Source organism: Marmota flaviventris, chromosome 4 (assembly GCF_047511675.1).
Source record: "Marmota flaviventris isolate mMarFla1 chromosome 4, mMarFla1.hap1, whole genome shotgun sequence".
Classification (NCBI taxonomy): Eukaryota; Metazoa; Chordata; class Mammalia; order Rodentia; family Sciuridae; genus Marmota; species Marmota flaviventris.
Window position 1 is genome coordinate 7,847,454 of NC_092501.1, and position 142,847 is coordinate 7,990,300.

At 49.6% G+C, this 142,847-nt stretch overlaps 1 protein-coding gene across 1 annotated transcript; it reads left to right on the top strand.

Moving 5' to 3' along the window:
* Positions 1 to 21,173: 21,173 nt before the first annotated feature.
* On the top strand, positions 21,174 to 116,566 carry Cpxm2 (carboxypeptidase X, M14 family member 2). Its single transcript, XM_027930286.2, has 14 exons — positions 21,174 to 21,486; positions 31,226 to 31,324; positions 43,180 to 43,289; positions 58,781 to 58,920; positions 83,397 to 83,481; positions 84,341 to 84,491; positions 90,339 to 90,427; positions 96,584 to 96,707; positions 98,346 to 98,542; positions 99,493 to 99,672; positions 105,338 to 105,635; positions 108,921 to 109,060; positions 110,879 to 110,978; positions 116,301 to 116,566. The coding sequence occupies exons 1-14, from the start codon at positions 21,174 to 21,176 to the stop codon at positions 116,564 to 116,566; spliced, it is 2,292 nt and encodes a 763-aa protein (XP_027786087.1).
* Positions 116,567 to 142,847: the final 26,281 nt, after the last annotated feature.

Below are 142,847 nucleotides of genomic sequence, written 5' to 3' on the forward strand. Positions count from 1 at the left end.
GTTCTGAGCTGGAGTGATCCAAGGCCCCTGCCTCGGAGGAGCTCCTGAGATGGAGATCAGGTGCTCGTGGAGAGCTGTGGCATCAGCAGACTCAGGAGAGAGCCCTTGGCAGGGTCTGGAAGGGCGGCCAACTCAGTGGGCAGGAGTGCCAGGGGGCCTCTAGAGCCGGGTGGAGTCAGCCTGCCGCTCCTCTTTGGTGTGTCTGAATGAGGGTAAAGGGACCAGGACTTTGAACTTGATGGCTCTGGCTTCTCAACAGAGGCCCAGAGCAATCCACCGCCTTATCTCGTGAGTAGCTCATCGGTGCAGAGTGGCTTCTCTACCCTGCGACTCCCAGCCCCTGCTCCATAGCTCCCACTTCTAATCATACAAATAAAGACGTCTCACCCCAACCTTCTGGATACAATTCAAGTTTGACAGTGGCCAACAGAGCACACTCAGAGCTGGAATGACAGATAGCTGAGCTGTCTCCCTGCCTGTAGTTTGTTTTCCTACAAAAGCAAAAAAGCAGTTTTGAACTCCAACCCCAATAAGAGAACAAGTCTTGCACCCTGTGCCCTGGGGCCCACCAGTTTCCAGGGCTGATGGCTGGTCTCCCGGAGGCCACCGAAAAGGCTCTGGTGGAGGTGCTAGGTGTCAGTTCCAAGAGCAGAGAATTGTTCAAGGCCATCAGGGGCTTGGCTGGAGGCCCCCAAGAGTGTTGGTTGGGTCCCCAGGGCTGGGGGTGCAGGCTGACTTCCCGAGTGACTTGGTTGGGGAACTGGAAGGTCCCTAGGAAACTTTCTGAATCCCCCATTATCTTCTCTGATTCCTTCCGAGTAATACTTGTAAATGTCACTATGGACAGATCCTAGGGATACAATGTGGGTAAATCAGACACAATTCTTTCTCCCGGGAGCTACAGTTGAAGTTACACAAGGTAACAGACTAATGAAAAAACTTACCAGTTGGTCAAGTGCTGGGAACAGCCAGAGCTGAGATGGAGACAATAGGAGGCTTCTTTTGTATGGAGAAGTGGGAGGAGGTGGCAGGGCCAGACAAAGAGCAGGCAGCCCAGGGGGGCAAAGGCTCCAGGCAGGAAAGCATCTCCTTCTGGAGAAACCAAAAGAAGCTGGTGGGGGAGGAGTGGGAAGGGAACCAGAGTTGCTGTTGTGTTGGAGTAGACAGGACAGGGACAGTTTCAACCCAAAGCCCAGAGACAGGAGTTCTGCATGGCACCCTGTGAGGGCAAGCACTGGAAGGGTGGAAGCAGGGCTGCGGTGGATTCGTTGTTTGAACTGGTCCCCTGGATGCTGCATCGAGAACAACCATCTGTGAGCAAGAGTGGAAGTGGGACTAGTTTGCAGGCTGCTGAGCAAGTCAGACTGGAGACCGTGGTGACCTGAAGGATCAGGTGATTTCAGAGAGTCAGAGAGGGAAACAGAGTCACTGTCCATCTTGGAGGTTGGGGTGACCAGACAGGCAGATGGGTGCTGTGCGGAGGGTAGAGGCAGAAGTTAAGGCTGAGCCCCAGGTCTCTGGCATAAGTAACTGAGGGTAGGATGATGTCATCGACTGAAAGGAGGGAAACACATGTTGGGGAGAAAATCCGGAGTTTGCTTTTGGATTTAAGTTTGGGACACAGATGTGATTATCTGAGGGCAGGTGTCAGGAAGCTTTGGGTAGACAGACTGGGAGCTCAGGGAGATGTTGGGGCCCGAGGGTGACATGGGGACCATCTGCATGAATGCTATTTAAGGCCTAGGAATGGAGGGTGTCCCCTGGAGAGGGAGTGGAAAGCTAGAAAAGGGACCAAGAACAAGCACTAACCAGCATGTGCTTCCAGAGGCTCAGCAAGGCAGGGAGGCGGGGAGCCTGTCAGGCCAGGCGGGAAAGGCAGAGTGGCCTTCTGGGCCCAAGATGGGAGCGTTGGAGGGAGGAAGCCCTGGTCAAGTGCCTAACACTGCAGAGAGATTGACCAAGTGGACAGTTACGTCATCCTCACAGAGTCCACAGATGACCTTGGTAAAAGGTGTTTTGACCTTCAATTGGTCCAACTTATTTTTTCTGCCCCTCAATCCCAGGGGAGTCTAGAGCCCCTTGCAACTTGCCACACTCCACAAGCAGACACGACTGCAGGCCCCTGGGGGTCCACTCCAGCCAGTACTATTGGCCTGATGGAAGCCATGGCATGGTATCACGGACTGATGGCAGCTTCCAGCTTCCAGGGCACAGGAGGTGGGGGACCTTCTGCACTGGACCAAAGCTTGGAAGGATGCCCACGGCATTGGGTTAAACGGTCCATCCCAGCACCTTCCAGAGCTTTATCTCTGCAGACCTGGAGCTGCTGGTCACCATGGAAACAGAAGCCTTTGTTCACCACTTCCTCTCCGGTTTTTCTCAACCCTCCTCCTCCTCCCCCTTTTCTTTCTTTCCTGTCCTCACACCCACTCGCTCTCTTCCCGCTACAGTTTTCCTTCTATTTTTACTCCTCACTTTCCATCTCACTTGTCCTGATTTCCTTATCCATTAAAAAAAAAAATTCTGTTATGTAGTTTCGTTAGTCCCCTTTAATTCCCTTTGAGGAAATAAGGTATCGCGCGCATACGTATATTCACTTACATGTACACACACCACCTACACACACAAACACATTTATAATCCCAGAGCTCTTTCCACGCCAACGCTACTCAAACAATTATTAGGGAAAGAAATAAGGAGTGAGGGAAAATGTCTCCCAGCCCGCCATTCGCCACATGCTACTTGCAGTTTAAGGATTTTCCCCATTTATCCTGCAACTCTGCATTTAGATAAGATGCACAACTTAAAACAGCCTGGGTTGCTCCTCTCCTAATAGGCATAGCTGTCAGTCATGTTCAGCTAAAAATACCCACAGTGCATCTTTTATTTTATGTGTACACACAACCAATCCAGAATCTTCCAGGAACACGTCTGCCAAACGCTATAGTCATGAATCAAATTAAGGCAGAGAGCCCAAGAGCCCACAGAAGTCAGAGAATCCAGATTTGAACTCTTCATCTCTTCGGAGTTGGGCCCTGGGATCTGGGCGCACCTCTCCTGCACTCTTCTAGCAGGTTGGCACTTCCGGTCCTGGCTGTGAACTCCCAGGTGGTACTACTGGTTTAGTCAGAGTCCTGGGTGAGGCCACGGTAGAGATGAGTTGACAGTTCCTACCTGACACTGTGCAGCCTGTTGGCAAAGAGTGAATGTCTGATATGAGAGAGAAAAAGAGGAACCATAGATGGTTGCCTGGAATGAGAATGTTTAAAAAAAATAAATAGTTCATGGGAATCAAAATGGCAGAGAGACTGACAGCGAGGGCTCAGAAGCCCTCCACTGGATGGAGTGGACGGGGTGTGTGTGTTCGGGTTCGCGTTCCTGTTCCTGGTGGTTCATCTAAACTGGTGAACGTGGGTGAGACCCTGAGAAGGTGTCACAGACAATAACAAGTGCTCACCCCCAGCTCATAGTGGCCACCAGCCCCTCTTTTGCCCCTGGGACAACATCTTGGTAGGACCAGTCTACAGACGGAGGCCTGGGCTTGGAGCAGAGCTGAGAGTCAAGCTTCTGCCTTCGAGGGTCCCGGGAGAGAAATGTAGGTGCAGGGAACCTCGTCTTCCTCCACCTTGCCGTGTGGGGGAGCCCTGCTCTGCAGGCTTGCCGGTGCAGGTAGAGCTGTTGCTCACTGTGGCACCTGTCATTGGAGGTGCCCTGTGTATGCCATGACTTTTCAGTGTCACATGAGGCCTGGTGTGACCTGGAGCTGCCTCCTGGTGTCTCTTCAGGCTCATCTCCTTCCTCCTGTCCATTGCCAGCTTGCGGAACCATCTGAAGTTTCTAAGACTTGAGGCTTCTCTCAGCCCTGGATTCTTGGCAGAACTCTTCTTGTCCGTGGCCTCTTTGCAGAACTGGTACTCAGCCTCAGCCTCAACTCTGTCATTGTTCCCTCTGACAAATGTTATTGATGTCCCAAGACTGGTACAGAAGCCCACCTGGTGTCCTCATGTCACACTTCATTGTGGCTGCCTGCTGACTTGTCCCCTGCACCATGAGCTCTTGAGGGCTGGAGTCCCTAGCACCTAGCACAGTGCATGGGATATATAGGTGCTTAATAAATGCTTGCTGAACAAGTCAGTGAATGAAGAAGTCAGTATAATGGATGTAAGGCAGGAAACACAGGTCTGTCTGTTGTGGGCTGATTTGTGTCCCTCAAAAAAGATATGTTGAAGTTGTAACCCCTGGTGCCTGTGAATGAAATCTTATTTGAAATCAGACATAATGGGGCTGGGGATGTGGCTCAAGCGGTAGCGCGCTCGCCTGGCATGCGTGCAGCCCAGGGTTCGATCCTCTGCACCACATACAAAGATGTTTGTCTGCCGATAACTAAAAAATAAAATTAAAAAATCTCTCTCTCTCTCTCTCTCTCTCTCTTAAAAAAAAAAAAGAAATCAGACATAATGACTTTGTAGACTTAATAAAGTTAAGATGAAGTCACTGGTGACTGCTGTCCTTATTAGAAGAGGGAAGTTGGACATAGACACAGACACAGAGGAGACCACCATGTGGAAAAACCAATGACCCGAAGGAGCACTATGTAGAGATGAGACAGAATGGAAAGATGTGGCTTAAGTCAAGGGACACTGGGGCTGCTAGGCGAGGACCTTTGGAGGGAGTGTGGCCCTGTTGACACCTGAATTTCAGATTTATGACCTCTGGACCTGCGAGAGAGTAAACCTGTGCTGCTTCAAGCTTCCACCTTTGTAGTGCTACAGCCACCCTGGGAAATGGGTGCAAAGACAACAAGACAGAGCTGGGCGTGGTGGGGTGAGAAACTGTACCGTGTCCTCTGTCTGTTCCAGTCTAGCTCACTGTCACTAATGTCTAGAAACTGAAGTGTCTGAGGTAAACTGGTGTTGGCATCTGTGGGTGCTACTGGGAGGTCTGCTGAGGACTAGCTGGTGAGAGGTGACGAAAACGGGGGTCCAGTGAGATGGGGTAGGGAGGTCTCCACCACCTGAAGTCAGGCGCGGAGGCCAGAGCCAGTGATGCACCCCAGCATCTGTGAGTGTGTGATGTGAGCTTTGGTCAATGCGGATGGGACCTGATGGGCTCTGCAGGGTAGATGTCAGGCCTTGGTCATTCATTTGAAGAAGAATCCTGCATCTAAAGTCACGGGGACACAGAACCCGTCCGCAGCCCTCAGGAGAAGGATTAAAAGAGCCTTGGTCCAACGCTGGCACGCAGGTAAGGTCCCTGTCTGCACCATGAGCCAACCAAGGGCTGCGTAGGGAGCAGAGGCAGTGTGCGGGTTGGCCTCCAGCGTGGGGCTGGGTCAGTGGGGACGTGGTGTAGGTGCCCACGGCCGGTTCTGTCTGCGGCGGTGGCCTGTAGTGGACGGAAGCTCTGCCCTTAACCTGCACTGGTTGTGTGGGCTCTGGAGCTGCCTGGCTGCCCCCACAGATGCAGGCAGGTCACCCTAACAGGTGACCCTAACAGGCTGGAGATGTGGGGGCTGGGGACACCCTGCTGGGAGGCACCTTTGTTTCTCAAGCATCAGACGCAGGCTCAGGTTTTGGTATGAGATTGTCCTTGGGTACCTCCCCAAACCTTCCAGGTCATCCTAGTGAGGGACCATGACTTCCTGGGGGAAGCCCTGGATCATCCCTGTGTGGTCTCTGATTTCAAAACCACAGCAGGAGAGAGAAGTGCGGTGGCAGCTCTTCCCTCACGCCTGCCTTCTCGGGATTATTTTATGCAGCCAGAATGACTTGTTGAAAGACGTCCCTTGGGGGTTTTTTATTGGCTTTCCATTTGAGTCATACTTTAGACATTGAAGGCTGACTGTCAACCTCCGCTTTTGGGGATTTGTTAACAAAGATTTACTACCGAACAACAGAAAGAAGTATCTGGAGGCTTTGAATGGCCCAGCAATTAAACATGTCGGAGAGCAGTCTGGACAAAGGCTTTAGAAGAAACTCAGGGCAGAGGAAAGGTGGCAAGAAGCTGGTCTCAGGCCTCCATTTGGCATCGTAGCCCTGCAGAACATGAATCACAGAGCTCTTGCCTTTCCTGGACATAGCACCACTTAATTTCTTTACTCAACACATATTTGGTACTTGAGCAAAGTTTGTTATTAAAAAAAAAAAAAAAAAAAGCAGGGAAGCCCAGGGTAGTGTGTGGTGTGAACTTACAGAAATAGAATCCAGGAGGTGAGAGGCCCTGGCCAGGGCGAATCCTACCTGCAGCCTAGGACAGAGACAGGCAGCAGGAAGGTGTGGGCCCCAAAGGCTCCCTGGAAGCCTTTCCTGGACTGGGAACCTCAGGGCAGAGGGAAGCGAGGGTCCCTTATGTGACATATGCAATGCTGAGACCTATTCTTGTATTGTCTCCCATGGGGACCCTGGTGCCTGAGCTGGATGGCAGGATGTGCCTCAGCCCTGCAGAAAGCTTGAAACCACAGCTTCAAAAGGACAGACTTGCCTCTTAAAAGGGAGAGGCGATACTTTGGGTAGTAAGAAAATGTTCAGTTAAACTCAATGATACACTTCCTGGCTTTTTTAGTTTACTATTTTAATTTTTTTTTTTTTAGGGTATCATTTACCTATAGTGACATTTACGTGCAGTGAAATGGATGGGCAGCGCACAGAGGGCTGAGTTTTCATCAACATGAAATCCACACCAGCCACGATGTGCGACTCCGTTGCTGCACAACCTCTCCAGCGTTCTTTCCCAGTTAGTGACCTCTGGCTATTTCCACTCTAGATCAACTCGGCACACATAGACAGATTCTGTCCATATCCAGCTGTTCTGGAAGATTCTGCTCAGTGGTCTGGGCCTGGAGCAGCTGCTCCTGGTGCCCCCAGCAGGCAGATCCAGGTGGATCTCACTTGCTTGTCTGTCTCCCTGCTCAGCTGCACGTGGTCCCCACAGCAGGACCCCAGGCCTGCCCAGGTGTTTGCTGAATAAGTGACCAGTGAAAAAATCAGCAGGTGACCTGGCTCAGCTGCAAACAGGATGGTTTCTGCATTTGGGTGGAGCTCGTCAATAGTGCTGCTCCAGCTGAGATCTCGAACCCCTCTCATTCCTAGTTTTTCTCCAACACAGGGGCCCTACTCCAGCCCCCACCCATGTTTCCTCCTCCCTCCTCCACTTACAGCCTCCCCAGCAAATCCTGGGACTCTATCCTACTAGCTGGCTGAAAGCCACCCCTCCTTTCCTTCTCCATGGTCCCTGTGCCCACCCCAAGCCACCACCATCCCTCCCATGGATGGCCCGCGCAGACAGGTCTACTCGCACCCTCAATTTCCTCTCGAATCCCAGACACTCTGCTCCTCCCTGCCTCTTCCCAGCCTCTTGTTTCTTCTCTTCCTTTTTTCTTCCTCTCTTTCCCCCCTCCTTCCCTTCTTCTGGTCCCTCTTCTACTCTTCTTTTGCTCTCCAGTATTTATCAAAAGCAGCTTGTTTCGTTGATGTCTTAGCTTATTTATTAAGCACCAGCCTCCCCCACACTGGGATGTGAGCTCTGTGAGGCCAGAGACCACGGCATGAGGCCTCCTGTCCATCAGCGTGGTCCCTGGCAGGGTCCAGTGCCTCTCTTGGACCAAGCAGGTGCTCACTATTTGACGCTGCACATAGGAACCTGGGGGAGGGTATCTGTGACTCTCTGATGGAAACAGTGGAAGAAACATTTTAAAATAATTGTTCAGTGATGTCAGTGCTCACAGAGAGCCAGCCCCTGGGCAGGCCTGGGAGCCTGGCTGTGGGATGAAGCTACAGCCTCCAGGCAGACAGGCCTGCAAATGAGGATCACCTTCCCAGGAGGTCAAGGCTACAGGGGAGGGCTGGGGCAGAGAGGGGTGAGGGGAGAGGCCACCTGGTCCTGGGAGAATACGGGGTAGGAGGACTCTGCCTCATCAGGTGATCCCAAGAGGGACAGCGTGGGCCTTGGGGTGGGTGACTCCATCTCCCTCCCCTCATGAGTGATGAAGCATACTGTGAGGGCGATGCTGCTTGCTCTCACTGTGGTCAGCCCCAAGTAAATGCATTTTCATGATAACATCTTACAAAGCACAAAAGTTGGAGAAAAAACGGACAATCTGACTTGAATAATGGTCTCTCTTCCAATTACTGAAAGCTGTGTGGTTTGAAAAGAAAAGAGTTTTCCATTAGGAGGTCTTTAAAAATAGCCATTGTGATTAGAAGCACCGTCTCCATTTCAGCATGAGTGTTAATTACCTTTGCAAATCACTCTGGCCACAGAAGCAGGTGTCCCCACCTGGGCAGCAGCCTCTGGCAAACATTCCAGGCTGAAGGGAGCCCTTCTGGAGTCGGATTACCTAGAAAATACACTCAAACACCTTGCCCAGGTTCCTACAGGTGCCTCTCAGCATGAACCTGCAGGGCAGAAACTCATGAATCCCAGCGATGACTCCAGACGGTCACAGGCATTTCCCCTGGAGAACGAGAGCTGGCCCTTGCCAGGGAGGCAGCCTCATGGGAGGCAGCAGGGTGTCCTCCCTGTACCATCCTGGGCTGCTTTTCCTGCTTCTTGGTCTCAGTGGTTTGGGACCCTGCTTCTCATCTAGAAAATTCATGAGAGTGGCTTGACTCCTGACCATGGGAGATGCTTCCTGCATAGACTCTTTATCTTTGGAAGCCTCCCTGCATCCCTTTGGAGCCAGGGTATTCAGGTATCAGGGTATTCAGGGTGCATGGGGCAAGATGTGGTACTTATTCATGGTCCCTTTGTTGGTTCTGTGTCCCACAGTGGGGGATGTGCACTTTGAGGTTTATGATGTGGTGCAGCTTCTGGATTGAGTTTAAGCTTTGCTCTGTCGTGTCCAGGAGCTCAGAAGGAGCTGCTGGGGCTGACACCACATGTGGCTGGGGTGTTTGGGATGTGCTTTGGCAGACCATCAAGATCCCATAGCTGTCTGAAGGAAGAAAGGCTCCCCACCCGCTGCATGGGAAGTGCCTGGGTGGATGGGCAGGGGCATGGCTAACTTTACTTAGCACCAGCCCTGACATAGGTGCAGCGTTTCCAGTTGGGGGAGCCGAGCAGGCATGAGGGTCCCATTTTACACACCAGGAGATTGAGGCTCCATATACTTAGATCAGCACGTGGTCTGCTGGTGTTGGCTGAGGAGGATTTCTGGAATGAAATGTGCCAGGTTGGGAGTCAGGAAGGAGAGATGGGGGAGAAGTTGTCAGGGGTTGGCTGGAGTTGGTGAGGCCTCTGCTGGCAGTGGGATGTTGGGGAGCAAGGGTGTGGGGAGCCATGAGGTGATGTGACCTCACTCCACTGGACATGGCTGGTGAGTGACAAGTGGAGAGAGAGCAGGAAGGCAGGCCCGGCCAGTGCAACTCAACAGAGACTCGGGGACAGAGCATGAACACCATCCTCAAGGTGGCAGGGAGGCCCTGAAGAGGGAGTCTCCAGATAGAATTTTCTGGAAAGGGCTCCCCGAGGAAATGCACTTTAAATTGAGACCTGAAATATGAAAATCATCTTATTTATGTAACTAATAACTGGAGAGGTTGTTTTGTTTGCAAAAGAAAGCAGTGTTTACTGATGTTAATGATTATGCTGTTCTCATTTTGCTTCCTAAGCTCATCTACTGTTTTGTCCAAAGCTGATTCACTGAGGTGGGGTTTCGATCATGCTGAGACCTTGCAAGGACGGATAGGAGAGGTGATATCCTCAGAGCCTCCCCAGTAAATCCCGACTTCTGTCACACAATAGCTGTGCCTGGCAGCTAGCTTAATTTGGCTCTCTTGACTGTTCAAAAAATTAATTGGTTTGGCACCAGCTTTTGCTTCTTGGAGAATGAGACCTAAAGTTTCAAGTGGCTGTGCCACCTGAGGACACTGCACACTATGAAGTCCTCAGGGCTCCCCACTGTGGGACAAGGAAGGGCCACAGCCCAGTCTCACGGGAATAGCAGGATCTGTCCCAGCCCCAGAGCAGACTCCACTGATGCCAAGAGGGACCTGAGGCTGGGTGGGGAGAGCAGGGCAGCAGGGCAGGTGGCCTTGGTCCCTGCTGAGATAAAGGCTGGGGAGGAGGCACTCAGAGGGAGTGCAGTCCAGGCAGTCCTGGAAAGTCAACTTCTATGTGAACTTTTATAGAGCACCCACTGCATGCCAAACCCTGGGGGGGGGGGGTCCCTTGGCAGGATGCAGAGGAGAATCCGATTTTGGATCTCACTCTCAAAATCGTTTCCCCAGACATTCAACCATACTTACTGAGCACCTTCTGTATGCGGTAGAGATGCCTGCTCCCTTGGGTGCAGCCATCCATTAGCAGGAACCACTTCAGTGTCCTCTGCCTTCACATGAGGTCCATGCACAGGGAGGGAGCTGGGGAGCCCAGGCTCAGAGAGACAGGAGCTTGCCCACTGCCGGGACCGGCAGCGCTCCACGTGAGAGCAGGAGTCCACTGAGAGAGGAGGGTCCCAGAACACTCCAGGTAGTGACAGGCAGAGAATGTAAGGGCATGGTGCAGAGGGTGTCTTCCTCAGGAGGCAGTGACAGCTTGTACCTCACCTGAAGGGACAAACAGTAATGACAGCAGGGGTAAACAGCAGCTGCAAACCCTTGCTGAGTGCTCACCAGGCTCTGTGGGCCAAATGCACCCTTGTTGGAATCCTCACCCCCAGGCCAATGGTGTCAGGAAGTGGGGCCTTTGAGGGATGATTAGATCAAGAGGAAGGCACCCTTGTGAGTGGGATTCATATCTTTATGAACAGGTGGAGGAAGCTCTTTTGCCTTTTGCACCACATGAGCATACAATGAGAAAGCACCATCTATGAAATGGGCCCTCACCACACGCTGAATCTGCTGGTGCCTCGATCATGGACTTCCTGGCCCCCAGAACTGTAAGAATTAAACTGCGGCTGTTTATAAGCCATAGAATCTATGGTATTTTGTTTGGTGGAACAAACAGAATAAGACACTGTATGGCAAGATTTATGCTACCTGTTATGCACATTATCTCATTAAAATCTCACCATCATTCTCTATGAGGTTGTCATGGGGTCATGTCACCTGGCAGTCATACCTGCTCCAGGTTGTGCAGCTGGTAGGGTGGAGTCAGGATGGGAGGCCTCGTGCCCACACTGGTCTGATGGCCTGTCACCTGCCTGTACATGTCCTCAAACAGGCCACTGCTGGTTCAGATACCTCCATGCAGAATTTGTTTCTTTATTAAAATATAACATTTGAACACTCCATATTTAACACTCTCCACTCACCCTTGTGATGGAACACGGAAACAATAAGGACAAAAATGCTTTCTATCTTATCCACTGGAGTTTGAAAAGCTTAGTGTTATGGCTTAGGTATGAGGTGTCCCCCAAAGCTCACATGGAAATCAGGAATGTTCAGAGGTGACATGATTAGATTATGAGTTGTGACCTAATCAGTGGATTGATCCATTTGCTGGATTAATAAATCTGGATGGATTTCTGGGTGGTAGCCACAGTCAGGTGGGGCAGGGCTGGAGAAGCAGGTCCCTAGGGGAGAACCATGGGGGTTACGTCTAGGACCTGGTTCCACAGGCACTCTCTCTCTCTGCTTCCTGTCTGCCATGAAATGAGAAAGCTTCCTCTGCAAAACTCCACCACGAGGTCCTGCCTCACCGCAGGCCCGGAGTGATGCAGTCTGCTACCAGAGATTGGTCCCCAAATAGTTTTCCTCCTCTTAGCTGTTCTGGTCAGGTGTTTTGGTCACAGCAATGAAAAGCTGACAAACACACTTAGATTTGAAAAAGTCGTAAGAATCTTACTCAGACTGTGGCAAAGGTTGCCAGTGTAAGTTGCATACCCAGAGCATCAGGTCTTGGACTTGGAACATTAATCTTCTTAGAAATAGAAATGGAGTCTTAGTGACAGAGTTTATCAACCCATGTGACAACTTACCTTCATTTGCATCTGGAGGGATTAATGAGCTTGGGTGGAAGGAAAACAAGCTCCCACCTTTGATGCCTGGTTCCCTCAAAGCAGGCTAGAGCTCAGCAAGTGATTTACAACATGGGGGTAAGTCCTCGGTGAAATCCAGGTTCAAAGAAATGATGCTAAGACTTTTAAAAAAATGTTTTTCCTGACTGTGCCCCTGAGGATAGAAGTAATTGGATGTAATGAACTATTGTGTCTCTCCTTTTGGTAATAGTAGCTCTGCTATTGGGAAATCTATTTTTCTTACTGAATGGGGCATTTATGTAACATAGTCCTTGGATGGTAGGAGGTCATTTTACACCTGCTTCTAATCCATGCATTTGCTTGCTTATCTGTCATGTATCTCATTCCCTTGAGGCCATCAGAAAGTGTGGAAGAATAAAAGGTTAATCCACTTTCCCCAATAATTAATTTGGGCTGACTCTGGAAGATACTGCCATAAAAATGATTGGCTTATTCAATTCAGTGGAAAAGAAAAAAAAAAAACAGTTATGTTGATTGACCTAAGTTTTATGCTATGGAATGGCAATATGTAGAAATTATTTAGTGATGTGTGTCCTGAGTTAATGTAATATTCAAATAAATCCCTATCGGCACAAACATTTAATGGAAAAAATTCTTCTCAGGTATATTTTTTCATTTTCATTGAGCTCATGATCTCTGACATTTTCTTTTATTCAAGGATAGTCATTTTTTTTGGGGGGAGGGGCGGGTACAGGGATTGAACTCAACCACTGAGCCACATCCCCAGTCCTATTTTGTACTTTATTTAGAGACAGGGTCTCACTGAGTTGCTTAGCACCTTGACATCGCTGAGGCTGGCTTTGACCTTGCAATCTTCCTGCCTCAGCCTCCAGAGCAGCTGGGATTTCAGGCATGTGCCACCACACCCAGCAAGGACAGGGGGACACATTTTTGCAGTCCCCCTGCAGATACTGTGGAAGTTCATGTCCCTTATATAAAGGGGTATAGTATTTGCATAGGACTCATGCACAACCTCTTGAATACTAGGTTATTTATACCTAATACATCATAAATGCTTTGCAAACAGTTGTGACACCATATCGTTTAGAGAATGTTGAAAACAAAAAGTATGTACATGTTCAATATAGATGCAATTATTTTTTTCCAAATATTTTTTGACCTGAGGTTGGTTGAATCTGTGGATGTGGAGCCTGCAGATGCAGAAGGGCTGTGATCAGCATTCAGTGGTGACAAATGTGAATGTTGGGATTCATCAAGGGATACACATCTGCTTTCCAGATGGGACACTTTTTTTTTTTTTTAGTTGTAGATGGACACAATACCTTTACTTTATTTATTTATTTTTATATGGTGCTGAGGATTGAACCCAGTGCCTCATATGTGTGAGGCAAGTGCTCCACCACTGAGCCACAGCCCAGCCCTGGATGGGACACTCTTGCAGCCTCACCAGCAGTGCTCCTCCTGTCCCACACCATCACCAACACTTGATGCCAACCAGTTTGTGATGCTTGCCCAGCTGGTAGCTGTCAGATGACACTTCTTCATTCAAATATGCCTTTCTCTGGCTCCTAATCACTTTGAGTGTCTCATTTTCAGGGATCAAACTTTTCAGTTTTCTCTTCTGCCTGTTCATTGCCTTTGCCCATTTTTCTACTGGGACTCCTCTTTCTCTACCTTATGGATCACGGATATTCACTTTTTATAGAGATTTTATTTAAGAAGTTCGTCTCCATCTGTAGGATGCAAAAATATTTTCCTTTTTATCTTATGTTTCCCCTTTTCATGTTTAATTCTTTAGACCACCTGGAGTCCACCTTTCTGTGTGGTGTGAGGTAAGGATCCAGTTTCACTTCTCTCTCTGTGGAGTTGGGTTTCTCCTGGCCACAGAGTAAAGAATCACCTTGACCCGTAATGTTCTCATATAATGAATGTATTATCCCCAAATACGACACAGAAGTCGGCACGTAGTTCTCTCTTTGCATACATTAGACCGTGGCCTATTTTTGAGCAAAAACCTTCCTTTCCCTTCTCCCCCTCACTCCCTCTCCCCCTCTTTCTTTCTCCTTCTTTATATTTTTGAATATGGCTTTGTGATGTGTCTTAACATCTAGGTGGGTAAATCAACACTATTTCAGCTGTTTGAGAACATTTTCTTACCTTTTGCATTTTAGAGTAAATTTATTGAGTTCCTTAAAAAACTGGAATTTAAATTACATGTACTTTATTTATTCTTATGGTTAATTTATTCACAGATCAATTTGTTGGGGAGGAACTGAATCTTTATCATGCCAAGTTGTCCTCCATGAGAGCAAGGGTATCTTGCTTTTTGTTCAATACATTTTCTATGACTTTGACCAAAGTTTCAAAATTGCCTTGTTATAGGACTCTTGCTTTCTTCTGTATTCTTGGCTAGTAAATTCCAAAGTAATTCATAGGTTAGCTGATATTATAAATGATTCTATGTTGTATTACATTTTATGGTTGGTTATTACTGGTATAGAGAAATGGAATTGATTTTTTAATGTTTATATTTGATCGAACAATCTTGTAAAACTAAGTCTTATTTTGTCTGATATTTCTATTGGTTTTTCCTGATTGTTTAACCTGTAAAATAAATATATTTTTATTTTCTTCTGAAATTTACATTTTTTTGTATCTTTTTCTTTCCCTATGAGCTTTGGCCATAATGTCCAGGACCAGGAAATGATATCCCAGCCTTAAATCAGGTCTTCCAGAGAGTTTATCTAAACTTGTTCAACTAATTATTATGTTTGCTATAAATTTTTATTTTATAACCTTATCAAGAGTTCCCTTTCATTTATAGTTTGCTAAAAGTTTCTTTCCAAAAGAGATGTTGGAGTTTATGAAATGCTTTCTTTTGATCTATTGATGTGATGAATTACATGGATGTTTTATGGTTGAACCATCCTTGTATTCCCAAAATGAAGCCTATTTGATTATATCTTATTTTTTAAAAATTTAGTTGTTAGTTAGTATTTGACTTAGACATTTTTTGCATATATGTGTAAAACAAAATAAATCTATTTGATTATTTTTGACATTTTCATTCTCTGGTTTTAGTATTAAGGTCACATTAGCCTAATAAAATGATAAGATAAAAGGTTTCACTCTTCCAATTTTTGGGGAAAACCCCATACAACTTCTATAAGATGGGAATTTATCTTTTTTTTTTTGAATTTATCTTTTTTAAGCTTGGCAAATACAACTGGAAAACTACTTAGAACTTTTTTTTTCCCAGAGTTGACTGACTCCTATTTCAATTCCTTTAATATTATTCTGTTTGGGTTCTCTCTTCTCATGTCAAACCTAACAATTTTTTTTCTGTGAATTTATTAGACTTTCAAATTTGTTAGGTTCACAGTGCTTTGAATCTTTTTAGTTTCCCTCTGTCTGGCTCAGTGGGTGGTTGGTGAGGGAGAGAACAGAGAGGCCCCACTGCAGAGTCTCCACTGGGACCCCCGCTGGGGTTTCGTTGACCATGGACTATAGGCCTGGCTGTTCACTGCCAGTCCTAGGCCTCTCCAGATGGGTAGACCTGTGGCACTCACTGATGCTGTTCAGAGTGCTGACCCTGGCACAGGGGATAGAGAGTAATGTGCTTGAACTTCAGGCCTCCTGACCTTTTCTTCTGGTTCTGGGCTGGAACATAGTTGTTCCCTGCATGTGGAGGTGATGGTCTGGAGAGAGGGTGGCATCTTCCTAAGGCTTGTGTCTTGGCTTCTCTCCTGGAGTCTTCATGAAAATGGAGACTCCAAAAGGATTATTGCTTCTTTTCTCTTGGGTTTTGTGCATTCAGTGACAACAGGAACAGCTCTATAATTTTTAACTTGGAGAGACTTAGACCTTAAGCAATCTTGTTGGAAGGAGGAGCTAGAGATATGCCAGGGTCTAAAGCCACCCCGACTGGTGACCACTATGGAGGGCTCATGCTCCACCTGCACTCAGCTGCTCTGCCTGAATGCATCTTGGGCCATATGTGGGCAGGCACTCCCTTGGCCTGAGGCTGCAGCATACATGGTGGAACAGAGGTTCTGGACCCAAACAGTTGGAGGTTCATTCAACTCTGTGACTTGTTATTTAGGTGTCCTTCAACAAGTGACTTAATTATTCTAGTTTCTTCAGCTGCAAGACAGAGGAGACTTATTTCTCCTCTCTTAGTGCTTTGGGAGGAGTATATCAATCAGCAGAGACCAGCAGGAAAGAGTGGCACACACAGATGACTAAGCTCAGAGGTGTGGGCAGGGATGAGGGGACACGTGAGGGATACTGAGGTACCAGAACCTAGTTGCTGCAGGCTCAGGCCTGCAGGAAGTCATTACCACCCACAGGCTTCCAAAACTGGGGCTGAGAAAGAGGACTCCAGGGTAGTGAATAAATGCAGCCACCAGCAGGTCCCCAGGGGCAGGGATGGGAAAGGGTTGGGGTCAAGGGGAGGAAATACTCAAACCTCCTCCCCTTCCTCTCATCTTCCTACCTCCTGCTGGCACCTCCCATTGGCCAATGCCAATCAGAAACCAGAGGACCCTGGCCCTCAGTCCTCAAGGGGGTGCCTCCAGTATACAGGAGGGCAAGAGGGTTGGAGACCCAGGGGTGCACTCAGAAAAGCCAACACAGAGGTGAAGCATCATTGCTGCTGTAAATAATCCTGCACACAGTAGGCAAACAAGAAATTCTGGATTTCCTAGGATGCTCAGTTGAGCATCTCCCCACATGTCTGTTGGGGTGGTTTCTTAACAACTTTCCTAACAGTGTCTTCTTGTTTACAAATGGACTAGCTCATGCCCAAGCAAGTCTCCCCAGAGGTCAAAGTGAAAATGAAATCACAGAGTAGAGGCAATGGCGAGGAGAGGAGCTGAGGTACAAGTGGGACCCATGAACTAAGAATAAGGCTTGTCAAAAGATGCCAACTCCACAGGGCACGGGAGTAAGAACAAACACACCGAAGATTAAATATGAAATGGGTAATTATGTAGTAATGAGATTGAGGATATTACAAAGGACGCTGCCATTTAAATCACCACATCTCAACATAGTAATGAACGGGAAAACCCTCCAGCTTCATAATTATAATCATAGTTGCCATAACAACTTGATATCTCTCCCTAAGCATCCATCTCCAGACCGTATTTTTAGAAATGGCTGTGCCTGAGTATGTATTTTTCTTTATATAGAAGCTAATTTTTCAAATTACTGATCTTTCAAAAAATTCCATTTTTGTTCTCTCTCTGAAAGTGTAAAGCTTCAGGGATAATTAGGGAAATGAGCAGGTGCAAAAGTCCGTTATGAAAAATGCTAAGAAAGTATTGATGTCTTGGCAATATTTGTTTCAACAGAATGTTCCTTGGACCTGCACAGGCTCTTGTTCCTTGTCAAGCAGCTTAACATAAATCTCCTCTGTGGGGCTCATAAATATTTGAACAATTATTAGCTGTGTAAGGTGTTTGAGGATTATTTGACAAGCACAGATTTATGTTGTATAACAGAAACTGGCTTAACAGCATCCTGAGTCTGAGGGATGAATGAGCAGACAAACATTGGCTTATCATGCTTAACAGAAATGCATTAATGGATTCTCAAGGGAAGCAGACAATGGCTTGCCTTTAATGAACACTGTTTTGGGAACTCAGAAACCGGGGATCTGAGCTGCCATTTAGGTTTCCTTCAGCCCAGCTGCTGCTCCCAGTGGGAGTGTCTGGTTTTATAGCATGACTGTCGTCCAGAATCCTCGGCATTAGCTCACTTATGCTTTCAAGAGATGCTCACAGCCCTTTGGGTAGGGTCCAAGACTGAAGTTAAACAGACACATTGTTAGGTTGGGAACACAAAGGTCAAAAAAAAAGCAACCCTCTTTGACGCCATGGAAGATCTTAGCCAACATGCAACAAGGAGTCACTGAGGATTTTCTTTCTTGAACTCTGTTGGTTTCTTGGAGGATATAAAATTAGTAGGTTATAGTAATCACTAGTTTAAAAGAGTTTACAGATGCTGTGCAGGAAGCCATAAAGAGTAGGCATTACTGTTGTTGCCCACTGAAAGGAGAGAGACCGAGAGAGATTAGACCTGCGTGGGCTCTTCAGTAGGGGGTGATGTTGTACATGGAGAGTAGCTGGGAACCTTGAGCACAGGGTAAATGGCAAGTCAGAGTAGCAAGAGCAGGGACACCCCGTGAGCAGTATTCCAATATTCTGGCTTGGGCCTCTGTGTTCTGAACGTTGAACTAAAAGAGTGGTAGTGGGAACAGGAGAGGAGGTGAGTTGAAGAATAAGTTGAATAAGAGGCCCTGGGACTTTTGATGGGTCAGCTATAGCAGAGGCTAAAGGATAGATGGGACACAAAGGTGACCTAGGAAGGCTTCACTGGGGATGCAGAAGAATTCAGTGCCCTTCCTGGGCAGCCACGCAGAAGATGGGAGGCAAAAAGAGGCTTGGAGACCAGGAGAATGAGCTCAGCTTTGCCACCCTCTCTTCCTTCACTTGTGAACTCTGACTGTTCCCACCAATCTCCAGGCATGCAGCCCCAGAGAGAGGCAGACAAAGGGCGCTCCAGGAACTGCCATGGACTGCAGTCCCCAGAGAGTTGGCATGCTGCAATCAATTCCCATTCTGTTTGTTCTGCTTGCTTTAATTATGTGTCTCTCCAGGGAAAACAAACAAGCACACACAGCCAGAGGGGGACTGTTTCCTGATTCCGGGGATGTGCCGAGAATCACACTTGGGGACATTCTCTGGATGCTTCCCAGACACTACAGTACAGGTTTGTGTTCTATTATTTACCTTAGAAGTGTCAGGAAAGAAGCACAATGTTTTAGGAACTCATGGATTGGGGCTGCCAAGATTTACTCAGCCTGATGCTGAACTACCAACGAAGCCGAGTTCCCTCCTGACCTTGGCTTCCTGGGGTGGGTCTGGGCCCTCAGCCTCCTCTGTAAAATGCAACTCTGTGGGTTAGCTGAGGTGTTTTATAGAGGTGGGAGTGCCTGAGCCCACCCGTAGGAGGTCCTTAGGTCTGGGTGGGCCTGGCATCTGTCTGCATGCTTAGGGAGCCCTAGGGCTCTGATGAGGTGGTTCAGGGCACACATTTGGCCTGGGCAATCTCTGCAGCTCCTCTGGCGGGGGCTACCAGGCTAGCTGGGACCTCCAGGTGTGTGGCTCATTGCGGAGCCTCTTTCTTTTTTTGCCACTGAAGCCCCATGCTGACCTGTCCCATTGTCTGGGGTAGTTGGCTTCAGATAAAACAGATCCTGTGAGTGAGCTCTGGGGACACATCATGGAGGAGCCGGTGGGATCCAGCCCATCCCAGACTGCTTGGAACATCAGGGGAGGGAGGGAGTCTCTTCCCCTTTCCCTCTGGAAATCTCTGCTGGTTGTATTCCAGAATGTCCCGGGGGTTTGACAGTCAGGTCCAAGAATCCTGGTGCTTCCCAGTAGGCACTGTCTCACCTGCAGCCCTCCTTCTCACCTGGCCATTCTGCTTTGGACTTGACCTAGAAACCCAGAAAACTGCCCCAAAGAATGGCCTGGCTGGGTGGCTTAGGTGCGCAATGAGGGAGAATGAGGTGGTAAGAGGGGCCTGGGCAGAGAATGGCAACTCTCCTGGCTCAAGCTCTGCCCACTGTGGGGCTCAGAAATGGGACTCCCCACGCTCCCAGGGGAAGATGGAGGCCTTGCACTGGTATCCAGATTCAACTCCATGGTATCTGGAATCACATCCCAAGCCAAATGGAACTGGGAAGGTGAGAGCCCAACCCATGGCTAGAGAGTCCTTTGTCCCTATGTCAGCCATCAAAGATGGCTGTACTTGAATCCCTAGAACCTGTGACTAAATTACAGAATGGACGTTGCAGACAGATTAAGGTCAGCACCTGGAGAGAGGGTGGAGGTCCTGGATTACTTGTGGGCCCCTCTCATTCATAAGCCATTTAAAGTGAAGAATTTCTCTCACTGCAAGGAGGAAAGATGTGGCAAAAGTGGAAGATTTGAAGCTGTGCGGTGGATTTGATGTGCCAGTACTGGCTCTGAGACTCAGGCTCATGTGCAGGGATAAGACAGGCCTCCAGCCCCTGTGGAAAGCCCTGGAAGGGATACAGTCAACAACAGTGAAGTCTGGCTTCCATAGGCAGAAAGCAAACAGGACCCCCGTCCAACAACTGCCAGAACTGACCAGCTTCAGCTTTCCTGAGTGGGCTCAGAGGCAGAGTCTCCTCCAGGGCTGGCAGGGGACTCCATCCTTGCCCACACCTGGACTTTAAACGGAGACACCCGAGTCAGGCTGCTGACCTGCAGAGTTTCCAGGTAATAAGCAGGTGTTGCTTTAAGTCACAGAGTTTGTTGGGATTTTTTGAGGTAGGAAAAGAAATGCAGAGCTGTTCCTGGTTCCCCAAACACCCCGAGTCTGGAGAGTATAAGTGAGAGGATGGTGGGGTCCCTCCCTACATAAGAAAAACCTGCACACAGTGGTCTAAGGTGGGAGGCACTTTCGGGAAAGGAGGCAGAGCAGGGGACTCTGGGCAGACCTGCTCTCAGGACTATCAAATGTCCCCTCTTGAACTCTGGGATGGTGGTCCTTGGGGTGACTTCATTCTTTCTCCAACGAATCACACACAGTGTCCTCCAGGGTCAGTAGGCCCTGCCCAGAGGGAGGTTTATCGAAGGCCCCAGGGACCTCCGGAATTCCTCATTCACTGCTCCTGAGCCAGCAGGTCTGGCGCATGGGGCGGGCCGGGCGGAGCAGGAGGGCAGAAGCGCAGGCCTTGGGCTCTATCTGCCTTTGCACCACTGGCCAGTCTGGTCTCCGCTAGGGGCACGTTTCTCCACCTGTAAAAGGAAGGAATATGAGAGATGCCTGGAAGTTTCTTCTAGCGGGGAACTCCGGACTCCAGGGGAAAGGGGCGCCCAGCGGGGCAGCACGCTGGCCAGCATGATGGAAGAGAAAGGTCGGGCACAGCTCGAGGCTGGCAGGACTCCAACACCTGCGGACTCGGCGGGGCTGAGGGACGGCGGACCCGGGGCCGGAGGGAGGCGGGACGAGCCCCTGCGCCCGCCCCGCGCCGGCCCGGCCCAGCCCCGCCCGGGAGGGCCGGTCACACCCGCCAGGCCGCCGACTCCCGCGCCCCGCGCCCGCTGCAGTGCCTGCGCCCCTGCCCCGCGCCTCGTCTGCCCGCGGCCCGCCGGCTCCGGTGGCCGGGACCCTGGCCAGGGCGCGAGGAGGAACGGGCATGGCCGGCCCGGGGGCCGCCTCGCCCGCGCTGGTCCTGGCGCTCCTGGCCGTGGCCACGGCTGGGGTCGGAGCCCAGCGCGCGACCGTCGAGGACCCCGACTATTACGTGCAGGAACTTTGGAGCCGGGAGCCCCACGACCAGCGCCCGGAGCCCGAGCTGGAGCCCTTTTCGCCGCTGCTGCCCGAGGGGCCCGGGGAGGAGGAGCGGGAGCCGCGCCCGCCCCAACCCAGGCCGCCCACCAGGGCCACCAAGCCCAAGAAAGCGCCCAAAAGGGAAAAGTTATACGCAGAGTCGCCTCCGCCTCCACCAGGTAACTTTTTGCAGGGGCTGGCTGGGGGGCGGGGGGGGGGGGTGCTGCCCGTACATCGCTGGCCTCCAGGGGACACTGGCTTCCAGCCAACCTCCTGTGGTGCCCACGCCTCCCTGGGGACTTCATCTGCCTCCTTGGTGCTCTGCGCTCCCCACATTGAGCTGCAAGGATCACTCCCGCTCAGTCTCTTCAGGTGGGACCAGAGCACGGACATTGGGAAGCTGCCGGGGGAGCCAGGACCCTTTTGCCCCCAAGCTTGACATTCCTGTGGGCAGAGGATCTTTCTGCTGGGCACTTCCTCCTGCTCTGCCTTCTTCCTCAGTCTTCACACGCAGCGTTTTCTTGAGAGTGAATTTCCTTTCTGGCCATGTGAATGACTGGCCTGTTTTGGCAGGTGGCCCTCTGTGGAAAGTTCTGCCAGAGTGCCTTTACCCAGCCTGTGTCACTCTCAGTCCCTCCCTCCTCTTGTCAGTGGGTCCCTTGAATCCTCCACCCAGTGGGGGCAAGATGGCCCATACAGCCCCAGCTGGGGACCCTGTGCGGCTCAGGACCCAGTGCCCCAGGTGTACCATAGTGGGGAGGCCAGGCTGCCTGAGTCCTGGAAAGCTCTGCTGGGGCTGGCAGCCTGGAGTGGGCTGTTTCCATCTGACCCTCACACCCTTCTCCAATCCCTCCTGTCTCTGCCAGCCCTGTCTTGGGAATGACTTCCGCTTGGTTCACTGCACTAACCTTGTGAGGTGGAACTCTCTCTCAGTTGTCCCTTCCAGTGGTCCTTGCTCATCGTGCATGCCGCAGGCTTTGTGTTTCAGCAATGGGGAATGAGCAAGGGCCATTCCACCAGGGCTCTGGCCAGATTCTCCAACCCTGCAGGAGCCTTTCTTGAAGCACAGGGACGCCGTCACAGAGCCCAGGCGTAGAAGATGACACCTTTGTTTGGCTAAACTGCTCCTGAAAGTCACCAGTGAGGGTAGCAGGGAAGTGGTGGTTGGGACACTCTTGAGAAGGTGTCCCTACCTGAGCATCCTCTTTACACATACATGAGGCCCTGCCGTGTTTCACAGGTGGCTCTATGAGTTGTGTGACTTTGAACTGAACCATCCAGATTTCCCACTATTTCCAGTGGGAAAGTTGTGGGAATTAAGATGTGTAAAAGCCCCAGTGGCTGCTCATGGGAGTGGACAGAGAGGCTCCCACTTGTAGGATGCTGACCGTGACTGGTCTTTATGTGCACCAGACTCATATGTTCTTTCTGTGGCTCTGGAGGGTGGATGTCCTTGCTGAATTACTGACGAGGAACTGGCAGCACTAACAGTTGAAGTAACTTGCTCAGTGTCACTTGCTGACATGGGAGATTTGAAAGTCCTTCTCCTGTGCTCTTTGGTTTAATGGTTGGAGTCAAATTTGCATGGATTGTTGTTGTTGTTTTATCTGCTATGTGCTTAGCATGGCTAGCTGCTGGTAGTCCCTGGGGTGGTGGTAGGGAAAGGTGGCTGAAGCTTCAGACTGCTTACCAGCCAGGTCTTGGGCTCACCAAATTGGGGGTCTGGGGCTCCTGGCTCTGCTTCTGGAGCCTTAACTTCTTCACCTGCAGATAGGAAGACTAGTAGAACCTGCTGCTGCCTCTGACTCTGTCCATTGCTGCAAAAGCCTTTTGACTGTAGCTTCCAGTGCACCTGCACCTCACAGGTGTTCTCACTCTCCTGGGAGCCCTTCTTTCATCCCTAAGAACCTGTTCAGCACAAGGTGCTGGGGAGACCCTTGGGATAGAAAGTGTAAGACAACCTGTCCCCTACCCTCATGGACCTCATGGAAACTGGGGGACTTGGAGAAAACAGTCAGAGGTAGAAGTATGAGAGTATGGGGTATAAAATAAATAAATAAGGGAGCTTGGGCAATGCTGATGTTTAGGGCCTGCCTAGTGAGCCAATTTGTTTTGGGGGGACTCTTATTAGTGACTAGCCATCATTCCTGAGACAGCTGTCTCCACTAAAGAAAATAGCTCAGAAAGTCACAACCTGCCCTCAGCAGTGTCTGTGGACTCAGATATGGGGATGTGGCTCTCCTTTGTCCTTTGAGCACAGATAGCACTTGTTGGTGTTGGAATGGGGTCTCTGAAGGAGAAATCAAGGTGCACCCTAATCTGCAAGAAGGATGTCATTTGCTTTTGGAAAGTCGTCTTGCAGATAGAGATTGATTGTGGGGCAAGAAGCTGTTTATTCCTATTGAATAGCCAGCCCTGGCTCCTGCAGGAAATGCGCCTTTAGCATCCACCCAGACGGGGTCCCCCAAACCCAAAACAGGTCCTGGAGAATTCCAGACTATCTTAGGAAGCTGGCCTGCTGGGGAGCTGCTTCCAAGCTTTCTGCTATTTCCATTGAATTGTGTGAGGCTTTCTAGAGCTCCTCTCCACGAGGGTCATCCGTGGGTTGGGACTCTTATCTCACATTTTTATTTTGTGGCTGGTTTTATTACTATTTTTTTAAAATTTGGTTTTAAATTTTGGTGTTCACTCAGTAGATCTGGACCTCAAGTAGTGGGAGAGACAGGTTTAAGAGTGATCTAGATGAAGGGGGTCAGTTTTGTGCAGTTAAACTGTGCTAGGAAACAATGGTTTCCCACTTGGAGTGGGGCCTTGACCTGAACACTGCTCACGATGCCATAGGAGTGTGCATCTCTTCAGTGGCTGCTGAAGCAGCCTGTAAGCAGGGTGTCATATTATCTTGGAAAGGTTCTTATGGAGGAGGGAACACAGGGCCCCAGCCTACAGGCTGAATCTCTGCACTGGGTGGATGTTGCACACTGGGTACCAAATACGGGCTGGGCGCTAAGGTGGCACCGTGGAAACTTCCACACCACGAAATGGTTCATATGCAAAACTATTAAAAAGGTGTAAAATTACCTTTAGGCTATGTGTACAAGGAATATAAACATTAATGAATATTGTGTTCAGATTTGATTCTCATCTCCACAATATCTCATCAGGTATATGCAAATATTCTAAAATTCCAGAAATTCCAAAGCTTGAAACCCTTCTGGTCCCAGGCATTTTGGATAATACTGCGTCTTCCACGAGGAGAACCCTGATATACAGAGTGGGATGAAATCTTTGAAAACATTTATTTAAGTTTTTAGTTTAAAATAATTACAGACTAACAGGAAATTGAAAAAATAGCACAGTGAGGTCCCACCATCCCACTCCGCAGTTTCCTCCAGGGATAAACCTTAGCTAACTGTAGCGTAGGGTTTCTCAGCAGTGGCAACCATGACATCTTGGACCAACTGTGTGCAGGTCCAAGGAGGTTTGTGCCTGGCGTGTTGGAGGATGTTGGCAGCATCCCTGGCATCGACCCACTGAGTGTCAGTAGCACCCTCCCCCAGTTGTCATTGTCACAGCCGTAGATGTCTTTAGACATTGCCAAACATCCCCAGGAGGTTGAGAGACACTGCTGTATACAGCATGGAAACTAGGAAAATGACATTTGAAAACAATGTTAACCAGATTACAACGTCACGTTCCACTAGTTTTTACTGTGCTTGTGTGTACATGTCCCCTTGAGGATATGGAATCCTTTTTTTTTTTCTTTCTTAGTTTGTGGTGGACTTAGGTGTCATGCAATTTCTGAAGTCCTCCTTTGCGAACCTCAGCTCATTCCTGAACATTACAACTTGGAGGAGCCTAAATGGTCATTGGGAAAGACTTCCTGTCTGGGCAGGACTGAGGGGGGGATGCACAGTCCCTGGTCACAACCTGCCACAGATGGGCTCTCACCATCTGGAGGCTGCTGGTTCACTGGATGAATGTACTGGTTGCTAGAATGTTCTTCCTCACCCAGGCTTGACAACCTGCTTCCCTCTAGTTCTATTTATTCAGCTGCTTCGAGTTAAACTCCATGGTTTCCAGGTTCCTGAAGCTGGAATGCTTTGGGGCTCAGGGAGGGAGCCCCAGGACCCTGGTCTGCATGGTCCGTGCCTCCATGGTGGGCACACCAGTGGATTTGAGGTATGCTTCCTTTGCATGACATCTCCAAATTGATGACTTTGGTCAGTGGCCTTATTCTTTTTAGAGAATAAGATGGCACAGAGTAATAAACCATAGTTACATAACTCACCCCCTCCACTTAACTGTTAGAAACAAAATAATAAACAAGACTCAGAAAAAGTGATTGGAAGATTTTTTTTTTCTCCCTCCAGGGCACCTTGGCTTAGAAGTAGGCTCAGACATGTAGCATTACAGGTGGGTTCCTGCGTATCCCTTTGTTTGCGGTTTCTTCAGGCAGCAGTGAGGCCACTGTCGTCCTGAGCCCGTGGAATTTGCAGAGTGGGCAGTGAGCCATGTTTGCTCATATGTCTGTGCCCAGAATCATCCAGTCTGCATTTTGTACTGTGTTGTGTCTCAATTGCGGGGGAAGTAGCCAGAGCTGTTATCTGAGCGTGTGTGATTGTCAACAAAGGCCTTTCTGTTGTGTGCGCTGCCACCGGTTGGTGGACAGGGTGCTTCACTTCTCAGCTTTGCTACATCTCTCTCCCAGCATCGGGCAGTGTGGCCTTTGGATGGAAGTGTCTTCTCTTGGGAAAGCTGGAGTGTGAGGATTAGGAGAATGTGTTTATAAATATTTCAGTATCACCATGATGGTACTATAGCACCCAAACAACCAACAAGTAAACCTCCAGGCTCACTCTGGGTTTAATCATAAGTGTGTTTTGTCCAGGTCAACTTCCTACAAAACTCCAAGGGAAAGGACATGTTTTTATTTTTTTAAAATCAGCTTTCTAAGAGACCACCGCCCTTTCCAAAATGCTTTCCAAAGTCAACTTAGCATTGGCACATTCTCTCCTGCCTGTGCCCATGGTTCCAGAAATAAGGGCTTAGGCTTGGATCATAGAGGGTGGGGGACCCTTCGCCAGCTGGCCGGGCTGACGAGATGAGCTGGGGTTAGAGGAACTGGCTGTATCAATAACTAAGAAAACGGCGAAGAAACCACGCACGCAGCACACAAACATGAGTTTCTAAGATCGAGGGAGGGACTGCTCTCCGACCCCAAGGGTCAGCTCCACACTGAGCAGCGCTGGAAAGAGAGTGTGCACCCGGATTCTTTTTATTTTATTTGGGGGAAACACACAAGGGAGTTTGATGGAATGTTCTTTACCAAATAAGGCAGGGAGTAGGGTTTCAAAGGTGGAGTCTTGCTTTGCGATGTCTTGTGGTCAGCAGATTGATTGACATCTTGGCAAGTCACACCCATCTCAGGTGCTGTGTGGGATCACAGGCAGAGTGAGAGGAAAGGAGCACTTGTGTGGCACAGCCCAATCAGCATGCAATGCCAGACCAGTCCCCTCGTATGCACAAATGCACAGAGCTCTCACACACAGCCTGTGGATGGCTCATGCAGGGCATGCTGTGGCTCATGCTTCCCTGTGTGCTTCAAGGTCCATGGCTGTCAGGTTTCATGGTGGTTGGTGCCTTCACTGCTGGGATGCAGGAAGCCTGGCCTTGGAGCCTGGATTGAGATGGAGCATCATCTGGATGTCCCCTGGGGGCTGGGGACCCTGAGCACCCCGCTTGGCATTGTCAGCAATGAAGGTTCAGCCCCCTGTGGCCCACTCAGGTCTCTGCCACTATGGCTGTGGCTCTGTGATCATGGTTTCTTTGGCTGGCTCTGGGAAAGGACTGGTGTCCCCACCTGGCTAGCAGCCAACTGACTATGCATTGGGCATCATGGGATGGTTGGCACAGCAGAGAACACCTTTAAATTTTAATTTGAACCTCTGATGTTGCATGTTTATTTGGAATACCTGGTCCATGTGAGGCGTGTGGGGTGATCCCAGGATCCACATAGCTGGCATTAGCGTCTGGCTCTGCCACTTACAGGGGCTTGTGACATTTCCAAACCTTGATTCCTCACTGTGGAGGCAATAATACCCTCACACTTCTGGAGGATCTGTGACGTTGGATGGTCTGTGTCCAGTGTGCTCAGTGGAAGGCAGCTCAGAGGCACCTCTCCCCTGTTCCTCAAGTCCTTGCCAGGTTGTGCCCCAGGGGTCCTGCCAGCCACACCCCTGAGTTGTTGGTATTGTCCTTTCACTGTGCTGCCTAAAATCACCTCTCAGACACAGTCCTGCTCTCCAGACCTTCCTGTCCCCAGCTCTGTTCAGGTGGAACCCAAACTGAAACAGGCAGGTACTGCACAGTGCCTACCTGTGCCCACCCGTGCCCTCCTGCACCTACCTGCTGCTGGTACCACTGTGCCTCCTTAAATCAAAAATAAGGAACTCCGTCTGGTTATGGGTCAGGGAGGGACTGCTGACTGCATAGAGGATGGGAGTGGTGGCCACAAAGGCCCTGTGGCCCCAGCTGACCCCACTGTCCCTCATGCCTTGGTCTGGTGGAGACAGTCTCCTGCATGACAGGCTGGACCCTAGGGGCAGGAGCCAACCAACCTGGTTCTCAGGGAAGACACAGCAGACGAGAGGAGGGGGAGGGGCTCTTTGGTTGCCTGATTGCCTGGGTTTGGTCTGGTCCTGATAAAACATACTTGGGAAGTTTCACTGTTGCCTCCATGTCCCCAGTGTCCCCTCCCCGCCAGACCACAGAGGTCACCAGTGACTGGAAGGGAACACATCCTTCAGCCACTGAGCTGCCTCTCAGGATTCATGCGATCCTCTGGGGATCCTTGTTTCCTCTGGGAGCTGCCCGTCCTCAGAAAGGAATGGGCCAAGGCTGTTCCCTCTGCATCCCGCCCCTTCCTGCTCACAGCCACGTGGAGCAGGAATATCTAGCCACTGTCCTTGAGGCTGTGTGTGTGCACCTGCCAAGTCCCCCTGGCCCTGGCTAAGGGACCCCCGATGACTGTCTGCCTGAGGCCTCGAGGCTGCATTTCTGGGGTGCTCCCGAGGACCCACTTGGTAGGGTTTTTCTCCTCAAGGGGGTTCATTCCTTGAGGAGAAGCAGGCAGGGACCTCAGAGCCCTGGGCCAGGTCCCTCCTCCAGAGGGAACGCAGAGCCCTCTGGGGCTGGAATTTCCTGGGGAATGGCAAAGCTGCAGAAAGCCAAGGGTTTTCGGTGCCTGGGGGTTGCTACTGTAAGCTCCTTGTGCAGAGAGGGGAATGGTTTTCTATTAAGCAGATGAAGTATATTTGTCACTGTAGACCAGAATAGAACATGTGGCCCTCACTGGCACTTCAGTTTGATACTTTTAAGGAATTCTGTGTTGTCACGCGGCCCAGATGGAGATGCTGATTTGATTCTGGCTCCTCTCTGAAGTCTCTTCCCCCACCCCCCACTTTCTTCTTTCATCTGTATAGACCGTATGTTGCCCTTCTTCTTCCAGAGAGGAGGGGACTGTGGAAGGGAGCCTGCAAGCCAGCTGGGAAGGGCTCAGGTTTGGAGTCAATCTCCTGCTCCGTCACCTCCCGCTCCGTCAGTGACCTTGTGCAGACCTCTTCCTCCTGCTGAGCCTCGGTGTCCCCATCTGTAAAATGCTCTTCTTAATAAGCTTTCTGCCCCCTGGGAGACTTTGCCAAGGTGGAGGGCTGGAGTCACTGCAGGAATGCCTGGTGGACTGTGAATCGTGCCACACGTGTTCGCTGTTAGCAACTGGAGCAGTGCTCTGTGACGTGTGGGGCTCAGGGAAGACGCTGGACACGAAAAGATAGAAGCCTTCTTTTGTTCGGGGGTGACCACGGGTCACACACATGGCTTCGTTTCCTCCCTGGAGCTTTCTCTGTGGTGGCACTGTGTCTTCTGCTGAAGAGGGAGCCCAGATGAGTAAGGCAGGTCCCTGGCCATGCAGGGCACAGGGGGTGGGGCACCACACTGGACCAGGCTCTCAGGATGGTGCCCCTGACCACTGTGGTCTCTGCCCAGAGAAGGTGGCTGGGCCCTCCCGACTGTGATCTCAGTACTATTTGCCACTACCACTGGGCACCCTGTTCCCACATGTTGGTCACATCTTGTGAACCTTTATTTTTTGGTAGAACCCCTTATCTCCCTCCCACACCAGGCTCAGTGTCACCAACAGTTGTGCTACAATCTTCCTGAATAACTAAGGTCTTTTGGGCACACTGCTTGTCAGGCTCTTTTGGAAGTGGCCATCTTGTCTGTGGTGGACACTGGCCATGACATTCCCACCCACAGAATCAGGACCGCTGCAATGGTGACACTGAGCAGGTATTGATGTGACCAGGTCTCTGAGTCGGTCCTCTTCCAGCCATTATGAAGTGTCAGTTTTCTGGCTTCTAGACTCTAAAGGGGACACCCAGTTTTGTAACTTTGTTTCAACTTACATGAGAAATGAAAGCTATTCCCAGAGGGCATCACCCAACAATACAACAAAAGAGGATTTCCCTGGGTTGGGCCCAATGTTCCTTGCCATTTCTTGAAGAACTAGGGTTTTCTTGGGAAGCAGGTGACTAGTAATCTGAAATAGCTTCATTAATTGGTACAAGTCACGAGCTGTTTTTGACATTTTAGCTTGCAGTTTAAAGTCTCTTTGATTTAGAGACTCTTATTCTTCGAGTGTCTCTCCTCGTGGATCTGCCCTCCTTTGGCTTTTGTCCTTTTGGCCACCCAGTCATTCATCCAGCCTGTTATGCACAGTCTCTGGCAGTAGACAGTGAGCAGAGCCAGGAGCAGCCCCTGCCTTCTGAGTAGACACGTCATGGAGCCACTGTAATGACGCACACAGGACAGGTGTGTGGAGCTGTGAGGAGGCTACTGGAGCCCCCTGTCATTTTCCCCAAACTATTCCCTAGGCTCTGGGGCCTGGGCCTTGGTTGCTCACAGCTCCTCTCTTCCTGGAGAAATCCTGGTGGAGGCTGCATCTCCCACTTCCCAGATGTCAGTCTGCAGTCAGAGGCAGCCCCTCGTCTCAGATGGGGACAACTGTGTGTGCGGCTTCTGCTCCAGAGCTCCTGGGTGACTAGCCAAGCCAGTCTCAGGCTGAGGAGACCACAGCCTTGCTTGGCCACTTGCCTGGCCTCCCCCTGCTTCTCTCCTTACCTCTCTTCCTTGGTTCCTTACATGCACCCAAACTCCTACATCAGACTCTGCCTGGAAGCAACTGGACCCTCACTGGAGGCTATCAGAGCCATCAGTGGAGGGTTGGATTTAGGTGGAGAGGTCAGGAAAACCAGCTTAAGGAGGCAAGGCCATGCTGAGACTTGCAGGGGGGCAGGAGCGAGCTAGTTCAGGAGTGAGGGAAAGGGCACTCGGGGAGGCTGAGCAGCACATGCCAGTTCTGGGGGGAGGAGGCATGAGCTGAAGGGTGCCGGGGGCTGTCAGTGGAGCACAGCGCCAGGAGAAGCAGGAGTGCAGCTGGCGGCCTTCTTGGGCCACGGCGGGGTGGCTTTCCAGTAGATGGGCAGCATCATTACCTGCAGGCTCCCAAGCCAGGGCCTTGGGGAGATTTAGGTGGGGACAGCCCCCTCTGGGGGAAATGCTGGATTCAGAACTCCAGGGTTTCACTTCCAGCTCCAGCAGCTGTGTGTGGCACGGCCGGGCCTCAGGGGGGGCAAGAGCCTTCTGCAGTCTCATAATCATGACAATGTGCAGGAGCGTAGCTTTCACCAGGTGTGCGTTTAACACGCTGTCATTACCTACAAGATGCCCCAGAGTCCAAGGCACTGTCTCTAGGGACAGGGACACAGAGCTGGAGATGGCTGACGTGCAGGAGAGGACAGTGAGCTCTGACACCCCAGGTGGCTCTGACATGTGGAAGTAAAGGAATCTTTCTCTTTTTAGGGAAAAATAGCAACAGAAAAGGCAGAAGAAGCAAGAGTCTGGACAAGACTGCCAGTGACGACCACAGTGTCCCCGCGCCAGGAGAAGTTGTCAGAGAAAGTAAGTGAGTCTCTTGGAGAGCCCCTCCCCGTCGGTGAGCTGGGCAGGGTAGGCACAGGCCCCTGCTGCTGCAGCCTGAGCATGAGGAGCCACCGAGGTGGTGAAGACACTCATGTCCCAGCTCCCAGCCTGATTTTCGGATCGGTTCATGCAGGTCATTTCTGACTCTCCTGGGGCCCTTGGTGCTCTCCCGCCTCTTCCCCCTCCCCAAGACATCACTTCCTTTCTTGTGGGACCTCTTAGCTGCCCACAGCCCTGAATGTGCACTTCTTACCTCCCAACCTGACCCAGGGGCCTTTGGAATCAGAGATCAAGGCTTTTATTTTGACAGTCTGCGGGCTGGCCTGGCGTCTTGCACTATGTGAACACATCAGTCCTGTAACTACTTAGCTCAGGACGTTCCAAGGAGTTAGTTTGAGACTCATGGCCAAGCTCTGATCCACTAGCTGAGTGTTTACTATTATTAACTATCCCATTACTATTATTGCCTCTTTGTTGTTTTGAACTATCATATCCAATATCGCCTTTCTGCTGATACTAGCAATAGCTGCGTTTGTTAAATACTTAAGTAAATTGCCAGGTACTTGGCCTAGTATTTGACGTCTCCCAGTGCACCCTGAGCATTGAGGGTGTTATTATCATTGTTGTTATCCATATTTTGCAAATGAGGAAAGCAACACTGTGTTATGCTGTTTACAGTTGACAAAACAGATTTGAACCCGAAGTTCTCTGACGCTACACGTTTGCTTAGCAGTACTGCTGCTTAAAATAAGCAGAACATCTCACACAGACAGGACTCATCTTCAGCTGCCATGTGAACCCATAAACTGTGTCACACAGTGAGCTGTCACGGAGGGAATTCATATTCCCCCAGGTACAATGTGGGATTTGGCACTGTGTTTCTAAGAACCCACCAGCAAAGAAATCACGGGTAGGACGAACATTCTAAAGTAAAACCAGAAGTCAATAATAAATGGACCCCTGCCCACTGAGAGGACTAGCTGTCAGAAGGCTGTGTTGAGGACCCAGTGTGGCGTGGGGGCTGTGTGTGTTTCTGGGTTTCTCCCAGAGTCTGAACTAACTGGGTGGTGATGGCCTCAGCCTGAGTGAGCCTGGGGTGCTGACTTTCTGTCCTTCCATCCAAACAGGTTGGTAAAATGCTTGCTCACAAACGCTGCAGGGCTGAGGTGGCTTTGAGCTCGGCCTTAGTAGTGCCCTGGTTCTGGCCACTGTTAAGAGCTGGGTCAGGTTGTTCTTCACTACCTTGTTTATTCTAATGCTTTCACATATATCTATTGCAGATGTTTAGTAGTTTCAGCAGAGGGATTGGTTTGAACGCTGTTAGTTCTTCATGCTGAGAATTGAAGTTATTAAAATTTGGGGAGACATTTTGAGAAAGATTTTTGAAGGCCCATTTTTCTCCTTCTCTTTTCTTACTGATGTCTGAAGTTGCCTCCTTTTCTGACACCCCCACTCCTGCCCCTGGATCATTAGGGGTTATTTTCCTGACCTGGCCTCATGGTTTTATTAGGATAGGATCACTCACTTCAAAGGCGGCCACCGTGGCTCTGATTTTAGTCTGAAAATTCTTCTTTAAAAAATATAAGATTGAGGAGAGCCTGGGAGGGGACGAGCAGCTGGGATGTCCCTGATGTGCAGCTGTGGAAGAGAGCTGGGTGACGATGCTCTGGGGAGTGTGTGTGGGGTGGCATAGCAGTTAGCGACAGGCCTGGAGTCAGGCAGCTGCACCCGTGGGGTGGTGCTGAGCACGACAGGGTCTCAGGTGCACAGCTGGGCATTCTCAGGACAGCGTCAACCTCCTCTCTGAATCTCCTCAGGCCACTCTGGGGGTGTCTTGATAGAGATGTGGCAGAAGGCTGGGGGAGTGCAGATGTTCACTACATCAAGTTCAAGATGGTGGACAGTACAGATGGCCACTACATCAAGTTCAGGGTGATGGACAGTGCAGATGGCCAGTATATCAAGTTCAAGGTGGTGGGCAGTGCAGGCGTCCATGATGTCATGTCCAAGGCAGTTTCCAGTGCAGATCTTAACCACATCGAGTTGTGTGGTGGATGGCATTGAAGGCTTGTCTCAGTTGTGGAAGTCACCTTGGTGAGCTCTAGTGTTGTGGGAGAGAACAGGAATCTGGCTGTCGCTATAACTAAGGAGCAGCTGTTGTGTCAGGGCCCCACCTGCATTCTAGATGTTGTTCTGTAATGATGTACAGGGTTGGTTACCTTACTGGTCTACTTCATCTCTCTATATCCACACTCTTTGCCATGTAATTTTTCAGTTCCCTTCTTAACAGATGAAAGCCCCTTGACTTTGGGCTGGTCCATGGGCTTGTTTAGGCCAATAGAATGAGGAGAAGGGACCGTGTGCCAGTGCTGAGCTGAGACTTCAGAGGTGTTGCTGGTTGCCAAATATACACATATGTCACTGGTCCAAGGAGGCAGAGCAGGGAGTGGAACAGATGTGGACCCTGTCTGTAGATTACAGCCATTGCACTGAGCCCAGCTGATCAACAAGACACTTGAGAAAGAAATGCTTGTTGTGTGCCATTAAGAATTTTTAATAGTTTGTTACACAGCAATAGCTGACTAGTACAACAGAGATAAAGAATATCCTTGATTGTTTAGTGTTCCACCAATTGAATATTCCATCATTTAATCATCTAATGATGGACATTTATGTTGTTTCCAATCTTTTGCTACTATAAACAGTGTTGTAGTGAAATTACCATATGCCATGCCATTTACCATGTATAGCTTGCAAAATGATTTCCTACTTGGCAATGGCTGGACCCATTTCTGGCCTCTGCTTTCCTTTTTCCAGCCAGATGGAAGGGTGTTTCTCACAGATGTCCTGTGGTTTAAGCCTCTGCTTGTACATCCTTTCTCTAGGGACTTGGACCAGTGGCTGAGCAGGTGGTTGAGAGGACAGCTTTTGGGATCGGGTTCTATGCTTCTTGGCTGTGAGACTCTGGATAAGTTATTAACTTTGCTCTGGCTCAGTTTCTGCCTCTGTAAAGTGGAGATAATATCTTCTTTAGTGGCATCCTGTGAAGATTATACGGTGTCTGCCGAGTGTAGCACATGTAGGACACACTAAGATCTTAGCAAAGTTTGCTGATTTTGATTGCTATCTTGGGATTTTTTTTTGTATTCCTTGGAAGAGAGTTCAGGAAAGTTTTATAAAATATCAAATTGTAAATATGTTATTGGTTAAGAGGCAAAATTGAGGACATTACGTAAGAACTTATATAACCACCTAAAATGTAACCCTTAAAAATATAAAATTCATTCTTATGGGTCATGCAAAATCTGCTGGTGGTAGACCCTATCTGGCTCTCCCGAGGATGTGGTTTGTAGCCCTGCCTCAGAATGAGTGTTTGGCAAGTGCTGCCTCCAGAGAACCTCCCTGGCACATCTCTCTTTCACACTCCTGTGCCTTTTTCTCATTGTCTCATAGTGATTCCTATGTGTGGCTCTTTGATTCTGAGAGAGTATGAATGCTCAAGTGTAGGGCTCCTACAGACCTGTCATGGGGTGCACTCACTATTGGTAGTAGCACTTGGAAAGAATGGCACACCTATTTATTGGGCACATGCAGTGTGCCAGAACTAACACTTCAGTGTTCAGGACAAAGACTTGGGTGTTTGTTCCAGACAGGGGTACAGGAGACAGAATCCATGTCTTGGTAGCACACATGGGTGGCACGAGAAGACTTTGTTCTCTAGGGAGTCTATGTGTTTCAAAGTGGGTTTTGGGGAGGTGATTAAGTCATGAAGGGCAAGTCCTCATGAGTGGGATTAGTGCCTCTATAAAAGAGATTCCCCCAAAGCACCCTAGCTCCTTCCACCAGTGTGGATGCAGGGAGAAAATGGCTGGTGCATGTCAATCAGAAAACAGGCCTTTCCTGGACACTGTATCTGCTGGTGGCTTGATCTTGAACTTTTCAGCCTCCATAACTGTGGGAAGCAAACTTCTGTTGCTTATAAGCCACATAATCTGTGGTATGCAGGTAGAGCAATGTGAGTGGAACAAGAGAGTGCTCCAACAGGAAGATGATACTCTACAGTGCTGCCTCTGTCTGTTGGATATCAAGTGGTCACTTACATATGAGTGATTTCAGGCTCATTACTCCACTTATCACTACTTCATTTTTCTACCCATGCATGAAACACTCCAATCTCTACATTACTCTGACTTTCTAACAGATCTTTATATCTGGTAGTTTTTCTCCTCCTCCCTCCTCCTCCTCCTCCTCCTCCTCCTCTTCTTCTTCTCCCCTCTCTTCCTTCTTTTAGTTATTCTTGACCCACTGTGTGCACATGTATGTAGAACCACACAAGCATACATTTATGTCATCTAGTCAAATCCTACAAAAACTCTTGAAATTTTGGTTAAATTTTCATTAATTTTACAAATCAATTTGGAGAGAATAAACATATTTATAACATTGAATCTTCTAATCCATGAACATGGTATATCTCCTCAGTTGTTATATCTTCTTTCCTATTGCTCATAATTTTTTTTCTATAGATCATGTGCATTTTTAATAGATTTATCCCTAGATACTTGCTATTTTGTGATGCTTTTAATTTTAACTTTCCAACTTTTTATTGCTAGGATACAGACATATAGTTGATTTTTGTATGTTGATTTTATATCCAGCAACCTTACTAAACTGTTATTCTTTATAAAAATACATTATTTTGGATTTGGGTGCAAAATTATAAGATGAACTAAATAATGACAATTTTGGTTTTTCTTTCCATTCCTTGAATCTTTTATTTATTTTTCTTTGCTGTATTGGTCAAGATCCCACTTCAGAAAGAATAGCTTTTTCCTTTTGGATTTAATTTCTACCTTTAAATATTTAGTTTTCTTCACATGTGTCCTTATTTTAAATATTTAAAAACCTATAATATCTTTTAATTTTTTAACTTTATCATATCTTTTTTTTTTTTGGTTGATGTTGTTAAGTAAAGGCCGAGTCTCTTGGGCTATAGTTAAGAGGAGTAATTTCTGGGAAAAGTATTTTCCAGCTATTACATGAAACCATTTTCAAAGCTGCATTATTTCTCTGCGTCCTTTGGATGATGTACCCTTTTCATCTTCTCTTGAGACATTTTTATTCCCCACGACTGCGCATTGGTGTTTGTTCTTTACTCATCTTTGACTGCGTCAAGATACACTCTGATTTCCTCCACTGGGGGGCAGTCTAAGGCTTTTCTCAGAGGTACAGATGTTGCCCAGGTCGTCCCCCCACCCAGTCCCAGGACAGCACTGACCCTGGTTTCTGGCAGCCTTTTATCTTTCCGCTGGTTTTCTTCTGAGAGGCCAAGTTGGTTTCCCACTGTGAGCCCTTAAACACCGTGATCCCGATAGGACACTGGGAAGATCTGTAATCACCTGTGTTTTTGTGACAATGTTCTTCTTGTCTCCTCTTGTGGGCACTGCCTTCCCCCTACTTTCTGTCCAGCTGTTTTCTGAGAATTTCTGATATGGATATTTCTACAAAGTTCCTTGGGTGGAGAGGTAAGCTCCTGGCCATTCCAGAAAGCCACATGTGGGCTTTTATAGACAGCGTCTAATTTTCTAGTTGCTGCAGACCCTGGATTTGCTGGAGGCACTCATAGCAAGAGAGGGATGAAAGGTTTTTTGCCCCTCCTTGGGAAGCCCTATTTTCCCCTAACCGTCTCCATCTGACTCACACGTGGTGACTGTTAGTCCACATCTGGCGTTAGGTTGAAGCCCTGTCGGGAGACTTTCCTATTTTATTTCTCCATGTGTTTTGGGGCAAGTCTGGGGGAGGTTGCAAAATTTTAAATGAGAATTCCCCAAAGTCTGTGAACAACCAGTGGTTTTATGAGATATGTTAAATAATCTTGAACATAGTGTAAGAGAGTTTTTCCTTTTAAATCCTCTTTTAAAAATGCAACTTTTTGTCCCCCTGAAATAATTACAGAACCACGGGAAGTTGCAAAAAGATTTTGGGGAGAAGAATCGCATACAGCCTTTACTCTCCCCCTTTAGCGCTGACATTTTGCACAATTGTGGTACAATAACAGAATTGAGAAATTGGCATTGGTACAAGCTGCGAAGCGTGATCTGACTTCATCAGCTGTGCGTGTGCCGGTGTGCCTGAGTGCAGTCCTGTGCAGGTTCCTGGAAAGACCACTGTCCCACCAAAGCACCCTTGTGCTCCTGCTTGGTAGCCGCATGTCCCCCACCTTGTTCCTAACTCCTGCAACCACTTATCTGTTTTCTTCTCTATAATTTTTTTTGTTCTTAGACAATAAGATATATGGTAACTTTTGAAATAGCCTTTTTTTTTATATTCAACATAATTCTCTTTTATGCCTTCTGAATTGGAAAAACGGGTTTGGTCTGTAATCAGTATGATGTTGTAGTTAGGAAAAGCTGAGGCCTTTTTAAAATTTGTTGAAGTGTAACATGTATACAGAAGATTATAGAAATCATATGGAATCGTCATAGAAATGAATTGTCCTAGACTCCACTTGCACATTGTGTGAATGAGCCATTAAACTATGGCTTAGAAGGAGGAGGAACCAGCAATACCTCTGGAGTCTCCCGCTGCCCCAGCTTGGCACTGCCCAGCTTCTCCTCAGAGATCCCCACCATTAGAGATGACCCCCCCTGGGTGAACTTGGCGGTGTTCATCATATACTCTTGAACCAGACTTCTTTTGCTCAGCTTTGTGTTTTGGAGATTCGCCCTATTGTGGTGCATTGATTCACAGTATTCTCTTGCAAGACTGAGCTTGTCATTCATTTTCATATTGATAGACATTGGGGTTGTTTTCAGTGTCGGGCTATTACACATGGTGCAGTTAGGGTCATTCTTGTGCCAGCCTTCAGGTGCATGTGTGAATGCATTTATGTTGGGTATTTCCTCCAGTGGAATTGCTGGGTCCTAGGGTGTGAGTATTTACCTTTAGTTAGTATTGCTAGAGATTTTTTCTGATTGATTAGACCAGTTAATACTCCTACCAGCAGTGAATGAGAGTCCAGTTGCTTCTTTTCTTTGGAGGCCCACATTTGGTATTATCAGTTTTTAAGATTTTATTTGTACTGGGAGCTGTGTACTGGGAGCTGTGTACTGCTATGCCACATTGGTCTTAAATGGCATTTTCTTGCCATCAGGCTGACTTCTTTTGTGACTACTCATCCAGGTCTTTTGCTCATTTACTCATTTATAGGAGGGTTTTCTGTTTATTTGCTTTCCCTAAAAAAAAGCTGCAGATATGAGTTCCTTGTTGGATATGTGCTTTGCAAGTATCTTCTCCCACTCCTCGGCTTACCTTTTCACTCTAGCAATGGCGTCTTTTAAATAAAAGATGTTCTTAAATTTAAAATGTGAATTTTAAATTTAAAAAAATCATTAATGTTTTATGATTAGTGCTTTTTTCTTTATTTAAGTATTTCTTGCCTCCCCCAAGATCTTGAGGACTTTTCCTAAGTCACCTTCTAGTGATAAAATTTCCTTTTACATTCCTGTGTTTCCATTAACATTAAAACAAAGACCAGCTCAGAGATTTCCCAACACCCTGAGAGGCCTGTGCCCTGTCTGACAGTCAGGAGCCACTCAAACACCATCCCACGCACCAGGAAGCTGCCTCCGTGCGCCTCATTCATCAAAGGGAATGTCAAGTTCAGAAAGGGGAAGGAAGGCATTCCATAAATCACAGCTATTCCACTTATAGGTAACAATGGAAGCAAAAAGTTCAGGAGGGCTGGGAATTATAACTAGGAGCCTGTCCCTTGCCCCTAGAAATTCCCTGCTCCATTTCCAGCAGGCAGCCACTGCAGGCTGCAAGGACCGGGACCCTGAGCTCCCCTCTGCCAATTTGGTGACAATTGTCCCAGCTCCAGTGCCCTTTTCCTGGTGTGACCCAACAACAACCAAGCAATTAGCATTTGTAGTATAGTTTGGAGTTTTCAAGTCAAACAGGGGGCATAAGGCTATATGAGATCCGTGTTGCACTTGATTTTCAGGTTCTAACTCAGACACTTAGTAGCTGCTAAGCTCAGCTTAGTCTCCCTGAGTTTCCGTTTGTTCCTGAGGGGAATGGAATGATGTGCCCATGTCTTATGGTCATTATGAAGATTTATTCTTATGAATTAGGGAAGAAACTTCCAGAGGGCCTGGAGGTTGTTTGCACATTACTCTAATGGCCTCCAAATCACTACCCATTTAGCTATTTCTTATGACTCGACCTTCATATAACAGCTTTCCCTCCAACCTGTCTCCACCCTAGCAGAGTTGGGATATTGGGAGTGGAGTGTTGGGACTGGTGCCCCCGATTCCGGACTCACATGCCATGTTCTGACTGTGCCCTGTAGCTTATGGGTCACAAAGACCTCCTTGGTATTAAAGATGATGCACACACCCAGTTGGCTCAAGTGCTGATGTACACATGGGGTGATTTAGGTGGTAGTAGGGACCACTGCCAAGTGTCTGCAGTGCAGAGGATGCTAGCAGGGGACAGACCTAATGAAGCATGGGGTGGACAAGGTGGGGTGAGGCAGGGCCTCACCCTACTCAACAGAGGTGTTGGGAGAGAGCCCCACTTGCTTTAAGAGAAACTATGTTCATCCTTGATGACTGTCACTCTCTTTTCTCCAAATTGTGACACATCTCAGATCTTAAATAATATATTCCTGAAATGTTTGTTCACACCTTTCTGCTCACCCACATGCTTCTCAGGATTAGAGCCTTTTTCTTCCTAGAAGCAATGGAAACGTGATTTGATGGTAAAAGACATGACTGCTTGTTTTTCTAGATGGTGGGGGAGCTTGCCTGAGGAAGTGGGTGGCACTGCTGGCCCAAATCCTCTGGAGAGCCGGTCCTGGTGCCAGGGAAGGGGCTCTCCCTCAGCCTGGCTGGGAGCTTAGCAGAATACTGACGAGGGCTGAATTGCTGTGAATGAGACTCCCATTTATTTCAAGCATTCTTTAAGCCTAATAATTCTCTCATGGCTTGACATAATAATAGAAATATGTTATAGTTCATCCAAGATTTGTCTTTTACTTTCTGCTTATAGATGTTTAAATTGCCTTGAAACCCCCTTTTTCCTTCTTCATTCTGCTTGATCATTAATGCACCTGTCTTCCTTAGCTTTGTGTCCTGAAGGTTGAAGGAAAGGCCACCTTGTTGAAAGGCAGTGTTGTGATTGGCAGGTCCTTGGCCAAGGACAGATGTTTCTTTGAGAATTTAAACTAAAGGAATCCTTAAGTTCTTGTTCCAAATCTGTGTTGTGTTTGGAGTCCTTGGCTGGCAGGGTCCTCACTTCTTGCTGTCCCCAGGGTTTATCTGCCTGTCTCTGGCACGTTATCCCAGCACACTATCTCAGAAAGGTCTATGCTTATGATGGGAGGGTCATTTTCTGAGTGCTCCTATGTCTAAAATGCCCTTAATTGTCTTGATTGTGGACTGGTAGTTGGTTGGTAATGGAGCCCAGATTCCAGTTCATTTGTTCTCAAGCCTTCGATGCAGGAACTGCAGTGAGGAGTCTTGTTAGTTTGATGACTGTGCTTGGTCCTCTCCCGGAGTCACAGGAGGACCAGCTGGGTCCTCCTGGATTTCTGGTTCTGCAGACATGGAGGTGTCCTTGAAGCTGTTCTTCCTTGCTCTGGATTTGGCGTGGCTGCTCTTGCTCCAGAGAAGCAGGCTTTGTAGCTGTGCTGTTAGCAGCTGTCCCCCACTGTGTCTGGGGCCTGGGGTCCAGAGCGCAGCCCATCTTTGGCTTTGCTGTGTCTAGGCCTGAGGCAAGGCAGGGCATCTGGGTGGGAGGGTGTGTGGAGGAGGCTTCCCTCCTGGCTGCTTGGAAGCAAAGAGGGAGGAAGAAGCAGGGGTCAGACATAGTCCCTAAGGACATACCAGGGACCCACTCCCTTCCACCAGCTCACCTGAAGTTTGTGCCCCTCCTGGTAGGGCATTCAGCCATGAATCCACCACAGGTCAGAGCCCTTGTAATCCTGTTGCTTCCCCAAGGCCCCACACCTCTGAAGTATTTTGTTAACATTTGGGACTAAGGACTTGCCACCTATGTTCACCAGACCCACATATCTCTAGCCTGAGGGTGAAAGGGCACAGCCTAGTAAGGAAGGGGGCTGTGGTGACTAGGTTACTAGGTGATCAGCCTTGGGTGGTTCTGGGTACTTGCTGCATGGTCATCCCTTATTGCACGGCGGCCTCTCTCTGGCTCACTGCATGGCTCCCATTTGCTGCGTGGCCCCATTCCTGTGGCCCCTTCTCTTCCTATATACCTCTCCCCAGGCACATTGCAAGACCCCCATTCACATGTTGCCCCATTCACATCTCCCCCACTCACATCCCCCCAGTCACATCCCCCCTTGCTGCACGACCCTCTCAGAGAAGCTCTTTAGAGCACCAGTGCTCACCGGAAGCTGCCCTGTCTTCTTGCAGTGCCCAGTAGGTGGACAGCCACACCTCACCTGCGGCTCCTGCTCCTCACCATGGCAGGACCTGTCCCTCTGCCTCCCATGCACAGTGCAGATGGCAAATGAACAGTTCCTGGTCCAGGAAGTCTCCTCCCAGCGGGTGTCGGCAGGGCCAGGGAGCCGAGTGGCATCATGTGTCAGCCGGAGCTCTGAGGCCGGCAGGCTTGTCTCTGGTGACCCGCCTCAGCTCTCGGGGCCTGGGTTTCCTTTTCTGAGAACTCAAGGAAGGCCTGGTGGTGTCTGGGGTCCTGGCCGGCAAGTGCCCACGGAAGGCCTGCTGGCTGTCCTCTTGCCAGCCCTGCAGCCCCCTGGGACCAGCAGGCTTTTCCCTGAGGGGAGTCATGTTGGATGTTCAGGTGCCCCACATCTCCTGGGGGCCCTGGGATCCTGGGGCACCTTCTCAGTGGCGACCCACATGACTATTTGCATTTACCCCGTTCGTTTGGAGCTGTCTAACTTTGTAGGGATGGGTTGGTTCACTCCTACTTGGGAGTTTTGTGGGCTTCGCCAAGTCAGGTGCTAAGGTGGAGGCACCACTGGAGACTTGGATTCCAGCACAGTGGCAGGTCTGCAGGTGAGCACACCCGATGCAAGCAGTTGTGTGGGTCACGGCTGAGCAAGAAGTGCCCCGGGATCTCAGGGCACCCCAGGGGATGTGGGGCATCTGTACATCGAGGAGGAGTCCCATTGGAAAAGACCTGCTGGTCTCAGGGGGCTGGAGAGCCTGGCAAGATGACGGCCACCCAGTGCTCTGCAGGTAAGAATGACAGCTCCAACGGGTGAGGCCTGTGGCTCAGCCCCCGCTGCTGTTAGTACTCCCATGTGTAGGGATGATGGGCTGAACTTGGACGATCACCAGGGTCTGCCCAAGCACTGGCGTTTTATTCCAGGGGCAAAGGGTACTAGTAGCTGTTTTCAAACTTGTCAGAACAGACGACAATAGAGTCTTTCTATTTTGGAGTCCTCTTCATTAGCATGCACAACGCGGAGGCTAGAGTTACTGAAGCAAAATCAACAACTTCTGATTAATTTGCAGAGCTCAACCATGGGATCCTTCTGAAATTGTTACCCAATGCTGCTGCCTGACTGAGTCACCTTGTGGAAGGGCCCTTAATTGGGAACAGGCTCAGACAGCAGCAGGGACAGCTACAGAGAAGGAATACCAGGGCTGAAGCACCAGAAAGCAGGTGGTGGCAAGAGACAAGAGCGTTGACAGTCGCGGTGACCCTATCTGTCTAGAAACACCGTGTGCCGGCAGCGAGGGCTCAGAGGGAAGGGAAAAGCACATAGCCACCTTTAGAAAACCAGGAAGGTTTCTTGCAGCAGCTGGCCTTGTTTATAACGCGCCTTGTTCTTCCAGGTTGCCCGCCTCTTGGTCTGGAGACCCTAAAGATCACAGACTTCCAGCTCCACGCCTCCACGGCGAAGCGCTACGGCCTGGGAGCGCATCGAGGGAGACTCAACATCCAGGTACCAGCCCTTCCGGTGCATTCTGCTTGCAACTCCGATGGCTCCAGTCACAGATGCGGCCAGGGTTCACTGAGCCCACCATGCATGGCATTTCAAATGTGTTAGTCTGCGCTCTCCCGACAAATGCGGCATCGCTGCGTAAATCTCACTGTGCAGAGAGCACGCTGAGATGCAGAGAGGGCGTGTCTTCTTCAAAGATGGCCTTTGGTAGAAGTGAGGTCCCTGGCACCTAGACCAGGTGGGTCTGCCTCCCTCTTGAGCTTGTCCCTCCACAGGCCCTCTGTCTGGGAGGAGCTGGAGCAAAGCGAGACAGGCCTAGGGGCCTGCTTGTGGCTGAGGCGTGGGGCAGGGAGGTGGTGGCACTGCTCCTCCTTGGCTCCCTGCCAATCTCTATCTCTTCTCATCTCCACTGTGTCCACCTCCTCCAGGCTGTTCAGTGACCTCAAAGGTCCCTCGAGGTTGAATCCTTAGTGCTTCCTGGGGCTGGGTGCGTCCCGCCTTTCTTTCTTCCCTGAGGCTCCAGGGCCACTGTGACCTTGGCCCTCCATACTGTCAAGTGTCCCTCTCAAGTGATGGCCCCCACACTTTACACACCACATGGTTCTCGACTCCACACCTTTCCTCAGGTGGGTTCCTCTGCCTGGAACCCCTTTGCCTCTCACAGTAGAAATCCCCGCTGATCCCTGCTGTCCCTGCTCCAACAACTCTTGTGGCCTCTTAAGTCAACCCACATGTATCCCCTCCCAGTGTGGCGGTTGGAGGCCTCACTGGGCGAGGTCAAGGTGTGGGTGGGCCGGTTCCTTCTGGAGGCTCCAGGAGCATGTGTTTCCTTCCCTGTCCCAGCACCCCAAGGCCGACCTGCTCCTGGCTTGCGGCCTTTCTTTCCTGGGAGCCTGCAGGGTGGGCCGAGTCCTTGGGAGCTGCTTTCTCTCTGCTTCTCTCTTCTATTTCACTTTTGAGGACCCTGTCGATTATGCTGGGCCTGTCCAGATGCCCCAGGACCCTCTCCCTCCCCTTCTGCAACCCAGATCCCACCTGTAGTCTCCATTCCTCCTTGCCACGTAGCCTGACATGTGCACGGGACATGGGCCTCTTGGGGGACATGATTTTGCCCACCTCTCTCCGGTGCCGTTCCCCCACCCTGGCTCCCGCTGGTCAGCTCTTCTCAGTATAGCGTCTGATCTGTCCTGCCCCGTGTTGCTCTCTCCTGTTCCACATTTCATTTCTCTTTCCCCGTCCGCTCCGTAACTGTGTGCAGGTCCCGAAGCCTTATGCACAAGTGCCGTCTTGCTCAGGTCCTTCCATCCCTGCTACACTCAGGCTAGTGGCTTCTAAGTGGCAGTGTGGACCCCTAGGTCATTGTAAGTGTGCTGTGCCAGAGGCCCCTTCCCAGGGAGTGCAGGGGCTCAGGGTTTTCTAAGACTTGAGCCCATCCAGATTGGTTTAGAAATACTCTTTTAAAAAAAAAAAAAACTGTGAAGAAACGTTTGGTTATATACAACTGGAAACTACAAAAAAAAATAAAATTAAAATAAAAACAACAACAACAAAAACTCCTGTATTTTACACAGGAACTCTGAAAAGAGTTTGACCAGAAGTTCCCGCTGTCAATCCCCAGGCACCTGGGGTGCCTCCAAAGGGGAACCAGAGTCAGACCCAAGGGGTTAGACCCACATGGGAGCGTGGGGCTGTTTTGTGTATCGACAAGGGGGGCTCATCTGATGCCTTCGATGCTTTCTCTACAAATGAAGTTATCCTTTAAATAAAAGAGTCTATGTTTATCCATGCTGTCTGCCATCAATGGCAAGGCCCTGTTGACCTTAACTTGTGGGCCTGGAGTGAGAAGGTGGGGTGCTGAGTCCTTCCAGGTGGGAAGGACTGTCCACCAGCAGGCTGGATGGGCAGAGCATGGGAGCAAGCGTGCTGGGGTCAGACCTGCTATGTTTGAGCTTGGCCCGGATGTTCCTCCATGTCGAGACCCTTGGAATGATCACCTCATGTCTCTGAGCCTCAGTTGCCTCATCAGAAAAATGAGCCTCCTGAGCATCCACAGGGTTGATTGAGCAGGGAAACTGGTGATGACAATTCTGAAGCATTTGCTGGGTTACCTCGTTCCTCTGCTGAACACCACTGGTGGCTCCCTGCTATTCTTTCAACAAACTCCCCGTTAGTCCCTGGGTGCCCGAGCCCTCTGGGTCTCCCTGCGTGTGTACCCCTCTCTGAATGTTTCTTTATGGTGTTATCTGAGCCATCCTCCTTGAGAGGGGCCTGGTCTTCAGCTCCTCTCTCCCCAGGTGCCCCAAAATAGTCCCTGCAGCACACACGGAGCACAGAGAATGTGGCCGAGAGCTGGCTGACGTGGGCAGAGTGCCCATGGCCTGCTTCACTGGGCTGTGCAGCAGGCCCCTGGTGGGTGTGTCCTGTCCTCACTTCCTGGCCATCTTACCTCCTCCTTTGTCCTTTACCCATGGGACACAGAGCGCAGGGAGCAACCAGGCTCCCCACCATGACTGAGTCAGCAGAGCCCACTCCCCTGCCCTCCGTCAGGGTGGATGGAAGTCACATTTGTCTTTATGGGGATTTTCCTCTTCAGTGGTAGATTCTTTACCCTGATGTCCCCTCACAAGAATATCTCGAGACCTGCTCTTAGAGTGTGAATGTGCTGCTTTAATGGCCAGGGCGAGGCCACCCATCCCTCAGCCTCTGGACACCACCTGTGCTACCTGGTGTTGACCCCACAGTGTGGAGATGGGCCTGCAGCAGGCTCCGATTCCAACCCCCACAGCAAGTAGACGAGGTTGGGCCCCCGCTGGGGTTTGTACCTCCCCGTCAGCTCCATAAGCTTCGTGATTCCGCTGCCGCAGGTGCACAATTAAAGTCAATCCAAAAATACTTCTCCCCACACATAACGGTTTCAAATGCAACTTAAAAATAACTACATCTTGTCTCACATATGAGTATTTTGTAGGCGTGTCAAGCTAATGGGATTTTAAGTGCGAGAAACAGCAAGGTGTCAGAATTAGAAGTCATATTTTAAATACATATTCTGTAGCGCTCCTGGGACGTGAGCATGTTGAGTGCAGCCCTGCACGGGCCCAGGGCTCTCTGGGCACACAGTGGCCATAGTCCAGGCTGGAGCACACAGAATCACAGGCTGGGAGGCTCCAGTTAGCTGAGTGGCTTTAGTGAGATGCCCACCTCCTTGGAGACTCTGTCACCATCAGGAAAGCACAGGTCCCACCTCTGACTCTGTCCTGGTATTGTGAGGACAAAGAGGAGTAAAGAAGGAGATTTGTCCCCCAGAGGCCTTGTTCATACTCTCAGGGGACCCTTGCAGAGTGCCTCCTCTGGCCAGGCACAGAAAGCCCCTGCTGACTGCCCACCTTCCAGAGGCTTTGATTGTGACAGGGAGACCCTGAGAGGTGTCCACACTGTGCTCAGTACCTGGCTTCATTTATTTCTCAACAGGAGGGACAAGGGTCATTATTATTTCCTCTGACTTACGTAAACCAGACAGGGTGCTCAAGTGACTCAGCTAGGATTTCCCAGGAGGGGTAGATTATGAATCCCAGCAGCTTGAAACCTCCATTTGTTGCCCTGACAGTGCCATAAAGCTGCTTCCCACGGTGGCAGCTGGGGTGTTTCAGCTACAACATCTGGAATTATGGCTTGGCTGTGTTCCTCTCTTTTCTGACAGGGAGCGCATGTAGATGTAGTCATCTGTCCCCTGGCCAGGTGATGAGCCCCTTGCCAATCATGTGCATCCTGCTTTCTTGGGTCTTCCTGCACAGTGTCCATGCAGTGTCTGCACACGTGCTTCACACGGGCTTCGGGACAGTTGCTGCCGTGCATATGGGTTCCATAGCAACAGTGGAGCTGTCCAGAAGGAGGCAGGTCAGCTGTCATTGACACACTTCCTTCTGTGATTGGCAGACGCAGGAATGATGTCATCATGACACACACAAGTAGCATTGGTTCATGTGTGATTTTTGCTACTATAGCCATCTTTTGATGTTGTGGGGGTTTGGTTCCAGCCCCCCACCCCTTGGATTCCAAAATCCATAGCTACTCAAGTCCCTTATGTAAAATAATGGCTGTGTTTGCATGCAACCCACCACATCCTCCCATATATTTTAAACCCTCTCTAGATGACTTGCAATACCCATTACAGTGTAAATGCAGGCTCCATGATTGTTATTCTGCATTGTTTAAGGAGTTATGATAAGAAACATGTACGTGTTCAGCACAAACACAAATCCTGATTCGGAAGGGTTTTGATTCATGGCTGGTGGAATCGGCCGGAGGGCCCAGTGTGCAGTAATGTTGGTGGGACCAAGTCCCAGCCCCTGACCGTGGAGTGCACCAGCCTGGGCGAGTGCAGAGTCTGCAGGGAACAAGGTCCTGCAGGGTCCTCTCACCTCCTGTTCCTCTGACTCAGAGTGGCCATGCGCTGCCTTGTGTTCCGTTCCTTTGTGAGCGTTGTCCTTGTCCCTGCAGCTCCTCAGCTCCACTCTGCCTTCTGCCTCTTCCTCACCTGCCTGTGCGGTTTGTTTGCTTCTCTAAAGCCGAATCCTATCATGATTGCTGCATTCAACCTGTCTGAACTGTGCTAATATTGTTGGAATTGATTGTTTTTGAGTCTTCTGATTATGGAGCTGAGTGGATTTTTGGAAGTTCTGGCTATTACCTGGGTTTCTCCATGAACTTGGTTTTTGTGGTGCAAGATATTGCAGACTGTGACCTTTTACTGAAAAGCATCTGCCACGGTGTAGCAGAAGCACCTCCCTCTTTTGCCCTCATTTTAAGCAGAGGACTTTGAAAGAATCCTCCTAGCTCAGTTACAGCTTCCTTTTTTCCAAGTGGACTTTTACTTGTGTTAATTTAATAATATAAGCTCAGAGAGGACACCAACGTCTTGTGCTCAGGACAAGATAGATTTTCCAGGAATTTCAGGAGAGAGTCAGGCAGGCAGGAAAGTGAAGGCTGTCCTCTCCCTCGGATTACTCTTCCAGTGTGCACAGGACCGTCTATACTCAGTCCTGAGAGGAGGCTTGATCTCACGTAGAAAGCATCAGTGGTCTCTCCTGCTCTGGAAGCCGCAGATTGGAAATTGATATTCTGAGTCTCCCGGAGAGCACGTTGACAATTACCTCTAAATTGCTTGCAGTCACTGTTCAGAGGTAGCCCGGTAGTTAGATGGGTTGTCTAATGGCAGCTCTTCACCTGTCCCGTTCCCAGAGCATCCTCTGAGGACCCTGTGAGACTTTCCATGCTTGTACTCTAAGGCAGGGGGTTCAGAGGTAGCGCCCCCTGCTCAGTGAGGTGTCTCACAACTGCTAGGGGTGCTGGGGCTTCCTTAGCTGGAGATTGCTGAGCTTCCCGCCTCGGCTGTTTTGAAGGGCTGGTTTCTGTCTCCCTTGTAAGTCTTCAAGATTATGGTTGGGAGAGCCCAACCCATGAGCAGAAGCAAAGGAACCCTGACAAGTGCCCGGGGCAGGTATCCCTAGGTTCCTGCCTACAGCTGAGAATGTAAGGAAGCTGGTGCTCGGACCAGAGCTGGGAGGGAGGGGCCTGGGCTTACCGTCCCAAGACGGAAGGTGGCACCACATTCACACCTCCCGCTGTCTCTGTGATGGTCTGGCTGCCATATTGGACACTTGGTGGCCCCCATCTTGAGTGTTAGAGAACGCTCAGTTTGGCCTCACGTTGTTCCTCTTTCCTGAACTGTCTGGAAATAATAGAACCCTCTCTCTCCCTTCCACCCTGGAATCTGCATGGCTTCTCTCTGGTCCTTCCTTTGAGGGACATCTACAGAACATCTGGATGCTGGTGTTGGGACCCAATTCCAGCACTCTGATCTCTTTTCACCTGAGATGAAGGGTAAGCCTTGAAGGTAGCCCATGCCTGTGGCTTCCTGGGTGCCTTCTGTTCCTGATGATAGGAACTCAGTTTTAGAATAGGGAACCAACAGAGTTTTATCCTGCGGTTGAAGTCCATGTGCCTGGGCACAGCCCACACTCGGCCCTGCTGTGCCTGGGGCCCCCTGGCCAAGGTGGCGAGCACGTCTCACCTGGTGGGAAGAACCTGGAGTCATTTTCTCAGCCTGGCCCCTGCAGGTCCTGTGCCTGCCGACGCTGGACCCTGCACCAAGTCCTGGACCCTAAAGCCTGCTGGACCTCCGACCGTCCTGACTCTCTAAGCTCAGCCTCCTTTTGATTTCTGGCTGCACAGACCTGGCTGTGACTCAGCAAGTCCTTCTGAGGGGCTAGCAGGGGCAGGGCTGCGGAGGCAAAGCAGCAGTCATCGTTTTTTTGAGTCTGGGAATGTTGTGTCTTTTCTGATAAAGGGCCTTTGTTCTTCATCTGGCTTCAAGTATTAGGAGACAGTTTGGGTGCCAAAACCCTGGAATTTTTGATATTTGGATTTTTATGAAAATAGCAGGACCAAATGCTTAAAATTGGACTGCCCCGGAAAATCAAAAATGTGTGTTTACCAAAATGATGACAGTGTGCTGCTCTTGTTTCTCGAGAAACTTCCATTGTGAACGCAGGAGCTGCTGGGACAGTACAGTGGAGGTCCAAGGGCCCAGAGCCCGGAGCCTCGACCTTGGTCATGGACTGTGAAGGAACCACAGGTACCTGGCCCAGACGTAGCCCCTGTTCTGCTTACCACGGGAGTTTTTCTTTAGTATGTCACTGAATGTCATGAAATCAGTACTTCATGTAGCCTTCAATATCCCCAGAGGGAAAGCCCTGCTTTAGAGATGCGGAAGCCCAAGTCAGAGGCTGAGGAGCCGCCCTCTCCCACAGCCACTAAGCGCAGAGCTGAGACTCAACACCAAGACCCCTGGGATGGAATGCAGTCCCTCTAGCTTCACATATTTATAACCAACTGATTTTTTAAACAGCAAGAACGTATGTATTGAAGGAAAGCCTCTTTAATAAGTGGTGCTGGGAGAGCGGGATATGCATACACAGAAGAAAGAAAGTAGACCTTTGTCTTTTACCATGTACAAAAATCAACCGAAAAGGCTCAAGAGCTTAAATGTGAGGCCTGGCGCTGTGAAACCACTCGAAGAAAATACAGGGGAAATACTTAAGGACATTGGTCTGGGCAGAGATGTTTTGGGCTATGACCCCAATAGCATAGGCAACAAAAGCAAAAATTGACAAATGGGTTTATATCAAACTAAAAATCTTCTGTTCAGCATAGAGATCCATCAAGAGGGAAGAGATCATCTGCAGAATAGGAGAAAACATTTGCAAACTATTCATCCCCAACAGGATTGCTTTCCAGAATATATAAGGATCTCAAGTAACTCAACAGCAAAACAAAAACAAAAACAACAAACAAAAACCTCCAAACAAATAACCCAATTAAAAATGGAGTGAATGGCCTCAATAGATATTTCTTCAAAGAAGAGACACAAATGACCAGCACATACATGAAACACGCTCACCATCACTGATCAACAGGGAAATGCAAATCAAAACTGCAAAGAGATACTATCTCACCTCAGTGAGAGGGGCTGTTATCAAAAAAGGTAAGCATCAACAGATGCTGGTGAGCATGCAGAAGGGGAGTTCTCATCGCTGTTGGCGGGAATGTAAATTGGTGCAGGTGTTAAGGAAAATAGCATTGGGATTCCTCCAAAAACAACCACATGACCTAGCGGTCTTACTGCTGGATGTGCATACTGAAGGTACCGAAGTCAGCATGTCTAAGAGATATTTGTGCTCTCCTGCTTATTGTGGCACTGTTTATCACAGCCAAGGAGATGGAATCAGCCTGAGTGACCATCTACAGATGAATGGATAAAGAAGTGTGGTACATACTCAGTGGAATAGTATTCAGCCATAAAAAGGATGTTGTTTCCAGAAACATGGATAGAACTGGAGGATGTGTGTTAAATGAAATGAATCAGGCATTCATTTCAAATAGACAAATACTGAAGGAAAGCCTCTTTAATAAGTGGTGCTGGGAAAGCGGGATATGCATATACAGAAGAAAGAAAGTAGACCTTTATCTTTTACCATGTACAAAAATCAACTGAAAAGGCTCAAAAGCTTAAATGTAAGGCCTGGCGCTGTGAAACCACTCGAAGAAAATTCCACAGACAAATACTGCATGATCTTGGAACCTAAAAAGTTGAGGTTGAAGAAGTAGAGAGTAGAATAGTGCTTACCAGAGGCTGGGAAGGGAGTGGGGAAGAGAGAGATGGAGCGAGGATGGTGAACGGGTGCAGGTGTGCTGTCGAATGGGGGAATCATTTCTGATGATCTGTAGCACTGAAAGATGACTATGGTTTTCAACAATTAATTATTTCAAAATAGCTTCTTGAGAGGATTTTAACGCTCCTGGTACAAAGAAATGGTATGTGAAGTTTTAGATTTGCCAATTACCATGATCTGATCCTTGTTCATTGTATATAGGTACTAACATGTCATTCTGGACCCCATAAATAGATGGATAATTACTACATTATACATATACTAAGATTAAATTAAAACCAGTCAATTAAAATTAAAAAGTATATAAAATGAATGTAAGAATAATGTAATAAAATGAGATGATGAAGGGGGTAAAGGAAGAGGCTACAGGAAGTAGAAATCACGATTTCACTGTCGGTAGTAAGAAGTGAAAAGATAGTTTCTAAAAAAAAAAAAATACAGAAATAACTATGCTACATAAAAGGCATGGCTACTAAATCAACCACTAAAAGAGTCAAACCTTTAAACTTTCCAGAGGCAATTTGTACATTGAGCAAAGTAAACATGTCAATTGCTGAAATAAAACAAAAGCTAAAAAATATATATATTATTTATACATAATATATATAATATAATTATATATGTTTTTAAAAAACAAAAGCTAAAAGAAACAATAAAAATAGACAAGGAAAATTGATGACTTAGTGAATATCTGTCAGTGGACTAAATTCACCTAGTAATAGAAGGAAACTGATTTGTCATCAAATGAATGTGACCCCAGGCCACAGCAGAAGTGGACCTCAGAAAAGATGAATCGTGCCTGTACCCACAAGGGCTTCCATTTCTTGGGTGCTTATTTATGCCAGGACTGTGGGAAGTTTTTACCTGTGAAGGTGTCTCCAGCCCAACGGTTCTATCGTGTAGATTCCATTGCTGTCCCTAGTTTAGGGACAGGTAAATGCAATGGGAGACACTCAGACGTGAACTGTGGAGCCAGGAGTTGAACTGGGACAGCGTGGACGGCAAGGGACATTCCACGCGGAGCCGCCTCCCTGGAGTGCAGGGAGCCTGGCCTTTCTTTCCGTGAATTGCTGGTAAGTGAACCCTTGATGGTTTGTTCTGCGAATTCAACTTATCCCACAGTTATCCAATCTTAATGGCCAAAGTGTTTCTCTGATTTTAGTTGAATTGAGTTAGAATGTTGATGTAAAAATATTCTTTAGTTTTTTTTTTCAATTAGTATATTTCTGTCCTTATGTTTCCTTTTATAAAACAATTAACAAATGGTTTATGGAGTATTTAATAGATTTCGTTTTTCAGCATTTTTAATTTCAAGCTTTGGATCTATACTGGTTTTCTGGGCCAATGCAAGGAAATAATTAATATAATTGGTTTTGGGTTTTAAAAATATCTATAAAACCTGCGAGTATTTTTTTTTATCCGACTTGAGTGATGATTGAGGTCTGAATTGGGACAAGGTGTTTTGCTAATTTGCAGAAGGATCAACTGATTTGTACCTGGTCAGTTTTATAGGTTTATCACAAAATTTATCACAGAGATTTATGGAAGGCAGACATTCAGATGGCATTATGGCCATTTGATGGCAGATTAGTTACTTAACTGTACTAATCAGATGTCACATCTAACACTTTTAAGTAACCCTGTCCCCAAAAGTGGTAGCTTGTTAGTAACCTGTAAAGTTTCAGCCATTGCTTCTAAATTTTTTTTTCTCAAAAATATTTTAAAATAAGGATCATTTCATTCTCTGTCTGGATAGCCCTGGGCTACGTCTGCAGAGTAGCAGCTGTAAGTCAATTATCTTAGAATTGCTAAATAGTTACATTCACTTGGATATGACTTTTTAATTTGCTTCCGGATGTTTTTGCATTGCTTCTCATGAAAATGAGACAGGAACAGGGCAGACCAATGGCTTCACTGAAGCAGAGGATTTGGGAATGTACATTTTCTGTACATGTCTGTACATGTAATACAGCAAAACACTTTGAGTAATGCCTAGCACATAGTAGGTTCTCTGTAGACACCTGGAACATCAAAGAAAAACAAAAGGCTTCCTGCCTGCCACTCTGGATAGCTATATATCCCTTCGTTTTACTTTTTGAAATAAAAAAGTTTGTTTATCAGTTTTGTTAGAAAGTAGTTAAAGAAATCCGAGTGTTGAAATAATTAAAACAAAAAACTGGGCCCCTGTCCAATGCGGTCCCCATTCCACACCACCAGTGATGGTCCTCAAGCTCTGTGGATGGGACAACTGCTTTAAACTTTTTATTTCTTTGGGAAATTTTATCTTTATTTTGAAATAATATGAACAGAGTGACATGTAATCATTTGTGAATTTTTGACTATGTCTTTTGGATTCTTACCATGCAGAATAAGGCTGTCAGTTCATTTTTTAATCATTCTCTTGCCCCTCTTTAATGCTGCCAATCAAATTCTATCTTAGTATTTGGGTAGATCCACATTCAAGGTATTTATTATTATAACAGTATAAATATGACTTTTTTTAACTTAATCAAGAAGTATCATACTTTTGAGCCTAGAAAAAGTCATTTCATATTTCTAGACATTTTGTTTTCCTAGGACTACCTTGATTTTTTAAAAAAAAATCTCTCCATACCTTTATAATGACTGGGTCCTGTAAAACACCTGGCAATATAATTTTCTATAAGGTCAAACCTGTTGAACAATTTTTAGTTCTGCTTTTATTTTTTATGTTTCTGTAGGCATCTCCTGAGGAGCCCTTGCCTGCTGCATTCTGAGCAGATTCCTCTTGGGTCTTCTGCATAGATAGCTACTGCCTTGGGACTTCCTTCACCATCATTCTGAGAACTCTCCTATGTTGAAGCTCTTGATTTCTGGATCCCATTGATTCCTCTTTCTTGTTTTCTGCCTTATTTTTGTGGAGTGCATCCTTGAGTAGCTTCATGGAAGTGGTGCATGAATCTATTTTACTATCACAACTGATTGGTTTTGCTGAGCATAAAATTCTAGGGTGAAAAATCTTTTTGAGAATTCAGAATTTTGAAGGCCTGGTCTCTCTAATCTTGCAGCTTCAGATGCTGCTGTTGGGAATTCTGGTACTAACTTTATTCCTCTTTAGTTTTATATGTATTTGCTTTGCTACTTGTTTCTTCTTTGGTAGCTTTTAAAATCTTCCCTTTATTTCTGATATTTTGAAGTTTCATAATGACATGCTGTGTTCTTTTGTTAGCATTTTGGAGACTTAAACCTTTCAGATATGGGAAATGATCTTATAGTTTTTTATTTGGCACATCCCCCCCCCCCCAAGATTCTTCTTGATTTTTTCTCACTGCTTTTCTTTCTTTCCTATTGTCTATTTCTGTGCTTACTTTTTTGTGAGATTTTTCCAATTTTCTCTTTATGGCTTTTAAAAATTTTAACCTTTCCAATCCTAATTTCCAAGACCCCTTCTTGTTCATTGCTTTTTCTTTCTCTGTTCTTGTTTTAGGTAGGCAAGATGTTCTTTCTGGAGACATGAAGTACAGTTTATCTGACGTTTTCTTCTATCCTCTGTCATATTTTTGTTTGTTTGTTTGTTTATTTTTGTTATAAGCATGACTGCATAGCTTTCTAGCTGAGTTGAGGGAGGGAGCTGGTGCATTTTACTCTCATTTTGCTGATAACCCCTGAGACCCTCACAGATTCCCTGCCTTCCTCTGTGCCTAGTACACCCAAATCCAGAGGCTCTTTGGTTTGCTTTTTATTAGAAAAATTAAAAAAGAATTTAAATTCTTTGTGGAGTGAGGGTAAGGATGTAGGGCTCTAATTGTTTTCTTACATGCATTAGAAAGCAATCCCCTGTTTCAGTCCCAGGTCACCTTCGAAAGACACCTTGAAATGTAAGTTCTGAACTTTTCTAAAGTTTAGGTGGCTTGCTTCTCCATGTGCTGCTTAGAGGTTTGCATTCCTTCTCTTCTGGAGTCATCCAGGATTCTTCCATTTGAACTCAGATATTCATGTACTGTAATTTAGGGATTATAAATGCCTTCTATTTTTTGCCAGAGTTTAAGGTTCTATTTCTATATCTTTTTTTCTTTGGGAGGAAACTCGAGAAAAGAACACGGAAAAAAAAAATATTTCCTCCATCCTCTTGAAGCGGAGAAATTCTATTCGGTTGATCTTAAATAGATAATGTCAGGTTTTCTCTTTGTTATAGTCTTAGTGACTGCCACATTTATCTTACATAAAACTTACTCTGTTAGGTGCATTAATTCTTTAAGGTAAAGAAATGATGCACATAACTTCATCATCTTGAGAAAATTACATTAATCCTCAGTTAATTTGCTGCTATAGTAGAATGAATCTTACAGTGTTAAATCATACATTTAAGAATCAAACCTTTTATTTCAACAACTCTCAATTAAAATTTCTCCTAAATTTTTCAAGTATTTCCCTGTATTATTAACCAGAAAGGGACAAATGTGCTCTCTTCCTGGTTCCTCAGAGGCATCTTATAAATATTGCATGTTGCAGTGTGGCACAATTTGGTGACATCTCTGAGGCTGGTACCTCCTCTTTCACTCAATTCTCCCAGGTGCTTGTCCTTTAAGTTCAGTAATTGATTTTGCAGAGGTGGCTGTCATCTTGCAATGAGTCATCTTCAGGCAGGGCTCTCCATTCCCCTGACACTGAACTGCATTTAATTGACTGGTGTCTTCAGAAAGAACTGAGATTGGCAGCGGAGGCAAAATCTCCTAGCTAGCAAACCAGGAACCTTAAATTTAATTGCAAATCCTGTTCAGTAGATGTTGATTTAATAGCTGAGGATAGCTCTTCCATCCAGGCTTCTGGGATTCCATATAGTAAACATCTCAAGCCACAGGGCGGCTCTGTGCTAGTTGACTTTGCCTTAGGCCAGGATTATACAACCTTGGCCTTCCAGACATTTAGGCCAGGCTGTTTCCACGGTGGCAGTTTTCCTGTGCACTGTAGGATGTGACTGTGGAATGTCCAACAAGCATCCCTGGCTTCTACCCAGTGGAGGCAGGGACACCCCCACTCCCAGTAGGGACAGTCAAAAATGATTCCAGACATTTCCAAACACCCCAGAGGGGCAGCATTGGACTCCTGTGAAGGACTTTAATGTTATGGGTCTCCTTTTTCTTCAAGTTCTGTATACTTCTGTTCTGGGTGTTTGAAGTTGTAGAAAATATGGCAGAAGTTAACTGGAATTAGTTGCATAATTCCCTGGAATTTTGTGAAACTTGAGAAAATTCATAAACCATCCACATTTCCACATTTTGCCAGGGCTAACTGAATTACACTGCTTTAAATATTTTGATAAGTAATGTTTATGGAGTACAAACTCTGAGCTCACCCTATGTGCCAGACCCAGTTGTAAACACAACCAACATCTTCAGGGAAAAATGATCATTGCTTCCATACTGACAGAGGGAGAAACCAAGGCTCAAGTTGGGGCCCAGTGCCTGAGTCTGCATTTAAGTGGCCAAGTTAGGATTCCTGGCCGGCCGGGTAGTGGGACCTCAGAGCCAGAGCTCTGTGTGATGGCTAATTTGAAGATGGCAGTATGGGTAGACTAATTCATCTGCCAACCAGAGGACAGGGCTGCACACATTGTTCACTTTTATGTCCCTGTTCCCTGGACCAATAATTGATGTATGGCAGAGGCATAGTGAAGGTTTGCTTTGCTAAATGAATGGGACCATTCTAAACTGCAGTCTCGCCTGTGGTTGATGAGGAAAGGGGAGTCACAACAAACTGTAAGTGCATGTTAGGGCTTCGTGAGAGGAGCTGAGTTGTGATATTGTAGGTCATTAATGTGTTGCAAATCTCTGTCATTAGCAGGGTAATTACCTTCCAGTGCAGAAAGGAAGCAGGGGCATAATTACAGCCCTCCGGCTGGATTCTGGGCTTCCTTGCTGGCTGACGGGCTGGGAGCTGAGATGCTGTGCTGAGTAGAGGCCCCACCACTTCCTAAGAATTAGCATGTCACCAGCACGCGGGAGCATTTGTGACACACATGTGATAAGAGCAGCCTTTCTCTGATGGTTCTCGAAGGCAGAACCTGCAGCCCCTCGGGGTCCTCACGGACGTCTCCAAGGCCGTCTGGTTATGGAGAGTGCGGGTTTCTGTTGACAAGCAGCTTCTGCCCTCATGTGAGGCGTCAGGGCTGTGTTTGTACTCCAGCATTTGCCCTCAGAGTTCACGGAGGTGGGTGTCAGGGTGGCCTGGGTCTGCGCAGACTGCAGGGTGGTCCTGATACAAAGCTTCTGTTGGATCGCAGGAACCCTTGGCCGTGATGCCACTGTACGGTGAACTGCACCTTCCTGATGCCCATTAAAAGTCAGGCCGTGTGCAGAATTGGAGTCGAGGCAGGGAGCGTGAGCTGGCCTGCCATTCTCTGTCCAGACTTCTCATTCATTAGGTCTTTGAGAAATAGCCATGGAGAAGCAGAGTCAATGCAGAATGGTCTGGTAAACCGGGATGCTTCTTTTGGCTTCAATGTCCTTTATCTATCTATCTATCTATCTATCTATCTATCTATCTATCTATCTATCTATCTATTTTGGTCAAGGTCTCATCTCTTCAAATGGTAATGCTGCTGGGAAATTTTCAGAGCAGAAACTTCACCTGCCTTGGAAATTCAGAGCCAAAGATTTTTTGGTAATAATAGTAACAGATACTGAGCACATCAAATAAGTCAGACACTACCAGACAGATTTTTCACTCGGTAAACAACCTCAGCACCCAGCTCAGCACCCAGATCAAGTACCCCCTCACCTTGGGGCTTTCTGTGTGGTTTCCTGAGATTCGTTTTGCTACCCTTAAGCTTCATAGGAGGTTGTCCATATTCCTGGAATAGCACTTGCCCTGCTAGGTTCTGATTTATGTTTTCATAATGTCTTCCTTCCTGCCTGGATGGTGAAATTTTGAGATGGAATGATTCACCTTTGATTCCCCAGCACCTGGCGTGTGTGGGCTGGGGTGTGGGAGACATTTTTTGTGTGTTGGATGAATGAGTAATAGGAGATCTCATTAAATTTCATCTTTCACACTGGGCAAGAAGAGGACATACCACATTGAGATAGTTCCAACTTGTTAGTACTGAGCAACTCCCTTTTATGACTTAGAAAGAGGATTTGAGGGCATAATCGCTGTTTTCCTTTATCCCCTTGATAATTTTCTCCTATCTCACCTTCCTCCTCTCAGCCTCAGGAAAATGTTTGTCTTACTATTCTTCAGTTCAGGTCTTTCTGAAACACACCCTTCTTTTCTTTCCAGGCAGGCATTAATGAAAATGATTTTTACGACGGTGCATGGTGCGCAGGTAGGAATGACCTTCATCAGTGGATTGAAGTGGACGCCAGGCGCCTGACCAGGTTCACGGGGGTCATCACGCAGGGACGGAACTCACTCTGGCTGTAAGTGGCCTGCATCTGTGCTTTTGGGGTTCTGTGTCCTCAGTCTAGTGTTGGAGGGTTTCGACAGATGGGAGGCTGGAGCAAGATATCTGGCAATGGGTAATGCAAAAAAAGAAAATTGAAATGTGGACTGGATCAAAGGTCCATCTCCTAGAAAGACACCTTCCTACATACAAGAGCAGAGAGCAGGATCCACTTGGAAGGTAGGATAGAGTAGGCAAAAGTACAGTCCAAACAAAGCCTTTAGACAAGTGGCTGCCATCTTGAATCCATGGCACGATCCAGAAAGGTGCACAAGCACAGGCCCAGGTGGGAACTCTGGACAAGCAGTGAGCTTGTCCTGGGCTGGAGGGTATGAACCATTCACACTCTGAGAAGAAGGGCCAGAAGCCTTGACAGCTTCCCAAGTGAAGGAACACTCCAGAAATAGTACCAGTGAGGGTGACCTGGCCTGAGGCCCAAGTGAGATGCAAAGCCATTTCCCAGAATTGAGTGTGGGGTCGAGCTGGGGCAGTATGAGTGTGACTTGATGGTACTTCCTAGTGGAGCAGCCCCTGAGAGCCCCCATCCCATGGCATGTGCCTCCAGGGGAGCTGTGTTCAGCTTAGAGAGGGGGGAATGCTAACACACGCTACATGTGGATGGACCTCGGGGTCCTTGTGCTAGGTTCAGTCAGTGAGTCACCAAGAGCAACAGCTATGCGATTCCTCTTCCATGAGGACCCAGCGTAGTGGGATGCGTGGAGTCAGAAGTGGACTGTGGCTGCCAGGGGCTGGCAGTGGGGTTGGGAGCTGAGTGTACAGTGTTTCACGTGGGGAGGGTGAAATGGCAACGGTTGCAAATCACTGGGACCATACTTAGTGCCACAGACTCCACACTTGAAAGGGGTTAAGATGATCCATTTTGTGTCACGTATATTTTATGACAACAAACAACAGACACATATGAAACCATCCACCTTCCCCTCGGCCCAGCCCTGGGCTAGTTGTGGAGGTGGAAGTGCAGCTGACACTTCAGGAGACCTCCTGTGGCACCACCCCGTGGACAGGGGCATACAGGGACCTGGGCATGCTGGCCTGGGAAGGACTTCCACACTTGCTGGATTTAAATGAGCATGCTTCTGGTTCCCCTAACCTTGGGCCCGCGCTGAGACACCAAGGACACAGATACCCACATGGTGACACTGTGACTGGTTGTGACCCTCTCCAAGGCCCCCCTGACCTCAGCCCTCCCCCTCACACATACCTGCTGCACTCTCCAGTTCCATTTCTTGGCATCCTTCAATATTTATGAATTACCTGTTGGCAACCAGGTGAGATCAGGGTGTAATTTGCCAGTGAGATTAATTTCTGGAGAGGTCGACATTAATAATATCCCAGGATAAAGGAGCTAAACCTGGCCTCTGTACTCACATTTAACCACCTGTCATTGTCCCTGCAAAGGGGACGTTGTATCACACAGTGACAATTGTCAGGCCATGACTCATCACCTGTTTTCCTCTCGATTTCTTTTTATTATTCAGAGGATATTGTAGCATCTCGCAGCATTTTAGAACATTACCCCGGATCCCACTGTCATTATGCAGACAGATTTTTTTACATATGGCCGTCATATTGCGTATCCAGCGGTGTTATTTTTAACTTAATATCTCGGTAACGTGTTTCGTGCTGTGACTGTGGCTTCATAATGATCATTGTTAATGGCCTGTAATTTACTCAGCCATGCCTTTTCTGCTGTCACATAGCACATTGCACTTTTCTTCATTTAAATTATTTCCTTCAAATGAATTTCCAGAGCGGGAGTCATTCGTGCCCTTGGACAGCATTTGGTGGCGTATCTGTGCTGCCTTGCGGACGCGTCTCCTTTGCTCTGCTTTGCAGGGGCTCTTTGAGCGTGGGTCTGGGTTTCCTGGCTTTTGTTCTGCAGCTTGCCTTCTGCTCCCCTCGGTGGCTTACTGCCATGATAATTGTCTTTACTGTTTAGATTCTGAAAGACGGGAGTCTTTGAAGGGGGAGGGGGCACGGAAGTTGGATTGCTCAGGGAAAATGAAGATTCAGATGGAAAGAGAGGTTTGAGATGCTCCAAAGGGATGAGGCAGAGATTTTTACCTTCATGCATAGATATTAACCTGTCTGGCCCCTGTCATTGGAGATCCAGCAGTCCGTTTATTGGATTAGGAAATAAGAGCAAGGTAGGGCCGTTGCTCGTGTTCCATTTCAATTGGAGGCACCAGAGGGCCTGGGGAGTGCAAGGCAGGCGGTGAGGGAGCATTATCTCTCTGGTTTGGCCAGGACAGAAACATCTAAGGGGGAAGGCAAGGCATAGAATTTCTTTTCAGAGTTAGATTTTTAAAAGTGTCTAAATGTATTTCAAGTTGAATTATTATTCAGGGATAATGGAAAGAAAGAAACCTGATGCGTCCCAGTGTGTCTTACCTCATGGAATGGCTGCCTCCACCCAGGACTGCCGCAGTGGACACGGGTACATTGTGGTACCCAGCTCTTTTCTCCTGGGAGCATGAATAATGTCAGAGGCAACAGGACTACCCAGCGGGACCAGAAAGCACGTCAATAACAGACATCATTAAATACTGACAGTGAGAAGAGAGCTGTTGTTCCTCTATTGCCCCACATCCTGTCCCCACTCTGCTCTTGGAAGATAGCATCAGTTTTAAACCAGTTCATTGGTTTCTGTTTCTCTCTCCCCTGGGCAGTGAGACCCTTGACGATACTGGCAGGACTTGATGTTCTGCATCCTTGGGACCCTGTCTGGTCCCAGGCATCTATTAGGTGCTCTGTAAATGACTCTAATGAATAAATACCAGCATGAAGCAAGTTCACGAAGGTTCACTCACTCTGAATAGTAACGAGATGACCCATGACTATACATGACTGACAGCTGGCGTCAGATGTAAGGGGGAAGAAGGAAGGGACTCAGAGAGGCTGAGAGATGACAGAGACATAGAGATGGCTGCCTTGCAGAACTGACGGATTTGAAATCATGTCATGGTTATGTCTTGCTGGTTATGAGATTTCCCTTCTCTGAGCCTCAGTTTTCAATTCCCTAAAAAGGGATAATTATTCTCTATCTCGTCAAGATGTGATGAGGGTTAGATGGAATTAATAATGTGTGAAAATTACCCAGCACATAGCACTCAGTAAATGGTAGATTCTTCCCTCATCACCTCTTTGGGTTTATGTACAACAGTGTATTTCTAACTTTATTTTTTAGCCACTGATCTTTTTCTCAAATAAGATCTTTCTTGAAAATATTCAGAAAATACAGACAGGTGAGGCGGCTCTGTGTGGATCTCTGGGTGGTAGGGATGCTGCCTGCTGGCCCTCATCTCTCCTTGCACGGGACATCCCTGAAAGACAGATCCATGCAGGTGTCTCTGTGTGAAAGCATACTGGACAGCCAAGGTGCCTCCATGTAGGTGATAATCCTGGACCGCCACCAGATGCCCATTGCCACATCCCCGTTCTGCAGGTCACGGACAGGTGTGGGATTCAAGCCAACACAAGCCGTGCCGGAGCTGGGATTAGAGTTTCATTTTTCTAAGTAAGCATGCAGAGCAGATCCATTCTCAAGAGTGCTGCATTTTGATTGGTAACGTTCATAGACATGGAAGAGAAAGAGGGTCCTGGTCCTTTGGAGTTTGCTCAATGGATGTTTCTTCCTGACATCCTTTTTATGTGTTTATCGGTTAATCCGTGTGATGTCTACTGAATGCTCTGCTCTAAGCACTGGGGCTATATATACAGCATGAGCAAAAAAGGGGTCTTGTTTGCCGTGAGCTTTCAGTCCAGCCCCTTGTTGGTGCCACTGACTTGAGACAGAGATGCAGTGAGGTCTTGAGTCTCGGCCACCATAGTCCTACTGCCAGTTCATGGCCAAGTTGACAAGCCTACAATTCCAGTTTTAATATTTTTCAGATAATTAATTCTATTTGAAAGCAATAAAATGCAATTGTTTTAATGACGTTGAATGCTTTATATTTTTTTACCAATATAAATTGTCCTTCCCACTGCGTTGCACTTGAGTGAAATGTTAGTATACTAATAAAACCAATCTTTTATTTCCCCAATGACAGAAAGTGTATTCGATGTATGAGAGTTATAACCAGTGAGATGATTGAAAAGTTAATTAATCTTCTTGAGGTGAATAGATGCTTCTAAGAACTTAGAATAAATACAGGCAACTTAAAATAGCCAAATGCTTTAAATTCTAACTGTGTAATAGGTAGGACAGTCTCGCCTCCCAGCAAGCCAGCATTGGGTTTGTAAGGTGGGGGCTGAGGAAGGTGGCTAACTGATGAATTTGTAAAGTAATTGGGCTGGTTAGGGAGGACGAGCACAGACCCTGCCAGGAGCCAGGCTTGGTGCCCAAGAAGGCAGGCTCGGCAGAGCCCCAGGAAGCTGGTGCCATTCAAAGTGGAGACTCTGAGAAGACCAAGGTACCCAAGTCAGAAGAAGAAGGTCAAGAAAGGCAAGTTGCCCTTTTCTGGTCAGACAGCGTCCACGCCCTGGAGGGGACAGTCAGGTTGACGGGAGACATGGGTCTTGACACAAGTGGGGTCTGCGATGGCGCGGGTGCAGGAGGGGCACAGGGACACCCACAGTGGAGAGCTTGGCCTGGAAAGGAAGAGGGGCCTGGTCCCCTGAGGCAGTCCAGGCCGGGAAGCCGGTGCTGAGGGGCTCAGGGCCGCCTCCTGGAGGGCTGTACAGTCTTAGAGAAGGCAGCGGCGGGTCCTCTCAGAGAGTAGCAGGTTTAGGGAGTGGAAATGCAGAGAGTGTAAGATCCATGTTGAGAAAAAGCACAGGGAGTTTCTTCAGTTGCAGAGAGGGCTCAGTGTGTGCCTAGAGAGGGTACACAGAATCGTCCTTGTCCCACTGGGTTGTCTTGGTGGTTTATGCCCTCAGGGGCAGTAGAATCGGGCAGTTGCAGTGGAGGAGGGCAGGGAGGAGGTACTGTGTGCTTCTAGAACATGACCTGTATTAGGGGAGGCTGGGGTGCAGGAGCTAAAGTCAGGAGTCGGGTTCGTGGAATCTCTGGGAGAGAGAGGACTTAAGATGTGCTGAAGACTTGGTCTCGGAGGGCAGAGGCCAATCTGAGGACTCCATGAGGCAGTGAAGGTGATGATTGGAGTCAGGGTGCCGGGGGCTTATGGAGCGAGCCGAAGGGCAGAGAGGACAGACATCTGGGACCCCGAGGCTGTGGGGTTGCTGCTCTGTGCTTGCCCTGTGGGGGGATCTGCAGGGCAGGCTGGACAGGGCTCAGCAGAGGAGCTGCTCAGGACAGTAGGGCTGTAGCAGAAGGAAAAGAGAGGGTGACAAGAGGCTGCGGCAGATGAGCAGCTGGAGGACGTTGGCCCGGAGCTGGGGACCAGCAGGGATCTCGCCAAACTCCTTCTGTGACTGGGGGTCCCACTTCCCCACCCAGCAGTGCTCAGCTGCATGTGTTTTCTGCCCCCCGAGGACCCCTCCCAGCCTTTGTTGCTGGTCGTCTTCCAGGGTGGGTCTGGGTCCCAGCACCGCAGCAGCCAAGGTGCGGAGGGAAGAGGCGCCAGGGCCAGGCGGGAGCTCAGGAAGCAGAGCTCAGCGGAGGCTTCTCACTCACACGGCACCTTCCTGGAGAGCGGGTGTGTTTGCAGAACTGTCACGCTGCGTCTCCTCCCTTCACAGTGAAATGAAAAGTTTGGCACCTGTGGGGGGCTGGGGAGAGAGAAGTTTCCAAACTCCTTTCTAACCTCTTTGAGAACTGTCACTCTGAACAGCAGAGCTTGTCAGGGAATGGATTTTAGCAAAAACATCTTCAAGTTCAATTATGAGGTCAGGCACTAAGTCATTTCCTCTATCTTATGTGAAATTTCAACGATACAGAGATAGCTACTTGAAATCAAACAGTGCTCTCAAGATGGCGTCCAAGGCTCCTGGGTGGTTTTCTGGGCGTTGACTGAGGAGTGAGCTCTTGGAGGATACCATGTGTGAAGTGGAAACAACTGCAGAGCTCGTTCCTGGGTGGCAAGCTTCACCCTGCTTTATTCAGGGGCTTTACGCCCCAGCCTGGCTCCCTGGAAATGCCTCTGGATGGTTTCTGGGCACCCCCTGCCTTTTGGCTCCCTGGGAGACCCTCTAGAGGCTTTTCTGTCTCTGTTTCTTGGTGGGGAGGGCCTCCTGCAGCCGCCCCTGGTCAGCTTGCCCCTTGCCCACAGGCCCTGTGTGGCCCCGTCCCCTTTGCTCACTGTGGTGGAGACAGAACGCTCTTTTCCTTCCCCAGATGCCCAGGCATGCTCCTGCAGGGGTCCTTGCGTGGCTTGCCCTCCGCCTGAAGACTCGACTCTCTCTGCACCCAGGGGCTTTCCTTGGGCCACCTTCTGAAACCCACTCCCTGTTGCTCTGAGTCCTCCCTCCCGCTCGGTTTGGCCCCGTTGGCATCTGTGTTGGTTACTCCTGAGGAGCAGGCAGCCTGTTGCCGCTGCATCTCCAGTGCTAGGTCAGCGTCCTGCCAGGGCAGGTCTGCGGAACCAGCCCCTGCTCACCCACCCTCCTCCAGAGGCCAGTCAACCCAGAGTCTGCCCACGGGGAAGGAAGCAGCCATTCCCCAGGGCAGCTCTGGTCCTCGGCTGATCAGGGCTCCCCTGGAGTTGGAGCCCAGACTGAGACCAGGATTCCAGACCTGCCTAGCTGCATGTCCTGGGACAGGTTTCTGGCCTTTCTGGGCCCCAGTTTCCTCTTTGGTAACATGGGGTAGTAATAATGCCGTTGGCTTAGTGTCGTGGGGACTGGGCAGGCGCATTCATAGGCTGAGGTCGTCCTTCCTTGGCACGCGGTGGGTGCCCTGCTGTTGCTGTGATTGTCTTAAGACTCCCTCCCCCTGGAGGACAGTCCCGCTCACACACTGGTGCCTGCCCTCCTTCTTTCTCCTCTCCAGCCAAGCTGAAGTGCGCTCTGCCTCTTGGAGTGCTCAGACCACATCCTCTGTTCTCAGTGTCTTTAACCAGAAGGCTGCTGTCACCAGCCCCAAGTAGGTCATCTCACCCCCTGAGCTGAGAGAGGCGCTGCCTTTTCTGCACTCTCAGCTTGGGCTGCAGGTGGGAGGCCCGAGACCTTGGGCTGCAGGTGGGAGGCCCGAGACCTTGGGCTGCAGGTGGGAGGCCCGAGACCTTGGGCTGCAGGTGGGAGGCCCGAGACCTTGGGCTGGTGCTGCTCCTTACCCAGCAGCCTCAGCCCGGAGCCCCTCCCCAGCGTCCCGAGCAGGGACCGCCAGTGTGGCCAGCGCCTCTCCTCAGACACGCCTAGGAAAGACCAGAACTGATCATGTGGCCACCAAGAACTTGAGTCTGACGTGTGAAAATATCCTGCCACACATCTGCATTTCTTTGAAACACGATGGTGGATAGGAAGTTTCTTTAAATAAAGGTTCACTGGCTCTAGATCAGGGCTGCGGGGCACCTCACCTTGCCACCTGCAATGACCCCAGCGACCTGCCAGGTAGGGCCCTTTTTTGTCCCCATTTTATGGACTATGAAGAAACTGAGGGGTAGAAAGCCTAAGTAACATGTTCTAAGCTGGCCTGCCACAGTGAAAATGCTCGTCCTCTGCTCCTCCTCCTGCCCACCTCCTGGCTAGTATTCAGGGTCTGCCCTCCTGCCACAGGCTGGGTGAATGTGGAGGCCGCACCTGGACTGTGTGGACTTTATCTGAGGACATCCAAGACTGGGGCCTTGGAGCAGCAGTCATGGTACCTGAGGCCACGAGACCTTCAGGAGCCCGTGAAGTTTTTAATTTCTTTTAAAATCAGAAGAAAAAATTAACTCTTAGGTTGAAGAAATCACTTTACTCTATGACGTTAATCTATTTGTCTTTGTGCTGGTGCAGTTGTAGAATATGACGTTTACAGAGGAAGGGGAAGCAGTCAGCAGGATGAGACCCTCCTCCACCATGTCAGTGACCTGATTCCTGGAACCTGTGAACATACAAGTTTGCACAGTCAAGGGGCACGAGGTCTGCCTGGGATGGAGGCTGCTGAGCGGCTGACCTGAACATGGGAGGTGATCCTGGACTGAACAGATGGGCCCATGGAATCACCAGGGTCTTTAAATGCAGAGGGACGCAGCAGGGAAAGCCAGAGAGATGGTGGCTTGAGAAGACCCTCCCTCCTGCTGACTTGGAAGATGGAGGAAGGGGCCATGACGAGGAATGGGGTGACAAGGAAAAACAGGTTCTCCCTGGGGCCCCCAGAAGGAATACAGCTCTGCCAACACCTTGATTTTAGGGCTTCTGACCCCAGAATTGTGAGAGAATAAGTTTGTTCTATTTAAACTACGAACAGTGCCTACAAATGCAGAGTGCCACCTCGGCCCCACGGTAGTTGCAAATCCACCTCAGCCGAGCCCTGGGCTCTCTGAGCAGGCCACGCCCCTTGGCACTCTTGGGCGGGGGGCAGTGCTTGCCAGGCAGGGAGCAGGATGGGGGCCAGCCCTCTGGAAGCTCCATCCGGTGGCGTTCAGAGGGGTCTCACTTTTTTGTTCCTTTCCTCCTGGCCCCTCACGTGACTGTTCCAGGTCTAGGTGGGGGTCACATACCTTTTTTTACTATTAGTTCTCTACAGTGGGTTTTAACACTTTACCATTTATCCAGATTCATTGCATCCTGGCTCTGAAAGTGGCATTTCCCCTCCCGTTTCCCCGGTAGACGTTTTTACTGGAGGTAATGGAAAATAGATAGTATTTCTAAGCTTATAACATTCCCTCCTGCTGTCTCGAAAAGCCATGGTAACTAGCCCCAAGTGAGAAATCCAATAAATCAGTGGGCTGATGTTTCACACAGTGTCCAACGTCTGGCTGTTCTGAGGATGGGGCAGCACCATTCAGCTGTTGAGAGTGGTTCCAGCAGAGAAGGGCTGGGGAGTAAGAGTTGGGGGGGAGACAGACAGATGGACAGACAGGCAGAATGAGGACACTGTGTTCTTGCTGCTGTGCACGCCTCTGCTTATTGTAGACAAGAGATAGGACTTTGCTTTTTACACGCTGTCTCCAGAAGCTGCTGAAGGCGGTCTAGGCCTCTTGGGATCAGTATTCCTGCCCAAAGTCATAGCTTGGCCTCTAGCAAGACACGAGCCTGCCAGGCTGCTGGAACGCTGCCTCGGGAGGTGACGGACGGGGAGCTGCCAGCTTCCTCACGGCTCCAGCAGAGAGTTGGCCTACAAAGGCCTGAGCCCTGGGACTCTCCCTCCTTCTAACTGAAGAGGAACTTGGCGCTGCAGGCCCTGCTCCTGTGTGGAAGTGGGTGACACCTGGTACTGGTCACCACCAGGGGCCAAGGGCCAGTGGTGATCCTGCAGCAGGCCTCGTACCCCTTATCCGAAATGCTTGGAACCAGAAGTATTTTGGATTTGGGCTTTTGATTATTATTTTTGAATATTTGCACGTACGTTATGTGCATTGGTAAGGGGACCCAAGTCTAACACAGAATTCATTTATTCCCTCTGCACCTTCAGCCCATAGCCTGAAGGCAGTTTCCTCCGTTTTTAGATGCTTGCGTTGTGACTGTGACCCATCACATCAGGTGAGGTGGGGGGTTTTCCACTGTGTTGTCACATTGGTGCTCAGAGTTTCAGATTTTGGATTTCCAGATCAGGTCTCCTCCACCTGTGCGTGACTGGCTTTGCCCGTTTGCCGTGTCAGTGATGTGCCAGTGACGCTGGCTGGAGTTGATGGTGGTTTGGATTTTTGCTGGCATTTGGTGTGGGGGAGGGCCTCCTTCGAGGAGTATATGCATGCTGTGTATCTGGATAGAGCCAAAGTGTGAGAGGCCTACGGGACATCTAGCCAGTGGCTTCCCAATTTCATGAAGTCCATTCCAAGTTGTCAAGACACAGGTCATCAAGGTCTAGAAGAGGAAAACTTTCCCTTCTTAATCCTACACCACAAAACTCTGGTCTTAGAATTTCTGGTACACGTTCAGCTGTCACATTGGAGACTTCTTAACCATTATCTGCTAATTTTGATTTGAGGGAAAAAGAGACACAACTAGGAGAAGACCTTCTTCCTCTAGGTGCCTGTTCTGTATTGGCCGGGCTCCTCTCTAGTCCTGGAAAAATGGCTGTCAGTTTAATGCCTGAGTCCTTGCTCCCTGTCATGCAGGATAGAAGATGCTGGAGGATGGCATGTTTCATCACGAAACGGTCTTGGTGGAAACAGCTAGCCTGTCCTGAGCTACCATCATGGCAAGTGCTGGTAATCGTTCCTCCCAACGCCTCTGGAAGTCAGGTTTATCAGCTTGGTGCAAAGAGCTGCACCTGCCAGAGTGGCATGGTCAGTATGGGTCAGAGGGCATCCTGGAGCCCCATGCTGCTGCCTCGAAGGAGGCCCTCCCCCACACCAGCCTCCGCAGCAGGTGTGCCTGCTCCCTCTCCAGCAGGGCTGAAGGGCAGACAGCTCTCATGGTGTGCATTTTGCTCACTTGATCCCCTCTTCCTTGCCTGGTAGGAAGCTTCCTATTTCTACCAAGATCTCTTTCTGGTGCAGAATTTTCGTACTATGCCAACTGTCCATCCAGGTTGAAGGAGCGATCAAGTACAAGGTTTTCCCAGCATTTTTGAAAGTAAACTCTTGGCTAAGTTTCACGGAAGACTTTGTTTTTATTCTTTTAAAATAACCTTTGGTTCTCCAGTTTTTCTTTAAAGTCCATCTAAAAAATAACATTCGTGCCGCCAGCTAAGTAGTCCATTGGCAGCGCTTCAGAACACAGGGCGCCCAATGGGGGCGAAAGGCCACGTGCTTCCCAATTGTTCTCATAAAATTCCACTGACCTTCTCTCGAGTTCACACCATAGTAAAATGTGAACTCTTAAAAGGAAAAAAGAAATTCTGCTTTTTCGTCTTGCTTTGAATTTGTAACATATAAATTGGCCTCAATTCTCACATGTGTTGGAAGAAAAAGACCTTGAATGAGTGAAGAATTAAAAAAGTGTCAGAGAAGTGAAGAGGAAATGAGAAAAATGTGGGTTTATTCTTTAATTAAAAATTATTTTGCTTTTTAAAAAGTCAAATAGCACTAATGACAATTACAAATAGCAGTTCCATCTCCTAGTCTCTGGGGCAGCTAGTTCTTGTGTTTTATTTTTCTTAATCCCCACGTTTCTAAATAAAATGTTCTCAGTGCTCTTTCTTAATCTTTTAAATTAGTTATCTGCTGACATTCTGCTATGAAAAGTAAGAATGGAAGTCTCTTATTGACCTGTGTCCAGCATATTCTACCCTCCTCTCTCTCATTTCATTCTTCCTAAGGAGCTATATTAAAACTTTTGTGGGACTGGGGATGTTGCTCAAGCGGTAGTGCGCTCGCCTGGCATGCACAGGGCACTGGGTTCGATCCTCAGCACCACATAAAAATAAAATAAAGATGTTGTGTCCACCGAAAACTAAAAAATAAATATTAAAAAAAATTCTCTCCCTCTCTCTTTCTCTCTCTCTTTAAAAACAAACTTTTGTGAAATCAGCACTTAATTCTTATATTATGGTCATATTGAGTTATTATTTACAGCCAGGTCATCTGCTGTATTATAACGCATACCATACAGTCACCTATTTAAAGGCATGATTTAGTGTTTTGATATATTCACAAGATGGTGCAATCATCACATGATCAATTTTAGAACATTTTCATTATGCCAGAAAGAAACCATGTTACCTCTCAAAGTCTCGAATTTTTCTGTTGCTTCTTTACCTTCAATGTTAATGATATATTTGAGGACATCATACTTACTAAGAACCTTTGAATAATTCTTCCTCTATGAAGTTTTTAGGGTTATTTTTATTTCTCTTGTGCTAAAACCCACACAATATTGTACTTTGTTATAGCTAAAACTTGATGTGACCTTGAAATACAAGAACTCATACTTTTTAGCTCTAAGATATTCTATTTATATTATGTTATTGTTCTTACTATTAATCTCTGCTCCATTTTCTTCTGCTTTTTTTAAGAATTATTATTTACCTATTAAATCTCAGCTTTTTTTTTTCTTACTGGATTAAAATGAATCTGATCCTCACCTAGTTACTCCTGTTTGCTCTTCATGTCTCAGCTCAGAGACAGCCTACCCAGGAATGTGTTCCCCAACCAGCCCTGGACGAAGTCAACCCCTGCCCCATTTAAAAGCCTTGTATATTTCTCCTTTGAACAATATCACAATGGCAGTTCAATAATTAATTACATGATTAATTATGCAATCTCTGCCTTCTTCACTAGACTGTAAACTCCCTGTGCCCAGGGTCACTGAGCAGTGGCTGGCCCACTCCCTGTCCCTGGTATTGACAAGTATTGGTCATGAGTTGTTTTATTCGGGGTTTTCACCACTGTGACTAAAAGATGCAACCACTACAATTGTAGAGGAGGAAAAATTTTTTGGGGGGCTCATGATCTCAGAGGTCTCGGTCCATGGACAGAAGGCTTTATTCCTCAGGGCTCAAGGTGAGGCTGAAGTATCCTGGTGGAAGAGTGTGGCAGAGGGGAGCAGCTCACATGATGATCAGAAGGAGAGAAAGAGACTCCATTTGCCAGATACAAAGTCATGCCTCCTGATACCCCACCTCCTCCAGCCACACTCCACCTGCCTTCAGCTACCATTCAATTAATCCCATTAGGTGATTAATTCACTGATTGAATTAAGGCTCTCATAACTCAATCATTTCTCCTCCAAAACTTCTTGCATTGTCTCACCCATGAGCTTTTGGGGGACACCGCACATCCAAACCATAACATAAGTCTACATTGTGGCTTCTAGGGTAATATGAGCCAGGTCTGGGCTGCACCCCAGGCTGTCTGTAAAGACAAGTTTTGGTAAGAGAGGAATAGGGTTGCCTGGTGCAGGGGCATCCAAAACATTTGAAAATATTTTGGAAGAACCAGTTTCTGTTCACTGAACAGCTGTTCACTGCACGTGTCTGTCAGGTATCTGAGCCACATTCTGAAAAACTGCTCTTGCTACCGCATACCTGGTTCTGAGTCCTTCCTGTTCTTTCAGGCAAATCAACAGGGATGTTGAAGAAGCCTGTATTATCTGATATCCACTGTGGTCTCTAAAGTGTCATAGCCCCTGACAATGCTGTGCCTCAGTTTCCACACTGATAAATTGGAGGTGACATCACTCTTCCCTCAGTATAGTTTTGAACAACCTCAGTGGAGAATACCCATCTTGCTATTTGAATGGTTTAGAATGGGGCTTCTCTACCCCAGCACTGTTGCAGTCTGGGGTGGATAAGCCTTTGCTATGGGAACCGTTCCTGTGTATTTTTGGATGTTTAGCAGCACCCTTGGCCTCTACCCAGGAGATGCTCCTCACCCTGCAGTAGCAGCCTACCCCAGCCCCACAGTCATAAAAATCAGAAATGGCCCCAGACACTGCAGATGCCCCTGGGGCAGAAATACCCTCTTGGAGAGCCCTTGCTGTACTTGCAGAGCCGTGGGCTACACCTGAATGATTGCTGGGTGCCCAGAGGAATGCAGGGAGCCTGGGCTGGCACGGGAGGGGTTTCCGGAAGCTGCAGTGGCTGACACTATGTCTTCTGCCAGTTGGGCTGACTCTGGGTGAGGAGTGGACCGCCTCTTCCAGGAACACCGCTTTGACCCTGTAGAAGGAGCCAGATATCTTGAGAAATACCAGGGAGTTTTAATCACAGTCAGTGGGTTGAGAAGTCGATCATGAGTTGTCAGGTGGGACGGAATTTTCTTTGTTTCCCTGGACTCTGGCTCTTCAGGAGAGAGCCTCGTGGTGGTTGGGCTGGAGTGATGCAGTTTTCTTTGGCTGTGGTTTTTTGGCTAAGACTAAAGATTCCCGTTTATTGACTGGAATTTGGGAAACAGCGTGTTGTCCTGTTGTGACTTGGCTAGCAGGACAGGCCTGGACTCTTAGGCCTGCGCCAAGAGAGAAGGGGTTCTGGAGGGTCTACGGGGGGAGCCAGAATCAGAGTGAGGGTCCCCAGGTGGAAGATGTCCTCCCACAAAGCTCACCCATGTCAGTCCCCAGAATCTGTGATATGTGACCTTACATGGTAAGAGGGACTTGGCCAGTGTAATTAAGCAAAGGACCCTGGGTGAAGAGAGGGACTGTGTTTACCCCATCTGAACCTATCTGCTGTGGATGATCCTTCAAGGTGACTGTGGTTCCTTCTTAGCTGAAGCAGGGTCGTGCTGTGGAAGCACCCCGTAAACTGAAATGCCACTTGAATTATTAGGAGGTAGTAATAGTCACTATTTTAAGAAAGAAAAAAAATGTATATAAGAAAAGACAAAGACAGAGACTAGGTCTCACCCACCGCGTTCCTGAGCCCCAGGGCTGAGGCGAGCGTCCTCGGATCTCACTGAGCTGCACGGCCACCGTGGTTGGGGTGGGGAGCTCACATTCATCTACCCACATGCTGTACCCGGTTTTGCTGAAAGACAGGGGCATGTTGGGAGGGACTTGGGGGTTCTTCTGGCTCTTCTCAGATGTCCCCATTACCGTGATAGCGATCTCTGTTTCCTAATGCCCACGCGGGGGAAAGTGACCGCTGCTGTCCAGCTGGGCATTTGGTCATCTGTTCCTCAGTGGGCTCTGATTCTTGGTGGGGGACAAGGAACTGCCCAGCCACACAGCGCCCTTGCTTCACTATTGCTTACCTGCTTCCAGTTGCACCTCCTAGACCAGAGCCTCTCCCTATGGTGAGTTCCTTACTGAGGCCACAGGAAGCAGCCGGCCTGCTCCGTATCCCAGCTTTTGGTGTGTTGTCATGAAATGCAGCTGGTAATGGCTTGGCTGCTTTGCCTCTGTACAGCCAGAACTTCCAGCCTCCTGACCTGGGCTTCTAAGCCGTCTCACTCAGGCTTAGCAGAGTCCACATATGAAGACCCCTGAACCTTTGGTTACAGTTTAGGAGCAGGAGGCCTTCCTTGTCTGAAATCGCAGGGCCCATCTTGAAACACTCTGGGGTATCAGCAGGCCTCAGGCAGCTCCTTGGGTGTAACTGGGTCCCAGCATCCAGAGTTGGCTGAATATCTCCTTCTGTAGAGTGGCCTCTGCCTCTCTGACCACAGGATGAGGAATAGAACTGCCCTTAGCACCCGAGGGCTGTGGCTTCTGACTCCAGCCACCTCTTGCACTCAGATCCAGAATCCCATGGAAGAATGTCTTGGCTCTGTTTGGGTCAGGTGTTCCATTAGGCCAGTCGACGGTGACTGTCCTGGTTTCTGTCAGGTGACCACCTTCAGGCTGTTCAGCCTGGCAAGGTTCAGGGTCATGCTCCGTGGAACAGCTGCTTCAAATGTGACCATGCATAAGGGTCAAAGTGGAAATGTAACTCAAAACAACAGGGCTGAATGTCCCCATGGTGTCCCATACAGATAAAATCAAAGCAGTTCTATAGGCAAGATTACTACCATTTTTTCGGCACACCTTCAGATTTCTGAGGTTCTCTGTCTGGTTACTGAAGACAGTGATGTTACTGAACCATCCTTTGGAAAATTCATCAAGATCTAGACTCCATTTTTGTCTGGTGCTTTCTGTGTTCCATTTGCTACATTTGGGAACTGTTTTGTGATGGTGCATCAGCCCCAGACTGTGTTTGTAGAAAGGGAGGTTATTTGCAAATGACTGAGAAGTGCTGGTGATAGGTTCTTTTGAGAAGAACAGCTACTGTTCATCACATGTGGCTTATGATAGCTTGCTCACACACCCCTAGAGCACTGGATAGGTCTGGGTACTGAAACCTTGTACCCAGAACCAAGGGACGAGAGAAGTTTGATGAAGACCAGAGGAGAGACTGGAGCATTTATGTATAGGAATAAAAGTGACATGGCCCTTTCCTCCTACCAAGCCAGTTAGCAACCACGTGCCTAATGAGGAACTTTGCTTGTTTTTCTAGGATGAAATCAGACCAAGTAGGCAGAGGCATTTTGAAGACTAACGTGCCATTTGAATTATTACTAGGAAATCTTAATAGAATTGTTCTTTCAAGGACAGAAAAATTGCATATAAAAAGTTATATAAGATTTATCTTTTTCCTTAAAGTCTGCCTTTAGGAGATGAGTGGCATCTTCACATACACCCTTTTTGCAAGAGGACTGTGGTGCTGTCCTGTATGTCAGCCCTATTATATAACATTCAAATAAATATTTTCTTTTTCTCCTTCTGTAACATTTGATGGATACAAAAGATGAGTGTGATCTATTTGTAAGGCATTAAGCATCACAATAAAACCAACACCATGAGCCCGCCATGCCACTGAGCCAGACCCCGCCAGGGCTGCGAAGGCAGTGCAGGTGCAGGGGATGTCTCTCTTTCTGGGCTGGTAGGAAGCTCTCTCTTGATGCTGGGCAGTGGCAGTGAGCTATGGCCCTGCCCATGTGGCCTCTAGTGGGCCGAGTCACCAAGCTGTGATGCACAGTAGGTCAGAACCTGTATGTAAGGCACTTACAACTCACCGTGGGTTTGTGGGAATGTGACTGCATCCTGAGTGGAGGAGCATCTGTTTGCATCTTTGATAAAGAAAATTTAAAATATGTATGCAATAGTTTCAAAATCTGAAGTTCTTTGGGATCTAAATTAGCTGTTTTGTTTCTCACAGGGGATGTTTTCTTGTGTGTTCAATGATGTTTTAAGATTGCCAGCTCTTCTAGATCCCAGCCAGTGAAACCTCGGAGAGCCTCCTGGGTGCTCCTCAGGAACCAAGTAGGCGCTCCTGTTGTAAGGCCATTTTTGTCCCTTTGAGAGTCCTGGGAAAAGTCCAGCTTTCCTGGCTTAATGTCTAGATGCCCTCCCCCGCCCCGTCGCCGGCACCTCCCCCGCAGCCCAGGTGTCTCCTTGGCACACTGCTTGCTGTTCTTTTCCTCACCTCCTAACCTGGCCCCTACGTGGAGACGTCCCTTCCGAGGGCTGCTTCAGGGTAACCAGGGCGCGGCTGAGCCACAGTGGAGGCTCCGTGACCCTTTGCTGTGGTGTTTTGTTTGTATGGACACCAGGTCTTCACCATGCAGTCCTGTCTCCCCGAGTTCCGCTTCTTCTTTGTGGCCCACTCCTCTGTTTCCCTGGTTTTAAGGGAGGCTGGACTAGGGGGTGTGATAATGGCATAGGAGGGTGTTTTGTTATGTTTTCACATTTCTAAGCTGAAGGAGCTGCTGTGGCTCAGAGGAGCGTCACCTGGGCCCTGTCTGCTCTCCAGAAGCCTCTGACACAGGGCTTCTTTGCTTGGACCCTGGGGCTTTGAGTCAAAGCCTTTGGTGCTGAGGATTGAATATCAAGGTGGCTGTGTGATGTGGAATAATCTCTCTGAGGGAAGTGGAAGAAAAGCCACAAAAGTGCTATAAATTTCAAGCCTTCCCTAAGGATTAGGAGACCAAAGAGCAGGGCCATTGTGGCTGCAGTCTACACGTCTAGCTCTCCACACAATGAGTGAGCCCTGACAAAGGGATCCAATGTGCAGCCTTGGAGTTGGACAAGGGTGAGGTGTGCTGGCCAGCCTGTCCCGCCTCCCGGCCTCTGCTGCGGGCGCCTCGCCACCTCCTCTGGAAATGTCGGGGGGAGGGGGTGGTGGTGCTGTAGGGCTGGGAGCAGGACTTAGCCATCCCGTGGCTTTAGCCTCTTCCTGTGGAAGGCACAGTCAGTCCCAGTGTCACAGTGATGGGCAGGTGGCTCTTCTCTCACCCTGCATTATCAGCCTATTAATTTTAATTAAAACAACTCCTTCTTAATTTCTTTATGGCTCTGACAGCTCATTCCCATTACGAGGGCAGGAAGGTTAAGCCTGAAGAGCCGCTCCCCGGAGCACCTGGAGAAGTCTCCGCTTTTGCTTCCGTTCAGCCTGACATCCCGGGCTGGCCTGGGATCTGACATGCGCCCAGTAGGAGGGAATCCTTACGAAGAGCCCCTCTAGAGAGGGCACGTGCTGTGCATCTGGTACTGAGCTCAGCCCTTACTGCTTTGGTCCATCTCATTTACTGAACAAGAAGGTAGAGTTGATGTCTTTTTTTACAGCAGAGCTCAGAAGTCACAGGGCAGGAAGTGGAAGAACTAGAATTTAACTTTTGGCTCCTTGACCTCAGAACCAGCAGTCTTAACCTTCCACTATAACATCTCTTAATTTTAAAATGAACACACATTCTCCTGGTAGCTATTATTTTCAGAAGAAGAGGTGGCTTTTTAAGTTCATGTAGTTACAAAGAATAAAACTGGATTAGAGCTAAAAAAAAATGGTTAGAATTCACTTCTCTGCTCATGTTATTATTGTACATTTACTAAATGCCAAGTGGTTTTAAACGTGGGCATGTGTGGTCTTGTTCAAACTTTCCTTCAGTCCCAGTGAGGAGTCAGAGATGTCCGTTATTACCACGGCTTTCAGCATTCAACTGGAAGTCTTAGCAAGTACTAAAGCAAGAAAAAGAAATTGAAAACCTAATGATTGGAAATAAACAGAACTGCCATTGCTTTTGGATGACATCATCACACCCATAAAATAGCTAAAGAGATCTACAAACTATTAGAATTAACTGATGAATTATCAAAATAGCTGGATACAAAAAGCATTTATATATCCTTACAATAAACAAGTTGAAAATAAAGTTTAAAGTGATATCATCTTTAAAATCATTGAAAAATCAACTACTTAAGAATAAATATAGCAAATCTGGCAATCAATGTAAATAAATAGGTGGGTATACCATGTTTATGGATTGGAAGAGTTAATATTATAAAGATGCAAAGGTATAAAAAACTCATTTCTATACTCAATATCATGTTATTCCAGTTAAAATCCCAGAAGATTCTGTTTTGGCAATTAACATACTGATCCTAAAATTTATATGGGAGGGCCAAGGATAGATAAATTAGAAAAGCAAAATCAAAGTGGGGAAACAGTGCAAGATATTAAAATATGTCATAAATCTGTAGAAATTAAGGCAGGTTTAGGATAAGGTATGGAATAGACCAAAGGAACAGAATAGAGGGTCTAGAAACACACCTCCACATGATTAGTAATACGACTTATAACAAAAGTGCCACAGAGGAGCAGCAGTAAGATCATCATGTAAATTTTCTGAGTTAATTGGAAGCCCATATGGAAAACAATGTATCTTTAAAAGATTTGTTAAAATTTGTTTTAATTAGTTATACGTGACAGCAGAATGCATTATGTACTTTGATATACGTAGATAGATGGGGTATAATTTCTCATTTTTCTGAGTACACATGTTGTAGAATCAAGATGGTCATGTGGTCATACAGATACATAAAGTAATAATGTCTGTTTCAGCCTACTATCCTTCCTCTCCCCACATCCCCTCCCCTCTCTTTACTTCCCTCTACATAAATAAAGTAACTTTATTCTTCTCTAGTGCCCCTCCCTCATTGTGAATTAGCATCTGCATATTAGAGAAAACATTCAGCCTTTGTTTTTTGAGATTGGCTTATTTTGCTTAGCATGATATTCTCCACCTCCATCCATTTACCAGCAAATGCTATGATTTCATTTTTCTTTAAAGCTGAGTGATATTACATCGTGTATATGTATACCACATTTTCTTTACCCATTCATCTATTGAGGGGCCCCTAGGTTGGTTCCATAGTTTAGCTATTGTGAATTGAGCTGCTATAAACATTGATGTGGCTGCATCATTGTAGTATGCTGATTTTAAGTCATTTGGGTATAAATAGAGGAGTGGGATAACTGGGTCAAATGGTGATTCCATTCCAAGTTTTCTGAGGAATCTCCATACTGCTTTCCATAGTGGTTGCACCAGTTTGCAGTCCCACCAAAAATGTATGAGTGTACCTTTTCCCCCACATCCTTGCCAACATTTATTGTTGCTTGTGTTCTTGATAACTGCCATTCTGACTGGAGTGAGATGAAATCTTAGTGTAATTTTTATTTGCATTTCTCTAATTACTAGAGGTGTTGAACATTTTTTCATATATTTTATTGATCAATTGTATTTCTTCTTCTGTGAAGTGTCTATTCAATTGCTTAGCCTATTTATTGATTGAGTTATTTGTGTTTTTTTGGTGTTAAATTTTTTGAGTTCTTTATATATTATACAGATTAATGCTTCATCAGAGGTGCATGTGGTAAAGATTTTCTCCCAATCTTAAGCTCTCTCCTCTCATTATTGTTTGTTTCCTCTGCTGAGAAGCTTTTTAATTTAATTTAAATTTCTTCATTTTACTTCTTGTGCTTTAGGGGTCTTGTTAAGGAAGTCAGATATTAGGCCAACATGGTGAAGATTTGGACATTCTTCATAGAAATAGAAAAACCAATCATGAAATTTATTTGGAAAAATAAGAAACCCAGAATAGCCAAAACAGTCCTTAGCAAGAAAAGTGAAACAGGAGGCATCACAATACCAGACATTAAACTATACTACAGAGCTATAGTAATAAAAATGGCACCAAAATAGACTTGTAGACCAATGGTACAGAACAGAGGACACAGAGACAAACCCACACAGATACAGTTATCTTATACTAGACAAAGGTGCCCAAAACATTCACTGGAGAAAAGATAGCCTATTCAAAAAATGGTGCTGGCAAAACTGGAAATCCATATGTAGCAAGATGAAATTAACCCTCTGTCTCTCACCCTGCACAAAAAATCATCTCAAAGTGGATCAAAGACTTAGGCACTAGAATAGAGACCCTGCACCTAATGTATCTTAACCCCTACTTCACACCAGACGATAATGATCAATTTCAGATGGGGTGCAGAAGTAAATGTGAAAGATAAAGCAATGAAGCTTTCAAGAGGAAACAAAAATTTATTGAAAAGGGCACAAATACTAAAAAATAATAAAGAAAAATAGTTAATTGGTTGGTATTAAGAAAATCTTCTTGTCAAATGGTACAAAGAAAGTGAATGAAATGACAAAATCAGAGATAAGTACTTTCAGACCACATATTCAATCAAAAATCTCATCTCTAGAATGCAGAAAGAACTCTTGAAAACCTGTATAAAAAAAAGGGGCCAACTTAACTGGAGAAGGGGGGAATGTGAACACCTCACAGATGTTACTCGAATGTCAATAGATCTGTGAAACCTGTGGCTTCGTAAGTTGCCAAGTAGTTCACTTAACACCCACCCGAATGGCAGAGATGAAGGGGAAAGACGTGCCACGTGTCGGCGAGAACCCGGAGCAGTGGGGACTCTCTGGGGCCTGAGTGCAAATAGTTCCAATTAACTTGGAAAATGGCTGCAGCTGAACATACATATATAAATAGACATCTAGGACTCAGTGACCCAGAAATTCTTCTCCCAATTATACACCAAACAGGATTTTGTATAAATTTGCCAAAAGACACATACAAAAATATTTACAGGAGCACTGCTTTTAATAGTTCAGACCCCAAACGACTCAGATCCTCACTGGCAGTAAAGTGGGCAGATACGGTGGGGTATCTGCTCAGAGAGGAACACTGGAAAGCACGGAGAATGGAAGGAAAATCATGGCTGTAGGTGATAATAGGAACCGCGGGAGACAGCGGGCTGGGGCGTGGCCCAGGGCAGAGCACTCACCCATGCAGCCCGAGGCCCTGGGTTGCATCTGCAGCATTGCATCATGACGACAGTAAGACAAAGTCTGAGACAAAATGAGCAAAGGCCTCACGAACTTGGGGCCAGAAGACTCCTCTGTAGGCGTGTTCACCTCAGCTGGGGAAGGAGAGGCAGCTTTACAGTGTAAACAGGGAACTACATCTCCGAATAGCAAGCATCCTATGATGAGGCAAATTTAGGAGGCAGAGGAGAATTTCTAATTGGCCTTCAGGTACTTTGGGCCGGGCTGCTTGGTGGACTTCAGGGCTGGGGCCAGCTCCCTACTGCGTGGCAGAGAAGTCCTGCTCCCACCACATGGCCTCCAGAGCCCACCGGGCCTGGCCCTGCCCCTTTGGCCCTCACTGTGTGCTCCAGGCTTCCTGTGTGGCCTGCAGAGCACCACGGCCTCTCCTTTCTCCATCTGTGAGCTGTTTGGACTCCAGCAGGGGATAAAGGACACTATCAGACGATTTCAAAAAGGAGTTTAAAATCCCAAACCCAAACTAAGAAGGAAAAGGACATACAATGAAAACTTGGCTAGATTGGAGGCCAGGACAGGCTTTTTGCTACAGTTTGATTCCTGAATGATTTAGAGGCAAACAGAAGAAGCAGCTGAGACGGATGGAACTGTATGTTAAAGACCCTGAGGCAGCAGAGTGTGTTTCCTTATGGGGAACTGAAGGAGAGAACACAGAAAACAAGAGGTGAGCTAGGGTCTTGCCCAGCATGGTGAAGATTCTGGTCTTCATACTAAGATGAGGGTACACCTGCTGTTGGAATGCCCGATGCTTAAAGTTAAGAGGTGTTTCAAGCAGGAGGTGACATGATATTTCACTAGCAAACTGAGCCTCTGACTCTGGGATTTACTGGGGAGCAGTTTAGATTCCAGGAGACCATGTAGAGGCAACTGTAATAGTCCTGGCCCCAGAGAATGGGCTGGGTTGGTCACAAGGAGGTGGGACAGAGTTGTGAGCCTTCTGCAAAGATGTGGGTGGTCGAATAGCCTAAACATGGTGACTGCCGAACGTAGGGGAGGGGCGGGGTGTGAGAGCCAAGGATGGCTCCTGGACCCTGCCGCCCCGGTGGATGGTGGTACTTTCCCCGAGGCCACCATGTTGGGGTGCACGGTGGCAGAAAGCTCAGAGATGTCACTTAGACATCAAGTAGAGGGTAAGGTGGGCAGGAGACGGGGCTGCTCTGCAGTTCAGACGAGAGTTCTGAGGCATCACCGAGTCATTATTCAAACAAACACAAGTAGCAGATTGGTTTTTATCCATGTGTTTTTTAAGTTTGAGAAATTGTTTCATTCCCTTTTTTTTTTTCCCTCTCTCTTTCCTTCTTCGGAGGGTTTATTTCCATTTTTCTTTCTACCTCCCTTTTATGGAGTGTGTGTTTCTTTTGCCTGAGGGGTCACCTAAATGTGCCACCTCTCCCCCAGGAGCTGCAGACCCCACCTCTGTCCTCTGCCTCCAGAGCCCAGTGGGGAGGGTCAGCTGACACAGAGTGGCACCTCCTGTGAGTCACTGGGAATCGTGGCGGGGTAAAGGGGTTGCTGCTTGGGGGGAGGTGGTGGTCCAGCAGAGGACACCCAGGCGAGGTGCTTCTCAACGCCTGTTTGCTACGTCCACTGCAGTGGTGGGCTCCGGCCTGGGGCTCGCAGGGGGAATCGTGTTGCTTGGGAGATTCTGGCTTCTTGCAGGGATCTGGAGCAGTTGGTGGGGAGCAGGGGAGAGGGGAGAAGGTGACAGGCGCGGGTTTGTTTCCAAGCAAGTGTGAAAGCCCCTGAGAAGAACTTTCATGCCACGTCTGTCAGAGGAACCAGAATGAATGAAACCAGCTGCTGTGTCTGAAGACTCACGGGCCACTCCTGACTCCGACGGGAAGCTCAGAACCTTCTTGGGAAAGCTCTGGACCCCGAGACCAAGTGGACTTCACAGCACGGGAAGGATTCCAAGCAGTTCAGCGGGCAGAGTTTTCTAGAAAACCAGGGAAGGTGCTTAGGGACAGTATTGAAGAAATGAGGAAGGGTGAGGGCAGAGGGGAACTTTCTACCCTGCCTAAGAATTAATATTATGAACAAATGAGGCAGAGGGAAGAGGTGTTCTCACCACATGCAAGTTCTTGCTCTGTTTGCTGAGTCTCTCACCTTGAGCTTTGCTCTGGGAAGTCAGATTACAGCTGCTTTGTCCCCAGTGACATTGGGGCAGTAGGATGTACTGTCAGAGGTCTGGCTTTGGGTCTGGACACCACTGGTGGGGACCATCTGTGTGGCCAGGACAGCCAGGGAGAGACTCAGTGTCTCTCAGAGACCCAAGCAGTTCGGTTTGCGGTTGCAGGATCTGGTTTGCAGTTGCAGGATCTGGTTTGTTACATTCCCAAGTCAGTTTCCGGAATGAAATGTTTAAGCAGTTTCTGGCCTGTCCTGAGACTATTTCCCCAAACTCTTCCTGTGGGCGACATCACTGTTGACTACAAACAAATGCGCTGTTATGTGTGTGGTCAGTGCTGAGCGCTGCCTGGGGCTGGGCATGGTCCCACATGTTAGAGGGTATCAAACTGTTCTCTGCTCCCCTAATCCTTTAAGGTAGGTGCTTCCAGGATTCCCATCCTAAGGATGAGTAATCAGTGGCATAGATGGGTCAGTTACCTGGCCAAGGTCTCATAGCCGGTGTCTTGGAACCAGGGTTTGGCCCAGTGCTGGGAAGAGCATGTCTGCTTCCTGGACCTGACTCCTTTCTCCCTCCCCCTCAGCACTGCACACACGTTAGGTATTCCTCAACAGCATCTTGTTGAACGAGTGGACTGCCGACTCTCACACCCCCAATAATTGAACCCTACAAGAGCCTCTGCTGTCTTACTTCTCCACCCACCTGGAGGAGGTAAACATTGTACAGTTCCAGTGATGCTTTGTTTTCTCCTAGGAGTGACTGGGTGACGTCCTATAAGGTCATGGTGAGCAATGACAGCCACACGTGGGTCACTGTCAAGAACGGATCTGGAGACATGGTGAGTCTCTTCTTGGCTCTGGCTGTGTGGGACCCTGCAGAGAGATGTGATATGCCCAGTCACCTGGGACTTACCATGTCTGGGTCCACTCCAGCCAACCCTGAGAGGGTGATATGACAGTGACCCCTTTCCATGGCCCAAAGCTCAGCACCAGGTGGTCACCTTTGGGGACAATGTGGACTCTTGCCTTTCCTCCTGTCGCAGGGTCTGAACCCAGCCTCTTACCCATACCCAGGCCAGCCCTGGAGAGAGATGGCATGCAGGGCATGCAGGGCCCCTCACAGCTGTTCAGTTATGAGTTTCCTAACTTTTTCTAATGACCTTGGATCTTTAGCTCTGTGATGTGGTGCAGCTTCACACTGCAGTCACACTGAGATCCTCAAGGGCACATTCCCAGCACCATGTCCCCTGTCCCATACCCATCTTGCACACCGCCTGCAGATTCCTTATCACCCACATCCCTGTGTCCTGGTAGAAGGGTGCCAGCTGCTCTTCCACCTGGGAACCCCATTGCTGTGTCTTTCTCTAGAATATTCCAAGATAGGTATGTCTTTCCCCCTATGTCAGGTCAAATGCAGCTGCTTCCCCACAGCTTTGCTGGGTCTTCTTCTGCTGAAATCCAAAAGCTCTGTGGTGTCCCTTTGCCCTGACCTTGATAGTTACCCTACAGTCAACAGGTTCTCCCCAGGCCCCAATCAATGGGGGCTTCCTGGGACCTGACTCCTTTCTCCCTCCCCTCAGTGCTCAACACACATTAGGTATTCCTCAATAGCCTCTTGTTGAGCCAGTGGACTGCCAATCTCACACCCCTGATAATCAAACCCTACAAGAGCCTCCTTTTCCCCTTGAACATAAATAGATATTTGAAGGAAACAGTGAAAAGGAGATCCCTGTGCTCAACGAGCTGCCTGTCCCCATGGTGGCCCGCTACATCCGCATCAACCCGCAGTCCTGGTTTGACAACGGCAGCATCTGTCTGAGGATGGAGATCCTGGGCTGCCCACTGCCAGGTGAGTCCACCCACCTGCACTTCCTGCAGGGCAGGATGCTGACACAAAACAGGTGCCAGCTGGGGTGAGTAAAATTAAGCCGCGAAATTGTTTTCTGGTGTTAAAAAGAAGAGATGTGTCTATTTAGAATATTTTGAAAATACAGGTGAGCCCAAAAGAAAACAAGTAAAAATTTCCCATTATCCTGCTAAGAAGCATCATGAACACTGGGGGTATCGAGGTCTCTTGCCAAGGGAGGTTTTTCCCATTGTGCATATTTCAAGGTTGACAATTACCCAACCCCACCACTCAAGGGTGAGCAGAGACACTATAAAGGGGTTTTGGAGCATTGGGGTACCACTCAGCCATAGAGCTCTAGTGAGCATGTGCAAGGCCCTGGTTCCATCCCTAGCGCTACAAAAAAAAAAAAAAAAAAAAAAAAGTTTTGGAGGCCACATTTATTTGTCTCTTCAGATCCCACTCTTCTAGGTAGAGGAGGTAGGGCAGCAGCAGCAGAAGTTCACTTTAAACTTGACCGTTGATGTGGTCTTGTTTAAAGAGCTTCACGGGATGCCTGTGTCTTGGGTCACTTATTCTTATTGGTTGTGTTTTCTTGGCCCTATTTCTACATGATGGTTTTAGTGTGTGACCCTAGGGTAACAGGGAGAATGGTGGGGACTCCTGAGCCAGCTGGGTCCCTGCTCTGTCTTGCTCTGGACAGGCTGGCCTGAGTTGGCTTTCATAGATGGTTGGCTTGTGTGCTCGGGGACCTGTGGCAGCAGCCTCTTCCTCCTGCCCAGACATCTCCAGGGAAGGCAGCGGCAGGAACTTTCTCATTCCTGTGCGCCCTGAGACAGGAGGACCAGGAGCGAGCCATGACTCATCTCTCCCAGGCTGCTCCTCCAGGGAGCCTCCCTGCACTTGATCTTGCAGGTGTGAGCTGACCCCAGCTCCCTCTGGACCCCCAGTTCCTCCGAGTGCTCTGGGGGCCTGGCACCTCCAGCTCTGAGGCTGTGTCTGTCATGACCCCACCCCCACCATGAACTCACTTTTACTGTGTTTTCAAGTGTGTTTATGTCATTGTGCTCTTTTCCTCTCAATCCCATAGTTTCTATGAACTCGCTTTGGCAACCATGGATTTTTAGAGACCAAGTTGAATCTAGGTACCTGCTTAATTTCCCTCATGTCAGATATTTTGTTTTATAATTGTTCACACCTGCTTTTTTTTTATGTCATTAAAACTGGCAGAGACCCACTGTCTTACTGATGCTTTCTCTCCTAATCCATGGAGAGATCCTGTGTTTTTAATCTGCCTTAGAGAGTTGGAAGTTGAGTTGTTTCCAGCGTGTTGATTCTGTGAGCACCCACAGTGGGCACCCCTGTTCCTCCATCACCATTCCACGTCACTATTCCACGTGTGCATGTCCACGGTTAATTCCCAGGATTGCCTTGGGGAGAGTGGGGTTGCTGGGACAAAGGAAGTGCCCATTGTCAAGGATGGCGTGGGGAGAGGCTGCCTGGTTGGAGGTTGAAGCCTCCTTTTATGGCCGGTTATGTTGGAACTGGGCACTGCTGTCCAGGTCCAGCCTGCTGCCCTCCGGGACCTGCCGGGCTCAGCGTGTCCTAAGGTCCCGAAGTCAGTAGGTATCTGCAGAGGGGGAGTCATGGGCTCTGGCCCTCTTTACATGAACCTGGGGCTCTTGTTCAGCACACTCTCAGTCTGTTTGCTTTAAAGAGAAGGGTCATGGTTCTTCTCTGCAGGCAGGAATTCATCTGTTGTTAGCAAAGGGCAGAGGGCAGCCTATGCGAGTCTCACGAAATAAATATTTCCCTGTGAAGTTATTCTTGGGGTGCGTTTGAAGATAGGTCCTGGGATCTGTTGAATCACTCGCAGAGACAGTTGCGTTGTGAAATCTGGGTGGCTGTCAAGTATGGCCTCAGCAGGGTTCTGCTGTCCACCCCATAAATATTTAGGGCCATTTTTCTTCTAGAAGTTACTTAGCACTCTGTCCAGAGGTGCACTAGTGTTCACACATGCCGCCTGGTGGTAGTCAGGTCCAAGGACCAGGGCGGCACAGAGGTCCAAAATGAGCCTCTCATCATCGCTGTGTGGAGAAGAAGATACCTTCATGAAAGTTGATGAGATTGAAGCCAGAGTTGTGCAGACAATGCAGCTCCCCAAACCCAAGGTGACCTTGAGGTCTAAATGCAGCCACCAGTTCCATGCTTCCTGGAATTCTTTTTATGAAAAATGTACTTACCTCCATTCTGCATCTCTGCATTCCAACCACGCCCTCCCTTCTCCTCTTCCTGTGAGGCCTCTGGTGGAGGCGGACTTGGAGGGTGCGGGTTGCTTTTTAAGACTTGGTGAATATTTCCAGAAATCTTTGAGCTGGAAAGTGCATTACCATAGATCATGGACTATTAATAGGATTTTTAAAGCTCAGAAGTAAAAGAAAACGGGGAGCTGTAGTTGCATGGGTTTAGAGTTTCAGGTCTGCAAGATGAAAAATGTTCTGTAGCTGGATAGTGCTGCCCATATCGTGTGCAGCACGGGGCATGTAGCAGTGTTCCGTAACAATGGCACCAAGCGAGGGAAGGCCTTTCACTCCAAGACGGAAGCCATGTCTCCATCAAGCACAGGGCATCAGCCGGACACAGGCCAGATCCAACTGAAGATGAGATCACAAGATTGCTTTCATTTACTGTGGTCATTGAGGTAGTGAACAATGGGCCAACGTGTGCATCTGCTGTGAGAGTTGAGCCTTTAAGCTGCATGAGTATACTGCCTTGTAAAGGGAGATGTGCTTGCTAGAGCTGTTTGGTTAGACGGGGTGACCACCCATCTCAATTGCCTGGGACACAGGGAGTTTTCAATTTATCAACCAGGACAGCCCCAAATAAACCAGCACATGGTGGCCTCTCTCTGGTTAGACCTATCTCAGTCAGCAGAATCAGTGGAACAGAGGATTTGGGGAGGTCAGTAAGGGGATTCGGTTGGGAAGACAGCTTTAGGTACCAACGTCTGGAGTTTGTCCCTGTAACTAGGGTGTCTCTGAGGAATCGCTGTTTTTCAGCATATGGGATGTGCCCCATGGAAGGCAACAGGAGCCAAAGCTCCTTCCGAGACAGTCAGGCTTGTAGACTGAGGCAGCTGGGGCTTCAGATGGGAGCAGCGCTGTTCCAACTAGCGTAAGAGAAAAAAGTGGGCTGATGTCAAATCTTAGGAGTGGGTCTGATTTTGGCTTCAGGTTGGGGTAGGTCTACTGTCTCAGGGCCTTCTAGGTCAGGGCTCACTTGGTCTCTTGCAGATAGGCAGGTGGCCACTGATGACCCAAAGTCATCCTGTCTTCAGAGAGATTCCAGTAGGAGAGACTCCACAGCTCTGGGCTAAGAGTCTTCCGGTGGCCCAGTGTGGATCCTGGGATCACTGGACCCAGTGACTGTGGCCAGAACAAGTGTGTTAACTGGCTGGCCTGAGTCACATGGCAGGGCAGCTCCCTCGGAACTCACAAGGGAAAGGAATTCTTTTGTCCACAGAGGGAAGTTGGGGATGGACTCCGATGCCAATGGTTCTGTGTGCACTCATTACTTCAGTGCGTGGCTCCTAGTAGAACCTGAATTAAAACCTTGGCCAGTCAGAATAAATGGAAAGGAAAGAAGAATTTTTTTCAGGATAGGGAGACTGAAAGTTGTGCAAACTCACCGTGGCTTTGAGACAGTTCTGGAACTTGTACCTGAACCTTTCAGCAAACTGATTAGTCTTAAGAAAGGAAGAATATCCCAGACACAGAGTTCTTTTGTCCTGGAGAGTTTTTCTTCACTCCTTTTCACAACCTTGAAGGCAGAACTTGTGTTGGAAAACAAAGGGGGCTTTCAAGTCCTTTGGAAAGAGGCCCCAGAGACTGGGGCGGGATGTGGAATAGCTCTCAGCACACAGCTCTGGTTAGGTTCACTGTAGATGACTGGATAGGTTTGGTGTAAATGAATGCAAAAAAATATGCTTCCCATTTGCTTTGAAATCTGCAGGTTTGGAATTCAGAGGGAAGGCAGCTTGCCAGAGGTGTGGTCAGCCCACTCCCCAAAGGAAAGTGTTGGAGAAATGAGCGGGCCTCTGGCTGAGCCTCTCTGTTCTTGCTGGCCAGCATGCCCGCCTGCCTCTGGAGACACTCCCTTTCCTCCTGGGTTACTCGTATCTGATCGTACCACTGGAAAACCTTTTGTGAAGATTTAAAATTCTACTTTCAGTGTTTGGGTCCATCTGTGATTCTTACCTTGTGGAAGGCGACCTCAGTTCTGAAGGGTGAAGCCATCTTCAAGGGCGCAGGGCTGGCTCAGCTGACTGGCTGGGTGGAAAGTCGCTGATGCCTCCCCCCCGCTGCCACACACTGGGCGGCTCTCAGCCTTCCGGCCTGCAGGGTCAGCTGGCGTTCTGTTCTAACCTGTGGAGTCAGAAGGTTCTGTCAGGTTGGTTCTGACAAAGAGCCAGTGCTGCACATTCTGATCAGATAGGGCCCAGCCTGCCACCCTAGGGAGCCAGTGCCCGTCCTTCTGCCACCTACCTTGGCTCTGCTTCCAGAATGACCTTGGAGCCTCCTGCATCAAGCCAAGGCCGCTTGGCTCTCCAGCTGCTCACATGCTCCTAGGGTTGTGGGTCAGCTTCCAAAGCTCCCATGTTCTTCCTGTCGGGAGCTGGTGCTGGTGGAGATGCTACCAGGCTGGCTGGGGCCTGCGACCCTCCTTTCCAGTCATCATCAGATGAGGAGAAGGACCTCAGCACCAACTGATGTCGCTTCCTGCTGTCCTCCTTGTTCTTCCTCCTCCATGTCCCCTTCTTTCTGTGTGTTCTTTGGTTTTTATATATATGCAGAATATAAGCTTAAGAAATTAAAGGGTAAAAATCAACTTATATTTCTGGAAGGGAATCAAGTGAAGAGCAGGCATGTCCTCCCCAGAGCCCAAGCCCTAGTCCTCAGGGTCACCGTGGTTAATATGGTCTGATTACACCTTCCAAGGGACTTCTGCTCCCCTGAAGGGAACTCACTGACTTCAGCATTATGGTCACTCTGTGTCTTGTGAGTGCAAGTCCAGGGAGGGCCGGGCTGCAGGGCTGGCTATTCAGTAGCTCCTGATGTAGTTGGGCTTCTCTGTCTTTTGCTCCTGGTTGTCCATGTCCCTGAGGTCCTCCTGGGGCTAGTTCCTCTTGCAGTCAGATGCCCACTGTGGCAAGCAGGCGATGTGCTTCTGCACACTTTCCCCGTCCTCCTCTGTGCCCAAGTGCTGGAGCAGTTAGAGTGGCCGGGGGAGGGGGAGCTGGGGCCCTGAGTTTTCTAGAGGTGGGAAGAGGGGATTTCCAAATGTGGGGCCTCTGTTAGGAAGAACAAAAGGAATGTGTCCCCAGTAAGAGCCCAACAGTGTCCACACACTTCCTAAAGTCCCCGCATGTGCCCGCAGCTTTGATGTTGCATCTGTGTCTTTAGAGTGGCTGTTTGCTAGGCACATAGGATGTCCCCTCTACCACTAAGAATAGATCGGTGAGGCCGGAACCACTCTATTCCCTGTTTATGGGTGAAAACCGAAGGCAAAGACTGACTAGTGACTTGCTCAAGATCACATAGCACATAAATGGAAAAGATTTGGACCCAGGCACCATGGCTCTGCACCCTTAGCCACTCGGTGATTCCAACCCCTGTCTTGCTCCCTGTGTCTCGGTTCTCTCGCCTCTGAGCCAATGTTAGGAGCTCGAGGTTGGACTGGGCTGGGAAGGCTTTGCCATCCCCACGGTGCTTGCATGAGTCAAGCCCTAACAGGGTTAGCACAAGTAACAGAATGGTGTGAATGAATTCAAGGTCATCTCTCTATCCCTAGATCCTAATAACTATTACCACCGACGGAATGAAATGACCACCACGGACGACCTGGATTTTAAGCACCACAACTATAAGGAAATGCGCCAGGTAAGACCCAGGACACAGGGAGTGGGGCCATGGCTCCGTGGTTTAGAGCTCTCCTCTAGCGTGCATGAGGCCCTGGGTTCAACACCAGCACCTCACAAAATAAACCCAGAACAAAACAAGAAACAGAGCTTGTAGCCTCAAGCCAGGAGTTTGTCCAAGAGCTACAGGGTAGATGCCCTAAGCACTCCGTATATAGGGTTCATGTTCAAGGGACAGGAACCTGAATGGTCCCTTTGGCTGTGGAAGACACACTGAATGCTTGTGGCTTCAAGGCTGAGGGGTCTTTCTGGGATTCAGTGACCAGGAAGGTTCTCCCACTGCACAGGGTTGAAATGGGACTGAAATCCAGACTCTTCTCATTTAATACTCCAGTTCCGAAGAACCACCGTGTGTGTGAGCCAGGTCAGGGATGGAGGAAGTCAGTCATGTACAGAGTCGAAGAAGAGGAAGCACATGGGGACTCTGCTGTTGGCAGGACTCTGCTGGAGCCCACGTCACTGCGTTCAGTCCTCTAACACCCCAGGAGGGTAGCACTGTGGTCATCCTTTCTTACAGATGGGGAAACCCAGTCACCAAGTCACTGCACAGTATTTCCCTGTGTTATGCAGATTCTCAGTCTCCATCGTGGTTGCCTGTTATAGTCACCTGGGGAATTTGTAAAAATACGCTTTCCTGAACTCACTTCAGAACAAGTAAAGCAGAACCCTTAGGAGAAGGACCTGGGGACTCAAGTTTTTAAAAGCTGACCTTGGGCTTCTGCTGCATAGCCAGGTCTCAGAGCTTCTGCTTGACACCTTTATAGTCGGGGGTGCAGTTGGCAGGAAAAGACCATCAGATGAGATTCCCCAGGTTTAATCAGCGAGGCCCGGTAGTCTGAGCAGTGGCAGCCTGTGCCTGCTGGCTGAGGAGCGGGGGAGGGCCACCACTAATCAGAACAGGTAAGGGGCAGCCCCTGGGTGAAGCGCATTGCCTCTGACATCCTGTTCCATGTCTACCCCCCTCCCCCCGTGTGCTGGAAATGCACAGGGGGTGTGGGCAGACAAGAAGTCCCTAGAGATCAAAGCATCAGTCTGAAGAGTCAGAACGAGCAGAATGCTCATGAGAATGTATCTTCAGAGCAAGGATTCACTCGGGCAAATTACTGAGGCTCAAAGGAGGGCTGGAGGAGCAGAGGGAAGGAGCAGACACAGGACGAACGTGGAAGACGTGTCGGAGCTCAGAGCCTCTAGGCTGAGCCCAGTCCATGAAGTGAACACGCCCCAGCAGCCCAGTGTCATTTAATTGACAGGCAGTTTCCAGACACCTGTCAGCACTGACTCGGAGGTGGAAGTGCTGAGCCTCTTGCTCTTCAGAAACCAAGATAATGTCCTTGGACTTGAGGTCCGTGACTCCTGCCTGCGGCTATGCATTCTTGGGGGGTCTGTGGCTCTGCCCCCAGTTCCATCACAGGGGCACTGTGGATTGACCCAGCACTGCTTTCTGGACATCTCAGGACATCCCACTGAGTCCAGAAGAGAGCAAATATCAATTTAGTTAGTGCAATGAACATCAAGAGCCATGAATCTGCACTTAAAGGCAGCAGGCTGCACCAAGGTGTGTGGGTGCTGGTGTTGGTCAGTAGCTATTGCACGTGGACAACGGGGCTCCTCTCTCAAGGAGAGCTGGTGGAGCAGCCTTCAGCACGCAAGGTCACTGTCACTTGGGGAGGGGGGAGTCAAAGCCACTACAAGGACATGGAATCGTCAGCTGCCTCAGGGACACTGACTGAATCCTCAAGGGTCCCCCTGCCTGGCAGTGCTCAACTGGAGACTGTCCAGGGAGCGTTTCTCCATTGTATGGCAAGTTCCCGAGTGTGACTTGCCACTTGGATTCCCGACTCTGGAGATGCGGAGAAGCCAGCAGCTTAGCAATTCCCTCGTGGCATCGGCTAGTTACTGTAGACGTCTCTCTACCTTGGGGACCATGGTTAGTTTATCCTACTATGGAAAGAGACATTTGTGATGAGAAAAAAAGAAAAGAGAAACAGTAGTGAAATCAAGAAGGGACAGTGAAATCTTATGCCTTGTGAGAGGGAGAGGTCAGCTGTGTGGCCCTCCTGGGCTCAGGAACTCTCCTGAGCACTAACTTGGGAGGCCCCGCCCAGACCCAGGGAGGTGCAGGGGTGGGAGGGGGAGCCGGGAAGGCGGGGGCCCAGTGGGAGAGCCGGGCCAGGAGAAGCGGAAGGCCTTAGAGAGGGTCACAGTTTGCTCTCACTTAGCTGCTGTTCCTTCACAGACGCGTTGTCCGTCTCCCTCATTGGAGACGGTGAGGGCTTTGGCAGCGAGAACAGAGGAGGGCATGGCCAGCAGCAAGGGCAGCAGGAACCGCGGCGTGCAGGTGGGGCGTTCAGGGGGTGTCCGCCACAGCGGGCAGTGGGCTGGGAATGAGCCTGGTCCTGAGGTTCCTCGCTGAGCAAGGCTGGGCCTCTTCTCCGTGTGGAGAGAAGGTGAATAAGAGCCATTGGGTCCCCAGGACAGGGGCCTCCTGGGCCTGGACAAAGATGGAGGGAGGCATCTCTGAGGCCCTCTGGCTAGTTGGGGGGAGAGAGGACTCTGGCCTTGTCCTGCAGGGGAGTGGGTGCTTTCCCAGGAAGGAGAGAGTGATTTTGAGGACGAGGTTTACCTTGACTCTGTTTTGGGGCACAGTGTGGCCGGGGCCCCATGCTCAGGAAGCCCTGGTTGCCTGGCTGATCTGTGGAGAGTGAGGTACAGGCAGATGAAGGTAAAGGGACGGGACATGAGTTGCAGGGAAGTTGATATCCAGGGCAGCTGATGGCCAGGGGCATTAGGCTGAAAGGACAGCTGCTGAGTGTGCCCACGCTCTCCACGCTGAGCCTGGCCTGGGGGAGGTCGTGGTGGGGGCAGTCAGGGCAGGGCAGCAGCCTGTGGGTCCAGACACACCAAAGTCCTGAGCCACGAGGTCCCCTTCTCAGTGATTCTCTCCCTCTTCCCGCCCTGGGGAATTCCTTTCCCATTGACCAGGCGCAGTCTGTTTCCCAGGTGAATGAAGAAAGAGAACTTTTTCTCCTCTGCCTTCTTTTATTTATTCTTTAAACATTTTCATTCACTGGACAAACACTGTTGTATCAATATGTGACCCCAAACCTACAGATAAATCCTTCTCAAACTTTCTTACCTGTCTCAGTCTTACATTTTCTTACATGTCTCAGTCCTTTCATACTTATGGTAACAAAATACCAGAGAATGGATAATTTACAAACAACAGAAGTTTGTTTCTCATGTTCTGGAGTTCAGGATCAAGGCATCAGCACATCTGGGGTCTGGTAAGTGCTGCTGTCCACTTCCAAGATGGCGCCTTGTTGCTCTCTACTCCTGTGGTGGGAGGTGGAAGAGTGAAAGGGCCTAGCTAGTTCCCTACAGACCTTTTAAAAGGTTATTAATTTCATTCATTAGGACACCCCCTAAAGGCCCATCTCTATAGACCATCTCATTGGATCTTAGGTTTCCGCATATCACCCCTTAGCGACTCAGGGCAGGAAACGCAGTGTGTCTCCGAGTTTCAATCTGCCTGTCTTCAGAATGGGGGCAGTCTCTCTGCCTTATCTACCTCACCTGGAGGTCTTGATGGTGAGATGACACATTTTTGCTGTCTTCTTTACGTTGGCAGGGATGTGGGTGCTCGCTCTTGTTGTCATTTTTGGTGCCATCCTGTGTGTGGCCCCTGTGATGTTCATGCACCTCCCTTGTGGCAGGTGTCTGCCTCAGCTGTCTTGCAAACACGGGTCTTTAGCAATTGGCTTTCTCTCAACTGAATATTGTGACACAAAGTGAGTCACTGCAGAGTGAAGCACACTTTCCCCCAGAATCAATGAGAGAATTAGACCCTGAGTTCCTAACCAGAGGAGCGCCTGTCACCCCTCGCAGGTGTGCCGGAAGCCAAGGTAGTGATGATAAATCCTTCGGCCCCTCAGGAATGATCCTTAACCTGCTCTGCCCGGTGATGGCAGAATACCATGTTATGCAGGTGACAAGCATGACACCTGTCCTGTATCATAGGCTCTGTGCAATATCAGTTTTCCAGTTTGAACAGATTTTCACCCACTATAAAAGTTGCAGCAGCCTATTTACAATTTACAAGGACCTTCAGTGGATCATTCTGCTGACCAGGAACCTTTGAAAGATCGTTCAAGTGCCTGCAGGCCCCTGCTGTCCCTTGGGGACTGTGCCTTTCCCTTGCTGAGCAGTCCAGCTCATCTTTCAGAAAGGTGGAGCCCTTCTTAATGGGTGCTGCCTGCCAACCACCTGGCTGGGCTGTCTTCTCCCTGCCCTGGAAGCCCCTGAACACCCTTCCTGACATTAACAGAGGGTGGTGCAGCTGTCCCATGATGAGTGAAGCCTCCACCATGAGCATGGGGCCTGGTAAGGGGCAGGCTTCTCAATAAACATGCAGTGAATGGACCGTGTCCCTTGAATCGGGGCGTCTTGCACTTGGGGTGGCTAAATGAGTTGAACCAAGCTGGCAAGTCCAAGTCGCCCCAGAGCAGACTCGCAGGGCCTCGTTGAGTGGTCCAGGCAAGGCAGCCTCCAGGGAGAGGTGTCTCTGGTCCTCCCCCACAAGGGCAGCTCGCTCCCCACAAGGGCAGCATGGCTGCGGAGCCTGGTGACTCCTTTGGCACTTGCATTGTCCTCGCAGACCACAGCTGTCAGTCTGACCAGCCAACTCCAACGGCAAGATCCAGAAAGCAGCACAGACGGGTTTCACTTCGGGCTGCCGCCTGCTTTGCGCCCTTCCCCTGTGACACCGGTTACCACGCCACACATGCGGTCCTCACTCAGCACTCACAGGAGTGGTGCTCTCAGTCCCTCTGTGCCGGCACAGCAGCTCAGGAGCGCGGAGCGGGGAGTGTCCCCCATCCTAGCACCGCGTGCGTAGGTCATGAGAAATTGTATTCAAGAGACACTCAGGTGGACCATCCATGTCCAAGGATATTTATTAAGAAAGCAGGAAATCAGAGTGAAAAATAATGACCCAATCAAGGAGGCGATGACGAATGTGATGAACAGCCAGGGAGGTGACAGCCACAACCAGGGAGGTGACAGCCACAACTAAGGAGGTGACAGCCACAACCAGGGAGGTGACAGCTACAACCAGGGAGGTGACAGCCACAACGTGGAAGGTGACAGCCTCAACCAGGGAGGTGACAACCACAACTAAGGAGGTGACAGCCACAACCAGGGAGGTGACAGCCACAACCAGGGAGATGACAACCACAAAAATTAAGGAGGTGACAGCCACAACCTGGGAGGTGTCAGCCACAACTAAGGAGGTGACAGCCACAACCAGGGAGGTGACAGCTACAACCAGGGAGGTGACAGCCACAACGTGGAAGGTGACAGCCTCAACCAGGGAGGTGACAACCACAACTAAGGAGGTGACAGCCACAACCAGGGAGGTGACAGTCACAACTAAGGAGGTGACAGCCACAACCAGGGAGGTGACAGCCACAGTCGAGGAAGTGACAGCCCTACTGGAGGGAGGTGACGGCCACAACCAGGGAGACCTCTATGCTCATAGGACCACCATGACAAAAGCACCATGAATGAGCTGCTGGCCACAGGCTGTTGCTTGCATTCTGGAGGCTGCGGCTCTGGAGGAAGCCAGTGGCAGAGCTGTGTCTGCGAGGCTTCTCCCTCCAGCTCACAGGCGCGCTGTCCCCACGTGCCTACGTGGCAGGAGGAGCAAGCGAGCTCCCCCAGTTATGCAGTCACCACTCCTGTTCCCCAGGCCTCTGCCCTGGGACATAGTCGCCCCGCCAGCTTCACCTCTGGACACCGTGGCTTTGGTGACTAGGTCTCAGTGTATGCTTTTGGGGGACACAAACATTCAGACCACGGCAGGAGGTGGTACCACAGCCAGGGGCGCTCAGCGTCCAGAGCCGCAGTGGGCAATGGCCAGGAGTGCCTCCTTAGAGATGACCCCAGGGCAGGCTGGCACAAAAGGTGGGTGCTGAGAGCCTTGGGGGGATGATTGTGGGGAGGAGTGTCCACGTGGAGCAGCGGGCTGTGGGAGAAGGGCCCTGTGGGGAACAGGAGCAGCTGTCCTCCTGAGACGTCTGCCCCATCATTACTTGAAATGGTTCTTGACTTTGTCTTTCAGTTGATGAAGGTCGTGAACGAAATGTGCCCCAATATCACCAGGATCTACAACATTGGCAAAAGCCACCAGGGCCTGAAGCTATACGCCGTGGAGATCTCCGACCACCCCGGCGAGCACGAAGTCGGTGAGGGGCCCCTGGGGTGACGGTGATTCGCCTTATCCACGGTGCCTCCTCAGGCATCATGTTCTATCCCTGAGAACATTCAGGAAGCAGGGCCTGCACTGGCCATCATCAGCCGTCTCATAGGGTGGACTCTGCAGGGCACACAGATTGGAGACCTGAGAGCCTCTCGCCCCTGTGACACAGGCCGCAGATTATTTAAGCTGGACACACCTTCCTTCTCTCCATAGAGCCCACACCTGATCCTGTGTCCCCTCCAAGGCCATTCACAACCCCCAAGGAAGAAAGTGGCTAGACTCCTCTCCCAGGAGGAAATGGTGCTCATTGATGGCTTAAACTACAGGGCTTCACTCTTTTTTTTTTTTTGGAGAAGGGGACTGGGGATTGAACTCAGGGGTACTTGACCACTGAGCCACATCCCCAGCCCTATTTTTATATATTATTTAGAGACAGGGTCTCACTGAGTTGCTTAGCACCTTGCTTTTGCTGAGGCTGGTTTTGAACTCTCGATCCTCCTACCTCGCCTCCCAAGCCGCTGGGATTACAGGTGTGCACCACCAGGCCTGGCTGGCTCCCTCTATTTTATTTTTTCATGTCAGTTCTATCATTACCCATTCCTGCATTCAGACACTTCCCATTCACCTGCTCCCCATCCTGAGCCCCTGCAGGTAGGGTGGGCTTCTCTGGATTCCTTTTTGGTAAATCTGCCAGCTGCTTAGAAATCCACTGCCATTTAGGTTCAGAGATTGTCAGATTCGCTCAACCCTCGCATTCGGCTGAATCCCAGGAGTTTCTTTTGAAGGGCAGATGCCAGCTCTGCTGGTCAATCACATTGTCCTCAGCAGCGGTGAGGACAATAAGGGACAGAGAATTGTCAGCTCTGCCCAGCACAGATGGCCCCGTGTCTGATCTGTTCATCTGCTATCACAAAATTCCAGAGACTGGATCACATACAAGCAACAGAAATCTGTTTACCACAGTTCTGGAAGCTGGACGTCCAAGACCAGGGGCCGGCACATTCAGTGTCTGCTGAGGCCCCTTTCGCTTAAGGCTCCCTCTTGCTGTGTCCTCTCCGGGCAGAAGCCTGAAGGGGAAAGGGACCTGGCTGGTTCCCTCAGGCCCTTTTAAAGGGTACTAGCTCCTAATCAGCTGCAACCCTACCTCTGGATACGATCACCTGGGTCTTAGTTCCAACACGTGAATTTTGGAGAGACACACATTAAACCATAGCACCCCTCATATTTCAGAAGCTGAGCTTTGAAAGAGAAAATGCTCAGCCCCTTTGCCAACTGTACCGCTGTTCACCTGCCCTGCAGAACCCTTTCCTGCTTGTGTCCTTTCATCTTTGTGTCTTTGTAAGACATGGAAAAGGAGAGAGAATGTGGTTGCTGTGACTTGTAACCCTTAAACCTCGTAAGAATGAGCAGGACTGCCTATGGCTTGTGCCGCCCAGGATTTTTCTGTCTTTGCCTACATACCTGACTATTTTGGAATTTAAAAGTTATCCCAGTATGATTTGGGAGGTTTATTGGAAAGAACAGGTTGGGCTACGTTGTTAAGTTTGTATCGTTCAGAGGCAGGGACAGACAGGCGCCCTTGGCCGTGCGCACGCCCGCCCAGCCTGTGCCTCTCTCTGTGAAGGTGAGCCCGAGTTCCACTACATCGCGGGCGCCCACGGCAACGAGGTGCTGGGCCGCGAGCTGCTGCTGCTGCTGCTGCAGTTCCTGTGCCAGGAGTACCTGGCCCAGAATGCGCGCATCGTCCGCCTGGTGGAGGAGACCCGGATCCACATTGTCCCCTCCCTCAACCCCGACGGCTACGAGAAGGCCTACGAAGGGGTAAAGTGAGGCCCAGCCCAGGGTGTGCTCGGCCACCAGGCCACGGGAGGCCCCTCAGGAGGCTTTTTCTTGGTGCCTCCCTGCTGTGACCAGGAAGGCACGAGGTTTATGGGGGATGCAAACCATGGCGACCCTGAAAGAGGGACATGCCCACTAAATGGTCAGAGAGAACATGAATAATAACATATATAGGATGAAATGACGGAAGACTTCTGCCCTGTGTTGACTGCATCCTGAAAACAGGTGCCAGCCACGCGCAGCACCTTTACCCTCTCCACAGCCCTGTAAGGAGAGCTGCTTTTATTATTCTGAGATGTTATTTATGATTCCTGTCCAAAGTCTGATGCAAAATTTTCGTAGGTCATCGGTAGATGTAAAACAAGCCTGTGTATGTAAATATGTGCTGACGGTACTTAGAACTATGTTGTGTTGTGGGTCCACGATGATTTACCCCAGTATCTGGGGATAAAGTGGACCCCTGTATAAACAGTGGCACCTATAAAACACAAGCTTTAGGTTACAGAGCTTTGGTTCTGTTCACTGGGGATCTGTAGTACCAGAAACTGGGCAGGCGGCAGAACAAGCATAGGCTGTGCCAGCCTCGTGTCGCCCTGCTGGGGAGTCCTAGGTTCGTGGTCACTCAGAGGTCCCACTGAGCTGTGCAGGAGAGAGGAGGAAGAGGTAGGAGGAGGGGTCTCATCCCCTTGAGCAGTGCCAGGTGGCAGGGTGGTTCTCTGGGTGCCCTCTGTGGAGTGACCTTGCTGTATTACCCATCGTCACCCATCAAATTCCAGCAGCCGGTTTTCAGTACTCTCCTGGATGCCATCTTGAGGTCAGAGGGTGTCAGAGGCTCCGAGACACACTGGGTGGAGGTGGACATGTGCATCTCCTAGGGCAGGGGTTGGTTTTCCTACATCTGCGGGTTCCTTGCATTCTGAATCTTCTCTCAGGGCTCAGAGCTGGGAGGCTGGTCCCTGGGACGCTGGACCCACGACGGGATTGACATCAACAACAACTTTCCTGACTTGAACACACTGCTCTGGGAGGCAGAGGATCGGCAGAACGTCCCCAGGAAAGTTCCCAATCACCACATTGCCATCCCTGAGTGGTTTCTGTCTGAAAATGCCACAGTGAGTAAAAGTATCCCAATCTGCTGAGCAGCGGGCAGCCAGAGGACACCTGCTATGGCCGAGGCCTGGCACTTAGGAGCAAGGCAAAGCCATGTGCTTTTGTTTTCTCCAGAAGCAGGGAAGTGGGCAGGGAAGGAGCCCCCTCTAAATGGGTACTTGGAGGGTTCTTCTTAGAAATCACTGAATTATATTTCTTGACAACCGCACAGTGTTGCAAAGACCAAAACACACGTGTCTGAATTGTACCTGTTGGTTGCTGTCATCCTTGTCCTCCCTGTCAATCTTCCATGACATTACCCACAGCCCTCACTGACTGCTTGATGCATCTGATTTTATTTGAATAAGTCCCTGTGGATTCGTTGCATGTGTCACATCTTTGGAAACAAAAAATGAAATTGGGTAGGAAATGTTTTCACCAAATGCCTTTGTTCCTGTTTCACAAATATGTTCTCATGAAAGCACCGTGTGTTGTTGGGGTGCCCTCGCTGCCCGCGGTAACTCCCTTCCTTTCCCTTATTCTTTGATCTCATACGTCCTTCACCGGGTCTGCCTTGATTGGAACCTAAGTAGTTGAACCTTGTAGTTGAACCCCATGGTCATGAACCCAGCATTCATCTGTCTTTCTGCCTCTACCATGGAGACATGTGTCTTTCACCCTCAAGGTCATAATCCAGGGTGGCAGCCGGTGCTTTGGCTGTCATGACGGCGAAGGAAGAGGAGAGAAAGGTTTTTTTTCCTGTGTTTGTTTTTGTTTTTTAAGGTCCCCTTCTCAGGCAGCTTGGTGTCCTGTAGGAGGCCTTCCAAGAATCCCTGCAGACTTGGGCTGAAATCTCACTGGGCAGTTTCTCTGCACAGGGCATCCACTGCTTTGGGAAGCTGTAGTCTAGGTAGCACGCTGCGGGCTAATCCAGGGGGATGCTGCCTCGAGCCCCTGCCCATGCAGCACAGCACGCTGGGCCTCTTACCGGTGGAGGGTCAGCATGTGGTCTCCTTCAGTGGCCCACAGCCCAGGGCTGAGCAGGTCCCCAGAAGGTGACTGAAGGAGACAGACCATGGTGGTACCCTGTGGTTGGTGGGGATGCCCACAGGCTGATGCAGGGTTGGGACTGGCCTCTGAGTCTTCTGAATCTTTCTCCTGGTTTTGAGTCCAACCCAGTTGGTCCGTAACATCCCGATGATACCTGGCAAACTTAAGAATTCAAGTGATGCTATATTTTGGGAGCACTTGGATCAAAATTGGAATTGGTTGCCAGCTCTGCCCCCCCGCCCCGCCCCCCCCCCCCCCCAGGCCACGGAGACATCCCATTACTCCAGCACAGCCAGGCTCAGCTCCCCAGAGTTCAGACTTTGCTTTAAGCCTGGAATTTAGTTTTCTAAGCTTCTCATTCTCCAGAAGTACAGGACAATTACACACCATCACCAATCCCTCTCTCAATTACGGACAGTTTAGAGGTGAGAAATCAGCAAAAATAAGATTTAATTAACAAGACCAATAGGCTTGACATAAGGAACCCATAAGAATTCTACAACCAACAATTGGAGAATATTCTCAGTAATCCTGTAACATTTTCAAAAATTGAGGGTGAATGGAGCTATGATGGAATTTCAGAGAATAGAACTCAGGCAAACACGATCTCATCAACTTCTGTCTGAACTGGAAGACAATGATAAGACGAATGAAAAAATTAGTATGTATCTAGAAAAAGTTTTAAAATCTTCTAAATAATAGGTCAGAGGAAAACAATCATACTGGCAACTCAAAAAATATTAAGCAAATGGTAACAAAAACATTATATATCAGAATTTGTGGAGTGCAGCCCAAAATAGTGCTTTAGAGAAACGTGTATCTTTAAATGAATTTATTGCAAAAGAAGAAAGGCCAAAAATTAATTTGAGAAGTTATCAAAAAGATAACAAGAAACTCAAGTTAATGAAATGATTAAAAAAAACCCACAAATACGAAGTAATTTGTCTGCAGAAAGGAGCATTTGATAAAGCTTGAAAATAATTCACAGTAAAATCTTCAGTAAACCTCTGGATATACAAGATTAGCTTTCCGGGTGAGAAAGCCTATTTTAGGCAAGATGCACACAGGCTTAATCATAAAAGATTAATAAATTCAACTACCTCAAAATAAGAAAATCTACTCATCAAAAGATTTAATAAACTATAATGATAAGCTGCAAACTGGAAGATGTTGTTTACAAATTATGTAGCTGAAAATAAGTAGAATTTTCAAAATATGTATAAAGAGTTTCAAGAAAAATGGAAGCAACCCTGTAGAAAAGACATGGAAGGTGGTTCACAGAGGAGGAGATGTAGGGCTGGTCTCACCGGAAGTGTGGATGTGTGGAAGTGTGGATGAGAGAACCTTGCACATCCACCAAGCAGCAAAAATAAGAGGCCCAGCAACACCCAGATGTCAGACAGGATGGGCCCAGGGGGTGTCATACCTTGGTGGTGAGAGTCACGACTTTGGGGACCAGCTTGATTACCTTGTGAAACTGGGACATTTCCACATCCTGTGATGTTACGTGCAATTCCAATGCTGTGGTACAAGGAGGAGAAATTTCAGCAGGTGGGTACCAGGTGACAGCGCCAGAAAGGTCAAAGCACACTCTCCATTACAGCCAAAGATTGGAGGTTACTTCATGCCGTCCTCTTAAGCATGAATAAATTGAGATCTTAGTGCTGAAGTGACAAAGACTGAACAATGGCTTGAGAGCGTTAGAAACATCAGTTGAGTGGAAACGATGGAGAAGACAGCCGTCAGCGTGGTCACTCCCTCTCTTCTTTAGATCAAGAGCAAATGAAACTAAATCGCATATTTTGGACATTTTTTTTTTATAATTCAGGCTTTTAATTTCCATAATATTTAGTGTTCAGTAGTTTCAGCCGAATATTTAAATATCCAACATAATTTTATGTCCCACTTATACTATTTAGTGTTTGCATACAGACTGCAAATATTATAAGAGACATTATAGACTAACACTTATAGTATTTTCCAGAATAATGACTTTGGTTTTGAATAAAAACTGGAGCATTTGAGCTTACCCCTCCCCCTGCCTCCTTTTCCCTAAATTCTTCATTCTAAGAAGTCATTAGAGATTGAATTTAAAATAAAAATAGCAACTTTGTAAATGTTAACAAAAAGGGGTTGTTTTAAACAGATTTCAGTAAAAATTTCTATACAAATATTAATAATCAAGTAGCATCGACACTGACAAACACTAAACTTTCTTTAAAATCCCAGGAGCTTCAATTGTAGCAGCTGCAGCACAGAGCCTTATGATAGACATAGGCTAAATTATTAAGACTGAGAATATGGGACAAGGTAAACAAGGAAAAGTGAAGTTTACAAGTAAGCTATATCAGAAAATCAACTTCCAGAATATAAACAATTAATTACCACAGCTATAATAAATCTCTTAAGACTGGAAGACAACAAAGTAATTCTTATCACAATATACCAGTAGTAGAAAACAAATTAATTATTCACAGTCTAAGAGGCTTTCCTTGGGGGAGTACACGAGGGGAGGGTGCAAAAGCTTACACAATTGAAAATGTGAAATAAATTCAAACTAAGATTTTATGAAAAAAAATTTAAGAATGTTTCCCTTGAGGGAAAATAATTTTCTACAACTACTAAAAAAATCACCTGTGAAACTGTGCTGTTGGCTGACACAATGGAGGTTTTGGATTCTTTGTAGCAATTGCAGCATAACAAATAGCATTTTTCACAGCATAACTTGAGGGAAAATGTTATCTAGTTTGAAATCATACAGAAAGCAATTAAAAATTATTTTAATTATTCATAATACACAAACTTTTCTGGGTAGCAGCAGTTGCTCCTGTACTTGCCCTTTTAGAAAGTATGAAACAGAAGCAATAGAGTAGGGAAACAAACTAAAGGAAAATAAGAGCAGCAGAGTTAAATTAAAAAGCAAATCCTTAAATACATTAAAGAGAGCTTAAAATAAGGAAACAGTATTGCGCAACTCTCAATTAAACTAAGTAAAGTGCACTGCCTAAATATTTACTGATAACATTTTCCCTATGTTGAAAATGCAAAATCTACTTATTGTTATTGTTGATATACATATATATTTATATTTAAAAAGACATTCACTATTGTAGCCCTGATAGCTCTCTTCCAGTATTTTTAACCATTCAGATATATTTTGGGGGAATATTTATTCACATATATTTTGGATATTTGCATATGGGATGAAACAGAGAAAATGAGATTCATTTCGGGAGGCTGTTCCCTCTGAGTGGGATCCAGGGGTGGGGCGGGTGGAATCCACAGGAGCTATGAGCAGTCAAACAGGCACCATCCCAGTAAGCTGGGAAGCCCCTCAGGGGCCGGGGCTGACTTTGTCACTTGGCTTGACTTGCCGATACCTTCACCCTCATTCTTTTCCTCCCCACTGACCGAAGCGCGTCCCAGAGACTGTGTCAGTCACCCATCAATTTTTCAACAGCTATCTGTAAAAAATGGAGACTCTTTTTCAAAGCCCTGTTTACCATTACTATATAAACTAAATGATAATGAGACAATAATGCACCATATTCTATTACTGTTATTATGTCAAATAAATAATGTCTTAATATTATAAAATGTCTGGTCAGTGTTCACACTCCCCCTGTTACACTGGTCAGTGAGTTCTCTTCCTCTCCATTTTCCACTCTTCCTCCATCCTCTCTGAGCCCCTCTCATCCCACCTAACCCCTCAGCTTGCTCAAGTCAAGATCCACATAAAGCCGTGGGTTTCATGGGTTTGAAGTCTTCTGAGTCTCCTTGAAGCTGAGGGTTTTCCCTGGGATCCCGTGGTCTGTAACACTGGATCCTGAGCCACTGCGTTCTCTGTGGCGTGTTCTGCTCTCTGGTGCAGCCAGTTGTGTCCCGTGATGTCACATACGCTTCCCTGGCACCTCCAGGCAGCTGGCGTGGGACTGAGCCTGGACAGAGTAGGTGGGCGGGCCTCAGGGGGGCCGGGCCACTGGGGCTGCTGAGGTAAATGGCTTTTTGTGGGTGCACATTGGCCTTTTGTCTGTGCTACTTCTTTGATGCAGGGCACAGTTGAATAATCGTGACAGAAATTGTGAGGCCCACAAAGCCTAAGATATTTACTCTCTGGCCTTTTGCACAGAGAGACAGCAGACCCCTGGGCTGGGGCTCGGCCACACTCGGGGTGCTGGTCTCTCGTGCCATTGGTAGCCGTGGGTGAGTGTGCGGCCTGTGAACTGATTCAGTGGTGTTGGAGTGAATTATCGCTCTGCCAGTGACCCTGGAGGCTGGGGCAGGAGGATCACAAGTTTAAGGCCAGCCTCAGCCACTTAGCAAGATTCTGTCTCAAAAGAAAGAATAAAAAAGGGCTGGGAATGTAGCTGCAGTACTGTGGATTGAACCCAGCCGGGGCTTCTCACAATGGTGTTCACTGGAATGTTCCCACCATGGAAATCAGACACTTCCCTTTTTTTTTTTTTTTAAATCCACTGTTTTCACAAGTCCAGGTTCCCCAGGACAGATTTTGAAATTCTAGCAATTCTAGGAAAGGTTATTCTAGGAAATTCTGCTGTTTTGAACAGGCGGCTGTTCTGAGAGCCGGGGTGAAGCGGTCTCTGTCTCATGGTACCCATCGGTTTTCCACGCTCACAGGTGGCCGCGGAGACCAGAGCGGTCATTGCCTGGATGGAAAAGATCCCCTTCGTGCTGGGTGGCAACCTGCAGGGGGGCGAGCTGGTGGTGGCCTACCCCTACGACATGGTGCGCTCCGCGTGGAAGACCCAGGAGCACACGCCCACACCCGACGACCACGTGTTCCGCTGGCTGGCCTACTCCTACGCCTCCACCCACCGCCTCATGACGGACGCCAGGAGGAGAGTGTGCCACACAGAGGACTTCCAGAAGGAGGAGGGCACCGTCAACGGGGCTTCCTGGCACACCGTCGCCGGAAGTAAGTCTCATGGCCCTGGGGGACATCACGAGGCCACGCACTCACAGACAGCTGGCCCCACAGGAAGGGCACAGGCGACCCTCAGTGCCATCACCAAAGATCGCTGCATAGACCCTCCTTTACTCCCGCCTGGGTCTGGGAGGTGGTTACTCTCCTTTTATAAGTGAGATAACGGGGCCTTGGAGACCGGTGGGAGTCTGCCAAGCAAGAAAGGGGTAAGTTGGGGTCTGCCTGACCTTGCTCTTGGCCACTGAGCTATGCAGATGTTATAGGATCACAGGTGGGCGAAAGTGGACTTAGTGGTGGTGTGGGACCCCAAAGAAAGGTTGTGAAGGTTGGTTAAGCCAATGATGGATTTGGAAAACACTCTACATCAGAAAGACCTGGATTCAAATTCACCTCTATCACTGAGAGGCTGTGTGACCCTGAGCAAGTTAGTTTACCCCCCTGAACCCCTATATGTTTCCATTAGTAAAGTTGACATGATGGAGGTCATGGTGGTGGCGATGGTGATGTCCCCTGAGGGGTGTCTTGAGAAGGTGGAGGGGTGGGCTGCTCAATGTCTGGCTTCTCAGAAACCCTCAGGGCAAGTTCCCATTCCTGCCCTTTTCTTCTTTCAGGGCAGATTCACTGTGAATCTCTTTTTTGATTATCTTCTTATTCTCTGTTCACTGTACCAATGAGTTTTCATATGACTTTACTTGGCTTTAAATTTCGCCTTCACATGATTTTCATGTATATTTCCACCCTTGGGAAAGAAAAAAAGTAGAACTATGTGTTCCCATGGCCATTTTAAAACACAGAGAGCCTCCCTCCCCGACTCTTTCTCCATTGTACACCAAGTGGAGGTGTTCCCTCTTGTCTCCACCATGATTTTTGCCTCATATGAAATGTTGAAGAGCTGCAGATCCCCGTCTATCAGGAAGAGTCCCTAGGGGCAAGTCACACTTCACACGCTCAGTTTTAGCCCCAGGACCCCACCTAGGGAAAGCTTCAAGTGCAGCAGTTCAGGGGTTGCTGTGACTATGCTGGGTGCGGTCGCAATGGGATTGGGGTTGGGTCACCGGCAGCGTCACGCAGAGTCAGCTGTGCCTGACCCCTCTCTTGCTTGGCAGACCCCCACCGGTCTCCAAGGCTCAGTTATCTCACTTATAAAAGGAGAGCAACCACCCCCAGACCCAGGTGAGAGTAAAGGGGGGTCTATGCAGTGATCAGGGCTGTGTTTTTCTCTCTCAATTATATTTCCCATTATTCCAGGGACCTGGTGACGGAGCCCTTGGTGGCTCAGGCCTTTTTAATCATCCTCCCTCGCGAAGGGTGACAGTCTGCAGGCGTGTCCTTTGTAGGTTAATGAAACGTGATTTCTCACTCTCACTTTTTGTCCAGTTCTTCCTGGTTAATGGGGGAGGGAGAGCTGAGAACCAGCCCAGTCAACTTCACAAAGCCACCGTGGGCACTGTGCGCATGGAGCACCACGGTGACAGACGTTGGGTTCCCTGTCCCAGGCCTCTGGTCCTGTGCCTTGTCCTCCAGGAAGGCAGGTGCACAGAGCTCTGAGGAGCGTGTGGCCCTGTGTCCCCCATAAAGCTGGTCCAGTCTGAGAACACCAGGGGGTGACCCCCACCCCAGCCAGGACTGGAGGCCTGACAAGCGCTGCCCGGTGCCGCAGCGCCTCGTCCCCTATGCTCTGATGGAGGAAGGTGGCTGTGGGAGCCGTCCTCGCAGGGCCTGGCCCTGGATGGCGTCAGCAGCAAAGCCGGCCTGGCCCGAGCTTCCCCCAGTTCTGCTTTCTCATCCTGCCGCTCAGGCTTCCCGACCTTTAGAGACATTTGCAAAACGTCTCCTTATCACCTCATCAGTACCGCAAGGCCCGAGAGGGTGGCCACAGGCACTCTGTGTGCCATGAGATGTCCGGCCCCCCGTGGAGAGCCGTGCTAACCCAAGTGGACACTGCCCTGGCCCCGAGGCCCTCTGCAGTCCCTCTGAGGACTTGCCTGAGTGAATTGACTGGGCACGGGGCCAGCTTTCTGCAGCCAGGCCAGGCCCTGGCAGAGGACTCACATTCCCTGACACAGCCACACCGTCCACCGGTCCTGTCCTTCCTTATTTTATCACAATTAGTGACCAAAGCCCATTGCTGCTAGCTTCTGAGTGATTGGAACCCAGAATCTGGTAGAGAGTGGCTTTTGCACAAATATTAGGTGAGGCGGTGGCTTCACTGGTGGCCCCCCTACTTGGGAATGTCACCTTATTGGGACCATGGTCTTTGAAGTTGATTACACTAAAGACCTCAAGATGCAGTCATCCTGGGTCACCCCGATGGGCTCTAAAACCCTGAGAAGTGTCCTTATAAGGGACAGAGGAGACCATGTAGAGACAAGGCAGAGAGAGGGGAACACCTGGGCCACCAAGAGCAGAGAGGCAGAAAGGGAGCCCCCAGAGGCTTTGGGGGAGCACCTTGATCTCACACGTCCAGCCTCTAGACCCACGGGGAGTGAGCTCCAGTCCGTTTTAAGCCAGACGCGGCCCTTAGCAGCTGCAGGCTGGGAACCTTGCACAGAGCCTGTCTGCCTGCCCGGGCGGCCGCTGGCACCCTGTTTAGTCGTGCTTGGCCATGTGGGACGTGGGGGTTGTCTGCTTGGGGCTTGCGAGGTGGGCATGATTGCCCCGCAGTCCACAAGAAGGGACTCGTGGTCTGGAGATGAGAGCAAGGGCTGTCACCAGGCAGACCTGGGCCCACAGTCTAGATCTGATTCTGATCATTCGTGGTCTCAATCTTCTTATGTGTAAAAATGTGCCCTCTGCGTACCTCTGGTGCTTGGGTGGGGGGGATACAGTGACTCCTCCAGGGGATGCAGGGGACCTAGGACAGGCCCTGGATGACAGAAGGCACTCAGTAAAACATGGCATGGAATTACGCCAATTTTATGGCTCAGAGTAGGAAATGGCTGAAGCTGAGGTCCATGTGGCTGTGGAGATAGATTTAATTCAACACTTCAGAGCCCCACAGTGTTGATGACTGATAGTGGGTTAAACTACCTTGATAAAATAAGTACATAAAAGCACCTACTCCAGCCCTTCCTCTGTCAGTGACGCCTCGGGCATGTCCTCCCCTGGGCCCTTCCCCCACTCCCTGCCCACTTCTGTGGCCCTCCAGGTGCTGGTCAGTGGTAGGTGCTCGATGCCTCTGGGTTTAGTGACATCCTCCGAGTGCTCGGGAACACCCCTGCTGGCTCCCCTGCCGCCAGGAGCACAGTTCAGCGAGAATGTCCCTTGGCTTGGCAGGTCTGAACGACTTCAGTTACCTGCACACGAACTGCTTCGAGCTGTCCATCTACGTGGGCTGCGATAAGTACCCGCACGAGAGCGAGCTGCCCGAGGAGTGGGAGAACAACCGGGAATCGCTGATCGTGTTCATGGAGCAGGTGTGGCGGGGCGCGCGGCTGGGGTGGGGCAGCCGAGGAAGGGGCTGTCCTGTGGCTGAGGGCGTGGGCTGAGTTAGTGCTCCAGATCCGGCCATCACCCTGGCCGTCACCATGGCCGTCACCCCGGCCAGCCACAGTGCTGCCCGGAACCTTGGCCTGTCTGCACTTGGCCAGAGCCCGGGGCGGGGTGGGGGGGAATGCTCCAAACTAGTGGGGCTCCTCCTCACGCTGGTGGCACAGCCAGTGCAGGGCTCTCGGGCGCTGTATGGGGAGTGGGTGACATTGTCTGAGCAGGTGTGCCCACAGCCCGTGTCGACTGGTGGCTCCAGGGGCAGTCCTGGAGCTGGAAGGCCAAAAGCAAGGTCAGCAGGTGGCTTCCTCTGATGCTGCTCTCTGTGGCCTGAAGGTGGTGGCCCTCTTGCTGCCTCAGGAGGTCACTCCTCTGATCATGTGCATCTGTGCATGTCCAGATCACCAGTCCTGCTGGATCAGGGCCCATGGCTTCATTTGACAGCCTCAGTCGGAGGCACTAAGCTTCACATGATAAACGTTGGGGGGGTCCAGTGCAGCCCATGATACCCCCAGGCCTTCAGAGTCACCGTTGCAGGGTGTGGCGTGAGATGACTGGAAGCACTTTTACCAAGGTCCTGCAGCCAGCTGATGAGGCCCTGAGTCTTCACCGGGCCCCTGGAACACCTTCCCTGCCGCGTGTTCTCAAGACACACCCATGACGGAGCATGAATGAGTCAGCCAGGTCTAACGCTAAAGCTAGCTGCATCATAAAGAGGCCCAGACTTCCTGGAGATCAGGAGCAGACTTCCTGGAGATCAGGGGGATATGCCAGCATGCATAGTGAGCCCAGGACTCCACCAGCATACCAATTAGATTCTGCTTAACCCCCGCTGGAGGAAGGACAGTCCTGGGGCTGCACACAAGGTGCCCTCCTGTGGGTTATTGTATATGAGTCAGAAGCTGCAGGCAGCCCGTGGCTTGGGTGCCAGCTTCCTGGTGCCTGTGGCTGCCCCTCTGCACCTGGAACTGACCTCTCAGTCTGCCCCACGAGGTCCCAGGAGCCTCAGCACAGCCCCAGTGAGCTTCCCTGGCATAAAAGATGCAAGCCAGTCTGCTCTCTTGAGAAGCCATGAAAACATGTCTGTCCCGACCCGGGAATTCGTGAGGGATGGCACCTTCCCCTTTGCATTCGAGACTTGACTGCAGCAACTCGTCATTCTGAAGCAATGATCTGACTTAGCCAAAGAGCCTCCTGTGGATACGAAGCCTGGGCCGGCCCAGTTGTATTCATAAAGAATGTCTTTGGAAATGAGGACATGTCACCTTGGATCACCATGTCATCCTACACCGGGGGCTCGAGGCAGGAGGTTCAGAGTTGACATGTCTCCTGATACAGCTGATGAGCAGAAGGTGCCCAGGCACAGTGGGCCTTTCTAGAAAGGCCTCAGTTCTTCTCTTTCCTCTCTGACTCTTCAGTCATTAAGTCCATAGAGCCCAGGGAAATCCAAATAAATGTGTCTTATCAACATTAAGTTTTAATTTGGGGTGGGTGTATTTTTATGAACTCTTGGATCCTGATGTTTTTTAAGTCTGTGGAATATTTTAATTTTAAAGGGAAACTTTCTGGTGCATGGACCCCTAAATCGAATTCAGGAAAATGCACTGGGTCCGCGCAGAGCCAGGGTCCTTGGGCTGGCCTGGTGCAGGGAGCGTGCTTGCTTGGCAGGGACGGGGCTGGCTGGAGTTTGGGCCACTTCCTTGTGCTGAGAGTGCAGAGCTCACTGTGTCTCCCCATGTCCCGAGCAGGTTCATCGCGGCATCAAAGGTCTGGTGAGAGATTTGCATGGAAAGGGGATTCCAAATGCCATCATTTCCGTAGAAGGCGTTAACCACGACGTCCGAACAGGTAATGGGGAATGTCTGTAAACTGTCTTTCCATAAGAAATACCTGTGTTCTTGAGGTGTTTCAGTTCTGATCATGACCCGAGTGCCAGAAACTCCTTGCTCAGAGCTAAAGTAGAGTCTCCTCCTTTCCCTTTCCCAAGCGACCCCGGGGAGCCGGGTTTTCAGCCTCTGCTTCTGGCTTCCTGGGATGGGCTTGGAGCAGCCTTTGGCTTCTGGCTGCAGTGGAAGTTTCTGAGAGGCGGAGGAAGCAGCAGCTCCTTCTCCCCTGGGTCATTGCCTGTGCAGCAGCTTGGCACCCAGGTCAGCAGGATGAGCCCTGATGGGTAGGGCAGGCAGGCGCCCCTAAAGGGAGACGCTGTAGACTTGGGTGTTCCTGCTCATGGAGGACCTGGTGGGGCTGGGGTGGAGCCATCAGAAAGGACGCATCCAGGGAGCAGCTGGGGTGGGGCAAGAACCTGGCCTTGACTGCAGATCAGAGAGGATGCAGTTTTTTTGTTGAACCACGGAAATGACCAAATGTGCTTTAGGATGTAAAGCGGAGGATCACAATGAGCCCACATGCTGTTTTGGCATCTCCCGCCTGCTGGACACTCTCCATAGCTTTGCGTGGGTTGACTCCTGTCTTTATAATGCTGGTCGCTAGGCGAGGAAACGAGGCACGTGAAGAAGTGCAGCAGGGAGACCCAGCTCCCATCTGCTGAAGGACAAAGGGGCTGGGCTGTTAACTCTTGAGGGACCACCCATTGACTTCCATTTTAGTGAGTGTGGAGAATTCAGAATCTTGGATACTCTAAGGGCTAGAAGATGATATCTAAAAGGCAGTACTGAAATCTTATTCCAACTCTTTTGCAATACCCAGTCTTGCAAACTTGGTTGCCAGTTCCTAAAATACCAAAGTAAGCTCACACTTTTTTCTTTCTTTCTTTTTTTTTTTTTTTTTTTTGACTCTTGGGATTGAACCTGCCTGGCAGGGGTGCTTAACCATGAGCCATATCCCCCGTCCTTTTTATTTTTTATTTTGAGACAGGGTCCTGCTAAGTGACCTAGGGCTTCGCTAAGTTGCTGAGGCTGGCTTTGAAACTTGCCATCCTCCTGCCTCAGCCTCTTGAGCCACTGGGATTACAGGTGTGTGCAGCTGCTCCCGGCTAACCTCACACTTTCAAATGCATTCATGGTGTGACCACACAGTCTCAGGAGAGCAAAGGACTGACTCTCCCCAAGTCCCCCGGGTCACTCAGATGCAGCAGTGGCATGATGCTGTCTCATGTGACCTGTTCCCCACTCCCTGAGAACATCCGCACATGTTCTTTCTTTTCTTTTTTTGTGCTATCCCTGTGAGGGAGACAGCCCATTCTTTCCCCTGTTCAGGTGACAAGCAGAAGCTCCAAGAGGCTAGTTGGCCCCATGGAGTTTCCAGAGATGAGCTGGGTTTGCATTCGGGTCCCTACTCCAGGTTGGGCTGGAGTGTCACCTGCAGGTGTTCTGTAGCATCCACTCGGGGACACTGCCGTGGTGCTAGTGACTTGAAAGTGATGTGGAAAGAAGGTGCTCCCATGGTCAGGGTTTCAAGCCCTCAGGTCCCAGCACTGTCATCACCTGGGAGACCTCAGTTTAAAACTGAAGATGCCAAGTTCCAGGAATCCCCAGTCCCTGGCAAACAGGGGTGGTGGCTCCTTCCACAGGGCTACTCGCAGTTCCTTTGGGCTGAGCCCACGTCAGGGTTGTCACCGTAGCCCCTCCTTCTGCCTGGACCTTCTTCCCCCAGGGAGTCCTTGGCTCCTCCCTCAGCCCTGCCCAGGCTGCTCAGGTGTCACCACTCAAGGCAGCCATCGGTGACCACGACCTAACACTATGCACCAGCCCGCCCGCCCCGACGGTCCCTCTTAGCACCCAGCTTTGTCTGGGGAACGTCTGTCTTCTCACATACTATCCTTGAACCCATGTGGCCGTCCTCACCGCCTGCAGCTGTGGTCCATTCAACTGCGAGGAGACACAGACCCTGGGACATAGGAGGGGACACAGGCGGGGTCCACCCTGGCCTTGGGTTCAGTGCCACTGATTTAGATGGAAGAATCATGTCTGAAACGCCACCGCGTGGTAGACGGCCTTGTTGGGCCGTAAATTGCATTCTTCCCATTTAGTTCTGACTTATTCACTCTGCATTTTCGGAAACTTTTTACCATTTACCATCCCGGATCCGACAGCGGCTGACCCCGAGGCTTCTCGCCTCATTGCTCGTGACTTTGCACACGGCAGCCCCTCAGAGGCTCCGCCTTCAGTTGTTCATCTGTTAGTTCAACAAATGTGAACCCAGGACCGTGAGGTGCTAGAGATGGGTCTCTGGCGGTCACTATGAATGAGGGAGGCCATTGGGTCTGGGTCTGCATAGGATTGGTATCTTAAATATCCCTTAAGCGATCCTTTAAAACAGCGATTCGTAAAGGCGTCTGGGTCATTCCTTGGACTATTTAGTGCCTGGGAGGCAATGAGAGGGTTTTCAACTGAGTGGGAGGGAGGGAGGCCCTGGGCCACAGAAGCCTGGCTGAGCTCTGCATTTGAAGCCCCTGGATTCAGGGAGGCAGTTTGGATGAGCTGATGGGACGTGCACTTATTCCCCCCGTAAGCGATTTCCCAGTGTGTTCTCCTGACAGGCGTGTTCCATACTTTACATGTCCTGTTCATTTTATTGGTCTCAGTGTCTTTGGGAGCTCAACAAAAGCTCTGAATTTGCCTTGATTTCTATCTGACACTTATTTGACCAGTTTTATTGACAAGTTTTGTTTCAGGAGGATTTTGCATAAAATAAACAGACAAATTCCACAGGGAGCCAAGCGCCCAAGGATGCTTTGGAAATGCACATGAACGCGTTGCTAAACACCTGACTTGGAATTCCACTGTGGACTGTTCTTGTTTGGTTGATACCAACCTGACCTGTTAGTGGATGGACCTTCATGGGCCTGGGCTGCTCCTGCTGTTCACAAATGCCCAGTGATGCCACTCCTTATCCCTCTCCACTGTGGCTGCTTGGGGTGTTCACCCCTGACACCAGCAGATCGCTCAGGGGGACAGGAACCCACCCCTGTGCCCTACATTTCATCCAGTATATGTTCATTTCTGGTTGTCAGGGGTAGGAGCAGAGATAACAACCTTGGGGATAAGGTGGGGAACCCCTGGCCAGGAGCTCCCAGGGATAGAGCGCCTGCCCGGCCCAGGTGAGAATCAAGCAGGTCAGGTTTCAGAAGTGGACACTGTCAGAGTACAGAGCCACACTTCCTGTTCACATCTTCCTGATAATTCCGTTCATTCTTCCAACACGTCTCACTGAGCACCTACTAGGTGCCAGACTGGAAATGCTGCAAGAGAAAAGAAGGGGACTCCTCTCCCCAGCAATGTGCCTTCTCATGGAGGCCTGCAAGTGAGGATAAGGGAAAGACTTCAAGTTCAGTGCAGACCATAATCAGGGCCAGGAAAGAGGGGAATGTGGAAGAGCTGGGAACAGCACTGCAGCTGGAGGGAAGGGTAGCTACTGAGTCAAGAGTCCAGGAACAAAGAGAAGCTGTGTGGCTGGAGTGGCCACTGTGGGCAGTGGCCAGTGATGAGGTGGGCAGGGCCACAGGCCTGAGCGGGGTTTTGCTGAGTGCTTAGCTCTCACGTGAGTAGGGACTCCTCAGCTGACAGGGACACTGTCTCCTAGTCCCTGGATACTTGTCTGATCTCCCTGTTGCACAGACATAGCTTCTGCCTGAAGTCACGCCTCCCAAGGAGCCTCCAGCCTGACGGGAACACAGGCCCTGGCACCTCAGAGGCTGTGAGACAGAAGAGGAGGCACTGGGGAACGTGGCATGTGGAAGGACAGGGCTTGCTCTGACTCCTCGGACCCTCCAGGCCACTCGTGATGGAGGCTGCTGGGTTATTCCCTTTCCCACACGTGCAATGTGATGCCCAGAGAGGTGAACACCTTTGTGTGAGGCCACACAGCTAGTAACTAGCAGGTCTGTCCTGGAACAGCCAGTCTAGAGCTCTGGGAGCGAAGGCTGGATTTGACCGAGTACTAGGCTGACGAGTCCCTTGTACACTTACAACACTCACAGCATCAGGTTTGAATTCACATTATGGTCTCAGTCATCCGGACACCGCGTGCCACGCAGTGAGCTCTCTGGAGCACAGGTTATTATGAAAAGGGAATTTCAGGGGTGTTTGTTTGCCACAGGTGCATGCGGTCTGCTACATGGGGACCCCATGAGAGAGGCCAGGTGCCCCCTACACACACACGGAGGGAGGTGGCTCCCCGTTTTCCCCTGTTCTTCCTTTTGTGAAAGTGCAGGGTTTTCTACAACACAAGATGCCTTCCTGGCTTTTCAGCAGACGAGAGATTCCTGGGGCTCTCCTGGCGCTGAGCTCAGGCAGGTCCCCTTCGAGACGCCTCTGGCTCCCACTGCTCCCTGGGCTGAGCTGAGCGAGCCCCTCCTTCACGGGACCTCCACCCTCCTCTCCTTCACCAGCGCTGTCCTTGAGAGTAATGATGGCCTCCTGCTCCTGTCTTGGCCCATTGCTAGGCTGGGAAGTCCTTCCAAGTGTGTGTCCAGCACTCTGCCAAGTGCCCTCATTGAATGGGATGGAGAGACATGAGGGAACAGGGGACAGACGCCATCTTAGCACAGCGGGTGGATATGGGGAGTCTGCCGTACAGCGGGTGCTCACAGGGATCAGTCAAGGCCTGGGCTGGCCCCTGCCAAAGGCTGTCCTGAGGCACAAGAAGCCAGGGATGGACCCTGGTCACCTGCTGGGTAAGTGGCCTAACTGGGGCCAGGGTTCCACCTTGGGTCCAGCCACAGCTTGTGAGCTCAGGGCGTCTCTGCCTCATGGCCGCGCTCTGTCTCCCTCAGCCCCAGCCATGGAACGGTGGCTGTGGAGTGGCCGCAGGTACCAGCCCCTCCGGGTTAGCCCGTTCCTCTTTTCAGAGGTGAAGAACCTCAGCCCTTTTAGAAACTGTTTCCCTGTATTTGTAGCCATGCCAAGGACATCAGGAGGCCTGATGGCGTTACACTGTGAGTTCAAGTTCATGATGAATGGCTGGTACTGCCACAGAGAGAGGAGTGGTCACGATCATTAGGGGTATAGTGCATCCCAAGCCCCTTCCTGCTGAACCCATTACGGCAGCTTCCAGTAGAGGGAGAGATCTTGGCCTCCAGAATGCACTAGGGCTTGCTCTGCCCGCTCTGGCTGGGCTCAGAGGCTCTCTGCGGGGGGCAGTCTTGGAACAGGCCACTGGTATTTGTGTTAGAAAAGAACTGCTCTGAGCCGCCCTGGTTTCTCTTCACAGCCAGTGATGGGGATTACTGGCGCCTCCTGAACCCTGGCGAATATGTGGTCACGGCCAAGGCCGAGGGCTTCACCACCTCCACCAAGAACTGTATGGTCGGCTACGACATGGGGGCCACGCGGTGCGACTTCACGCTCAGCAAGACCAACCTGGCCAGGATCAGGGAGATCATGGAGAAGTTTGGGAAGCAGCCTGTCAGCCTGCCTGCCCGGCGGCCAAGGCTGCGGGGGAGAAAGAGACGGCAGCACGGGTGGCAGCACGGGTGACCCTCCTGGACGGCTGAGACTCGTCCCAGACTCTTGCGAAGGAAACCCACCCTAGTAGTAGCCTGTAGAGGACTCGCTCAAGCTGTTTTCTCTGTAATTCAAGAAGCGTCTGGGGAGGGGGGAGGGTGTGCATTGGAGGTTGATCCGATGCTGGAAGCTTAGGATGTTTTCTTTCCATTTTTCCAAATACCTTGGACAGAGCAGCAAAGAAGGGCTGGAGGGGGCAGAATTCGCCAAGTGAACCCCAGGAGCGGAGGGAGCCACTCTGGGTTCAGGGCCCCCCGGCTGCGCGTGGAGGGGCCAGGGCTTCCCCGCTTGCGTGACAGCAGGAGTTTCCTCTGCATTTGCGATTGGCACAGCTGATGTTGCAGCAGTCCTGAGCCTGCCGTCCCCAGTGCTACCATTCGGGATGCTCTTGGGTGCCCTTAGAGAACCCGCCCTCTCTGGCTGGCCCCAGGACATTTCGAGCTGCTACAAATAAATGCTGCACTCGCACGACAATAGGGACATTACCAAGTGAACATCAGTGGGCCTCGGGGTCAGCCCAGTATCCCTTTTCAGCAAAGATTGTGTCCACAAAAGGGGACAGAAGTGCTTGCTGGGAGCCAGGCAGCACTGGGCTTGTCGCGTGCAAGCTGGGCCCCAAGCCCCCAACTCCCTGCTGGCCCAGCAGGCATGGGGGTCAGTGTCTGGGGCGGAGGAGAACCAGAGGTGCCGGCCTTCCAGAGATGCCACATGAGTTAGTCTGGGTCTCCTCTGTGTCCTGCTGGGACTTGCAAACAGCCAGGAGAAGGTCGGCCTCCCAGCCTCTCTCTTCTCCCGCTCTCAGCCTCCCCAGCTGACCTGTCAGGTGGGAGTTACTTTTGATGTGTGGAATGCAGGTCTTCCTCCTAAGACTGAAGCCCCTGAGAAACCCCGAGGCTTACCCATGGAGCCTCAGAGAGGGAGGGTTCATTGGGTCATCAGCAAGCAAACAGCTATGTGTCACTTTTTATTCGTGTTGCTGCCTCATTGATCTGGGAAGAATGGGAAAAAATAAAGAAAACAAATGGTAAGAGTCTCCCCGTGTGCCTTTTCTGGATGGTCTGGTGGCCACCCATATGCTACTGCCATTGCCTGTCTCTGAGGTCAGTCACCCTAGAAGAGCTGCCTCCTGGACCCCTGTAAAACAGCAATGGCACTGATAGCTCTATGTTCCCCACCCCGTTCCCAGGACAGACAAGTGGTGGGGACACGCAAGTGCCTCCTACAGATGCCAGTGAGTGTCTCTGCAGTAAAGTCCTCATGCAGCTTTGATGATGATCTGCACCAGGACTTGGCTGACTTCTGATAAGGATGACATCATCAGGATGGGAGGCTGTGCAAGCCGTGTGGTCTCTGTGTAACTGCTCGGCTCTGAATGTGCACATACATCAATGAGTGGACATGGCTCTGGTCCAGTGGACCTCATTTACCCCAACAGGTGGCAGCTGGATTTGGCCCACAGGCTGGGGCATCATCGACTCCTGCTGTAAACCCGTGTTGTCCAATAGAACTTCCTGAGATGGTGGACATGCTCTGTTCTGTGCTATCTAATGGTAGCTGCTAGCCCCGTGGGGATGCCGAGCACCTGAATGTTGGCTGGTGAGACTGAGGACCAGGATTTTCTAGTGTTATGTAATTCTAATTAATCTAGATTTAACTTTGAGTAGCCATTTGTGGTTGGAGGCTACATGTTGGGCCACACAGCTCTCAGCCAAGCCCTTCCTAAGAAAATCCCACCCCTCAGCATTAGAGCTGTAAATGCAGGTATAAAACACTTAAAATTGTAACCCCCACTCCCAACCCCCCCAACCCCCTCTCCCAGGTCGACGGCTCCACATCTGCTCAGGAAATGGTGGATTTGTGGGGTCTCTGCCACGCCTGACCTGGAAGCCGAGCCCTGGCACTTGGTGCCGTGGAGCCTCAGGCTCACGGGCAGTGTTGAGCCCTGAAGTGTACAGGGCCACCACACGGTCCCCAGCCTTTACGCAGACCTCCGTCCTCCCTGCAGACCTTCTCCGTCAGGCGCCACAGACTCTAAGCAGAGCTCTGGCCTCCAGGGCTGGCAGTGCCCTCAGGTGTGTGGTCTCAGGCAAGCCCATCCTAAGAGACAGTGACTGTTTCTCTTTTGCTGCTGCAAAGCGAAGCCCTGGGTTTGATGAACTCCGAAGCTCAGGCTGGCTGGGATGTTCCCTGGTTTTTGGAAGAAAGCCAGAGCTCGGGTTCCAGAGCTCTGCTCTCAGGAGTCGGGAGTGGCCTCTCTCCTGGGCCCTCTCCATGCACAGCGGCTCCTCGCAGGGCCTTCAACCCGGGCCACCTCCCCGGGCCCAGCCCCTGGGCTTTGACCCCTACCTGCCGTTCTCAGGCGGAGTTGTGCTCCCAGCCCTCACCTCCGGCTCTCCCAGGCAGCCCTCCTTCCTCTCAGGACCTCCATGCTCTGGGACAGTCTGCCCTCAGCACCTCTCAGAGGAGTTGTCCTTCTACAGGCCTCGCTGCCCTGGGTCTGGAAGCCAGGCGGGGCCAGGAAGGTCCGCTGGGGTGTGGGCTGTCCCTGGGAGTCAGCAACCCTCCGCCCCATTGCCTGGAGTCCTTCAGAAGAGCCTTCAGGATACAAAGCATTTGAAAGCTCAGGCCTTGGGGCCGGGTCTGGGTTCCCAAGGGCAGGAGCAGTGACCCCCTTGGTATCTGTCCCCCAGGGCCACGCTTTGCTCACAGCAGGTGTGAGTACTTGTGCGGGGGACAGTCTATGCCACCCGGAGCCTTGGTTTTTAAGATTCCCTTACAAGTTGAGAAAATGTGACTTCAGACATTGAAAGCCGGTGATTTGAATTTATCGAATGTGTATTTACCTCTTGAGTTTCACTTGTATAAGCCAATCTTGGACTTCACTGAGTAGAAACACTATCCATTCAGAAGATGGGGGGTCTGTTTTGTTTCAAATGTCCTTCTATAGGATAAGATCAGCCTACAGAGAATCTACTATTGTTTGTCATCTGTATTCCCCACTCAAGTCCCAGGTGGCTGCACTGCCATTTGACTGCCACCTCTGTTTCATGCTGAGACTATTTGTATGGGACTGGGGATTGAGCCCAGGGATGCTTAACCACTGAGTCACATCCCCAGCCCTTTTTACTTTTTGCTTTGAGACAGTTGCTAAGGCTGGCTTTGAACTTGCAATCCTCCTGCCTCAGCCTCCCAGGTCTCTGGGATTGTAGGTGTGCACCCCCGCCTGGCCCTATTGAAGGGTTTTGAGGGGCTGTGTGGAGCAGAAGCTCAAATCAGAACTATTCAGTGATCACAGCTTATTTTCTGTGAGTTTGGGGCACAGTCTTTCACAGGACTCAGTCCCTGCACAAAGGGATGTTACAGAGAACTGTAGAACTGCAACACGTGGTTACCCTGTGCAATCAGCACGGGTCTGAGTGGCATTGGATTCCAGTGGTATTTTGCATGGCAAGGCCAGAAAGGTCTCCCAGAGTTGCAGTTTCAGGATAAGCTCTGAGTGGCACCACCCTGCCGGAGAAGCTTGGGTTTCCATACCATTTTGGGTTGGTGTCCCCATACCCAGTGGGCAGCCACAGCAGTGGGGGTGGCCGCTACCCGCAAAGCCACAGCCCAGTGGGACCAGCCAGCTGCTGCTGAGACCTATGGTTCCTGGGCTGACCTGTTCTGAGGCTGTGGCGGCTGGTCCTTCTGACGGTGGATCCCCATCACTTAAACACATCCCCAAGTGACCAGGGCACAGAAAGTCCCCAGAAAATTAGGAAAATAAAAATCTAAGAACTGAAACACGTGGGTGAAAGAATCTTTGGGTTGCTTCTGGTGTGTGCAGAGGAGAGCAGGGTGCCTTCCTTGGAGCTGAGGGCCACTTCTGAGACCAGTGCCTGCAGACTGACTCATCAGGCATAGTTACTTGGAACTTGGTGTTAAGGAGGGTTCTGAGGCAGAGTTCCGGCTCCGTGGGAAAGACTGCTGTGATTGATTAGCCACGCTCTCTGGGTGTGGGAAGGGGTGAGAGCGGGAAGGCAGCCTTTAGGTCCAGCCCCCACCCGCCCCCTCCAGACAGGAAAACTGAGCCCCTGGGAGGGCCATGGATCCCCCAAAGGCATGTTCCACTAAGGGCAGGAAAGCTGCCAGCCTGGGAAGCTGTCTTGAGGTCCTGACAACCCTGGGGTTTGACATCTTGGCCTGCAGGGCCTGACTTTCTCAGGAGCAGCTCATGCCTCCAGGCAGTGACAGAGCATCCCGGGCCACAGGCCCCTTTTGGAAATGACAGGAATGAAGAAGGAGCCCTCGTTGGCTCAGCATGTGCAGGAAACCAGCAAGGAGCAGGTTACAGCAAAGCCCTGAAGAAGCTGATGGGGCCTGATTCCTGTGTCACAGCTCCAGGTCGGGGTGGGACCACCTGACAGCCAGTGATCTTCTGACGGCCCGTCACACTTGGTTTTCCACTGGTGACGCTCCTGGAGGTGCAGCTTCCGTATCCCTCACTGCCCTGTCCACCCCATGTGTCGGGAGGTCAGCAGCACACCGGCAGCGTCGTGAGCACAACCTGGCCCGGGAGGGGATGGCAGCCCTGCTCGGTGCTCACTGGTGCCGGGTTTTGCAACACCGTGCCTCGTGCACTTGCCTGGATCCGTGGGAGGGCTCTCCCTGGAGCTACCCGCAACCCCTCTGGAGCAGCCTGAGCAGGGAGGATCTGACAGGTGAGCCCATCCTGGGAGTCCAGCACCTACCAGCTGGACTTGCCTCCAGGTCCTTCCGAGTAGCCTTCAACAAAGCCAGGTGTTTGAGAGTCTCATCCTTGGGGCTCGGGGATCTGGGTTTGAGTCCCAGCCCTGCTATGCTCCCTGCACGGCTGTGGGTGAGTTATGAGCCTCAGTTTCTCGTGTGTAAAATGGGCAGAGTAACTTACCTCACATGTAAGCCTGGGGAGGAGACAGAGGCCTTGAGGAGAGGCAGCCCCAGGTCTTCAGAGGAAGGAAGAAGCCCACCAGTCCCTGCACCACTCGGGGGTCAGTGGGATCGAGAGCAAAGGGCTGGAGCTTTGGGGAAGGTGGGCTCGCTGGAACCCCAGACGGCCTCTCCATCTGAGCAACTTTGAGCAAGTGACATCATCCTCTCAGGGCTGATTCCCCATCTCCAAAGTGCGCACAGTCACTCCTGACTTTTGGGGTGGTTGTGTGGGTTTGGTCCAGGGTAATCTATTTAAAACACCGAGAACTTAAACACTGAAGTGACCTAGAAGCGAAAATGGGCTGTAGTTAGAGAAGAGCGCGGCTGCTTTAGCAGGGACAGGCAGCTTCTCCTCGTGTTTACCATGGGGGCTTCCAGGAATCCAGCAGATCTACCCCAGGGTGCGAGCCCCAAGAACTGGAAACCATGAGCACAAAACCCAGGCGTGAATGTCCATAGCAGCAACTTGCTCTGTATAGCCAGCAACCCATGGTCTGGGTGATGGGTCAACAAGAGGTGGTCATCCTGTAGTGGCATGTAACTTGTCCATGAAAAGGAGAGAGTGCTGTCACCTTCACCAGCCAGGAGAAGCTGGAAACCATCAAGCCAAGCAAGAGAACTTAATCACAAAAGGCCACATGAAGGATTCCATTTCTGTGAAATGTTCAGAGTGGGCAAATCCACAGGGACACCGTAGACCAGCAGATGTCTAGGGAAACAGGAAGACTGGGGCAGGTGCAGGCCACATAAGTCAGGGGGTTTCCTTTGGGGTAAATATTCAAAGTTGATTGTGGTGAAAAACCCCAGAGTTGAATGTTTTTAATGTATAAATTCATACACTTTAAACTTATAAACTCACAATAAAGCTATCTTTTTTGAAAAATAGGGCCATAACTGAATCGTTTTCAAATACAGTATTCCAGGCAAGATCTTTGGTTGTATGAGCAATTTTTCTGATTATATCCTAATGAAGAGGAGGACAGATTCCTATTGAATATATGCAAATAGCCACATAAATCCATCCTGAGGAGGGAGACTCAGGAGAGGTTCTGAAGTCAGGATTAAAAGCCAAGTCAAATACAACCCAGTGTCCTTGTTTAGCACCTTCACATTCTGGAATACGCTGACCCTCTGCTTGAGGACAGGTCATGGGGTTCTTTGAAGCCAGGACTAATTTAATAATAATACTAAGATGCTGTCAACATGCAGATCATTCATGGTTGTTTTCTTCAAATACATCCATAAATAAACATGTAAAAACTGAATTCTCAATTTCAGTTCCCATATAGAAAGCATTAACAGTTATAATCCAAAAGTCAAAAGCTCCCTGGGTCCTCCATAAATTTCAAACTCAAAGGTATCTCGAAATTAAAACAAAACAAAACAAAACAAAACTGAGAAATGTCACTTTAGGACAAAAGTACTGTTTGATTTGTTCTTGAAAAACAGAAGCACATACGCAGTTGTATTGCTCTTCACTGATATCTGGTGCAGTCATATCCACTTACATCAGTTATCAGGTTGATCAAAGTAAACACTTTTTCATTGAGCAAACTGCAGGGCAATTCACCGAGAACTGTTGCCACACACCTGCATTTCAGCCACCTGACAGAGCTGGCCAATTCTCTGAACCTCCTAACTCCATGTTCGTACCCCCCTTAGAAAACCTCTAAAAGTAGCAAAAACCATGTTCATGAACGTGACTCAAAGCATACACACATAAGAATCAAGTGCCTGTAGACTCAAATCCATGCTTAATAATCAGTGTTTCAGTATGCATCTTACCAAGGAAGGGTCTGGGCATCTGATGACAATCCATTAATTCACGAACTTTAATATCAGCCCAAGATTTAAATTGCTTAAAGATCTTAGAAATTATGTTCAACCTGACACATCATGAAATGGATTTTCTATTAAAATATAGAGTTTCTCAGGATATTTATTCAATTTAGTTGAACACAAATCTACTTTACTTTTTGTAGCCCTCAACATTAACTGAGAATGTTAGCTTATTTGATCAGCAAATATGAATAAGTTTAGGAAATAGCACACATAGTAGAATAAAATATTGCTCATATTATTTATAGCATTAATTAGAGAAGACATTGGTGTTTCTATGAAATCCCAATCATTCAACTAGTCTCATTTATCAAAGATTTACCTTAATTATGTGGATTCCTAAAGTACTTGTAAGTTAGCTTTGCTGGTATTATGAGGTTAATGTCCTTGTTTTCTGAAAATTTTAGGAAATTTAATTTCTGTGTTTATCTCTTTACACCAATCAGAAGGCAGCTTCTTTAATTTAAGGGACTTTTAATATGATTTACTCATAACCTCTGGATACAGCGAATATAAAATACACAATGAAAGAGAAAGCTTGGGGGTGAGCTGAGTGGGGAGCATTGGCCTCCTATGCATGAAGCCCTGGGTTCAGTTCTCACCTCTAAAGGACTCTGGGCATTCACAGATGACCTGCCCTTGACCCCGTCCTTGCATCTCCTTTCCTGGCTCATCTACCACCTCCTGAAGGCTGAGCTGATGGGACAGAACCCAGTTCACTTTTTCCCAGCGGGTGGGTTGCTGCACTGTGAGGGCTGAAACCCCTGCTCCCCCTTGATTTTGGTTCCCTCACTTGGGCCTGGGCAGGTCCAGTGCTTCGGGACGGGCAAGCCCCACTTGGATCCCCTCTTCCTGCAGGGAAGTCAGCACCTCTGAATCTTCTGCCATCGGGGCTGGGAAAAGGTTTGTTTTGTGACCAAAGAAACCTTCCTTGGCTGAGCTCTCGGTCAAGAGGCCTTGACTCCTGTTCCACCTCATTCGCTCCTGCCTAGAGCCTCCCCGAGCCTCTAAGGAGGGCGCAGAGGTGGCCAGCAGGGGAGGACTCACGCATTTCCGCCACACTGCGGAGAGCTGCACAGCCCCTCTTGGTTCGGCAGGATCTGGCTGAACTGTGAGCCAGCCAGAGAGAGGCTGTGAGGTCAGGAGCCAGGGCTGCAGGAGGAGGAAGACCAGGAGCTGGCCGTGCCGCGGAGGGGAGGGCTCGGAAGAATCGGAGAATCCTGCACTGTTATCAGAAGGACCCTAATTGCTCCAATGACCTAGTGGGATTATCGTACCTCCTTCCAGGAAGGACATCTGTCTGCTGTGAGCAGGGGTTGCAGGAGCCCTGAAACTGCAGGTTTCCCATGCAGTGAGCTTTGTGTCGAGACCTGTTGAGAATCTGCTTGACCCCACTCTGATGGGCACTGGGGACTCTCAGGTGGACAAGTCCCCAGCCTCTTCTGGGAAAAGGAGGTGACCACAGAGACCTGCAGGTGCTCTTGAAGGGGCATTTCAGAGACAGGTCAGCTCTCCCTGAGGACCAGAGGTGGCATCAGGCAAAAAAGGTGCCCTTTCCCTGGATGGGGAGGAGTTTACTTGGCAGGCAGGGGAGGGTAAGAGCTGGCTGACCTCTCCAGGGAGGAGGGACACGGGTGGCAAAGGGGCACGGGGTAGGAATGGCAGAGAGCGACATGGGTGTGTCATGTTCAGGAGCATATGAAGGCCCCTCGTAGAGGGGAAATCCCGTGAGCAGAGTCACATAAGCCAAGAGGAGAGCAGGGCAAGAGGGAGCGGCCCTGCTGCCCAGTGAGGCCTCGAGTGCCCTGTGGGAGCTCCAGCAGCAGGCAGCAGGGGCCATGCACGCAGCTCCCAGGGACGCCACGGGAGCAGGAGCGCAGCTCTGTGCGGAGCTGTAATGGGGCCATCCAGAGTGGTTACTTCCTTCTCAAAATAGGCACGTTAAAAAGCTTCTTTCTAATAAATGGAGTGGAAAAAATGTTGAGTTCTTAAGAAAGGAGGGTAAATAGGCTTTTAAAAAATCAAGCCACTGCAGGAAGGGCTTCACAATTTAATTGCAAACTTACATCTGCCAAATCTGGTAGCTTTGCCATCACTGGCCACACACCAGCTTGTCCTGTCTCCTGTCCCAGGAGAGCAGCAGGATTGGGGAGACAGGTGTCCTTCTCCCTGTGTGACAGGGACCCGTGAGGCCTGTGCACAGTCAGGGGATTTCCAAAGATTTGACCCCTATCAAGAAGCAGAAATCCTGAGAGGCTGGGACTCTGTGAAAGGGTGGATAATTGACAAGTTCAGAAGATGGGTATTTGGAGCAGAAAAATATTAGGTGTTTTGCCTAATTGTGTGCATTGGTTTGGGGTCCCCCTAAAGTCAAGGCCCAGGCCAGAACTTCAGTGCTGTTTGAGGGGTGGTCCCAGGAAGCAGGAGTGGGGAGCAGGGAAGGTGACATGGAGGAGAGAAGCCAACGGAAGCCTGCTGCGCAGCAGTGGTGGCTCATGACCTGGGACATTTAAGAAGCGTCCAGATGCCCTGCTCTCCTCCACGTGGACAGCGGCGAGAGATTTGTTCCCCGGCTCCTTTCCTGTTGGTCAAGTGTTGTCCCTGGGGTGTTGACCCCCTGCACACTCAGGGCAATCTGTGTGAGGCCCCATGGGCTCCAGGGGGCCAGGAAAGGGCCTGGTGTAAACAGTGAGCACAGCAGAGGACGAGCCAATCCGCCAGCGGGAAGTGAGGAGCTGGATCAGAGGTGGACCTAGGGACGCGGGCTCCACTCCCCAGGAGCATCTGCACACCCCAAAGTCATCTTTGAAAGGTGGGCTCAGGAAAATGCTCCATACAGGAAACAACTGAAGAGAAGGGGTTACTGACACAGTCACCACTTCACCCCCCGACTGTGGAGACCAGGTCCCCCCCTCCTCTCCCAGGTGCAGGTTGGTTATAAGGAATCCCAGGTTCCAGGAACTGGAGGGCAGGAGGTGAACTGCTGATTGGGCAGAACATCCAGTTCAGTGGCTCATTCACTTAACAAGTATTTATTGAACACCTACTGTTTACAAGACACTGTGCTAGGATCAGAGGGCAAATCCAGGAAGAAAGCAGGGAATGTCTCTGGCCTCATGAACATGGCATTTTTGAGGTGTTCTTAGAGTTTCCCCTGGATGTTTCAGCCTCAGTGGGCTTCCTGCAGATGAGCAAAATATGGAGCCTTATGGTCACCGATGGAGGGAATCTGGTGAGACAATTCCTTGTTAGATGTAGGGATGTAGCCAGGAAGGAGGCCTGGAGAAAAGTCTGCAGGATACAAACATCTCCATCCAAGAGAGCAGCTTTCTGAAAGAAGATTTGAGGGGAGAGTCAACCTCAGGCCTTTGCAAAGTCTGGCTAGGTCGGTGGGGCCCAAGGCTGTCCACACACAACACTCCAGTTCTTCCACAAACACATAGGTGTGGTGGAGCTGCAAGGGTGCCTCAGAGCCAAGGACAGGTGGCCCTTCTCCAGCGGTGATGGGAAGGATGTTGTTGGCGGGAAAACTGCATAGCTTCCTTGGGAAGCTCTATGCAGGTGAGAGTCGGCCCAGGTCTAGGACGGGGCGGCCATCGAATGGACAGCGAGGCACCACGTCAGGTCTTACCTAGGCCTGCTCTCGCGGAGTCCATGTTAGTGGTTCCTATGCAGATGTCAGGTCTCAAGTCCAACGCGTCTAACTCACCCAGGGGTAGCAAGGACATATTGAAGCTAGCCATGGACTCCAGGGCTCCCAAGCAGGTCCTTTTCCTCCCTCTTGAGGACTGAGGCCAAGACCAGGACTCTTAAAGGCCTCGGAATCAGTCTGGCTGCCATGGACATCCCCAGGCCATCTTGCCCATACTTGGGGCCACTTTTCCGATGATGTCCACAGTCTTTAGCCAAACAAGCCCGACACCGTTGCCACGTCCCAATAGCTTGTCTTTCCACAAGACTCTCCTGCACTCTACGGTCCTCAGCAAAACCCTTCTACCTCCTTCTTGGACTGAAGAGAAGGAGACAGAAGGCCTCACTTGCTCAGAGCAGTAACTGGTTACACTTCTGTCGATGGACATGTCTCTCTCTATGTTGGAAAGGGATTCCAAGGTGTGCCAGTTCCCAACGATGCCTCTCTGTACCGGAAGTGCCACAGGTTTGTCCTATGTGTCACCACCAGCCAGGACATGATCAGTGAAGCCCCACAGTCCTTGCCTTTTCCCCCCACATACCACGTCAGGTTTCTTACACAAAATAAGTAATATTCTTCTGGAGCAGGAGTGTACCTTCTGCAGGAAAGAACACAGTTGCTGATGCTAACTCTGTCCTGTGAAGGAATTACGCTCTCTTGCGGGGATGTGTCAATCTAATGGGAAATTAACAGGATCAGATTACACAGTGAGATGACTATCAGTCATCCCACGCAGCACAATGCCAGAGGCTGATTTATAGGCTTCTTTCTGACTTGAGTTCTGTATTTGACATTTATTAGACAGTAGAAAAATAGTTTTGGGGAGAGAAATGTGAGGCTCTTCCTAGGGGCCTCCTTCGTTGGTGTCACTGGCCACCACACCTGGGAGTTGCTCCCCCCAAACCAAGGACCTTGGAGAAGCTGTCATTAGTGGGGACGGGCAAGGAGAGTGGTTTCTGCAGTTCCCTGTGCCCTACCCTGTCCTCCCCGCTGTCCTGTGGCCAGGCGGTGGTCCCTGAGCAGAGGTGCCATCTTGCTTTCCTTCATGCATTCAAGGGCCGAGGTGGCAACAGGTGAGCTTCTCAGCAACATGCAGAAATGCAGCTGTGTGTCTGTGACTGGTGAGCTGTGTCATGGGCTGTGGAGGTACTTTTACTGCACAGTTTAAAAAATTACTTGAATTAGGATTTCCCAATCCCTGTGTTCCAGCAGAGACATTCTTCAGGCAGAGTGGTGTCTGAGCCCGCCCAGAGAAGAGGCAGGAATGAACAGCCGGGCATGGAACACAGGGGTGCAGTGGATGGAAGGGATTTGATTGGCACCTTGCCTTTGCTTGTCAGGGTAGATTCATTTGAAGTGTATACAAAAGGGTCATCCTCATTATAGAGATTCGGACTGTTTGAATTGAAAAGGAGAGAAAAGCAACTGTGATGAGCTTCAGATACAAGAAATTCTTTGGATAATGTGATTGAAACTTCAAGGAGTATTGGACATCAGGTGTGGCTGGATCTGGGTGCAGATGATGTCATTGGGTGCCTCTTTCTATACTTACCTCTGTTTTCCTTGGAGTTTGCATCATTGGGGGTGGCTCTCAAACTGAGCTTCAGAGAGAAGTCAGAGCAGCAGCAGATTTTCATAAGCTCTGTGAGACAGGGATTCTTGCTGCTTTGTTGGCCACTATGTCACTGGTGCTATGGGGCTGAGTGAGTGGGCACTGGACTGGGAGCAGGAGCATGGGATCTGGTCACTGCTGCATGGAGCTCTTACACTGACTTGATAAAAGCACCATAGGTGATGGGTCTCTATCTCCCTTCAAGCGCTGAGTCTTTCATTCTGACTAATAAGACCCCACAAGAACCCCCCGGGGGATTTTCCTCCCTCCCTGGCAGGTGCACCCCATGCCTGCACCAGGTGTGGGGCTGTCAGTACTGAACTCCCATGGACCACACTCCCTGGAATAGAAGGGCCCTTTCTTGGTTCCATAGCTGCAGCAACTGTGGGCCGATAGTGCTCTGCTTTTCTCTCTGCCAGGCCCTTATAATCTGGGGAAAATCTTTCCCCCTTTGATGTTTGATGGCCCTAAAGGAAATGTTATGTTGGGGGAGAGGGCAGCAGGGACCTGGGGACTGCCGGATATAAAGGGAATGAGCTCAGATGGCATTTTCTTGGTTTGGGTCATTCTTGAGACTTCAGCTTACAGATGCATCTTCTGTGCTGTTTTCCAAACCCCATCAATCCGTTCGCCCGCCTTTGCACCACTGGCTGAGTGTGCTTCTTAAATCAGTGTCTGAAACATGAGGACAAGAGGAGACCCTTGAACATGTCACAGTACATTGCTATCGTTAGATTCAAGCTGTGGGGTTTCTTTTCTAATTAAGAACCTCTGTGTAAAATTCTGCTTTGCCATGTCAAGATGACCCGCTCGGGGCAGGGTGCAGCACAGGGCTTTTACTTGAGGACCTGGTGAAGAAGGAAAGCTCAGCCCTGAAGCGGAGCAGGTGGGTGGGCCTCCTCTGTGCCCTGCTGGTTTCTCTCTTCTCTCCTGACCTTGAACTTCACCAAAGGTGGATTCAGATTTAAGCACAAGAGACCTGCTCCTTGTGATCCCATGGGAGTGTTGTGACCCTGTTCAGAGATGCTGGGAGCAGATCCTCCAGGGCAGGGGGATCTGGTACTGCTTCTGCTTCAGGATCAGCAGGGCCCAGGTGAGCAGAGGACTGTCCAGGTGCCCTGTGTGTTGGCAGTGGAGAGCCAAGGTCTGGGGAGGCTGGGCATGCGTGCACATGTCAGTACCTTGGGCCAGGCTGCCCACATGACTGAGCCCTCCCACCCCAGGAAGGTCTGACTGTTGCCAGCACCCAGAGCACCCCCATGCTGGCCTGGCCTCCAGGTGAGTCAGTCACAGCACAGCTCCATTGTCACCAGCCTCCTGTCAGGTGCAGACGGTATGACCAGAGCTCAGCACCCTCTGACATCCCCCAAATTCCTGCTTCTCTTTTCCTGTGGAAGCCCATCCCCAATTCCCAGGCACCCCTCCCCTGCTCGTCTGCTCCTGAGGTCTGCCCACATCCAGTCTTCTCTTCCTCCCACGCTAACCAGCGTCTGCAGGACCCCTGACTACATGTCTGTGTCGGCAGCTTTTGCCCCACTTTGTGACACAAGCCTCCTTGAGGTGCAGGGATGTTGAACTGGATTCTGGGTCCACCCCTCAGCCAGTCTGAGGCGCTAATCTTGGTGACCCTAAGCGTTTCCATCTTGTATCCGGAGATGATGCCGCCCACATTCCTGGACTGTTAAGGACATTAACGTTAACAAAGTGCTTGGCCAACAACACACATCGACCGCTGTGAGTTCTGGTACAGAGAGCCCATCAATGAACGCCAGGGCGACGCTGGCTGAAGTGCTTGTGTCCAGGAAGGTGGCCATGCTAAGAGATAACCACACCTTCGTCTCCAGCCCTACTGTGTCGCAAGCTCCCTTGAGGTCCCCACGCAGGGCTGTGGGCATTTTCCTTCCCTCCGCCGGCTCCCCACGAGCTCCTCGCCAGGCCCTTCTCCGTTTCAGATTTGCCTTGGTGGCTCCTGGAACCTGGTATTGTCACTGTCATCGTTGTTGTGCAGAAGCTGTGGGGGAAGACGAAGGACCCCACTCGGGTTCATGTCCCTACCCTGGCCTGCCTCCCCAGGGGCCGCCTACACACCTAGAAGGCACCCAAAAGAGGCTCCTGCAGTGTGGCCTTTTCAGTCCAGGGAGTCCAAGCTCTGCCCTGAGAAGCCGGAGGTGGTGGGGAAGGACGGCCAGCAGCCTGGCCATCCGTCCCATCAGGGAGTCAACAAACTTCACGCACCAAATCTCCGCTGCAGATCGGTCACGGCTGTCCAGAGCTTGGAGCTCTAGTCATCTCCCGCGGCCAGCACAGTGGCCCAGGGAGTCTGGGGAAGGGAGGCCTCCTGGCCCGGGCTGCAAACACTTCTCCAAACAGACTCGTCGCTGCCTCCCCAGAGGTGAACAGATGCGCTGCAGACTCCAGCCGTGGAATCTGAGGCGTGTTCCTTAGGATTTAACTGTGTCTGTATGTTCTCACTGCACCAAAAAATGTCTCTGTTTTTTCCTTTGCTTTTTGGACTTTGGAAACATGTCCAAGGTTTCACTCTGTCTGAGTAATTGGAAAGTGTTTAAAGTCTGCTACTGTTTTCTAAACAGAGGCCGCAGAAGAACATTCTCAGGAAATACTAGACATAGCTGGCCAGGGGTACGTGCTTGGAAGGACTCTGTCTTGGGCCCAAGGCCTGGATCCTCACTCTGGGCAAGTGAGGCACATTACTTCATTGTTAAGCGATGACACATGCTCCTCTTTAAAGTGAAATAAAAGTAGTTTCAAATTTTTTTATTCTCTTAAAATTGTCCTCTGAGGATCCGCTTTTAATTCTGATGAAGTTCAGTTTATCAATACGCCATTTCAAAGAGCTGGCTTTTGATCTCGTATCTAAGAAATATTTGCCTAACCCAAAGTCACAGACATTCTTTCCTGTCTTCTACAAGTCTTATGTTTTAGTTTTACACTAGGGTCTATGGTCCCTAACTGGGAGAAAGTCTTTGCAAGGAAATTTCTGATGAAGGACTTATGATCAGATTATATAAAGACCTCTAAGAACTCAATAATAATAATAATAATAATAATAAACCAAATAGCTCAGTTAAAGAATGGACAACAAATTGTAAACAAACTTTGTCAAAGAAGATATATGGAGGGAAAATAAACACATGAAAATATAATCAATACCATTAAGTAGGAAAAGGCAAATTAAAGCCACAATGAATTGCTACAACACACAAGAATGACTACAATTGAAAACAAAAAAAATTGACCAAGTGTTACCAAGCACTTAGTGAGGATGCGGAGGAACTAGAATTCTCATGTTCTACTCATGGGGATATAAAGAATACGATCACATTGGAAGAGGGTTTGGTGGATTCTTTAAAGTTAAACATGGACCTGTTAAATAGTCCAGCAATCCTACTGGTAGAGAGATAGGAGCACATGTAAAGACTTGTATATGAATGAACTTGTACAGAGGCCTTGTGTGTAATAGCCCCAAACTGGAAAGGACCCAAATATTCATCAACAAGTGGATGGATTAAAACAATGGGGTACATCCACACCATGGAATATGCTCAGTAATGAGAAGGAATGAGCTATCAATACTCATAATGACCTGGGTAGACCTCAAAGTCATTAGGTGAGTGAGAAACGTCAAGATCACAAAGTTAGTTGGGTATCATTCTGTTTATAGACCTCCCGTGATGGCCACCAGAGGCTTGGTTAGTGCTTGCACACCATAACTTCTCCTTGGGAACACGACTGTGGGACTCATTCACCACATGAGAGGCCACAGAGAGAACAGAGGCCCCCTGGTCAGTGGACCCCTGAGCTCTGGGCCAGCAGCCAGCATCAACTGCTTGAATGTTCCACTGCAGCCCAAGCATCATCCCGTGCAGCAGAGGAACTTCCTAGCTGATCCCAGTCGAGCTGTGAAATCATGAGAGAAGATAACACAGTTGTTGCTGTGAGCCGGCAAGTTTTGTGGTGGGTTGTTTCGGAGCCATCGCTCACCCTTTAAGTTCCTAGAACTTTGAAGCCTGCATCCTAGTAGCTTCGAGACTCTGGTGTTTAAACTTCCTGCAAATATCCTGAGATTATTCCTCATAGGATTGGTTTGGACCAAGTGTCCATCTATGAACTAGTATGAAGTTGGCCAAGGAGAGTGCCAGGGAGCACTAGGGTCACATGTCCAGCTCTGGAGCTGTCAGGTCCCAATCCGTGCTGGCCAGTGAGTGGGGAAAAGAGAATCAAAGTGCAGTAAGAGGAAGGGCAAGTAGGGGACAGGGCAGCTCAAAGCAAGTGCTCAGGACAGCCGACTGGAGAGGCGCTCCGCAAAGGGAGGAAGGAGTGGAGTGGGGCATCTGGAGATGTCACATGACCACAGAAAGATCACTAGGTTGTGCAGTTTACAGGGGATAATTTTGTTAAAGCCCTTTTACCCAGTGCCTGGCACATAGTAAGTCCTCAATTATCAATAGCTATCATCATTTTATTTTTATTAATATTACTAAAGGGTTAGATCAGCCCATATTCAGTCCCAGCACCGGCCACCTCACACAGGAATACATTTGGCTCTGTGTGAAGGGACTGTCCCTAGTCCACCTGGCCCGAGTATTTTAAGGCAGAGGAATGTTGTGCATGTCGATTTGAGAAGTCCTTGTCTTATTAAGTTGTAGCCCCAGGGACTGAGCTCCACTGTGGCTCCTCATTTAGGAGACAAATAACTCAGGCTGACCTTGTCCTGTCTCATTTCAAGGTTTCCATGGAGACCAGAAAGAAGCCAGAAGGAGCTTCCAAAGTCTTGACACCTTCCCACTGCAGTCAGGGGACAGTGGGGGACTCTCCAGAGAGCTCACAGGCAGGTGGTGTGCCTGTGTGTGTGTGTGCGAGCACAGATACGCATGTTAGAGGCTTGACATTCTGGATGTGTGGGTGAGCAGGGGGTCCCCTCTGACAACAGACAGTGGACTCCTGGAGACTGCAGTGAGAAGCTGCCACCCGTGCCTGGGGTGACACTGCAGAAATCTCTGCAATGCTCCAGATTCCACGACACTGGCCAACCACAGATCCTTGTCTGAACAGGGCCTCGCTGTTAAGGGCTGGCGGGGCTACTTGGTGGCTGCTCCAAAATATGGAGGCACCATTAGTGTACAGATGGAATTAATCAGCTGTAGTTCACGTCTCAGCAGGCACGCTGCGTCTGGACCACATCCCAGCCTCGGTCATCTGAAAGAGAATGGGCTGGGAGCAGGGACTCAGCCAGCTGTGAGGCGAAGGAAGGGGGCTGTTGCTGTCACAGGCGGAGGGCTCCTTGTGGTATTAGGGATCGTGCCTCGTGGTTTGGGAACAGGAAGCATCTCTGTGTCTCTTGTGCGCATTCTCCGCCTGGGGGTCTCTTCTCACTGTAAACTTCCTGCAGCGCCTGCTCTTCCCAGCACCGGGCCACGTGCTGCTGCATGAGCTGCAGCCCTTGATGGAGAGGAGCTCACTGTCCACGTGGGGGAGTGGGCCAGTAGGCCAGGGGCCGCAGACATGGCATGGATGCTGAGAGAGCTGTAGAGCCCAGGGAGCCTGGGGAACCCAGCCGCCGCCATGCCCAGGGCTTGGTGGGGAGATCCAGTGCGGCTCCTCTGCCACTGTCCCCTCCTTCTGAGCACAGGGAGGGGATTTCCACCTGTTCATAACTCACCAGACCACAGTGGGATCCGACACTGGCTGGCACCTCTCCTTCCACCTGTGGTTCAGTCACCTTGTCCTGGCCTCGGATGAATGTCCTGGTACTCATAGCCCCACAAGTCAGCCAGTCCACGAGGTGGCTTGTGACCTGCTTCCTAAGCAAGGTGGCACTTTCCATTGCTGACATGGAGCCAGCCCTTCCAAGAGCAGAGAGTGCCCAAGGAAGGAGGAGCTCAAGGCAAGGGCAGTGTCAGAGTTAGCCCAAGCCACTTGGGTAGGGCACCCGCTGGAGTAGAAGGAGCGGAGCTGCTCAGCAGCAGTCCCCAGTCTTCGCCTGCTGTCTGCCACGACACCAGGTGGCTTCAGTCTTTGGATTATTTTAAAGACTATCCATGTCCAGATTCTGTTGCCCTGGGTACTCCAAGTCCCAGGTGGCAAGTGGGTGGGGAGAGGAGCTGCCAGGACTCAGGTCTGAGACCCCTGCTAGCCCCAGCCCTACGACATCTCACCACACACGAGGTGACTCAGAACTTAGGCCTCTTCCTGACCTCAGACGGCCCCTCCCTCCACCTGCTCCTGGATACGCCCACGGACCTCCTTCAGGCATCTTGTCAGCAATTCTGGTAAGTCTAACCCGCGCCCTGGCACTCCTCTGCCCCAGCCCCCATGGCTCCCGTCTTGTGCGAGTGAAGTCCAAAGTCTTTCCCGTGACCTGCAGGGACTTCATGGTCCAGTCTCCTCTATGTCTCCGGCTTGCTGCCTGCTACACCACCTCCCTCTCACTCCTCTGCTCTAGCCTCAAGGATGCTGAACCCATTCCCACCGCAGGGCCTTTCCGCTGCTGTCCCCTCTTCCCAGAAGTCAGCATGACCCATGGCCTCAGGAGGGTTCAGATAAATGGCCTCTTTCCAGGGGGTGTCTCCTAAGTACCTACCACAGCCACGCCTCCCCGCATGGCCCTCCCTGCCCCACAGTGTCTGCCTGCCCCACAGTGTCTGCCATGCAGCCCCCAGTAATCCCTGCACTTCTTCTGTCTTCCCCTTCTCCTGAAAAGTGGGCCTGTCTGGTCATGTGTGTAGGGGACAGGTGCTGAGACGTCTTTGCTGACTCCAGGAGTTGTGCCCAGAATCACAGGCACAGTTGATGTGTCAGCTCTTCTTCATGTCCACCCAACTTCCAAAGCTCTGGGACATGCTGTGTCGGCCAACAGAGGCCAGAGCTGGTGCTTGTGGGGAGTAGGTCCCCAACTGCATGTTCTGTCTTCACCTTCTAAGATGCCTCTAAGTGCCAGGATCTGCCAGTGCCCTGGACCAGAGACCCTGAGGTCTCCCAAGCTCAAGACACCTAAGAATGCAACTACAGAACATCCTTTTAAAATGACCAGACAGATCCCAAGAGAACGAAAGGAGCTTCTGAGGCCAGGGAATGGGCGGCCAGGAAGTGCTGCCCTGCGCTCCACATGTCTGGGCTCACCTGCTGCACGGACGCGATGTCCCTTCAGGGAAATGGCTTGGGAAGCCCCCAGGGAACCTGCCCAATAGTACCGGATGTCACGGAAATCTGTCTACCTCATATTAGCTTCAAGAAGGAATCTTTTAAAAAAGCTTCTTTACAATATTGTCGCCATCAGCTGACCCATGGAACTAGAGATCATATCATCGGTGTGACATGAAATCATATCATTTGGGAGGCTCAAGGAAAATATTTCACAAAAAGTGATGGTAGGTCCTTCATGTTACCAGGAGCCAGGAGGAGCAAACACGATCCTCCCCGAGGAGCACACCGTCCAGAAACTGCTCTGAGCTGCCAGGAGGAGAGTTCCAGTTGTATCAGCCCATAAGTTTATAAAAAATTATAAAATGTATAAGAGACCGATCTATCTGAGTCCGAGTCATACAAAAAGGAACAATGATGGGAAATACTAGAACTGTCTGCGGCAGCTTAGACAGTAAGCTTCACAGAGGGAGCTGCAGATGGGAGGAAGGCGCAGAGACCCACTCCAGAACGACCAGACGCAAGCTCGAGCTTGGAAATTGAAAATATAGGAGTAGAAAATAGGATCCCGGCGGAAGGCTTTAAGATCAGGAACAGCCGCAGCAGAAGACGACACTCATCGTCCATCCCCTTCCTTCCCTCTCCTTCCTTCCCACTTTCTTTCTTTCTCTCTGTTTGCCAAAACTTCAGTTATTCATTCTGCTAGAATAAAACTTCACAAGGTTAGCTGTTTGCTATGAAATTCCACCACCAGGCACACTACCCAGGCAGAAGTATGCAAAAGTGTTTCTTGAATGGCTCGTAACATTTTTGATGGAGAAGTGTGTCGTGTGGTTCTTACTCTTCGTTTTCCATTTCTCATCCTACAGGTATTTGCCGACCTCCTCACTAACTGCAAGCATGATCCTGTCCCCATCAGCCTTGCTGTCTAGCACTGGGACTTTCACACACTTCAACAATAGCACAATGGGAACTGTATATTATTTTGTGAGTCAGTACTCACATGCCCCACAACAAGAAAATTTGGGTGTATCTTTAGTAAACAAACTGTACTCTTATACTTTCTATTTTATTCAGTTTTCCTTAGAGAAAAGTGGCAATTGGAACCCATTAAATTGAGGCTGCTAGGATCATTCCCACCATTTGAAAATTATTGGTCTAGTGCAGGGTCTGGGATCCTCCTCTGGCACAGATTTCTCATTATCATCTATTCAGTGCACAAGACAATGTAAGTAGGGCTGCCAAGGAAACTTATTACACTGAGATAAAACTATAAAAATATTTTAATAAACAAGTGTGTGATACAGTAAGAGTCCTCATCATTATTAGTACATGAGATGCCAGGTCTGACCCATGACCCAGAGTGGCCACACTGTGAAGCAGAAGTGAGCAGAAGTGCGATTTTTAGAATTCTGCAACTGTAATATGCTATGGAAATACCTGTGATCATCAGTTAATACTTTGAAGTGTCCCCTACGTCCATAATTGAGGAATGTTTGACCTCAGAAGTTAGTGACAGCAAAGGAATTTTTTCCCTGATTCAAATTTGTAGAACCCAAACAGCCCCCATGGAGCCCCCCCCGTCTGGTGGACTCGCCCCTGCCTCAAGCATGTCACACCTTCGATTGCAGAAGAATCAAGGGCACTCTGCTCTTGACATGAGACAGTCCACAAAGGAAGAGAGAGGTAGGTCCGCAGGTGAGGAGCCCTCAGTTGCTGGTGGCTGATCCTTTCCCAAATCTAGAGTCTCCCTGGTCAGATTGAGAAATGCGCATCTGCCCCGCAGGTAGACCCTACAGCCACACCTTTGGTGGATGCTGGTCACTGTGGGTTGATGAACTGTAAAAGCCAAGGAGAGAATAACCACCGCAGAGAGACAAAGCCAAAAGCCCACAGGCAAGAGAGGCAGGTGGGGGGGCCGAGGCACCTCCTCTCCCCTTCAGCACCTGGTACTGGGCTCCAGGGACAACTGCACAGCAGGGGGCTGGTCCTGCCCTCTGATCCACTTCCAGTCGCCACATTCAGCTGGAGGAGGAGGATGTCCCAGAGACGGCTCTGTGGGCCTCTCTGCAGCATCCCACCTCCCTGTGGTGACTGATGTGTGGCCCTCCAGGGCAGCCCTTGGAGCTGCTAACAGGTTGACCTTGTTAAATACAAGGTAAGAACCACGTGTGGGAGGGGCGTTTTATCCGCTCCCTGGTTGCCATTGGGAGGTCCTGCTTGCTGACCCTCTGTGGGGAAAGTCTCTTTGAGACGACATCTACTGGATAAATAAAAAGGCATTTCTTTGTGTAAGACACTTAGGTTGTATGGGGTGAACCCTGAGGAGCTGAAATCGTCGGAGAAAGTGGGGTTGTCACACTTTCTGCTTCCTCATGACTTACTGGGGGGCACAGGAGGACCCCAAGGCCTCCTTCTTCCATTTTCCAATGTTTATTAACCAGAAATGACAGTCTGTCCAGGGTCCAGGGTGGACAGGAAACTAGCTGCTCACGTGATCGAGGGTACGTGATGGTGGTTTATGTGTCGGCTAGGCTTGGCGGGAGGGGCCAGTTACTTCTTCACACACTAATCTCAGTGTTGCTGTGAGGCCCTTTGCAGACATGGCCAATGTCTACCATCAGTTGCATTTAAATCAAGGAGGTCATCTTGTGCAGTGGTGGGATGGGATGGGGCTCCTCCCATCTGATGCAGTCCTTTAGAGTAAGCACCTAAGTTTTCTGGAGAAGAAAACTTCTGCTTCCAGACTGCAGCACCGACTCCCGCCTGGGTTTCCAGCCTCAGCTTCACACTTCCAACCCCCACAGCCACGTGAGCCAATTCCTTAAAATAAATGTCCTAATAGACATGGCTTCTGTGTTTCTGGAGAACCCTCCCTGTTGTGGGGTGCATTATATTTTTCTATTTTAAATAGTTTTGAAGCAAAACCTGAAAGCAAAGTGACAAACACAGCAAAACAGACCCACCCACGCGCGCACACGCACACACGCGCACACACACACACACACACACTTACTCTTTGAGGTTGGAAGAGGACGTTCTGGACAGTGAGGGGCCGGGAAACACAGGGGGATTTACCTTTCTTTTTAAACTTTACTTAATGCACAGAGGGAGGCGCGGTTCTCGTCAGCCTGGCGAGGCCCTTCCACATCTCCCCTTTCCAGCTCCCACTCTCTGCTCTGACGCCCTGCCCCCGCCACAGTCATGGAGCTGGCCTCACCTTGCTGGTCCTTTGAACCACATTTTGTCTTTCTTGAAACCTCCTCACTCCTTGGCTTCTGTGCTCACCGTGGCCCTCACTGTGTCTCTCCGTCTCCATCCCTCTCTCCCCACCTGCCCACATCGGCGTTCTCTGGGTCTTTCTTACACACCCTTGGTGACTGATGGCTCCACACATTTAGCTTCAACTGTTTCCTAAAAAACGGGTGATTCCCAAACCCTTATCTGCATCCTAGAACTCTCTGCCTTCAAAGTCGTCTACCCAACAGTCAACGGGATGTCCCAAACTGAGACTCCCATGGCCCACAGGGACCCATCCTTCCCACCCCCATGTTCCGGATCTCAGTTGGAAGAGTTTCCACCCACGCTAGAATCCCTTAAGAATGAGCCAGTCTTCAGAGCAATCTAAATGCTTTTGCTTTACTCAGGTGGATGAAATTGGATCACTCTGAAGCGCAATCATTATTCCAAGTATAGTACATGATTTCTGTAATGGGATAATTGGCTGCCTCTGGCCCTAGATAACACCTGAAATAAGCAATGTGTGCACCTGTGTTTTTAATCAAAGTAAAAACGAATATCAGGAGCCGTCAAGAGGCACAGTGAATGTGTTGGGTGCTTCTGGTAAGTCTGCAATGCTAACCGTTGGAATGGGTGGTCGTCCCCTGGTGCTGATGTAGTTAAACAGCAAAACAGGGGGCTTCAGACAGCAGAGGTGTGTTTCTGGCAGTCCTGGAGACTCTCCAACATAGGGGCAGTGGCAGGTCTTGTATCTGGATCATAAATGACCGTCTTCCTCGTGTGTCCTCACACAGAAGCGGGCAGGAGCTCTCTCTGGCATCTCTTTTATGAGGGCACTGATGCCATGAAGCAGAGCTCCCCCTTCATGCCCTAAAGTAATTAGGGAAGTGATGTGGGAAGTGATCCCAGAGGCTCCACCGTCTGAGCATCACCCTGGGAGAGGGGATTCCAGCATAGCAGTGGAGGGAAGGGGTTAACATCAGCCCCCACCCAGGGTCTGCTTGTGAGTGACAGGGCAGCACCTGGGGGACCTGAGGCCTGGGTAAGTGAACACCCTTGTTCTGCATACAATGCAAAACCACAGGAGGCTCTAGAGGGCTTGTGGAATCATCAGACCCATGTTCTAGAAGAACACAGTGAGCTCCCACTGGGGCAGGACTGGGTGGGGCCAGCGTGGAGCTTGTTCTGATTCAGTCGGGCTGAGCTGGGGGTGGGGCCGAGGCATCTGCAGAGTCACACATTCCCACGTCACCTTAATAGGAGACTTTCTTCCATCTACTAAAGTCCTCCAAACCTGGAGATCCCACCACGGCTCTGCCTGGGCTTCTTCTGTACAGAGCACTCCCTCCTGGAGGGCAGCCAGGCCCCCCAGACTCCCTAGACCGCTTGGCCTCCCCAAGGGCGGGAAGGGTCTGTGCTTCCACCAAACCCCTCCCCCGTCAGCCCTGCTCTCTGCAGAGTAGACAACACAGTCCTTTCAACAGCCCACCCCGGCCATTCAGGATCCAGTCACACCCTTCTCATCTCTCTTTGCTTTGATACATAAAATGCAGATGCACAGAAGGGGAAAGCACAGAAGAAGCTCAGTGGAGAGCGAGTGAGACTCCGCGCCCGGCCACAGGTCCCAGTCCTCCTTCAGCCAGCCGTGCTACCCTGTCCATGGAAGGCTCAGCATTTTCAAGGTCTACACACTTGGGCAAAAGCACTACGGGCTCTCACCTGCACCGAGCTCTTTAAAAACCTCAGCGTACGCTTTGGAGATTATTCCACATCAGCACATAAAGCCCTTCCTGACTCTTCACAAAGAGGATGGTCTTCCAGGGTCTGGTGATACTGTTGTTTATTAAACCAGTCACCTGGTGATGGGCATGAGCACTTTCCAGTCTTTTACTAGGACAAATAAGGCACTCAGTTTCTTGGGGAGGTCTACGCCTCTTTGCCCTGGTCACCTGCATGATCAGCTTAGAGCAACGTGGACGTGGAGCTGGGCGAAGGGTACGTGCCCCAAACCTTCAACACACAGTGCCACGTAGCTGTCTAACGGGCAGCACCCACGTGTGGTGCTGTCTGGGTGCTCTCAGGACACATGCCGGGTTACAATGTCCCCCTGGGATTGCTTGGCCCCCATGTGGACCCACTATTTCTTTGCCCTAGTAACACCAGAGTCATTCTTATTCTAGTCACTCTGCTTCCCATGACAAACTCAGCTCTGAACCCGCCATGGGACACAGCCACCTTGCAGACACATGGTCACTGAGCTCTCTTGAGAAGCACAGCTGCTAAACCGGGTTTCTCCCATTTTGTGCCCGGGATTTCTGTACACAAGTTGCAGAAGTTTCCATTTATCGGTGTATTAATTTCCCACCGCTGGAACAAATCCCCACAAATGTATGATCTTTAATAATACACAATCTTAAAATAACACAGATGTATCATCTTACAGTTCAGCCATTCCAAGTCCCCAGTGAGTTTCACTGGGCTAGAATCAAGGCTGTGTTCCTTCTGGAAGCTCTAGAGGGGAAACTGGTCCCTGCCCTTCCAGGATCCAGAGGCCACTTGCATTCCTGGTTCATAGCCTCTTCACCACCTCAAAGCTTGCACCTTCCACTCTCCCTGATTGCCTCCTGTTTCCATGTCACATCCTCTTCTCTGACTCTCCTGCTTCTATATTTTAAGGACCCTGGATAAGGCAGGTCACTATCTTTATCTTAAGCTCTTGACTGAACCCCATCTGCCAAGTCCCTTTGGCCAAGTAAGGTTATACTTATAAGTCCTGGGAAGCAGGATGGGGACGTGTTAGGCAGCCACTACGCTCCCAACGCGATTTTCACTAAGTATCATCTGGTTAGGCTTCAAGTGCAGCTTGAACAGAAGCAAGTGTCGGCGAGGACCTGGGTGCCTTCCCTTCTTTGGGCGTTTTAAACTAAGTACCAGCCGGTGTGTAATTATGGTGACCTGAGCATCCTTGGCGCTAGGTGTAAAAGTTCAAGAAGTAACACATGGACATGCGCGTTACAGTCTACAAGGAACATTCCCATCCCTCATCAGACAATTATTCCAACCTCTGGGTGAGGAAACTGAGGCTGCTGGGGATTTGGCACTTGCAGATGAGGACCAGTGAGGTCCAGCTCCACAGCCGTGCCTCTTCCCAGATGCCTGAGAGTCATGCCACCAACACCCTGGGAGTGAACGTCCTTGAGCACCCTCTTCCTCTGTGGGTTTCTGGAGCTGTCCTAAGGTACCCATTTGGGTTGCAGGAATGGTTCACTTTCAACAGTTTCCAGGACTTATTCCCATGCCTTAACCAGAATCCTGGACACCTTGTCAGCTGAGCTGGGCAGGTCTGGGACAGTGTCTCCACATCCTGATGGCCTCTGGGAGACCTATGTTCAGAGGCACTGGGGCCATGGGCAATCCACACAGTTGGTAGGCAGAGCCTCAGACTCTCGGAGTTCTTCGCACTGAGTCACGTTCTTTTCCAGGGATGCTGCTGCATAAGGCTAGGGATTCTGAACATGCCGGAGAATCTGCCCTGGTTCCAAAAAGACTGGAGGCTCAGTGGGGAGCTAGAATGAGAGGAGCACCCACTGTGTGCCAGCAGCTCCCAGGGCAGCTCGCCGTCCACCCCTCCCAACAGTTTAGTTATATGGTCACCATTTTACTGACCCAGCTCTGAGAGTAAGGCCCAAGATAGCAAGCAATGGCCTCTCTGGGTCATTGATTCCAAAGCCCACGGTGTCCCTCCTCACCCACGCTGGAGG

Coding starts and splice junctions, on each gene's coding strand:
- Cpxm2 (XM_027930286.2), top strand. CDS start 21,174: ATGGCCGGCCCGGGGGCCGCCTCGCCCGCGCTGGTCCTGGCGCTCCTG. Junction 21,487..31,225: donor GTCGCCTCCGCCTCCACCAG/GTAACTTTTTGC, acceptor TTCTCTTTTTAG/GGAAAAATAGCAACAGAAAA. Junction 90,428..96,583: donor ACTATAAGGAAATGCGCCAG/GTAAGACCCAGG, acceptor TTTGTCTTTCAG/TTGATGAAGGTCGTGAACGA.